The sequence below is a fragment of the Limanda limanda genome, chromosome 19 (genome assembly GCF_963576545.1).
Source record: "Limanda limanda chromosome 19, fLimLim1.1, whole genome shotgun sequence".
NCBI lineage: Eukaryota > Metazoa > Chordata > Actinopteri > Pleuronectiformes > Pleuronectidae > Limanda > Limanda limanda.
The window spans coordinates 1,673,968-1,818,146 of NC_083654.1; the positions used below are offsets into that span (position 1 = coordinate 1,673,968).

Genomic DNA, 144,179 nt, shown 5'->3' on the forward strand with positions numbered 1-144,179 from the left:
GCTTTAAAATCAATTTTTTTATGAACTCTGGATCAAATGACCATGATTAATATGACTGCAATTCTCATACATACATGCAGTTTCTTCACTTTAAGGACCTGGGAATTATGATAAGGTGATAAAAGGGTACTGTTAATACCACAAACCAAATACCACCAAAAAAGACTGGAAATAAGATGTGCACTATCGTTTGGGAATGAGGAGCATGGGCGAGGCAGACAGGTTCATGGAAACAAAGAGAAAAGGAGATTAGCAGAAGGAGGCAGTGAAAGGTAGAAGAAAGACTAGATTTGTTTATTAAATAGATGAATCCTTTATATTACACATGCTGAGATCAAAATTGTAATTAAAAAACCTTGCCTCTATTAACAGGGATCAACAGCAATATGGTTTTAATGTAATGTTACTCTTAATTTAAATTGTTATGAGTCACTGAATGGCAGCAAACTTCATAAGTTATTCATGAGTTCATAATACAATTAATAAATATAGAAAGATGTAATAGTATATTACAAGTATATTAGATTACAAGGATTAGTGAATTTCTGTGAGATCTTTATAGGAATCAAATGCTTCTGGAAGATGAAGACAGAACATCAACTGAAATCTGATAATTACACTTTAGACTTGTAAGACCAACAACCTATGTATGATGTATGAAAAAGACAAAATACTTTATTTTCATATAAGATAAACCATGTTGATCCATGCAGGGAAATGCAAGTTATCAGTCTTCTATACATTGTCATTATTTATTTTAAACCAAAATCAGATGGAAAAAGCTTTGTAGATCTGCGGTAACGTCCCTAAGAATAGAAACACACAAACAAACATATTTTTTTTAGCATGCAGGCTCATTTGTTAATGTGTGTGTGTGTGTGTGGGGGGGGGTAGGTACTCCAAAGTGGGAGTGTCCACTCCACTGTCATATAAATGGTCTTCCTCTTTCTTTGACAGAGTTTGGCGTCTCTACCAGTTTGCTAGGCTATACTGCCATTTGTCCTGCTCCCATTTGCCTCCCCCTCTCTTCTAATTGTGTGCGGCTGCAGAAACCCCTCTAAACAACAGCCAAAATGGAGGCCATCAAAAAGAAGATGCTTATGCTAAAGTTGGACAAGGAGAATGCACTGGACCAGGCTGAACAAGCTGAGGCAGACAAGAAAGCAGCTGAAGAGAGAAGCAAACAGGTTGGTTATGAACACAAGTGCAAATCACATGTCAAAAACCTAGAAGAGCATCTTTTATCAACAGGCTAATCAAACTGGGGTTATTCGGTATATGAGTTTTGGAAGCAGACAGTGATGGGGTTTTTTTTATTAGCCATTCATACTAATGATGACTTCAAGTGAGGCTTTTTCTTTAATTTTCAAATTAAACTCCTGTACTGTATAGATTATACAGTTTGTCAGATAATTTTTTTACGCGTTAATTTGTTTTTTGGTCAGAAAACTGACTACCTGATGTATATTTGGAGAACCATCTGAAATTCGAGTAGATTATCTTCAAACTATTTTAAATTATCGCTTTGGATGATGACAATCAGATGATTCGAACAAATAATTTTCCACAGGCCTACAACTAAGACCTGAACCGAGTCTGTGTTTGTGCCTGTAAGACTGATTTTGTCTGAATCCAACTGGTACCTCTGTATTTGAGATAGATTGTTTTATATTGGATATATACAATCAAAACATGCACGAGGTTCAGCTTTAACTGTGTAAGCATTTGATGTTGCAAAGTGGCAGGAAGTGGTTTCATGCACTTTCTTTTAAATCATTTTTACAAAATATTTGGTCATACAGCTGGCTTAACAGCTAGATCTGTTCACACTAAAATTGGCATGTATTTAAATCTGGCATTATTATTGGGTCTGAAAGTCCACTTGGATCCACTAGACATATTGACACATAGACCCGTTACCTGCTACAACAGGACTTTACCTGATTCATTCAGAATAAGAACAAATTTAACATGGCCCAATCACAAATGCTCAGTCAGATCACAGACACAAGGAGCTGAGTTGACTCCTGAAGATTTTAGTTGCATGAGACAAAATGTTTTCAGATCTGACCAAATTTTGCGCAACACAAAAGTCTAATAGCTATTTTTCAAAAAGTGTGTTCTCAGAGTTAAATGATGGTTATATTTTATTAATTTGATTGGAGTTTATTTAATGTTTAGAAATATTTGCACCGTGGTCATGACGCTTGATTTATATTATTTCACTAGTTTATACCAATTGCACTTTACTTGCTCTAGAAAGTGTTCCATTCAGATAACAATAAGTTGCATGTTATTATAGGCAGAGGAAAACCAAAGCAGGTACCAAGTAGCAGTCATTTCGGTACTAAATTCATTGTTCAAACAGAACAAGGACTGTGGCGTGTGTCCCCTGGCTGTGTGGCTGGCAGCATGTCAGTAGAGAATAGTGTATAAAGGTCAATATGAAAACAATAAATAATTTCAGCAATCATAAACTGCTTAATTGCCTATGATATTGAGTTGAATAACTTCTTACCATGTCTTTACCTTAGATACATTTACATTATTATAACAGAACACTACAATCACTGCATTAGGTATATAAAAATCTTTCAATCCATTTTCAGTGTCATATTGCAGCCGTGCAAATTTTGTTTTTGATCTTCCACACCATCAGCATGAAGATGAAATTCTGCAAATGCAAAAGAAGCTGAAGGGGACGGAGGACGAGCTTGACAAATATTCTGAGGCCCTGAAGGATGCCCAGGAGAAGCTTGAGGTTGCCGATAAGAAGGCTGCTGACGTAAGTGACAATTCTAAAAGTGCAACATGCAGTAACTTAGGTTAATTCAGACCCTTTACTTCATATTGTCAATTCTTGACCAGTAATTCCAGAGAATAAAGCATACTCTGCATACAATAGACCCAAATATACTGTAAAAGGCACATTTCAGAGGGGATACAGTAGTTGGTTGTACACCTTTATTTCTTCTTACTATGATTTTAATATAAATTATTATAACTGCAGCACATGGTAAACCTCTAAATATCCCAGACTCAGTGTCTTCTTATACTAGCATACAATATAAGGCTTGGACTGAGGCTCTGTTCAAAGCTGTGATAATGCCAGTGTAAACCAATCCTGGCTGATTCATCACTTCTCCATTGCATTCCATTCTCATCATGCCCTGCATGGACCTCTCAGCTGTCGTGGGGATTCAGAGCCCTATTTTGGCCATGATGTTTGCCACTCAACCTTGACTGTGAGCTTAACAATGGTCCAAGTCCATTTTAGGTATCATCCATTCCTCCTAGGTCAACTTACCCCCTTTGGAGAGTGACTCAATTAATAAATTATTCCCATTTATTAGTTTTTATTCTTAAACACTGAGTAAATTCTGGGTCATCTGTCCTTGCTGAGAAATTTACGTTAGGATTTACACCCTTCTATCATGTACTAACTACAGCAGTAGGCATATAGGGCACAGTTCTGCCCCTGGAGAATGTGTATACTTACAGACAAATAAAGCACAGACATATGTCCAGGGCAAACAAGCTTACAACTAGTAAATGTAACACTCACCCACAAATAACTAATTACAATAGCACAACTAGAGGACAAGGCACTAAACTCTAACATAAAAAGAACCTTACCGATCAAGTAATATTTTTGGTTGAATGCTAATTTGAATGAAAAATTAATACCCTAATAATGACGCTCTGTAAAGCATGCAGGTTTTATTACAGGAACATACGTAGATGTGACCCTTTCATTTTATTCCCTGATATTACCATGGATGTTTCTAAATGCATATCTTATTTATTGTCCTACTATAGTCTAGATATTTTTAACTAATACACTTAAAGAAACAAGTGCACTGAATACATTAACTGCTTTTGGCTCCAGCCAAGTCAAACAGCTGACTGTATTTACTGTGGGGCTACACAGGCTCACTTTCTTAAAGTTGCAGTGTGTAGAATTCAGTGACATAAAGTGGTCAAGTTGCATGTTGCAGCTGAATACACCTCACCTCATCCTCCCCTTCCAAACATGAAAGAGAACCTGTGGTAACCATCAGTTTTCATAAAAACCTAAAGGGTTTTTAGTTTGTCCAGTCTGGGCTACTACAAGAAACATGGCTGCATCCATAGAGAGAACCCCCCCCCCCCCTATTTTATATAAAATTTCTGTCAATAGATCCCTTTCACCTAAATCTTACACATTGGACCTTTAACGTTCTCAGTTTTGCTGTATTTTTTACGTGGAGTTTGTATGTTGTCTTTATGTCTTTGTAGGTATTGTCTGGTATTCCAGGTGTATAACCACAGTCCACAGACCACAAAAGGGTTGGGTTAAATAGAGAATCGAAATTGACCATAAGTGTGAATGTGAGCATGACTGATTGTATACCTCTCTCTTGATCTGTCCAGGGTGTACCCTGCCTCTTCCCCAATGTCAGATGGGCAGCTGAAATTGTACCTATACTTTACTTATATATTCTGACCTATACTTTACTTAATCAGTCAGTCAGCACCATGTTTATCTGTGTTCAGGCTGAAGCAGAAGTAGCTTCCTTAAACAGACGTATCCAACTTGTGGAGGAAGAATTGGACCGAGCTCAGGAGAGACTGGCAACGGCTCTTCAGAAGCTGGAGGAGGCTGAGAAGGCTGCTGATGAGAGCGAGAGGTGATTCTTTGCTATAATATAGAAAATATTACAGTTTTTAACACAATCAGCATAGTAAGACAAGAGGTAAATGTATCCTAAGGAACAATCACAGTGTATGTATACTCCATTAATCTGTTAACAATAGTCACCTATTTGCTCCAGGCCAGCTCCAAGCCATGTTGGGATAATAAAATTAGGGGTAATTTATTTACAGGCTGAAAGTTATGGTTGATCAGTGTTTAACCACATTAGTATCTGCACACACCTTGCAGATGGGTGCGGTCAGAATCAGTAACCATACCAAGCATGACCTGTTAAAAACTCAAGCAAAATATAAGACATTTTAGCTTGAAGAACACCACTTGCTTCTGGGTGTTCGAGGAAAATCAATTCATCCACCACTGCCTCGAATTCACAGACCCTTTGGAAAAAAAGGCGAATCTATGCTGGGTCCATGTATGGTCAGTTCGTTCTATCACAGTGTAGAGAGCAGGTGGACTCAAAAATGCAGGAGTGAGTTCAGTAGAAAAACAAAAGTGTCCTTTAATAAAAGGCAAGGTTCTTACAAAGGCTAAGCAGAAAAACACTGGGATTAAAAGGAACCTTGAGGCACGACGAAGGAGAATGACGAGGAAAGGGTGAAAGATGAAAGGGAAGCACAGAGACTTACAGTATATACACAGGGGAGGCTGGGATAATTGAACACAGGCGCTACGCAGTTAAGCATTTAAAACAGTTGAAGGGGACATATTATGAAACTTTGTAGTGCTTCTACACGTTAATTTGGGTATCTAGCATGTCTACGGCCGGGCGTCTCTCCCCGGAGCCAGGCTTCGGCCCACCGGGTTCAAAACGATATGGTTGCAAGATTGTATCTTCGTATCCAGTAGCCATATTTCTACAGAGGTAATGGATAGCTAAAAATCTGGGCGCTTGTATCTCGTGAAGGAGGGAGGAGGGGTGGGGGGGGTGGGGTAAAAGGGTGCTGTTTTAAATTACATTGTGGTATTTTGACCAAAATATGTTTCAGACATTTCATTAAGACCCCAATGAACCATATCAACTGCGGTAAAATGGGCATAATATGTCACCTTTAAGAATGCTAGAGAGTAAAAACATCAAAATAAAACAGACTTAGTCTAGAGTTTAAAGGCATTCATGAGACCTCTGGGAGAAACAGCTTAACACAAACCTAAACGAAAGGACACAGGTAAAAATCCATCAACCAAACATAAGCAAAATGTCCACAAAGAAAAAGTGTCCAACAAAAACCCAAAACTCTTTATCTAAGAGTTGTGACATTCCAATTGTGCAGATGAACAGGGAATATCTTTAAGATTGAAAGAAATGATTTAAGTTACTTTAGTTCTTCAATTTGCTCAATTTCCCTCCAGATCTTTTCCATACTCACTGAGCACTAGATCAGAAACACTTGCTTACTTCCAATCATCTTATAAGAAAATCATGTGGCAGCAGCGCCACTGTTTTTTTGAGTTTATTCAGAATGGTGCAAAATACTAAAATAAAACATAAAAAATCTCCAGTGAGCAGCAGTTCTGTGGAAGGATACACCTTCTTGGTGAGAGAGGTCAGAGGACAATGGTCAGAAAGGTTGGAGCTGACAGAATCTCAGAAGGAATTACACATTCAACATTGAGGGATGGTCTACAACAGCAGAGAGCACAAAAGGTTCCAATGCCAAAAATAGAAATCTGAGGCTGCTTTAGACACAGACACTGGACAGTTGAAGACTGAAAAACAAGCCTGAATGTGGATTTCTACTGAGGCTGCAGATGTTACGCTTAGGATATATGAATCGATTCATGCTGCCAACTGCCTTCTATCTGGGTGAACTTCTCCTGACAAAACATTTTTGGAGTTGCAGGGGTAAACATCGTTGCAGCCATATAAAGTTTTACCATCCATCATCCATTCCTACATTGCATCTATGTGCATTATATCGCTATCATACATCAGTCATACACTGCTGGCACAGAAGTCAGGGGCAATTTGGGGTTCAGTTTAATGTCCAAGAACACTTTGGCACGTGAAATGGGGGATCAGCCAGCTGACCTTCTGGATAGTGGACAATCTGTTCTCTTACTGAACCACGGACAAAATTAGCTCAAAATGACTGAAAATGTCTTGGCTCTCCTTTTTTCCTGTTTCCTGGGATTTTAAAAAATGTTTAAACACTTGATTGATCTTGATCATGGTTGTGTATGTAGAGGCATGAAGGTGATTGAGAACAGGGCTTTGAAAGATGAGGAGAAGATGGAGCTCCAGGAGATCCAGCTGAAGGAGGCTAAACACATTGCAGAAGAGGCTGACCGCAAGTATGAGGAGGTGAGCTTAAGTTATTGGCCTCTTGAATCTTCAGTATCATTCTGTCTCAAGGTGCTGAATGGGAAGCTATAACAACCCAGTCTCAGAAAGGAGCTTTTTTCTGCACGTTCAGCTGCAGTGCTCCCAGCAGTATTGAAAAAATTATAGCCATATAGGCCTAACTGGTATTACAAATCTACTCCATAGGCCTCAACTAATTACCATAGATAATTGTTAAGTAGCATTGATAGTTGCCCACATAATAACTTGGTGGAGTCCAGAGTGAGTGAAGATGTTTTAATATGTGATGTATGAAATATAATAATATACATCATGCCTTTGCCCAGGTGGCTCGTAAGCTGGTGATTGTAGAAGGAGAGCTGGAGCGTACAGAGGAGAGGGCAGAGCTGGCTGAGGCGTGAGTATATCAAGTCGCTTGACAGCTATTGACAGCTGCTTTCGACACTTCAAGTCTTTAAACATGAGTATAGTAGGTCACAATAATACACAGACATTTTATTTTTTGTTTATATATTTATGTTGCTTTTTGCTTCTCAGTCACAGGTCAGGCTGTTAGTCTTCACTTGACAAAGGAAAATGCTTATGTTCTGCTCACTTGGGATATCTCATTTAAGATGCATTCAATAATTTGTTTAGCATTTTAAAGTTTGTAACATTTTCAACCTGGGTTTCATTTCCCAGTGTAGATTGCTCACCAATCCAGTGATTTGGAAGTGTAGTGGGTGGGCACATGAAGGTACATACCTCTGTCCCAGCAGCATGTTTCTCCTAGTGCTTGATCAGAATCAGAATCAGAATCAGAAAGGATTTATTGCCAAGTAGGTTCAACCTACCTGGAATTTTCTTTGGTGTATGCATTTTTTCAGCAGTGGATAAATTGAGATCTAGTTAACACACTGGCAAAAAAAAATTCTGCATGTATCATCTTAGTAAGCATTTATTTTATTAATCATTCAAGGTTAAGCATTGGACTTGACTTTAGACTTGGTAATCCTTGACTGGGGACTTCTCTATCTTTACTTATTACTTGACTCAGGACTTCAATGTTACCTTACTTGTTACTTGACAAACAATGTCTTGTGTCCCACCTCAGTTGATAATTATGATCATTCATTGCTACATGCTGCATAACGTGTACATCTAGTTTTAAAGCTCCAGTATAGTACAGTATTTATTTAGATGTTGTTCTTCTGTTTAGTAACATTTTGAAAGCATGACTCTTACACGTAATGTACTTTAACTTTTAATTACTTTCACTAAGGACCTGAATTCTGCTAACAATTTGTTTTTACAGTGGTCACTTAAACTCTACACTGTTTTAAATAATCAGATGTTTTTTCATCTACATGCACCCCCAAAATAAAATAAATAAATAACCAAGTAAATGTGCTGAACTGGAGGAGGAATTGAAGAATGTCACCAATAATCTGAAGTCTCTGGAGGCCCAGGCTGAGAAGGTAGGACAAGGAGACCAGCATGGTCCACAATGCTTTTATTATTCTGTGTATACTGGTGAGGAACAAATTAAACGGTTAATAAGTGTATTCAATTTGAATTGAATTACCTGAATGCAATTTTAGCTGGGGTTACTTAGTATACATAACATATCATTTAGCTGATGTTTTTATCCAAAGTGACTAACAAAAAGTGCATTTAACCATGAGGATACAAACCCAGAACAGCAAGAATCATGTAAATACACTAGCTCCAAAAAAGCCAAATCTCAAAGTGCTACATGTAAGTGCAATATATAAGTGCAATTTTCTTTATTTCTACTTTTTGGTTCAAAATCATTAAATGTAACCCAGAGAAAATATGAATCACTATGGTTGTATATGTGCCTAACTTTGCTGGTTGGTCACATGAAGTGTTTTTGTACCAAATTTTTATGTTGGTTAAAAAAATCCTAGGAGATATGTTTAAATTATAAAAACAATACTGTACACAGATACATGTCCTGTGGCTAGATACAAGGTATATATTAAGGGACTCCACGTGCCTGTTTAACAATATTATAATTTAAATACAAATATAATATTTCTTTAAAATAATTAACAAAGAGTTACAAGTTTATATATAAATTGAAAAGATGTATATGAACGGGACTAAGAAGCATGTTCATTTTGAATGCAGCACACGTGCCAGTGTTCTGTCTGTCAACAGATAGTTGTGCTTTTTGAAGCAAGGTGTCCCTCTCTTACCTTAAACTCATAATCATAATCCAGGGCTTTTCAGAATCACATGTCATGAATAGAGGTTACAGAGATGTAAATGTGTGTTTAATATAGAAATTGATATGGAGACTAGTGTGGAATCTGTTTGACATAGATTTGGATGTAAATACTGTTCTGTCTCACCACAGTACTCTCAAAAGGAGGACAAATATGAGGAAGAGATCAAGATCCTGACTGACAAGCTGAAAGAGGTGAGTTGTGTCACTCCTAATACATATTTTTTTAAAATTTAAAAAATGTATTGAATAACTTTTTTAAACCAACTATTTATTTCTTACACTAACCTAGGGATATATTACCCATTGAGTTATGAAGTAACTCGTTCAAGTTATTAGATTGTGTTATGGGCGATCAGGAGTATAACAGTTTTTAACTGGTTATGAAACGGTCTTATTTTAATATTGCTGCCTCTTTATGACCTAGAACAGCAAATGAGACAGTCACAGAGAAAATTTGCCTTTTCTATAAACTATTCTTAATGTCTGTGGTGGGGTCAGATCAACCGAAATCAGAGCAACATTTTTACTGCAGAAGGTTTGGAAACCCTATATTTAGGGAGAGGAAACAGAACCAGGGGGAAGCGAGCCTGGCAACACGCTTGGCTTAAGGCTAACCCATGCAGACCAGTGCTCCCGAGTCTGTTCCTCGCCAACTTGAGGTCCGTGTGCCCAGGATTCGCTCTCTCACTTTGAATTTGTAGATGAGAGAGACAGTGGTCTGAGAAGATGTAAAATGATGCAGTCCTTGTTTTGTGTAATATCATTATATAGTCTTTATTTCATAAACTATATAGAAGACTATAAAAGACAGTAGATGGCGTTAATGCATCTTGATGTATTGCCAATATACCAAACAGTGAAGAAGAATGAGTATATTACGGTAAAAACAATCCAAAGTGAGCTGCAGTGTCACAGTTTTCTTGGTGTGTCTTGAACCCGCAACATGTTTGTCTTTTTTTCACTCCTTCCAAAATAACAGACAGTGGAAACACTATCGCGTCATTAAAAAATGAAGCCTAAAAAAAAAACCAGTTAGAAGAAAAATGGAGAAGAAATGCAAAGGAGGCGCAGATAAAAAACAAAAGGCCCTTCAGGGAAATACTGCCACAGTTTTGTGCCAGTTCCCACTAAAAACAAACAAGTTCAAATTTCAGTTCATACAAATGAAAATGAACTCTACAAAGTGCTGTATACTGTGCTGCCAAATGTGTTAAACTTACTGACATGTTTGCTGCAGCAGGAACATTTGGCTGAGAAAAGGGACTGTGCTTTGGGTATGATTTAAAATGCTAGTCGCAGACAAAGGGTCCATATACCGCTCGTAGAAGGAAGAAGAAGTTAGTAGTCAACATCTGCTATAAAATCATTGTTTTTCGCAATGGTTTCAGTGCATTGTTCCCAAGCGAAGAAGCTGAAGAGGAAAGGACCTGCACCCTAAAAAAACTTAATGGGTGTAAAGTCTACAATGTAAACCCTCAATTCATATTATGTGTTCTTAATGTAAATCCGTCCTACACTCCAAATTTACCCACTTGTGCGTATTTTGTTTGTATGATGTATTAGCATGTGCTGTGTTATTTCAGGCTGAGACCCGAGCTGAGTTTGCTGAGAGATCTGTGGCCAAGCTGGAGAAGACTATTGATGATCTGGAAGGTACAGCATTGATTTGGATAGTTGTGCACATGTACATGACATAATCTATAGCAACACAACTATATATCAGAATGTTAGATTTGTTGTAGATTGGATGAGAGTGCAAGAAAAGTGACAAGTTATGTTGATAAATTAAAAACATGCTGTTCAATGTCAGTTTAGTAAAATTCCTTTTTGCTAGTGAATGTAAATGTATTCAACTGACTCGCGTAGAAAATTATAATTATAGTAAGAATATAATGTGATGCAGTGGTTAGTATTGTCGCTGCACAGCAAAAAGTTTTCGGTTCAAATCAAAGCTTTCTTTGTGTAGTTTGCATGTGAATAAATATAAAATAATAACTAGAATTTTTATAACACCTTTCATGTTTCATGCTTTACATGTTTTAGCTGTTACTGCAAGGGTTTTCTCCTGCTTCCTCCCACTGTCCAAAACATAAAAGTTAAAACACATAAATTCACACCCGTCTGTAGGTGAAGACGGGTGTGAATTATGGTATTTTGTCTCTTTATGTTAGCACTGGGATACACTGGTGATTTGTCCAGGGTGTACCCTGCCTTTCCCAAAGTCAGCTGGGATTGGCAACAGCTTCTGCTGCGACCCTTAAAATATCACTGATGATTGGATGATAAAGATCATTACATAATTGGATGTATAGATGGATGGATGGATTGATGAAATTGATTGTTTTTACATCTTCCCTTGGTCTCTGTGTGAACCAACAGATGAGCTTTATGCGCAGAAGCTAAAGTACAAAGCCATCAGTGAGGAACTGGACCACGCCCTAAATGACATGACCTCTATGTAAGTAATGATTAAGTATATGTCATTTGTAAGTGAGTAGCAGGCCTATTGAGCCATACATCACAATACCAACATTTTATGCACATTTGAAGATGAACCTAAACAAAGGTTAAAGATCTCTCTCTGGTTGTATGTTGTAGAAAGGATGTTTTATTTCCATCATCTAACCACAGACCCACCAACTGATGTCACGGAGTGTGTCAGTACACACCCTCAGAAAGAAAAGTGTCTCCAGTCAAAAAATGTCAAGTCAATCAATCAAAAAAAGTGTATTAAAGTTTGGACTTTATTGAACTGCTGTATTTAAAAACCTAGAGCAAAACGGGTCTCATGCATCTGATCTGCTTTGTATAGAAAAACAAATCAAAATATTGTAGTTTTCAACTAAATCAGTAAATCCAGTGAATTAGAGACAGAAGGGATGATCAGAAATGTCCTTGTGGTGTTACCTTGTGATGTAAAGGTGTTATGAGTCATGATTAGTTGAGACATAATCCTCAAGGTCACCTTTTCCTTCTTGTGTTTCCAGCTAAAAGTCCTGACGCTCTACAATTCTGCCAGGTCTTGCTCCAAGACTCATCCTTTTACTGCTGAATGCCATCTCTTGGCTAATTTTGTTCTCAGTCTGCAATGTCCGCCAACCACCCCCTACCTTTTTGTCTCATTTATGTTGTTTTATTCCTCATCATTTATGTGTGCCTGTTGTAATGTTTTAACTACTTTCTCAATGTCTCTGCTGACCTTCTCTGATCAACTAAATCTGTCATTCAGTGTATTTCTCTTTACTGTTATTTACCAGTATTAAACAACAGAGAAAATAAATGTTTCAGTTAATGAATCTCCATGGCTGTTTAGTTTTTTTTTACAATTATAACAGTAACATATGAAGGAGTATTGGGACAATATTTTAAATAAATAAAAAGGAAATCTTGTGAATATTTTAAGTTGGCAAAAATAAAGTTGTAACATTACAAAAAAATACATTATATTAAGAGATAAAAGATAATTTAGTTTAGCAAATAACCACCACGCATACTAACACTCCAGGTCCAAATCAACATACCAACATTATCTTGTCGGTATATCTTGTTGAGCTGGTCATTTCAAGAGTAGCTCACAAGCCTATAAAGTGTGGGAACCCCTGCACTAGAGCATCTTAGAGGTTTTTTATTTTGGATGAAATTGTTCCTATAGTGATCAAGTTATCTACTTACAGTGTTCATTTGGGGTATTTTCATACATGTTTGGACCGTTAAGTTATTTTAGAGTTTTTACTGTCCCTTTCAGTAAATAACTGCTCCTCTCTGTGTCTCAATTATTTCACGCTGCGCACTATTAGCATCCCTACACTGGCTTCCGGTTAAATCTAGTATAGAATTTAAAATGATCCTCCTCACCTTCAAGGCCCTTAATAATATGGCACCATTATACCTCAAAGAGCTGAAGGTATCATATCACCCCACTAGAGCAATGCGCTCCCAGAATTCAGGCTTACTTGTCGTCCCTAAAGTCTCTAAAAGTAGAGTAGGAGCCAGAGCTTTCAGCTATCAAGCTTCTATCCTGTGGAATCATCTCCCACTTTCAGTTCGGGAGGCAGACACTCAAATGCACCCGGTAGATATCAACCAGCTTCTATTTATCCACACAATTGATTGCTCTTTAATGACGCTGTGCGGTAATAAAATAGTTCGGGAAGTGGAGTGTTTTACTTAGGTCATGGGGGGCGACTACTGCGGGGATCCCGTGATGCAGGGGTAGCCAACATGGTGCCCGTGGGCACCTGGTCGCCCGCGGGGACCCTGCGAGTCGCCCGCATGGCATGCTCTAAATCAAAAAATAAATACATTGAAAAAAAGAAAATAATAATTTGAAAAAAAAAAAAATTAATTTGAAAAAAAAAAAAAAAAACGCTACCTAACTCTATGCCAGTGGTTCTAAAACTTTTACTGTCATGCTCCACTTTGGAGCTAGAATATTTTTCTGCTTCACGTGAACGAGCTCTGATCCCCGCGGCCTGAGCCCCAGGGCCTGTGTGTGCGCTATCTGTTCGCGAAAAACATGCCCGACATGCACAACACTGTACAGGGAGCCACTGGAGAGGGGCTGAAGGGCCGCCCGCGGGCTACGGCGAAAGAGCGATTTGTTTCCTGCTCCGCTGTTAACAGGTGGTCGCGCGCACCACCTGTTTTGACGGGGGCACGGCAAAACAGGTCGTGCGCGCGACCGGACGTGCGCATCTCTTTAACAGCAGAGTAGTAAACAAATCCAGAGTTTGAGAGTCACTGCTCTATGCTGAGACAAGCGGGACCTAAAGAAAACATGGCAGAAAAGCGGAAGAAAGCATACTATTTTCATAATGATTGGGAGGAAGAGTTCCTTTTTATGACGGTGAAAGACAAATGTGTTTGTCTCATTTGCGGGGCAACTGTTGCGACGGCAAGCGGCACAATGTGGAGAGACACTTCAGTACGTGTCACAAAAGCTTCCATGCTAACTACCCACCAGGCAGCGCACTACGGACAGAAAAAGCCCGTGACTTAAAGGCAGCTTTGGGAAAACAACAGTCTTTTTTAACGAGGCCGGTGAAACAATCACAAAAAGCAACTGAAGCTTCGTTTAGAGCTGCACATTGCTTGATAAAGAACAAGAAAGCCTTTTCAGACGGGGAGATCTTGAAAGAAGCAATGATGATAGTTGCCAACACTGTGTTCAAAGACGAGAAGAATTGTCCCGATGCCATCTCCGCTCTCTCCGATGTTCAACTGGGGGCAAGTACGATGGTCAGAAGAGTGTCGGCTATGTCCGAAAACTTGACGGAGCAACTGGACGGGGATCTGGTGGTTTAGCATCCAGTGCGACGAGTCCGTGGACCACACCAGTACAGCTCAGCTGATGATGTTTTTCCGAATGGTGTTTGATGATTTTTCCACAAAAGAAGAAGTCCTGACACTTCTGCCCCTGAAGACAACAACAAGGGGAATTGACATCTACAACGCGGTGAAGACGTGCTTCGTGGAGAAAAAGGTACTATTGGAAAAGCTGGTGTCGGTGACAACAGACGGGGCTCCCGCCATGACGGGCCGACATGCAGGCTTCATTGTGCAATGTAAATGTGACCCAGACTTCCCAGCATTTCTACATTACCACTGCATCATTCACCAGCAGGCGCTATCTGCAAAAGTAACCGGCTTTGATCATGTGATGACTCCTGTCGTGAAGATCATAAATGGCATCCGCTCCAAAGCCAAACAACACCGGACATTCAAGGTGCTATTGGAGGAGCTGTCAGCTGAATATGGGAACCTGTTACTACACACAGAAATCCGATGGCTCAGCAGGGGGCGAATTTTGCAGCGTTTTTTGTCACGCAAAATCAAACAGTTCATGTAATTGAAAGGGGAAGACGCCTCGCTGCTGGAGGACACTGAGTGGATACTTGACCTTGCATTTTTATCGGACATCACTGGGAAATTGAACCATTTGAACTGTGAGCTGCAAAGGTAAGACTGTTGCGGACATGATAAGTGCTGTAAACGCATTTAGAGCTAAGATGAACCTTTTCTCTGGTCATTTACAGAGAAAAAAAGTGCAGCACTTTCCCTCCGTACAGTCAGTTTTGAATGACAATGCTTCTGCATCTGTAGCTTTTAACAAGGCTGCAGAAAAGTACTTTCAAGTCATAAACAGACTAGGGCAAGAGTTGATAACAGGTTTTGTGACTTTGATCAACTTGAGCCATGTGTGTCATTCATTTCAAATCCTCTCATGCAAGTGGACATGACATGCATTGCTGACCAACTGAGTGCTATGTTCAACTTGGATGCTGGACAGGTGGAGATTGAAATCTTAACATTGCAAAATGACCTCCACCTCAAAACCCATCAGTCTGCTCTAAACTTTTGGTGCCTTGTAGACACAGAAAAGTACAAAGGTGTATGCAGAGCAGCTATGAAAGTTGCCTGCCTTTTTGGTTCAACCTATCTCTGTGAATCAGCCTTTTCTAACATGAACTTCATCAAGAACAAACACAGAACACGCCTTACTGATGCACATCTGCAAGACTCACTCAGAGTTGCAGTGTCAAATTATACACCAGATTACAGTTCATTGGTGAACAAGATGCAATGCCAGGCTTCCCACTAACAGACATCTACAGACAAAGAAAGAGATAATGTGTTTTCATTGAAATGACAACATTAAACATTATTGCACAAAAATGTGAAAAATAATTTGTTAAAAAAGTCTAACAGATGTTATGATTTGTTAAAAATGCTACAGATTTAGTGATAAGTACTACTGTAATAGGATTCATTTAAAAATGTGAAAAAGTTTATTTTTTTTATCTTACATAACAGATCATTTGTATAAACATGGGACAAAGTTCATGATTTGTTCAAAAATGTTACAATGGTAGTGGTTAGTTAGTACAAACGAGACATGATTTGAAGATATGACAGTAAATGATTTCCTAAAAAGGTTTAGAAGTGATAATTTGTAAAAAAAATATATATATATTACAGATGTGATTTTGAACAAATGCTACAAATGTGCTTTCTTCATACAAAACTGTCAAGAAAGATATGTACAAAAATATTAGAGATGTGATGCCCATGACTTTCAAATGTTGAAACAGATTAACAGAAATAAATGTTGCATGTTTTAACAAATCTGTTGCCTACCATACTTGTTGTGGAAATCATTGTTAATAATTATTGTGAGGAATAATTAACATTGACGTGATCAGAAAGTCTCTTCACATATATTATCATTGTTATTGAAAGATGATCTGTACAACTTTGTTATTCAGGAAGTTTGTATCAAACAAGTAGCCCTTCGTACTACTCAATACCTTCGAAGTAGCTCTCAGTCTCAAAAACTTTGGTGACCCCTGCCGTGATGACATTGCCCTGTTTCCTCAGTCCTTGATCTTCTGGGTCTCGTCATTGCTCGGACCGCTGGGGAGAAGGAAGCAGCCTGAGTCCCCGGCACACACAACCACACACGCACGCACACACACACACGTTTTCTTTTTTACTTTCGTTCACTTAGCTTTTATCAGGTGTTGAACTCTTTCAGCCTCTGTGTCACGTCTGACTCAGTAGTCCTCGTCTGGTACCCTAACCCTAACCCTATATTTATATATATATATATATATATGTATGTATGTAAGTGTAAGTGTGTATGTATATGTCTGTTTCGTTAAGAATTTTGCCAGTCTTAAAATTTTTTTTTATCTCTCTCTTACAATTCTGACACAGATTTGACAACACCCTGTTAATTTTTTCAGTTACCCTTCTCTGTCTTTTCAGAGGAATACCTTCTATTAAAAGGGATCTGATTAAATCCTTTCTCTATATATTTTGACCTCTCTGCTGTCTATTGTGACATCTTAAAGAACACATTTAATTATGGACCGAGCAGCAACTGCTGGGATTGCTCTGATTATTATTGGGGCCCGAGCAGCTACCACTTTTACAAAAATTCGGATGTGCTAGAGATATACATGTGAAATGTTTTTTGCACCTTGGCGTGCCCAATTGACTCGATAGCGTCACCTAAAGTGCAGCCTCTGCAGGAATTCTTACCAAATGTACAAACAAGCCAGAGGAGAGGTGTCAGGACCCATATTCCAAACCCAACAGGCGGTCAGTCGTTTTGGATTAAGTGGTCACTTTTGGTGATTCATGATCATGTTAGCTAGAGAATTAATCAGATCAACTTAAAATTTGGTCAGTCCAATCTAAAAGACTTGATCATGGAAAGTTGTGCTCTTCCTGAGTTTTTGTCTGAGGGCATGTCTGTGGTATGGCTTTGAATTTCAACATGTATGATAACCAGTAGGGTTAGGTTTTACATGTACAGCCTTACAAAAAAGCCTCTTGGACCCATATCATAAACTTAACAGGAATCACCATGTTTTATAGTTTGACATGCTACGCTTAGCTTTTTCATTTGAGTTTGTGGTGGAAATTGTATGTTTTGAGACTTCAGAAATAAAGAGATCTGAGAATAATAGTCTTTTAAGTCTAATTTATTCCTTGCAAGGAAGGTCAGACAATCATACAGCATGCAAAGAGCAACCTGCAGAGGGAATGACAAAGAAACATTCCCAGGCATGTGCTTTTATGCAGATTTGGTGAAGGGGTGGAATGTGTATATATAAATATAACAACTACTACTAATAAAAATCTACAATATAATATAATATATCTATCTATATCTATATGGGATACATGTATTGGATTTAATAAAAACAAAAATCGAAAATATGGTAAATATTACAATATACAGGGTTCATACACATTTTGACCAATGGATTTCCATGACTATTCCATGACTTTTCAATAACTTTAAACCAAATTTCGGTGTATACGTGAAAAAGTGACAAAATGTAGTATTCAAACTTACAATAAGAATTCCAAGGCATACAATATACCTTAAATGACACAAACCCAAGTATGCCTGCCTATATGTTGAGCGTATTTCTTTAAAAGCATATGAATTATTTAAAACTCAGCGTAAATGAACTAGGGATGGGCATTCGATTAAATTGTCTTAATCGATCGCCGGGAGAATTAACGATCGATTTTTCGATTAATCATTAATATTTTTATATTAAAATTCACTATTTATAGGCTTTATAAAAATGCAGTGAAAATAGAAAAAACACAGCGTGTTTCCTCATTGAGGTCTTTACTACAAGATAAACAACTCTTGTGGCAGTTAAACGGGATCCGTTCAATGGTTACACTTGTAAATATGCGCTGCTGTACTCTTAAGCCCCGATGAGAGAGCAGCAGCTAGCCGCTGAGAGCTAGCTCGATCTGACGGTTCTCGACCTCTCAGTCCGGTCGTTGTCACTAAATCTATGGTTGTAACGCCCTCACTCCAGGAACCCTTCACCCAGACCCGGGTCTGTCCGGGTTCCCATCCCCGTGGACTGAGGGTCAGTATGCGGACCATAGTGTGGACATGAAGCTGAGCAGCGAACGCTAGCTCCGGGCTGCTTCCTTCAGCTGCTAACATCTTCACTGTGCTGCGTTAAGGGCAACTCGGATATTCCAACCTCCTGCCACATAGCGAACATGCAATAGTTTTCATCAATGAAAAAAATGTAATTTACGAAATTATTAATGATCAATAAATCGATCGTCTATTAATTATGCCCATCCCTAAAATTAACGACATTAAAATATGAATATAACAAATTTCCATGACTTTTCCAAAATTTTTGGGAGATTATTTTTTTCCATGACTTTTCCAGGCCTGGAAAAACACATTTTAAAATTCCATAACTTTTCCAGGTTTTCCATTACCGTACGAACCCTGAATATATATATATATATATATAGCCACAGCTGTTTCGTGCAGAATGTTTAATCAAAGAGTTTCCACAAACACCCTTAAACAAGCATCATTAAAACCACAACAGTGTTTACACCAGTCTATTTTCCTGAAGGTCTTTCACAAAGAAATACTTGCCAGAAAAGTGCTCACTTCTAGAAAAGTGTTTAATGCTTGGAAACATGCAATTGTCCATTTCACTAGAACAGAGAAAGAGAAAAACTTTTTCTTCAGTCCTTAACCTCTCTGCTGTTCTGCTGTCTCTCTTTGCTCAGCTCTATGAACTGCTGCTTAGTCTTCGACGCAGCAAAGAGGCAGGCTTGCTCTCTGTGTCTTCCGTGTCACTTTCACATTGTCTCTGAAAAAATTGATCATTACAGTAATCATTACAGTACTCACTCATATATGTGTGTGAATGGGTTAATGGCAAAAAACTGCACTGTAAAGAGCTTTGAGGGTCATCAAGACTAGAAAAGCAGGATATAAATACAGACCATTTACAGTGGGATTTTGATCTGATGCGTGCTTACAAAGTGGATGAGGGCAATGTGTGTATTGCCACTAGTCCTCCTGCTTATGTAGAAGTTTAATATATGTTGTACTAGTTGGGTTCTGTGCCATATTCTGTGTTGGTTCTGTTGCCATTGACAAAATAGTTTTCAATTATTTGTAAGGAAGTGTTTTCAAAGTTGTACTATCTTTAACTTTGGAGAGGAAATAACAGAAATAAAGCCTCAAATGTAGCAGTGCCCAGCAGATGTGGCTGGGTCACTGTGCAAGTATTTAACTTGCATTTGCCCCCCAAAAAAGATGTGTGCAAAAATAATTTAGGTGCAAAGTGTGCGAGCACAGAACCATAAGATTATAAGAAAAGCTAGAGTGCTTCTTATTTGAAACAACTGTCACAGAAAAAGTCGGCCGACAAAGAATAAAAAGTTTGGATGCCCTATGATTGAACTATTCAACTCGTGGCTATGGCTTCAAAAAAATTATATTTGGCTTGCGTGTGTGTATCAGAAAACGAAGGTAAAGCAGCCTCTTTTTGATCTGATCCTGCTCCAACACACATTTTCTTCTCTCCTCCTCACAAACTCTAATGCAAAATTTGACTGAAGCAAAGAAAAGTAAAAGGCCAATTGAGAACTTAAAACCCCCCTGTTCAACAAACACAGTGTGCAAGGAACATGATTTACACCAACACAGTGTGCTGTTTAAGGTTTGGAAGCTGTCTGTCTGTAATCTTAGTGATCATGTTAGTGTGACATCCTCTAGAAAAGAAAGTATTAAGTTGTCATGTCAGATCCTCCAAATCATGTTTAATAAAGTTAAATTGTTTCTCAAGGTTTTCTGCACTCAGACACCCTACGATGCCATACTGTACATTATTGTGGGTTGAGACCCCTGTCATAGCTACTTCTATCAAAGCCAATGAGTCTCAAAGGCTCAACGGATTTGATTTTACAATGTTCATCTTGTTTTCAACAAGACAGTGTTACCATATTTACATGAAGTTGCTGCACATCATGAACTCCTTACACCTGATTATCCATAATACTTTATACACTGTTGTTGTGTTGTAGCTAAGCCTAGATTTGATCTTTTTTACAGGTTTTATAAGCCTATGAAGGTGAAATGTATGTAAGTATAAGGTCTCATCGAATTATGCTGCCAGAATTTTGACAAAAGGACTAGAATCCAACTAGGTGTGCAACGATTAGTCGACGTCGTCGACAAAAATCGATGACCAAAATAGTTGCAGACGAATTTACTCGTCGATGAATCGTTGGTGACGTCATAGCGTGTGTTTCTCGTGCCGCGCAGCGGAACTAAACGTTGTTTTACCGGAGGTGCTGATAGAAGTACCTGAGGAGTGAGCCATCTCGCTCACTTCCTATCTCTGAACGTTGCGCATGTGCAATAGCGACAAAACATGGACCAATGTCGGCGTCTGCTGCCGCGCGCAGTCGCGCACCAGCAAGTAAAAAGTTCGGGAGAACTACACTCTTAACATGGCCCGAGAAAAACAACCTGCAGTATCTGTACAGCGGACCTGCTCTCCAGGGAAGCAGGACACGCGCATTTGAGAATGAGGCACGTGTGACTTCGTAACGGAGACGGTGCAGACTCGCCTCTGTCAGATGTTATATATAAACGTATATACCTGCGCGCAGGATTCTAGCATCCATTACAAAAATATGGTTTAAACTTTTTTTTAACGAGTTTAAAAGCGAAATGTTATCATATTGCCTGACAAACGTCTTGTTTTAATCAAAATGATTTAGTCCGAAGAAGACTGTAGTTTCGTTTGTTGATGTTTTTATTAATGTTATTTTTCCCTGTCCTTTTTTTTTAACACGAAAAATGGATACTTGATTTTTAATTTATTTTTAGTATCAGCACTTGGCCTGTTCTTGGTTCACAGTAAAAAGGGAAACTTAAATTTAAATAAAAAATTTTTATTAGCACTTTGCCTGTCCTTGGTTTTAAATGGACAAAAACTTGATTTGTCTTTGCTTTTGTGTCAACAGTACCCTTATATGAAACAAAGTTTATTAAAAGACATTTTTTATAATGAAGTATCTATCTTTATTGTCTTTATTTTCATTCATCACGTGCCTTGAACAACCTCAAGCTAAATTTAAAAGCTGCTTGCTAAATAATAGCAATTGAGAATTTGTGTCATTCATTATCCGATTAGTCGATTAATCGTTTCAATAATCGGTGAATAATCGACTATCAGAATAGTCATTAGTTGCAGCCCTAAATCCAACATATCGTTAGATTATCGCACACACACACAAGCACATAAATATGTATTGAATAAAAAGTAAAAATAGTAAATAGTTAATTTTGTTTATTTTCCCACTGTGCTCCTAAATTTCTTTGAACATTCCAGATATTTGTTTTATTCAGGACCATGCAGAGAGAAGCGCAGATAGGCAGAGGTCATAATAAACCTATAGTCAGAACCTACATTACTATATACCTTAGGTACACAGTTATGTTACGAAGGTCATAGCTGTGAAAATATGAGTGTTTAATAGTTTGAATGCACTAAAATGGTTAACCTGATGAAGATCTATTTCAGATTACAATTTCTTGCCATGTTTTAAGAAATATAAAAAAACAAATCACATGTTGATTTTAGTTTTTATCTTAGTTGAGTCAAGTGATCTTACCTGTAGTGGATCTGGATCCGAGCTGCCCTTACACAGCAGCTTAAGCTGGATGAGCCGGTTACACATTAGCACCATGTTATAGGACATCTACAGTGGAGATGGGGGGTGAGGAGAGAATGTCAATACAGCTTGTCGACTAGTCGTACAACCAACCAGAATGCTTTAATGTTCAAGGAAAGTACTTGGATGGAGCTGAAAAAGACCAACTTTGTGATATCTAACGTTCTTTTTAACTTTTTTTCTAAATAGGACATGAAGCTGGTAGGTATGCAGCCCCAATAATAATCAGAGCTAGGAACTAAAAACAAGTTAAATATTTTGTAATGTAAAATTCATATGTACAGTACATGTGCAATGTGTGTTCTCAAGCTGTCTTTCTGAAAATGTAAAAGTGACCTACAATAATTAGGCCATGGCAGGTAAAGACAGGCTGCTGGGCTGAGTCAGCAGGCAGCTGAAGTTGTGCACAAAATGCTGTTCGCCTGTTAACTCAGTTAGGTGAACCTCAACCCAGCACGCAGATCCCCAAACTGGAGAATCAGTTTTTTCCCTTGTCATGGACGTGCCATTGTGAACACGCAATAGTTTTGATCAACAACATTACTTATATTGATGAGGCCCAGCCAGCAATGCTATATATTTCTGTTCGCCTGTTTCTTAAAAAATGTATTATTAAATAAAGTATTGCCTGTCAAATTGCACCAAATTCAACCCTGCACTTCCTTTGGCAAGGAACTACAAAAAAAAAATAAGCCGCAATGGTCGCGATCTTGAATTTCTTTATCCGTTCATAAAGCATTCAGGAGCTTCCACCTACTCTTTTTAAGAGGGTTCTGAATACAATATGGTTGAAGAGGTGTTTGAAGGGCTAGATGGCCACGCGCATAACAAAGGGGTAGGGTTTAGGGGTGAATTGGGATAGGGCCTCAGTATTCCTGCTTGTGCAGCTTGGATTCCCCAAGACTGACTTGGTGGGGGATAACAGGGGCCCCTCAGGCCTGATCCATGGGAGGTAGTGGTCAACAGCCACGCTAGTTGCTAGGGATGAGCGAGTACAGCATTATCTGTATCTGTATCTGTATCTGTTAACCATATGAATTATCCGTATCCGTACTCGGAATGGGCGGGGCCTAACCCGGAAGTTGGTGTGGTTTAACCCGGAAGTGGGCTGGTTCAACATAACTTTCTTTTTTAACTTTGAATTTTTTTTATGATTTTTTTATTTTTATTTTTTTTTAATTTATTTCCACACCAGGTGTGTGTGTGTGTGTGTGAGTGAGATGCGAGGGACGTTCACTGTCTCCCGGAGAAACGAACACTCCGTGTTCCCAGCACAGAAAGACGCGAACCACATTCGTCCACAAGTCATACAGACTGGTCCTGTTATTTTCACTTTACACTAACACCTAAAGTCCAGTGCAGTGTAATTGTTTGCCGTGATAATTAAATGCCAGTGTGATAATAAATGACAATTTCAAACCATACAAACTGTCATGTTGTACTGTATTTAATAGAGGTTTGCTTTACTGTAAAGTAAGTGTAAATGTAAAGTGAAAACAATAAAACCAGTCACCATGACCCGTGAACAAATACAATTCACGTCCTTCCATACCAAAAACACAGAGCGTTAATTTCTCCGGGAGACAGCGAACGTCCCTCGCTACATCTGCAGCGCTCCTCTACTGAGCCAATGCAGGTCTCGTGAAAAATTTTCCAAAGACTCGTACCCGAAGACCCAGTCGGGAAATGAACGATTCATTTCTGCTTCCTTGACTGAGCCTATGGAGCAGTCCCAATGCGCAGTGAACCTGAGTGACTGAGAGACAGAGAGCTGTTCTGTGAGTGAGTGAGCAGAGCCGTGTGTGACGGGAGGAGCGCTGTGACGCTGTGTGAGGATTTTCATTCAGTCCGAGCACAGATAATGACTCCGATTACTCGTATAATAATCGTACTCGGCAAAAGTGCTTTATCCGTACCGGATACTCGTTTCAGCCGAGTATCCGGCTCATCTCTACTAGTTGCCTACATAGACCCGACCAACGATGAGCTTCTGATGGATTGGCAAACTGTCTCTGTACCAGTTCGTCTAAATCAGGGAGAAGTGGCATATCATCATCAAAGTGGTAGGGCCCCATTCTTGCTCTGCAAGCATTTAATCTCTAATGTGGGAGCAGCCCGAGTAATTTGTGAAGCTGGTGACAGAGGGGAGGTGGCTGCACCTACTCCTCCTCAACCTGATTTGACTCAATGCACACCTGACCTCGGGGGAGGTCGCTGGCATCTGAGTCAGATACCAGAACGTCAACATTCCCCCAATCAGATACATCTGACATGGAGCATACCTTTCGGTCCCAATGGGGGAGATCGGGAGCTGGGTAGTGGATGGGGCTATATGGGCAGCCACAAGGGAGGGTATTGCCAACCCCTTCTTGACAGCGATACCCCTATCAGGAATAGATTGAGACACCACTTGGTCATTACACACCAATATTTCCAGCTGATTTATTTTCTAATGAGGCTACCCAATGAAAGTGGTTGGCTGTTTGTGAGAAACCGCTAGAGCCCTAGCTTCCCTTACTCTAGCCCAGGGGTGTCAAAAATACGGCCAGCGGGCTGGATACGGTCCAGCTCGGCCCGCCGGATGCAAGGCATGCTCTAGAAATTAAAAAAAAAAAAAAAAAAAAATGCCATTAATTCTCAAACTGGTGGGGCGCAGAGGCATAACGATGAAGCCTGTCTTGCTCTTGGATTCACAGTGAATGAATGAGGACATGAGGAGAGACCAGTGTGTATTTAAGGTCTGAAAACTCTGGCAGCTGACAGTATGAGACCCAACAAATTAAGAAGACACTTAGAAACATTTCACCCCAGTCACATGCATGTGTCCTTTTTGGCTGAGCTTTATCAGCGTTATGTGTGATCAGACAGTCTCTTCACATATTATTATTATTTAAAGGTGATCTGTGCAGCTTTGTTATTCAGGAAGTTTGTATCCTCAGTACCTTTGAAGTAACTCTCAGTTTCAAAAAGGTTGGTGACCCCTGCCATAGACCATCGGTTCCCAAACTGGGGTACGGGGTACGCAAAGTGGTTCAGGGGGTACGCAGTGGTGTGCACGGAGCCCCGGGGGGCTGGAATCCCACCTCAGCTGGCACATGCCGGCCAATTCCTTTCACTTTTACTTTCAATGCGCGCATCAGACTCCTAGGTCCGCGTTCCAAGACGGGTCGGACCCCCCGTTATGTTGGTTTCATGTTTGTATCCGTCGCTGCCACACCCCCCAACCTGAGCGACGTAGCTCTTATATTATGATTTTACTGGTCTGGCCCACTTGAGATTAAATTGGGCAGTATATGGCCCCATAACTAAAATGAGTTTGACACCCATGCTCTAGCTGGTAGGATAAAACATATCATGCAGGAAGCTAGGTCCTGCCCGTAGACCCGTTTTTTTACCAACGAGGCTAGCGGACAACACTGTCAAAACACACACACACTTTAAATTCAGAGCTTGACTCAGATTGACATCTGACTGCTTGCTACCATGGAAATCAAGGAATCGAGACGGATGATGTGCTTAAAGAGTAAGCCACGTCTGCTGGCCCCATACATATGGAATATATAGGGAGGAGAGATAGTCTTGACATAATAGAGAACATTGTTATAGAAGGGGGAGTGAAATTGTTGAAGTCGTGGATATCATTTTTTGAATAGTTTCTTTCAGCTGTATGTACTGGTTTTGACAGTGAAGGGGCAAGTTATATGTTTGCTTGAGATGGTCAAAGGTCACAAGCTGTCACTCAAAAGGTGCCCCAGAGTAATTTTTCCTTTCTGTTTCCAAGCAGGGAGGTTAATTGGTTCTTTGTTGATTGTGGACGTAAGGTAATGCTAGATAGAGGTAAGAGTGGTGGAAAAAGTAATAAAAAATGTACCAGTTCCAGTTTTCCATCCAGAAAGTGAGGGTGGTACTTATGGTGTTAAAGGAGACATATTATGCCCATTTACCAGTTGATATGGTTCCTTGAGGTCCATGTCTGTAACATATTTTGGTCAAAATACCACAAGAACCATTTAAAACAGCACCCTTTTTACCCTGTCTAAAACAGCCCCCCCCCCCCCCCCCCCCCCCCTTCACGAGATACAAGCGCCCAGATTTTTAGCTATCCATTACCTCTGTAGAAATATGGCTACTGGAGACAAAGATACAATCTTGCAACCATATCGTTTTGAACCAGAGTCAGGTGGGCCGAAGCCTGGCTGCGAGAGCCCCAGCGCAGCCCCGCAGTGGAATGCATTGGGAGCTGGCGCAGTTAGCTCGCGACCCGTCAGACATCTAAGTGGCCGATAAACATGCCGATCGTCGAGGCGGAGACCGCGGAGACTCTATCCCCGGGGAGACGCACTCTCCATGGTAGATCCCGAGCTAATGCTAGCTCGCAAGCTAAAGCCGGAGCCCCTCGGAGCTAGCGTTAGCTTGCGATCTCCAGGGTGATGGAGCTCACCCCTGAGCTCGCCATCATCACAATCATCTCACCGGCTCCGGGGAGCCTCGGAGCTAGCGTTAGCTACGAGGGTAAAAAGGTTGCTGTTTTAAATGATCCTTGTGGTATTTTGACCAAAATATGTTACAGACATTTCATTAAGACCCCAAGGAACCATATCAACTGTGGTAAAATAGGCATAATATGTGTCCTTTAAAGTTTAAGACTCAGTTCTTCAATTTTGTTTCTAAAATCAATTATGTCAAAACAATCATAAAAACATTTATGAGCATTGACAAAATAAAAGTCTCAAATGACTTCCTACTCTCCTCCGATGATCCCTCCCTCAACATCCTTATCATCCCTGACCTAAGTGCTGCCTTTGACACCATCAACCACTCCATCCTCCTAATCTGCCTTGAGTCCTCCCTCCACAGCACTGGCACTGCCCTCTCCTGGTTCAAATCATACCGAATAATTTGTCATCCATTTACATGACCACACTCACCTTCCATTTCCTTTTAGCATTGAACTTTTTGAAGTTTTTCATATTGATTGAAGATCGATTCCTATTGGCCACCTGTTTACGTGTGATGGGCTGAAACAGACAACAGTATTTGGACTCATTATAAGCAACATGCAGTGTCGCTCAGCAGCATGATACATCAGACAAAGGGGCAGGTTTTGGGTCTGAAAATAGTACACTAATTGTATTAACCTTGATCCATGGATGAAGCAGACACTCCTCAGCTGTCATTCTATCACTGCAACACACATCAACATACAACTAATGACAACAGAACATAAGAGTAGTAATCAATGCTATCCAGAGGAAAATGCTGCGGCAGATTTTTGCCATGTGACCATTTTGGTTGCTCTCTATCTTTTAGTCCATTTAGTGCAGGTACACAAATTAACAAATTAATCGATCGATCGACATGGTTCAATAGATAAGATATACAACAGTAGGACAATCGTAAAAATTATTGTTCACAAGAGATAATTCTGGTGACCAATTTAGCATGTCATTATCAGTGGCATGTAACAGCCCCAGAAGCACCAGGGGTTACTCAAACAAGTTCTTGATTAAAATGAGTTAATTCATGTTCTGTTAAATAACCGTGGACACTGTAAAATATTACTTACTTTGGATTTTTTATCAAGAGTTTCTGGATAAAGTCTTTGGCTATGGAGCTGGTTGTGCTGAAATATTGTGAAAAGAACTCATACTTCATGGCAATGATATTCTTCAGAGTATCTTCATCAGTCTCACTTTGGAATGGTGACAAACCGCTTAATCTGAGGATAGAGTTCACAGAGAATGTATCATGTCCACATTTAAATCAATCCATACATACAAAGCAGTTTTTGCAGTAGTGTGACATCAGAGTAAGCAAGGTAAGCAGTGTTTGACTTGTTAAAGCATAAAAATGCATTTTAGACAATAGCAATGTGAAAGTATATCTCTCCCAAAAGTTTTAGTGGTTTGAGGCAGTGGTCCCCAACCTTTTTTGCGCTACGGATCGGTTGGATGTCAGACAATATTTTCACGGACCGGCCTTTAAGGTGTGGCTACGGAGCCTCCCTACGGAGGCCCTCTGGTACGGCCTCTGGTGACATCGGTAGATTTTTTGTTAATTTAACGAAATTAACAAATTGTTAATACGCGGCCTCAAATTAATTATTGCATGGTAAGTTACCAGTAAGACAGAGACGGACGGATACCAAAGGTCCATCATGCACACGCTGCGCTTCTGTGCGCTTTGGAGAGTTTTTTTTGTTATTTAAAATAAAAAATTCATTAATTAAAAAAAATTCCACCGATGTCACTACAGATATGATGTAGGAAATGGCAACAGAGTTTTTAGTGATGCTGTGGCAATCTCAGGGTATTCTGCCGTGACTTTAATCAAGACCACCGGCAGAGTTGTTTTCTCAAACATACTTTTAAGGCCGCCATCATTTGCGATCTCCAGCAGCTGATCTTCTTCTTGCACAGACATGCTGGATTCACCTGGTTTGTTGACAAATGGTTCCGACAAATACCGTGTGGGTTTGTGTTTAGCGAAAAAGTCACAAGACCGAGACAAGCATCCTGACATGCGTAAAGCATGAGTCATAACGGAGAGGATCCGGTCATTTTTCAAAATAAAACAGAGTTTTATCACATAATAAGTAAGTTGTTTATTCTTTCTGTGCGGCCCAGTACCAAATGACCCACGGCCCGGGGGTTGGGGACCACTGGTTTAAGGGATAGGTCAGTGTGTAATCTAAACTACAATATCAATGTTATTGTCTGTTGTCTTAAAGGGGACATATTTTGAAAATGTTACTTTTGTAGTGCTTCTACACGTTAATTTGGGTATCTGGCATGTCTACCGTCCCAAAAACTCGAATGGGATTACGAGCGAAAAACACGTCATTTTCTAAACCATGCCCATGTAGGGAGTCACCATCATCTCACCGGTGACCCCCCACCGGTGAGATGATGGTGATGATGCCGAGCTAATGCTAGCTCCGGGGAGACAACGCGATCCAACGTGGAGAGCGCGTCTCCCGGGGATAGAGTCTCCGCCTCGACAATGGGCATGTTTATCGGCCACTTAGATGTCTGACGGGTCGCGAGCTAGCGTTAGCTCGCGAGCTAACTGCGCCAGCTCCAGCTCCCACTGCGGGGCAGGGTAAAAAGGGTGCTGTTTTAAATGCTCCTTGTGGTATTTTGACCAAAATATATTACAGACATTTCATTAAGACCCCAAGAAACCATATCAACTGTGGTAGAATGGGCATAATATGTCTCCTTTAAGCACATGAAAATAGGAATTGGGTAAATTTGAATAGCAGACTAGCAGGCTCAGTATTCAGATAGATTACTTGTTGGTCAGTCACATTTTTTTTGGTATTTTGTAATCTGGATAAATTTAGTCCCAGATGAACATAGAGGCTAAATTTATAACTAGTCTGGTACCCGTTACATCAACAAATAGGTTTAGCCTGTAGGATTAGTGGTCTGGTGGTTTAAATGAACAGGTTTGGAATGGTCTGGGATAGAGTCAAGTTCCCAGCCTGAATTATTGTTTCAGTCCACCACTGGCTCAGTCTGTGTTGCTGTTGTTGTTGTTGTTGTGAACCTGTTTGAGCACAGAATGTCCTACTGCGTTGTTTAAATGTGAAAAAGTAACTTTGGGGGAAGACTGGACCCAATTGGGCACATATTCACTGACAGTCCTATGTGTTAAACGGCTCTTACTTATCACCTTCGCTCCTTCGTAGTATCTTCTGTTACTAAGCAAAACTGCTTGGACAATCTGCTTTCGTACCATTTTGCTGCAGTCCCTGGGCTGAAATATTTAAATTTAATTACACGATACACCTTGTCAGATACAGGCTGTGTGCTCCGTGTGCTGTGTTTCTGTTTAGTACGGGGTGCTCCCGCTTAAGCTTGATTGTACTTTATATTGGGTGGCTGTCCTGGTCCATTGTTTGTCGTGTTGGTGATCACTTACCTTTTATAACATTCTTATTCCAACTTTTTTGTTCCAATTGTGGGTTTTTTACTTTATGTTCCAAAGGAAGGTTTCTATCAAAATAAACTTAACAAAAAAACACTGTAATCAGGCAATTAAAGAAGTCCATTGTCCACGCTGAGTTCACGGTTGGGTAGATTTATTTTCCTGTCCATGTGTTTCTTCTCATGCTCTGGTAAAAAAACATTTCCTTTGTTCTGGAGACAAAGGAGAGCTTCCAGAACTCAGTCTCCCAGGGTGTATCAACTTGACACTTAGGTGTTAACCTGACCCTGGACCCAATTTTCATCCACTATTGGTCACTTTGGGACCCATGAGGTCACCAGGCCTATATAAGCCCAGTTCCCTCTCTCTTCTCTTTCTTTCTACTCACTTCTCTTGGAGGAGAGGTGTAGCCCTCCAAGCTCTATCAACCTTCAAGCAGGCCTGCCTGGAGCAGACTGCTAAAGCCTTACAAAAGGCAGCGACGTGAGAGCCTGCCTCAGAACTTCACCATGAGCTGGTTCTAAAAGGTCTTGCCAGCCGAACCACAACAACAGGAGCCAAAACCAGCAAGACCACTTCACTGGGCTTCAAACAGCACATTGACATTGGACCTTTTTCATGGACGGGTTCACACAACTGGGCTTAATATTTACACTATTCATGTGCTATTCATAAGTTTGATTTGTTTTGCTGTGAGAGTTTGGTAATAAGTTATTTGAAAGCTAATGTTATGCGCTTCAAATTCTTTCTTTGCATGCAACTAATTACTTCCTAACCTGGCACCAACACCTCACACTCACACACTCCACGAGGTCTTTGGTTTCATCGTGGCCAGCCGCCATTTTGAAACTTACTCACTTACTGACACACACAAACTCCAATACACACCTGCACATCTGTGTATAGTAACTACACCTTTTATTAGTTTGTGTGTCTATACTTTTATTACTTTCATAATGTTTTTCAACAACAAAAATGTTGTCTACATCAATTGTGAATTTTGCCAACCGGTACACTGTCAAGAACTCTATAATATACTAACTACTTATGCAGTAATTTTGGTTATAGTAATGATTTTAATTATTAATTAGAGTTCCAAATTTGCAGTTAGTACTTTCATGAGACTTAATCAATAGATATTTTGATATTTTCCCTTCCTTTGAAGGGTGGTGCCTGATGTAACTTTAATCAATTAAAGGTATTATTTAATATTAATGTTTTTAATATTAACATTCAATATATCTTTCTGATAATCAACTTTATTGAATGCCCAAAGGCACACCATGTAATGGTGTCACACTTAAGGTATAATAATCAAACAATGTTCCTATATGATCTTTGTAACTCTGCTTCGAAACTTTAAAAAATCACTGTAGACTGCTAGTTTAATAATTACAGGTAATTTCAAAAGAAAGTAAATGAGACCTTCCTGTTAAAGCTGAGGGCCATGATAACAGAAAAGAGTTCAAACTAGTAAGAATACACTGCTGTGGTTGGATTTACCCTTTGTGATCCCTTTGCTAATTATATGTGTGCAACAGCACTACAAGTATTTACAAGTCATATAACACATATTTACAACTTACAGTATGTAGGTAATAACTCCGATGCTCCTGGAGGAGAAGGAAACAAGGCACAAATTCAGTCATGTGGTGTGATATTAAGCTTTTCAAAATTGTATGACAGATGTAAGACTTATATAGTATTTAACTGTCTGCCTATGTTGAATAATTGTTTTGATTCAAAAAGTGCCCTGATATCTAAAGAAGTGCATTGAGTGGAAAGGATGCTCCAACATGCCACTAAGTGAAACCCTCCGTTATACAGAGAAGCAACAGTGAAGCGATAGTTGCGAAATTTCAAATGTATGTGTGCGCTATCATGAATTTTAAAAGTTACTGTTTTAGATGTGTAAATGTGCAGTCCACTGCAGAATAGACTGTGTGAATAGACAGTCAGTAGGGAATCTCACCACATATCTGCTGCCATACCGAGAGGTTCATTGTTTATCACCTCAGGGGCTGAAAAAGAGAGACGATAGTATAATGAAAGAGTGGTGGTCTGTAAGGCTAATGTTAGCATGGTATATTATATTACCCTATTTTAAGTAATGTGGATATGCTCCATATCCAACATGAAAAAATGCAGTTGATTAAAATGGCAAATGGTTAGATTAATATAGTCTTAATGACTACTCAAAGTGCTTTACACTACAAGTCACTTTCGTCAATTAACACAGCTCTTCCTTATATGGCACAGCCGTCAGGGACAGTTTGGGGTTCAGTATCTCATCCAAGGACACTTTAACATGCAGACTGAAGAAGCCAGGGATCAAACCGACAACCTTCCAATAATGTTTTTGACTGTAATAACATTGGTTGGTTCTTAAGGCTCCATTATGCTTCAACGTGTCCGTGGCGCGCGGAGAGACGGACGGATCCCACGGACTCTTTTTGATTTTTGCTTTTCCGACGACTATACGTTTGAAAGCAATTCACCGCCAAACAGTAGGTGGCGCAACGGAAGACAAGCTTAGAGAAGCCTACCTGATCAATGTGCGTAGAAGAAGTCCACGTGCTTTAATATTCCTGCTTATCTTCCTGCTCCCGGCTGTCCTCACACACAGTGTGAGGACAGCTCTTTTTCTTTCTACTCACTTCTCCATGAGAAGAGGTGGTATCTCTTTTTTCTAGTGACCTTTTCTAGAGCAATAGTTACCTCTGCTAACCAAGCTCTTCCACCTTCAATCAGGCCTGCCTGGAGCAGAATGCTAAAACCTTGCGAGCCTGCCTAAGAACTTCAGCATGAGCAATTGGCCACAACAAGGTCTGACCAGGAGATGCACAACCGCAGAAACCAGCAAGACCACTTCACTAGACTTCAAACAGCACATCAAAAAGGACCTTTCCCCCTTTTCATGGACTAGTAAAATAACTGGGCTTAATAGTTAAACATAGCTAAGCAACGGAATGTTAAACTATATTTTGTGTGATGTCTATAAGTTTGATTTGTGTTGCTTTGATATTTTAGTAATAATTTTTTTGAAAGCTAATGTTAGTTATGTTATGCTCTTCGCCGACCTTTCATGAAACTAACTACTATCTCCAACCTGGCACCAACACCTTACACGCACATCTCCCCAAACTTATAACATACATGTGACCTCCACCACTCAAGGGGGTCTTTTGTCTTCATATTGGCCAACCGCCATTTTGGAACCACAAACACACGCACACATACATCTGTATGAAGTAAGTATACCTTTAGTAAGTTAGTGTGTTCATACTTTTATAACTTTCATATATAAATACAATAAACTTTAACACAAATGTTGTCTTCATTAATGTTTAATAAGTCTTAGTTTTGCCAACCTCTAAACTGTCAAGAACTACATACTTTGCCATCTACATGTGGTAATTTTGTTTATAGATATTCATTTAATTATTAGAGTCAGAGTTCCATTTGTTGCAAATCGAAATCCTACACTCTCAGATAGTGTGAAAAACGTCCACAACGGCTAAACATGTCAAATTTGACTTGATTAGACAAAATAGATGATTTATTTGCTACTCCCTGCTGAGGATCAAAATATAATTTATTGCTCTTTCATTGGTTATATTAAAAAAGCTATTTTGAGTGTAACATGTACAATATCTGCCTTACTTAACCCAGGTAACTTAGCACCGACAGAACAGTGTCAAATGAAAGACTTCATCCTCACCAATGTACTGTGGGGTGCCACTTGTGCTCCTGTACTCCTTGCTTTGTTGAAAACGGTGAGCCAAGCCAAAGTCTATTAGTTTGATGTTAGGGTCTGGTGATACTTTGTTTGACAGCATGATGTTTTCTGGCTAAATGGAGAGAAACATTTAATTATGGTGTAGGAATAATGTAATGTGAAAAAAAAAATAAATCCAAAGTTCCTAAACATCAACAGCAAAACGTGCCATGTAAAGCCAAAAAGCCATGTAGGTCAATTTACCTTGAGGTCAAAGTGGGCAATTTTCTTGCTGTGCATGAATCCCAATCCCTCCAAGATCTGCTTCATGAACTCAATTGCCTCACTCTCCAACAGGTTCTCCTTCTCAGCAATGAAGTCAAACAACTCCCCTCCACTAACCCTGAAATTTCAAACAAATCTCAGCTGTTCATTCGGAAAGTCCAATGGTATTATAACTGACAGTGAAGAACAAAACAAATCACATCTTTGGAAGCTGTCACCTTAATGCATTCAAGCAAAAGACATATTCCCCAACCAAAATTTACTAGGCCCAGTGACAATTCAATATTTATTATATTATTTCCCAACCCAACCCAAATGTAGGCATCTATAATCAGATGAATGAAAGATAACATGTTGACATGAATCCATTTGGAACCTATGGATATTATCAATTATGAATATAGACTTTAATTTAGAGGTAATAAGAGCACATCCTGTCCTTCATTCCTCCTCAGTTAGTTTACATACTATATATCATTTTGCACATAAAACCAAATCACCTTGTGCATTGAAGAACGTACTGGTGGCAGTGTAAGGACATAGACTCTGCACATGAATGAGCAGTGGAATTGATGAATGTGTGTTAAGATAAATGTGAGTGCACCACTTGGCTCAGGTGTATCCAGCTGCTGTTCCAGAGCATGCCTGTTTGAAATGCATGATTATGTTTATATATTATGAACAATGAGACTCTTAAATGTCTAGAGCTTCAGGTCTTAATAAAAAACACATCAACTCACAGCTCCAGAATGAGCACCACTTCTGCCCGGCTCTCAAAAACATCTTTGAGGATCACAATGTTTGGATGGTGAAGAGCCTGGAGGATCTCCACCTCATGCTCCACACTGCTTCTGTCCACGCCCAGACGGCTGCCGGCCATCTTTCTTATCTTCAGGAACTTGCCTGCCCAACAAGTCCCAGTGGCCTGCTCACAAACTTGTCGAACCTGACCAAAGTGCCCACTGGAGGGAAAAGGACATAATTCACAGTGAACACTACATATTATACATGTATACAAAAAAATATTTTTGACAATTTGCAAAAATGTCTTCTTTCCTTTACTTGAGATAAACCTGCAGAAGCTCTGACTGTTTCTACCCCATCTACAAAATGGAAATCTTTTCCAAATGTAGTAAGCTTTGATGCTATGTGGCTTAACATCTATAATCACATCAGACATTCCAATACTGTAAATAATTATTTCATCTGTAATGTAAACATCTTAAAAAAAGAAGACAAATATATTTAGATTATTGATTGTGCCAATACAATAAACAAGCTTACACGCAGATCTGTCTGTAAATTTGTGGCCACTTATGAATTTTATATTGTTTGGCACTGTGCTCTGGCATCTATAATCATTGCTTAATCACAGCTTTATTACTGTGCAGATGTGGTCACATCCACATAAGAGAAGAGTCTAGGAATCATTTTTCAGCTAAACCACTTAGGGCCTGATCTACTTAAAGTTTGCAAGTGTAAAAAACGTGGCCAAACTTGATTTCACCCACAAACAAACATGCAAGCTGATATACTAACGATGCACACTGAGGATTGCAGAATAACACAGGCTCTCCATTTAGTACGCTTGCCTTAATGAATATGCAATAGCGGGCATTTCTACCAGAGTGCGCAAAATATTGGGAGGAGTAGATGCAAATACTTTAATTAAGCACACACATTGTGATTTACAAAGCCTGAAAATATTTGCGGTGGTTGTGACTGCGTCTATATTTGATACATTTGAAAGGTATCTTTCTAATCCCAATAATATAAAAAGGCGATGCACAGACAGGATCTGTCACTCAGGTATCTCTTCCAAAGATCCCCGGATACGGTGTTTTTAATGTCCCTCGTAAGTGCCGAGTCTGTTGCTTGGAAATGAGCGCAGTTGCACAGCTGGGCATGAAGCGGTGCTATAATATAAGGTATAGGGGTCTTTTCTTCGGACATTACGAGTGTTGCAACTTTTAGCGGCTTCAGGGCTTTAGCCACATCTTCAGTACAGGCCAGTTCCGCTTCAGTTAAGGTCCACAACTCCTTGGCATTCTTCCGCACTTCAGTGGAGAGTAAGTAAGAAACAGTGGGCTTCTCGAGTGCACGTTGAGCGGCCAAATTCAGACTGCGGGCAAAGCATTTCACGTGCATAACTCCGCCAGTTTTTCCGTTGTTTCTTCCTGTTTTGAATTGAGACATGTGCTGTTTGGCCTATGCTGCCACTTATTGGCATTATTGTGCACTGCACCATAGGTAAAGTTTTGTTTCCAAGACGGCCGGCACAGCATTTGATGCTGTATCGATACAGTAGCATCTGCATCGATACATGCATCAGCAGGAGGACGTCACGATATATCGCCATATAGATTTTTTTAGCACAGCCCTACTCAGAGGGCACACTTGTAGCTGCACATGAACTTTCTGGCATATTTTGGAAGGAATGGCATTTCTTCCACATGTTGCTTCCACCAAGCCAGTGGGTCAGTGTCAGCACTGATTACAGGCAAGGACAAGTACAGTTTCACCTCAGAATCTACACTTTCTTGTGGCGATGGAGATGGATTTGTTGTTTTGCATTGTTGATTTGCTGCCATCCAGATTGACTTTTGCCTTTCTTCTTGGTGATGTAAGGGGTGCTGTTGCTCCCCTCTTCTTCTCTGTTGTCATCACCTTGTGTGGTGGCTGTTTGAGGCTGTTCTGTGTGTGAAGGGTCTTCTATTGCAAGTGTCACAACTTCATCCATGCATGCCTTCACTGTGTCAAGATTCTCAGCAAAGTTCCCTTAAATCAGGGATCCACAAAACAGGAGATGTTCAGCACCCTTTTCCTTCCCTCTGTGTACCTTAGCTGTAACAGGTCTTCTCTTATTATCTGATTCATCTGTTTGGTGAGAGTGCTGCCTCCTGCTTGATCTCTGTGTATTTAACTGTTGATGTGCTCCATGACTGGCTTCTGGGAGGACAGTGTGACTCGTTTCTCAGAGGCCAGGACATCAGTGAACTCATGGAGACAGACCAGGAGCTGGTTTACATCTTCAAGGACACATTAAATTTGCTCTGGGCATGAGATCCCATGTGTTTCTGTCTCCTGCTTGCATGCAGATACGGCCAGCTGCTGCTCCAAGAATCTAGAGATGTGACCACATCATGAAACAGTGCATGCTCAGCGATATTATCTGCATGTTTCCTCTTCAATTCTCATTTCTTTTTCCAGATTCGATTAAATCCCTTGAACATGTGGTGGCATGCTCTCACAGCAGATTCCACACTCTGGACTTTAAGGACTTTTGAAATTGCTTGCTTTAAATTGTGGCCAAAACAAGAAAACCAAACAACAGGGACATTTCCAAAGGCTTTCTTCATGATTTTGGCATTGTCTTTTCTTATTCCTGAGAGACATTCTGTCTTGATCTTCCAGGCGTGGAGCATGTTTTCCACCATTTCAGCAATATTCTCTGATGTGTAGTCATCTGGGAAATACAGCGTCTCAATGCAGTGATATTTCAGTTGCTAATCAGAGGTTACATAGTGAACACTAAAGCTTATATAGGGCTAGACCACAATCACTGCTAGTCCACAGATCTGTTGTTGCACCAAACCATTTACCTTCCTCCAGCTTTTTCTCCACACTGGCTCTCACCTCCCTGTACATCCTTAGGATTTTTTTTGTCGAAAAGTAGCTTCTTTCTGGAACTTTGTATTGTGGTGCTGCCTTTTTCATCAGATGAAGAAATCCGGGTTTTCCCACAATCTGAAATGGCATAATGCCCTAGAGATGAAACATGGGGGGAGGGAAGTGTGTGTGTAAGCATGTCAGCCGCTCCTTAGGAACTGGTCAGAAGCTGAAAGCAAACAAGGATTTCTCCTCTCTCTGTGAACTCTTCCGATGGAGATTTTATGCCAACATACATTAGCTAGTTTTATTTTTTACCTTGATTTGGGCATACAGGCATGGATGATGATCTCGGAGAGGGGCAACATCTGTGTTGGAACCTTTGGCAGTCACTTTTCTTTGGCACGTTTTGCAGATTGGATTTCCATCTTATTCAATGGGGCCCTGGTAATTTTTTAGATACAAAATGCTCGGTTATGTCACTCGCGAGAGATTTCATCATAGTAGATGTCGTAGTTTTTACAATCTTACAATTATGAAACCATGACTTTATCAATCGCGGTTCTCATAAAACCGGTTAATCCTGAGGTCCCTATTGAATACAAATGCCTCTATCATATCATTGTTAATCATACCTGTTATCATTTACGCAATTATTTTTAGTAGATCACCCATAAAAGGCCCACCAACCAAACCTGCAATCTGTTATAATGCAGGAGTCTATAGGATGGAATAGTCGGGAGATTTCTTGTTTCCTGCACCTCTCGATGCGTTTATTTACAAACTTGTCAGGTTAAAGAAAGCTTCTGGGTGTCATCAGAACATCCGCTTTTTACCAATCCCTTGTTGCCATGGTAACCCCACAGCTTATTACAGGAGTGTGTAATAGTGCGAATCAAGTAGAGCAAATCAAATACAGCGTAAGCCACATCAACAGTATTTGGTGAACTCTGTCTATCATATCTGTCCACCTCATCGACACACTTATCAACAACAGCTTCTGAATCCCGTTGTCTTCCAAGTTGACGTCTCTACGTGTACGACGTCTCTTTTTCTTCCTGAGATATTTGTATTCTTTGTGTTTTGTCAGTTTTGTGTTTGTCCCGCGTTATAAACGTCCTCAACATGTCCGATCGCTCGCGGTGAATCCTCCAGACAATCTATTGCTTAGCAGCATTTGACAGCTGCTGAAACAAGCCCCTGACGGATTACTCCTCCTGGAGCTGAAGAGCACGTGAAGTGACGTTATGTTATTAACATTCATTTACTTACAGTATATACTTGAAACATACATATATTTGTATCTGCAAGTTTATATAAAACAGTTTCAGAAACATCTTGCAGTGGAGAAACATCCACTGCTAAGTGGGCCACAACTACAGCTAATTGGGATTCAATCATGGCTAACAGGCCTTCATTTAACTGGGCAACAACCACACCTAGCAGGGTTACAATTACAGCTAGCCAGTCTTCATTCTCAGTTAACTGGGCTACAAGCACTACCAGCCAGGCTACAACCACAGCTAGCCAGGCTACATCCTCAGCTAGCCGGGCTACATCCTCAGCTAGCTGGGCTACATCCACTGCCAGCCAGGCTACAATCACAGCTAACCAGGCTACATCCTCACCTAACTGGGCTACATCAAAAGCCAGCCGGGCTTCAACCACAGCCAACCGGGCTTCAACCACGGCCGGCCAGGCTTCAACCACAGCCAGCCGGGCTTCAACCACAGCCAGCCGGGCTTCAACCACAGCCAGCCGGGCTACAACCACAGCCAGCCGGGCTTCAACCACAGCCAGCCGGGCTTCAACCACAGCAAGCCGGGCTTCAACCACAGCCAGCCGGGCTTCAACCACAGCCAGCCGGGCTACAACCACAGCCAGCCGGGCTACAACCCCGGCAAAACGGGCTTCAACCACAGCCAGCCGGGCTACAACCACAGCCAGCCGGGCTTCAACCACAGCCAGCCGGGCTTCAACCACAGCCAGCCGGGCTACAACCACAGCCAACCGGGCTACAACCCCGGCAAACCGGGCTTCAACCACAGCCAGCCAGGCTACAACCACAGCCAGCCGGGCTACAACCTCAGCTAGCTGGGCTACATCCACTGCCAGCCAGGCTACAATCACAGCTAACCAGGCTACATCCTCACCTAACTGGGCTACATCAAAAGCCAGCCGGGCTTCAACCACAGCCAACCGGGCTTCAACCACGGCCGGCCAGGCTTCAACCACAGCCAGCCGGGCTTCAACCACGGCCAGCCGGGCTTCAACCACGGCCAGCCGGGCTTCAACCACGGCCAACCGGACTTCAACCACAGCCAGCCGGGCTACAACCACGGCCAGCCGGGCAACAACCACAGCAAAAGGTCTACACAGTGGTGACTCAGTCTGCCGTGCAGTCTGATACGCATGTTGACCGACAGCTTCCTGGTATCGAAGGTAACAATCCAATAGCAAAGTGTAACATTAACTCAAATAAAAAGCTACGTGTGGCCAGAGGGCTAAGGGATGTAAATGGGAAACAAATCATTAATCAGGCAATCACAAAACACAGGAAGTGGAAAGTCTTTCAAACTGTCAACCACTCCAGAATAATATGGGATCCCAAAGTTAAACCTAAGGGTTTATTTGGTGGTCATCTTAACATAAGAAGTATTGTATCGAAAAGTGACCAAATCCAGCATCTACTAATGGAATCAAATTTAGATTTCCTCTGTCTATCTGAAACCTGGCTACATGAAAACTCACCAACTACAGCACTAAACATACCAGGCTATCAAATGTATAGACGAGATAGGGTGAAATCAAAGGGAGGCGGGGTTATGGTCTATCTGAAGGATTGTATCCAATGTAATGAATTACTGCTGTCAAACTGTGATTTGGAATGTATTTGCTTGAATATCACTCTATCACCACAAATGTCTTTTATTCTTATTGTAATGTATCGCCCACCCTCCTCAAATAATGATTTTTATGAAAAATTCCAAAACATGCTCAAGGAATGTCATTTTAAGAAAGAGGTGATAATAATGGGAGATTTTAATGTAAATTGGGAAGATAGATCAATTAGAAAGAACCTCAAACAAATAACCGATGGGCTAGATCTCTCACAGCTGATTAAAGGTCCAACAAGAATAACCCAATCCACCAGAACTCAGATTGATTTAGTGTTCAGTAACAGACCGGAGAGAACCTCAAAAACGTACAACATGATAACTGGGCTATCTGACCACAATCTAACTCTTGTGGTCAGAAAGTTAACAAAAAAGAGATTTAGCTCCTCTACTAAGGAACATGAAAGCATTAGAATCCCCAAGAACATGCAAGAGTCTTTTAAAAACACTATTCATAGTTTTAACTGGAATGATCTGTTATTTGGAAAAAACCTGAGTGAGGGCAGTCAAATATTCTCAAGTAAAATTCAGAGTATAATTGCAGAATTTTCCCGTAGCATTAGGAGTAGGAATAAAAAGAACAGTCTTCCCTGGATAAATGCAGACATTTTGAAACTAATGAAAGAACGTGATCTTGCATTAAAAAAGGCCATTAGAACAAAATTTTATCATGACAAATATCACTTTGCCATGTTAAGAAATAAAGTGATAACAGGTCTGAGGAAAGCTAGGGCTGATTTCTTTATTGCTATAATTAGTGAGGCACGGGGTAATCCGAAAGTAATATGGACTCAGTTAAAAAAACTCATGGGACAACATCATAGCGCAGGAAGGTCAATTGAACTTGACTTGAATGGAAAGCTGACCAAGGACCCATCTGAAGTAGCAGTAGCTCTTAATCGATACTTTGTTGATTCTGTAGCAACTATTGCAAAGGGCTTCTCGACTGATCATGTTAATGTGTCTTCAGTAAACACAATGGAGCCAGCCTTCAGTATAAACACTGTCTCAGAAATAAAAATCACAGGTATTATTAAATCTCTCAAACCCTCAAAAGCTAAAGATTCATTTGGTATGGACTCAACGATGCTTAAAGATATCGGTTCATCATTAGCCAATCCCATCACTAAAATTGTTAATCTTTCAATATCCCAAGGGCAGTTTCCAAGTATTTGGAAATCTGCAATTGTCACGCCAATTTTCAAATCTGGTGATCATCATTCCGCCTGTAACTATAGGCCGATCAGCATCCTCCCTATAATGTCTAAAGTAGCAGAAAAGTGTGTAGCTGAGCAAATCATACACCACCTGAACAACAGCTCATTCCCCCTTCATCCAATGCAATTTGGCTTCAGATCCAACCACTCAACCGAGACGGCTAATTGTTTTTTCATTGAGAAAATTAAATCACTGTTGGATAAGCGTGGCGTTGTCGGTGCTGTCTTTCTTGATCTCCGCAAAGCATTTGACACTGTGAATCACAAGGTTCTATTATCCAAGTTATCCAATTTTAATTTTTCTGTTGAGGCACGTCAATGGGTTGAATCATACCTTTTTAACCGAACTCAAACTGTTCGAATAAATAACCAGCAATCTGACACCCTCTCCTTGTCCACTGGTGTACCACAGGGATCCATACTGGGTCCACTTTTATTTTGTTTGTATATCAACGACTTGCCGTCTGTGTGTCCAGAGGCCCACATTCAAATGTATGCTGATGATACTGTGCTGTATGTGCATGGATTGACAAAAACCGAAGTTGCTGCCAAACTCACAAAGGCCATGCTGAAAATTACAGCATGGCTCAATCAGTGCTGTCTCCAACTAAATGTGTCTAAGACTGTTGGTATGTTCTTCTCCAAAACAAATGACTGTAGTGAAAACCCAGATGTTCTTGTGTCAGGAGAAAAATTAGAAATTGTTAAGGAATTTAAATACCTTGGCATTATTCTGGACTCCAACTTTAATTTTAGGGCACATGTAAAAACTGTCTGCAAAGGGATCAAATTCAATCTTGCCAATTTCAAATTTATACGAAACTCTATGTCCACCGAGGCAGCCATGATGTACATGCATTCAATGATATTCTCTCACATGAGCTGCTGTCTGACGAGCTGGTCTCAGGCTAATCACACAACACTAAAACCACAACAGTCTTTGTATAAACAAACACTGAAAGTTCTGGACAAAAAAGCAAGGCAATTCCATCACTGTGCAATTTTAAGAAAACACAATCTAGTGAGCTGGGAAAACATGATTAAGCACAAAAATGCATGTCTCTTTTACAAAATCATACATGGCATGGCCCCTCCTCCACTTAGAGAATTTGTAACTATTAGAACAAACCAACATCGGATCACAAGAGGAGTCATGAAAGGGGACTGCATTATTCCATTTAGGAAAAGTACCTTTAGTCAGTCAGCCTTCTCTGTTGCAGCCTCACGTGAATGGAATAACATCCCAACATGTATCAGAGACCTAAACACATATCGGTCATTTAGTTCTAATCTGAAACAGTGGCTGTTTGATAATATGATCTGCCAGCACTAAACTTGACCCGCCTGCTCTTGCCTCCTTGTGTCAGCGTGTCTGTGAATTTGTCCTGCAACTTACTTTGTATGCTTGCTTGTTTGTATGCTTTTTGTAGCTCGTTCTATGTCTCTCCTGTGCTGCTTCATGTACTATTGTCATGTCGACTTTTTGTTAGTTTGTTGTGCATGTACTGTCTGCTTTGGTGGGCTACTGCCACGATGTCTAACACATATAGATGTCCTCTATAAGTCCTAGTCTACCTTTTCAATTTGTGTTTGTTTGATGCTGACTCTTGTTTGTCCTGCATGCTTCATGTATTTTAATGCTTGAACTACTGAATACTTGTATGTGGTTATAATTAATGTTTTATCTGTTGCTTTTCTATGTTCTTTTTTAAACTCTTTCTGTTATTTGCTTATTTGCTTTTTAGGGAGCCTATTGTTACATCTGGCCAAGGACTGCAGATGGAAACTAACCTTCTGGCTAAATCTGGCATATTTACAGAAATGTCTATTAATATGCACTGTCCCTGTCAAAATAAACAAACAAACAAACTAAACACACACAATTAAGCAGTCTTTATTTGGGATCCTAGTATATCAGGCCCTTAGTGCTTATGCAATGCAGGAGGATAATGACAATACAGTTCCTGTATAGCTGATGCTGTCATGGTGTTACAAGGCCTGCTGCTCTTTTGGCAACAATAACACCTTCAGAATGCACATCTGGAGACAGAAGTCGATGCACACATATAAACTGGCATATATAAAAGTCTGAATGTGTGGTGATAATGTGAATGTTAAGACTAGTGTGGTCAACATGGACCACTTTGTTTTCCAAAATGAGCGGTGTGATGTGATAAGGGTGAAATTAATAAAAAATAAAGTGACTAACAGGGTAAGTTGTTGTTTGATGAAAGCTTTTATCCCTGTTGTTTACACTGGAATCATTACATTTCCCTAAGCTTCACATATGTAAATCATTTATAAGTACTTTAATTTAAAAGAATATTCAGTCAGGACTAAAAAATTCTAAATAATAAAGCATACTTTTTAATTTCAATAACTCATATTTGGCATGGCTCTGTTCTAGGACCTACCTGTTCTTCCAGTTGCATATAGGGAAAACCTAAGGTAGGGAGAGCACATATCCCTACCCTTCCATGAGCCTACATGGAAAGTGAGATAAGGAGAGCAGCAGCTTAAATACCCCCCAAAACAGCCATACCAGGCAAACCTCTCTGCCCTCCCATGTTCAAAGATAGAAAACCATGGAAATGGAGAGCACAACTCATAACGACCATGAATGGCAAACCTCTCTGGCCTTCCACACGCTGACTGAAGGTGCTAGCAGGAGAAGTTAGTTGCATAACATGGAATAACCCCAATTAAACCTATGCCAATAGACATTGTAGGTAACAGTTGAACACAATTTAGAAAGCTTGCACACTTTTGCCACAGTATAATTGTTGGAGTTAGCAGACTCACAAAGTGCTTATAGCTTTTGAGCATCAAGGATGGCCAGGGCCTTAGACCAGCAGATAAAAGCCAATTGCCCTGTGTGTTGACACAGGCTCTGTGGACAATCGGGTTGTTGCTGCTGCTCCAATGTGGAGTGAGTAAGCAGTATAGCTTTCTTTGGCAACCCACATTATTGGCAAAAAGGATAAGGTAAGAATAAAAGCAATCTCAGGATATGGTTTGTTCCGTCTATGTGGCAAAGAGATGTTTTTTTCAATGGAGGATGGCGGAATTTTAAAGGCTTTAAAACTAGTTGCAAGGATATGGCTTCTCAGAATTAGAGAGAATGCAACGACATTAGTAACTAATGGAACCCCAATGGAAACCGGGACTACACTTTCACGTAGGCATGGATGGAGAATATAATGTGCTCTCAGGGAAAGAGTAATAGAAAGTCTGGAGAATGTCCTTGCTGACAACAAAGGGAGTAAGCTTCCTAGAAGGTATTGCCGCTGTTGACATCTTCTGAGAATCTCGGTGTTGGAAAATAATTTCAGTTGTCAAAGATGGTGGCCAGGTACTTGTACTCCTCAATGGGCTCCACTGGGACCCTGCGGATTGTGGTCGGGGCTGCTAATGCCAGTTCCCTCTGCCTGTTTTGCTGACGTTCAGTTCCAAGCAAGAGCTGACACAAATTCCTGCAGAACTGGTCCATGGTGCTGTGAGGGGCCTGATAGCGGAGACAAGACGACTGTGTCGTCGGCATATTTAACCAGGTGACAGTTGGTCTGTGTGGATCTGCATTCATCAGCGTAGAGGATGAAGAGCAGCAGACTTTTATGCATCCTATCACGGGTATGGTGAGGACCCAAAAGCAGGACAGACAGAAGAAATCTCAATTGGTAATGACCTTTATTATTCACTGTAGTCTTTAAAATTTTATACAGTGGCAGGGTGAAAAGTCTTGGCTCACAGTGATCTTCTGCGAGATCTGAGAAGGAGTGAGCCTGGTGTCGCTGACTGAAGGCAAGTCAACAGCAGGTGGATTACCTAGTTGGCTGAGAGACAGGAGCAGGCTTAAATGCAGCCCTGGAGGAGGGTTAATACTCGTCTGAGAGTCCAGCGTCCATCTCCACCTCCATGGTCCTGGGGAGAGTGTCGTCGTCCTCCTCAGAGTAGGGGGAACCCGCCCTGTCCTCGGCGTCGTCGCTGTCGTTCGGGGACTCCGACAGAGGATGTAGTCTGGGAGGTGGCCAGGTTCTGGACGTCTGGGTGAGGTTGCGTCGATGGAAATCCCTGATGAGGGTGCGGTAGTGGATGGAGTAATCGGCCACTGAACGAGACCCTTGATTCAGACCCAGAAGCCCTCCAGAAGCGTCCGGACCTCAGGAAGGTTCTCCAAACACTTTGCGGAGCTCAGCGGCGAAGGCTTGGAAAGAGGAGCACGCTGGAGTGCGACGCTCCCACTCGGCTGTTCCCCAAAGCCGAGCACACCCCGTCAGATGATTCACGGTGAACGCCACCCTGGCGTCTTCAGAAGCGAAGGTGTGGGACAGGAGGGCTAACAGGATGGAACAGTTCGTGAGGAACGGGCGGCAGCCCTCCGCGTCCCCGGCGTAGCGTTCAGGAACCCCCACACGAGGCTCCGAGGCGGAAGCAGAGGCAGCCGGGACTGGTGGGGGCTGGACTGGTTCTGGAGGCAGAGGGACAGCTTGAGCAAAAGCTGCGGCGAGCTGTTGGACATGCGAGGCTAGCGAGGTAAACGCCTGCTCCTGCTTAGCCACCGCCAGTCGAACCTCTGCTGAGTTTGAAAGCAGCAGCGCCTCGTGGTGCTGGAGCATCTCCTCTACCTGCTCCAGGCGATCCATCGGCGTGTGTGCTGGGTCCATGTCTGGCCAGATTGTACTGTCACGGGTATGGTGAGGACCCAAAAGCAGCACAGGTGTCGCTGACTGAAGGCAAGTCAACAGCAGGTGGATTACCTAGTTGGCTGAGAGGTCCAGTGGTGAGCTGTGTAGCCACAGAGCCGAGCAGGTGCGTAACCAGGAGGGAATAGGCGAAACTCGTGGTCGAAGACAGAAGGCTGAGGTAATGTCCAGGGCAGAGACGAGGCAGGCAGGTCAGCAACAGGTGATCAGTCCGGGGAAAGAAACGCTGGAGGTCAGGCATAACACAAGACAATCTGGCACTGAAGCAGAGACAGGAGCAGGCTTAAATGCAGCCAGGGCTGTCACAGGTGTGGAGAGTTGGCCTGATGAGGAGGCGTGGTTAACAGGTAGAGTGGAGCAGAGACAGGTCAGTGGAAAAATACCAGCAGACAGGAGGTGAGCAGACTGTGACACAGCCGGGACTGAGCCATAGCATTTGTCTTCCCCAGGCGAGTAGAACATGTGATGTACTGGTGAAAGCCTTTTAGTGATTTGTCGGGGGAGCAGTGGTTGAAATCACCCAGGATGAATTTGAGGGAGTCAATTATTATTAGGTCGAGTCTGTTAATAGTGTTGTTGATGCATTCAGGGTAAGGCCACCATGACCTTTGCAAATGTAAAGATTGTATAATATTGTCCTGTGTTTGGCATCCTCGAACAAAGCCAGTTTGGTCGTTATCAATTAGATCAGGAGAAAAGGAGTCTAGTCTCCAAGACGTAATAGATTCTGAGATAAAATTGAGATTGGTCTATAGGAGTTACATAACATTTTGTTCTTGCCTTTGAGGAGTACTGGGGTCAGCTCCTCCCTTAAGATATATATACTTATACCATTCAGCTGGTAGACCGTCACTTCCTGGAGTCTATTTTTTAATCTGTTCAGTGCAATCTCCAGTTCTTTATTAGTTATCTGTGATGTCAATATCTTATTCTGGCATTCTCCGATCGAGGCAAGGTCTAGGGAGAAATGTTTTTATATTTTCTCTACTTTCTTGTTTTGGTTATGAGTAGATAGTCTTGTAAAAGCTTTGAAATGCAGTGTCAATTTTCCCATCTCTTTCCTCTTTCACCCCCGTCTCCCAATCAAGTTCTTACCTTGGTAACTTCTGCCCACCCAACTACCTGCCCTATTGACCCCATCCCATCTCACATTTCTCCTGACCTTCTTCCTTTTCTCAACCATCTTATCAACACTTCCCTGTCATCTGGCTGTTTCCCTAACTCTCTGAAGGTCTCTCTTCTTCCCTTTCTTTCCAAAACTCTCGAGCAAGCTATCGTTAACCAATCCTCCTCCCATCTTCCCCATAATAACCTTTTTGACCCTCACCAGTGTGGTTTAAAGGCAGGCCACTCAACTGAGACTGCCCTCCTTGCTGTCTGTGATCAACTTCACACTGCTAGAGCAGCCTCTCTCTCTTCTGTCCTTATCCTTCTAGATCTTTCTGCTGTATTTGACAAAGTGAACCACCGGATCCTTATTTCCTCCCTTCAGGACCTGGGTGACTCTGGTGGCTCTGTACTCTCCCTGCTCCCATCCTACCTCAACGACCGCACTTACCGGGTCACTGAACCTTGTCCTCTCACTACTTGGGTCCCTCAAGGTTCCGTCCTGAGTCCCCTCCTCTTCTCTCTTTGCACCCACTCTCTCGGCTCTGTCATTCACTCACATGGCTTTTCCTAACATAGCTATGCTGATGACACCCAACAACTCTCTGAAACACAGGTAGCAGCATGAATCTCTGCCTGTCTGACTGACATCTCTCAGTGGATGTCCGCACACCACCGTAAAATTAACCTTGACAAAACTGAACAACTTGGACAAAAGCGTCAGCTAAATGAAGTGTCATGTAATAGCTTTGTGGCTCCAGGGCCTATATACGGTGGCCCTGAAAGGTCAACGCACATCAACTTAAGAAATCACATGCAAGTTGTCAAAAAACAAGCAAAGTAAGAAAACATCTTCATCAATTTCACAACACTACAACACATTACAGAAACGCGCAGAAAATTCAAGAACGCGCAGCAAATACACAAACGCGCACCAAATACACGAACGCGCAGCAAATACACAAACGCGCTGCAAATACACAAACGTGCTGCAAATAGAGGAAGTGATAACGCAAGTGTTTCCTGGGGACACCTAGACGTGACATGTTGTTGCCGCGATGTTGGAGTTCTTAAGCCGGTGTCCATCCAATACTGGAAACTTAACTAAACTGTAAGTTGTTTTGGTTTATTTTCATAAATAATCACTTTATTACTGCAGATGTATATTGTTAACCGAGCGTTGACGTTTTGCTTATTATTTGACTGCCAATTCAAAAATACAAAATCGACGAAATACACAGAATTAATTTTGAAAAACGCTAGCTGGCTTCAACATTTTTATTACTTTCAGATCTGTCATCAAGTAACGTTTAAGGAAAAAAATTAATTCTAATTAATGGTTACAACAAAAAGTAAGTAAATCAAGATGCAGTTTGACAGCATGAATATTTAAAAATATTAGTATACAGAACAGCAGAAGATAATGTAACATGCTAACTTTAACCCATTATTTTTCAGATAAAAATGATTTGTCCTTTCTGTGGCATATCATTGGACAACTCAACCCAGAACCTAAGATTTTGCAGTTCCTGTGGGCGTGATGTAAGCTTTATCAACGAGAACGCTTCTAACGCATCAACAAGTGCAGGTGAAGACCATAGGTCATGTAAAATTGTGTCCAAAGGTAACATTATCCTACGAAGCTGCTTGTATATTATCTACTGCATTGTCATAAGTAATGTTTTTGTTCTCTCTCTGTCTCAGTGACTGTTGCAGGTACCATCCAAGGAAAGGAATCTGTAAACCAATTCATGAAGTACAGGGCACAAAAAGAAAGCAAGAGGAAGACATTTCCCAAAGGCCCAAAGAAATCAACATTACCAGTCAAGGTCAGTTAATATTTATGTTTGACATTTTAAAGTTGCATTTTCAAAATTCTTTATCTTTTGCCTTCCATCTTTTATGATTTCTGACCTAGATTTCGGTTGGGGTCATGAGCAAGACAAAGTATGGCCTCAAGCCGGTAAGAGGGAAAACCCTACCTGTAAATGTTGAACCTCAGTGGTCAGCTGAGCAACTATTGGCAGCTGCCATTAAGAAACACTACATCTGCACCCTTGAGGTCATGAGTAAGTATTGAAATACAGTATAAGTACATGTGAAACAAATCAAAATTCTTTTTGTGATTACTGTTTTGAGTTTGTGGGATTCAAGCTACAGTTAAGTAGCTTGGTAGCCTAAATATTTAACGTGTAATTTGAAATAGAGAATGATCTACTGATAAAAATCGTCTGTAAGGTCACAGAGATAACTCAGATTCAGAAGACGAGGAGGATGATGATGTTGTGAGGGTGCCACCAAATATGTCGCCTCTTTCTGACACATTGGTAGGTACATCTCAGGGATTTATTTGTTCAAGATGTTTGTGCTTACAATACAGTTGTAATATACTAAACTATCCTAGGCAACATGTGAGGCATATACATTGGTTTGATTAGGTGTTATGGCTTTGAATAAGTTTAGGATTTGATGTTTACACTTCGCAGCTATGGACAAGCCCGGAAAGCAGTACACCGGAGTGTAGACATTTGTAAGTATCCATCTGCTGACACATTGTTTTGGTCCCTGTGCCAGCCATATAAATAACATGTTTCAGAAAGCATTTTTTGTCATTTACAAAACAATCACTATTTCTATTAAATCATTTTGAATTATTTGTAAAAAAAAAAAAATGATGTTTAAATGATCCACACAACTAAGAAGAGACAGTCTTAATATTTTCTTGCCTTTAACTTACTGTTTTCTTATTCTACAGTGATGGACTGACAGATGCAGACGTGGTCTTAAATCTGTCTCAGAAGCTTAACACTACCTCCTGTAGCAGATTTAACATTAAACAGGCGAATGTCTGGGTTGGTGCCTTAAGAGGCTTCAAGCGATCCATATATAACCCTAGCTACAGCATGATGGTGAAATTCACTGATGATGTTGGGTTTACGGATGACGCTGTGGACACCGGTGGGCCTACTCGAGAATTTCTTACCCTTTTGATGGACTAAGGATCAAGACAAGAAGAATATTTGACGGCAAAGACAATGCCAAATACCTCTCATTTGATAGTAAAGGTAATCCTTATTTGTCAGGTTTTTATAATGTTCTAAAGTAATTTGTCCAACATTGCAATATTGGTATTTTCTAGCTGTCGAAGATGATGAATACTTCCACATTGTTGTAAAGTCAAGGAGGGACTTGCGACCCTGGATTTTGTCAATGCCCTGGAACAGCATCCTTTTCATTCATCTGCTACACTGAGACAAAACTGACTGCTGATGCTGTGGATAACATCTTTCACGTGGAGTTCAGTTTCATAGCACCAAGTGTCAGGAGGAGGCCAGAGTACTGGGCTACTGGCGAGATTATCTGCTCTACGTTGAAGGTATTAACTTTCAAAGTTATTAAGACGTGCAGAATCATCAATGCATTAAACAGTGAGATATAAAACTTTAAATGCAGCAAATCCCCCCCCCCATCTTTGGAGGATGTCCTTATATTTGGGACCGGGCTGAGGGAAGTTCCTCCTGCAAATATACAGCCACAGCCACAGATACTTTTTCAAAAGACCTTACGCTTTCCTGTGGCAATTGTGTTTTTAGCCTGCAATTTGTTAGTTAACAAAGTTTTAAGCCATTTCATTACACGAGGCACATTCAGGTTTAACATTTTGATTATACGGTTACTCTGATTATACTGGACTGTTCAACATCTTGGAAAACTGTTTTATTTTTTACATGTTACAGTTTTCATTAAAGACCACAGGGTTTTCCATGTGTGGTATATTCATCGTGTTGACAAAATCTAATATTTACAAAAAAGCTGATGTAACAGAACAAATAAATAAACAAATACACACGGTCTGCAAAGTCTGCAAAATGACTTTGGAGATCAACATCACCACACAGACTGCGCGGAGCTGGCAGTAAGTCATCGAACTGGTGTAGGGCTTCATGGGACACTGGGAATCCGCATTCCCTTCCGTCAAACCTAAGGCCAGTCAGAAATCAAAAAGTTATAAGTCAAGTCATTACAAATTGATCATTTAACCCCATAAAAGGTAGGCAAAAATGCTAAATAAGAATTATAATTCAAACTAAGTCTATTTTTCAGCTGTCATAAAATGTAAACAAAATTTATGTTGACAGAAATGAGCCATAAGTTAATTTATAGGTTGACAGCAGCTCTTTCAGTCAAATAAGGTCATTATATTTGCTTCTACCACAAGGCACTTTTTGGTATTTATCATATGAATTTGCCTTTTTGCTTTGTACATTTTAAATGTAGGTTTGGTTTGGAATGGTATTTTCTTGTTTTTGTGTAACAGCATCTGAGTTCCCTTTGGAAAGAATGAAATAGTTTTCATACTTAAATTAAATGGGTTTATCGTCAAGTGAGGAATTTGTCATATTGGACCAGTATACCAAGGGTGTTAGCAAAGTCTCAGTGCAGGACCCAGTAGAAGTTGCAGAGCATCTCACTATACACTTGATCTGCTTTAGGCATCACACACATGTGTTCAAATTAACACAAGTTAAAATGCAATCTGATATTTACTAAACATGGTCACATAGCACATATGTTAAATACAAACCTGTCAGGCAGGTGGTACATGGCTTCTGGTTTACCCGATGGACAACAAGATTGATGAACAGGTCGGATGGTGTGGTTGTTCCAAAGTTGTCTGTACTCATCAAGCTCCTTCTGCAAGACGGCCAAGAAGACATACCGTATGAGGCATTTGTGCTCAAGGCTTCTGTTGAAAAGGTGCCTCTCTCTCAGGTCACTGAAGACATCAATCCAGAACTGAGTCCTAATGGTGGAATGACTATGTCTTTGTAGTGTTGTTATTATTTTATAATGTAGATTGTTGACACAGCTAAAAACCTCTGGCATGTGAAAACACATAAAACACAGAACTGACTACATAGCAGCATTACATACATGTTCTTGGAATTGACCTTAAAAGTCCTGTACCTTTGCTTTCTGAAGAAAGACCACTAACTCTTGATTCATTGGTTTGCCGTTGAGGTGCCATACATGTGACTGAGGGATCCTGCAAAGTCATCTATGCTGAGATCTTAATGCACAATGCATTGCTGCCATAGTGCCATTTTCAGTTCCACTGTCTGTGCGAAGGCGGGCAGGGAGTTGTCCAAACTCTTGTCCTCCTAGTTAGGCCTGCTTCCTTCAGCCTGAAGGATCCCTCTCCCAGGATGGACAGAAGTGCTAGTAGTCTGCTCAATGTGTGCACAACTTCAACTGGAATGTAACATTACCAGCATCAAAGTCTAACTGACAATGATGTAACATCCCATTATTGTTTTGTATTTAAGCATATTAAGCTTAAAAGTCAGGACACAGAAACCTACATGCATGCTTTTGTCACCTTTGTGGGTTTACCAATGGTGTAAAGAGCCATTAACAACAGGCCCTTTACACAGCAGCCATTTTAACATGTCATTGCAGGGCAAACACATATGTAATTCATAACATTAATTATTGCCCTGTTCCATTTAGGTTGGCCTGGGAAACACTTAATTTACCTTTAACCTAAAAGAGGGAAGTTTAACATACAAGAAGGATAATTCCTTCACAGGCATGACTTACAAAAATAAGTCTACATCATTCATTAACACAGTACCACATCATGCACAAAGAAGACATTTAAACTCAAATACTAGTGAAAAGCTTAACATCTTCTACAAAAGGTGCCAAAAACTCAATGTTGCTGCCACTGGAGCCACAAAAACGTCCACCACGTCCAACAAATTGGTTTCCACAATATGGACAATCCATTGCCTGGAGAAAAGGAAGAATGTGAATGCTAAGTGCTGTAAATTACTCATAAACAGGGGCTTGTTTTTTAGCGCTGTTTCTTCAGTGTAACGGGAAAAAACGGCATGTCTCTAGCTCAAACAATTGAGGAGGCATTCCTTCGAAAGAAATGCTACTTGAGATCGTATACGTCTCGGGGGGTTAACAGTATACAGTAACAAAGTTGATTTATGAAAATAAACCAAAACAACTTACAGTTTAGTTAAGTTTCCAGTATTGGATGGACACCGGCTTTAGAAACTCCAAACGGCTCCAGCAACATCATCCGGTCGTGTCCGTCACTTTTAGGTGTCCTCTGGAAACAGATCTGTTGTTGTTTCTTCTATTTGCAGCGCGTTTCTGTATTTGCAGTGCGTTCGTGTATTTGGTGCGCGTTCGTGTATTTGCTGCACGTTCGTGTATTTGCTGCGCGTTTCTGTAATGTGTTGTGTGGTGTTGTGAAATCAATGAAGGTGTTTATTTACTTTGCTTGTGTTTTGACAACTTGCATGTGTTTTCTTAAGTTGCTGTGCGTTGAGCTTTCAGGGCCACCGTAGCTATATCATAATATGCATGTTTTAGAAATTTTTAATTTTCTCTAATTCTTCTTTATAGATATCCAAGATCTGGTTTCTAATGTTTTTCATGTCTTTCATCACATGAGGGTTCTGATTCTTAGCATGTAGTTTTTCAAACTCCTTTAGATTATTTTCAAGCTCTTGAAGTCTGTTTCCCTATGTTTTCTTTATTGCTGTGCTAAGAGATATAAGTTTACACCTGACATCAGCTTTCAAGGTATCCCATCGTATATTGGGGTTCACTTCCCCCCCCTTGTCATTGGGTTCGAGGAAAGTCTTAATTTCAGATTTAATTTGTACAACTATTTTATTAGTAAGCAAACTTGTATTAAGCCTCAAAACTGTTTTTTGGGGTCTGCTGTCCAGGGGTCATATCAAACAGATTGGTGAGTGATCAGAAATATCCCTAGTTCAAATATAACAGTTCAGGATCCTGTGTCTATCATTTTGAAACATAAAAAAGTATCTTTTCTTGAGTATTCAGAATGAGGAGCTGAATAAAAAGAATAACATTTGTCAAATGGGTGTACATCCTCCCAAACATTCAGCAACCCCATATCATCAAGGGCAGAGGATGTTACAACTTGTTAAAGTCCTGTGAGACAAATTGTGATTTGTGAATATGGGCTATACAAATAAAATTTGATTGATTGATCATCTTGTCCCTTTTTCAACAACTTTGTCTGGAGAGATAATTTCCTTTTTTATTTGATGTGTCCCATTTGTTGTTTAAAACTGTGTTGAAGTCTCCTGCACAGGTTAATGTGCCTTGGGTTTCAGTAGAAATCAGGTCAAGAATTGTTTCCACAATATTTTGGTCACCTTGTCCAAATAAGTGTGGTCATCTTATTTTCTATTTTTCCTTCTACAAGAATATATCTACCCTCACCAACTCAAAAAGGCTCAGAGCTATGGAGTTATATTGCTGCGCTGTAAAATGTATTGTGATATCCAAATTTTCAGCTTGCTTTTGTAGAGACGAGGTCCGCTTTCCCAGTGAATCCTCATCTTGGCTTGGTATGCGTTTTCTGTTTCCCTCAAGGATTTTCTTTATGTCTTTATACTGTCTGAGTTTGTTGTTCACTTCAGTAGGCAAGTCATGTGCAAATGCTACCACCTTTCCTTCACATGTCATCTTCTTTGTCCAGGCTCATGTAGTATGTTGTCTTTGGGATCTCTGGAAGTTGACCAGAATGGATCTTGAGACGGATGCATCTGGAGGTTTAGGACTGACAGATCTGTGGGCTTGTTGAATTTGTAGGTCTTCATTACTGTTGAGTGATAGCTCCTTCTTCAGAAAGTTTGCCATGAATGTGCCGTATATATGGATGTTATGACAGAGCAATCTTCCTTCTAGGTCTGTGACGTTTGCTTGGAGGACTTTCTGTTGTTTTTAGAGAATGAAGCAGAGCATCCCTAAACTCTGTGTTAGCTGTTTGTTTATTCTACTCGCTGCTTCATTTCAGTTAGCCTTGTGCCGTGGTTGCAATCGTCTCCGACAACACTTTGTAGCTTCTAATTTCTTTCCGTCTTGAAGGTACTGAAGTCGTCCTTGAAGTCCATTAAGTCTTTTTTCAGCTCCGTTTTCAGGTTTTGGCCGTCTCTGCCCAAGTTTTGGATGGCTAGAGCGTTGGATTGCTCCCCCTTAACACAGGTAGCAAGCATGTCTGCCACCCAAACACCGTCGTTCACTATTTTCTTCTCTTTTTCTTCATCGCACTCTTTGTACTTCCCATTAGCTTTCTTGTTTCTAGCCCCAGTCATCCTTTACTATTTGGCTACCAAAATTAAATCAACGCTCAAGTTAATGTGTGTGCCAAATATAAAAGGATATCCTAAATGCGTTTCGGAGATATCGTATTCACAAGGCAAAACATTTGCTTTGTGAAGTCACACTGACCTTGACCTAGGACCACCAAATTGTATGTGTCATTCTTGAGTCCAAGTGAATGTTTGAGCCAGATATAATATAATTGCTTCGTTGTATATTATAATTTGGTACTATACAGATACAATTGAATTCATTTGAATTAAAACACTCATATCCATACCTTCCCAGAACGTCCCCAATCTCATAGAAGTCCTCCACATTTTCAGGCTTGAAGACTGCCATGTTGACTGGATTTGATCCCTCTGGTCCTTTGGTAGTTCACTCCTGGCTATCTTACATCCAACATTAAGTTGTTTATGATCCATAGAACTCTGTACCTAAGTAAGAGTAATAGATGGCAGGGTGGGTATATCATAGCAAAATGTTGCTTTTTAATAAAACATAGAAATATATAACATACTTAAACAAATGTTATTAGATAAACAGATATTTGACAAATAGAGATAAAAAAGACTGGATTTTGACACTCTAATCCAAAAGCTTGATATTCAGAAGATAAAAGGTACCTAGACTGTGACGCTTGCATTTGAAAGCGTTTAAAAATATAGCTGTCAGACCCCCCCCTTTTTAACTGCATGTATTGTGTGTATATAGCTTCAGTTTGGAGTGGACATTTCGTTTAGGAGAGCAGCTCCAAGTCGGATTATGTACTCGACAACGCCAGGACATAACAATATCAAGCCATGCATCTTCTGGTCTTGAAATTACAATCAAAGCCTTGCGAAAACAAATGAATGGATTCAGTCAACAGAAACACTGCAGTGTTTTTATTTAGAAATGGGTGCAGGAGGGGAAATGTTTATGTTTGTGACCTGTGAATCCTCATCTTGGCCCAAACTCTGACCCATGCGTACAAACATTTTGGAGACGGAAAAGTGGCGATACAGACGTCAGGTGGTAAACTGAAGCCAGATTATTGATCCAGTTCATCATTAAAACCAAAAGCTTTAGTTGTGCTCGCGCGACATATCTGTTCCACACGGAGTATGAGGGCGGAGTATGAGGCAGATCCACATACGGACGTTGCAAGGTGGACTGTGATTTATAAAGTGGACGTGGCATTCAGGTATGCGTGCGCATGGTTTTATAATTCCAAATTTTCTTTTGCGTATGCCATATCCGGCTTTTGTGCGCACGTACACTTTTAGTATGAATCCAAGGCACTATTTTATAAATGAGAGTATTCAGATTTATAAAACGATGGGCATGCACACCTGCAGGCAATGTTCTCTTTATAAATCACATTCCACATTGAAACCTGCTTAAGTGGAATTGCCTCAAAGTCCGCCCTCTACACGCCTGCATTCAACAATGTATGTTCATTGCAAAGCACCTCATAAATATTATATTTTCCTGCTGACCAATTAGGTTTTCATGGTGAATCATGGCATCAAGTGACGAAGAGAAGAAACACAACTCTCAGATACCGACATTGAGGTGTGTGCTAGTGAGGTGGAGGTGAAGAATGACAGATTGTTTTGGTGGCCACAGCAGTGATTTCATTAATAAAAGAAAATGCACTGAGATGGAGGCAAAAAAACCGCTCCTCATAATTGTTTCATTCGATATTGCGATATCCTTAATCTATGAAGTTATATATAATATATATATTAAAATCATGAAAATAGCTTTTACATAGAAGGATACATATTATACAGTGTGTTTGTTCAAGGATGGTTCAATACCATTGGTCAGTCTGTGTAATACTGGCCTCAGTTCCTTTAGACCACAACACAAAATAATTTTATGGAAAAATTTCCACCACGATCAACCCGGGGCACCTTAGCGTACTACTAGTTTCAGTCATAAATATGAATAATCTTTTTTAATGTATTTTAGATTCGCATCATCTGTTCCACATTTGACACGACAAGTAGTCCACAGCGCTATGTGACATCTATCAGTTTAACAGAGTGACACAGGGCAGGCTGAAGGCTTGCCAATTCCAGTGTTTCATAAAATATAAATGCGGAAGCAGCGACACATATTGTTTGCACAATGTCCATCGAAACAAACACACACAGTGGTCGTATCAACTTGTCGCATGTGGAATGTGACGTACTCACACGTTGCTCCGAAACTGGCAGATGTCCGCATAAACTACCGTCTTGCCAAAGGACGTGAACCGGTTCTGCTCCGGAGAAATGACCAGATGTGTATAGGCTGTTGGAGGAACTCACTTCGACTCTGAAATGCGGAAAACACCCACATAGACAGATTGATGTCACTTCCGATTTACCGTAAAAACGAGTTTAGCAACCTGTAGAGGCGTTCGCGGCACTTCCTAGAGACATCGAAACATGACTTTATGTTGTCCCTTTTATTCCAATCAACTTCCAGCAGGCTATCAAGTGTTCAATGTGCTCCTGAGTGGACAGATCAAGTTATTTAGGGGCGGCTGGTTTGAATACGGAAATACAAATGTTAAGATTTCCATTAGTTCCTTACCGGATCTGTCACAAGAATTAACAGAATGACCTGTTTTTATGTATTTAAAGTAATCTCCCTAGGTGCAGCTACAATGTTGCCTCACTTTAAATGTAACAATAAACTGTGAGATGGCATTTTCTCCTTTCCTTTCAAAAAAGATGGTCTGGTGTTTATAAGCTAAAGGGGATAAGCTAGAAAACATGTAAACGCCTCAAATTATCATTTAGATAATTAGAATAGCTCTTATTATGGTGGAAATTGAACTAGTTACAGTTCCCTTTACTCAATTAGGAACCTACCTATAAGCTTAATAGTTTAGTACACTGAATAAATACGTCACAACTATGAATTGAGCAACAGAATTCCTGACAGCTTCTATGGTGTACTCTTAGTCTTGCCTCCAATATGTTTTATTACAAAATGATCCTCTATGATGGGTGAAACTTGCTCTTCCAGAGCAGGGTCATTGTAAAGCTAAAGTCTGCCTGCTGTGAACTTGTCACATTCATAGTGAAGGCAGTACCTCAAAGTTTTATGCTGAATGCCGCCAGCCTGTCCATGAAGGTAAAAACGTTACTGGCCACAGACGTGGGTCGTATTTTTCAGTAAATATCATGTGATATTTTGGCCTTCCTGCATTGGCAGGCACACCAAAGAACCAAATAAATGTTAAAAAAAGTACTGAAAAGTGAAATTTAGTTTTCTGTTTGCTTGGCCTGTGGTAATGCTCTGGAAAGAATTATTCCTTGTTATTAGTGAGCCCTCCTCAAACAGTTCTGCAATATACTGTCGCTTTTTATTATTTGGGTGCTGGATGTTCTGTACAGAGGGAAACCCTGAATTGCCCCTCATAGAACAAAATAAAAAGGTGCTGCTAATAGATGCACTGTATGACTGTGGGTGATTGGCAAACTGTAATGTAAAGAGTTTTGAGTGTTCGAGACTAGAAAAGCGCTATATAAATACAAACCATTTTAACAATTTACCATTTACTGGTGTGCATGTTTCTGATCAAACAGTCTCCATGTGGTGTTGCATGAGGGCCCAACGACCACTAGTGGGACCTGTACTCACAGCCCAGCACCGTGCAGCTCGATTGGCATTTGCCACAGAACACCAGAATTGGCAGGTGTAAAGACGGTTTACACTGAGCACATGTGACAAGCGTGAAAGGGTCTGGAGAAGGTGTGGTGAACGTTATGCTGCTTGTAACATCATCAGCATGACTGGTTTGGCGGTGGGTCAGTGATGGTCTGGGAAGGGCATAACCTTGGAGGGTCGCACAGACCTCCATGTCATAGCCAACGGTACCTTGACTGTTGTTAGGTACCGGGATGAAATCCTCAGAGAGATTGCAGACTGCTGTAGTGGGCCCCGGGTTCAAGCTGGTGCAGGACAATGCAGAGCCTCATGCGACCAGAGGGTGTCAGCAGTTCCTTGATTACGAAGGCATTGATGCTTCTGACTGGCCCTCTCCTTCCCCTGACATAAATCCAATTGAGCACCTATGAGACATTATGTATTGGTGCATCCGACGCCGCCAAGTACTGCCACAGACTGTGCAGGCGGTCACTGATGCCCTGATCTAGGTTTGGGAGGAGATCCCCCAGGATACCATCCGCCAACTCATCAGGAGCATGCCCAGACGTTGTTGGTGTGCATACACGCACATGGGGGGGCCATACACAGTATTGAGGAACATTATGAGTTGCTGTGATAAAAGTCACGCAACTTGGATCATCCCTTTCAGTTGTTTTTTTTTCATTTTCGGTATGAAATGATGTTCAAATTATAGAATGTAAATCAGTTAAGACTTTCAACTTGAATTATTTGTTCAAGATCTGATATGTGATGATTTAAGTGTTCCCTTAATTTGTTTGAGCAGTGTATATTAAAATGTTTTATACATATTTACGTGTGTGGTTTATATATCTCTATATAACTTTGAATGATTTACTTAACTGCTGTTATTTTCACATACATCACATTTTCAGACCAAAATTCATAATTTTTCTAAATAAAAGAACAGCAATTAATCTCAATACAAAGCATTGCAGCAACAAAACAAACGATGTGCTTCTACTTTGAAGACTAATTGCTAAACAGTAAGTACATTTGAGTGAATCTTGGAGCAGTAATGGAAATCAGCACCTAATGCACCCTTTACTATCTGTTTTGTCTCTAGTCTGGTAGGGTATTTGACCTGGGGCCTGACCCAGTTGCCGAATGCTACTGTAATCAAACAGAGGACGTAGTGGAAAGTCCAATTGTGTCCTAACCGTTAACGTCACAATAAACAGCAATTTGATTCCACTTATCTAAAAAAATATGTTGCTCTTTCTTATTTCTATTGCTTACTATGGAAAGAATGATTATGCGTCTGGTTCATTTCTTCTTCCCACTGACAATTAAAGCAATACCTTTTAGTTCTATATGGCAACACTTTGCAATCAGAATGCTTTCTTGTTTGGTAAAAGTAGTTTAATCATTCCAGTCAAATATAAAATGTTGCAGAAACTAAGTCTGACTACAGCCTTAAAAAAAAAAAACAGTTTGTTTTTATTCATTATTTTACAGTTCAACAATTGGCTATGAATCTGAAACCTGAATTGAGTTCCTTACATACACAATTACAAAACTGTAAAAAAAAAAAATATTACAGGAGAAACTCTGAGAGTAACTGTGCTGTCAGGTGAACCCCATGCAATATTAAATGAATTACAAGCAGTAGGTTGAGCTCATGCCATTAGCTGTAGATGAGTACAGAATGTTTATGTACATGTCAATCGTATGGTAACTGAAACATTTCACTAGATCCAAAGTTCATTCTCACACTGTTTCTTTAATTAAATCACAGTCATGTTTCATGGTCACTGTACTTGTCTTTCAACTTTCACCCCCAATATGGGTTAAGTTATTCTGAGATTCTGTGCCCAATAAACCCTTTGACTTGCATTTCCTCCCCGTCCCCAGCACTGCCTTTTCAGTTCTTCTTGGCCTTTGGTGAGTCGTACTTCCTTTTGCTGGAGTACCATAGGAGCAGAGGAATGCCAATGGAGGGAAGAGTCATTACACCAAATGCAGCCCAGTCCAGCTAGAAAGGGGCAACAAAGGGAAGTGAGGATTCGAAGGACAGTCCAAATTTGGAAAACAAGTATTGTCCTTATGAATATCAGAGGTGCTATATCATTATCAATCTGCATGTATCATTCCTAGGTATAAACAAATAAGATATTGAAGCATTAGGAAGGATCGGGTGCAACAGGGGTTGTATATCAATTCTATACCACACTGTCTGCACTTACACCCATTTAGAGTGGACCCATTGTAATCAAGGATGTTTCTTTACTGCAGAGCATTAAAAGGAAAGAGTTGTAGGAAGATGGTGGATAGCATTGATAAACTGTTTATGTAGTTATTACAGGTATTGATTTATCTGCCTATCACTTCACTCTTTTTTGACAATGTCTCTCATGCCTTTTTCACAGTTGCCTTCCTTATTTTATAAACTTTTTGGTTCCAGCTGGGAACATACTTTTTTGGGGGTCAATCAATTTTATTCTTTGTCAAATTGTTTGAACAGTTCAAAATGAGGTGATCAAACCAGAGTAAATCCCATTTCATGTTGGTGGAAAAGAGATTAGTCAGTGTTTTGTAAAGTTGCTTCCTATGCAAAGCTGAGTGGAGCTCTCTCCGTCACAGTCAGACGGACCATCAGCTGACCATGTTAACACAACAAGCAAACAGTTGTAAACAGACAGACAGACCTACAGCTGCTCTGTGAAACAACTGTCAGACATGTACCATACTCTGGAAAATCTGAGCTGTGGATGGGCTATATATGAGAATAAACATTTAAGAGTGAGAGCCTTCAGACATTCTCCAGAGTTTCTCCTGCCTGTAAAAACTCTGGACAATGTCCGAATGAGCCCATGAAAGAAAACAACAGGAAATCCTCCTGATATTCACCATGAGTGAGTGTGCATGTCACTGAAGAACGCATTAGAGATTGAAAACTTAGAAAGAACAAATAAATGAAGTGGTGCCCACACATGAAGGAGACACTAGCATCGATGAGTTCAAAAAATATGTGATCTCCGCAGCAGAATTTATACATTACGTCCTGTCTCTGCATGCTGCACATTCCCTCGCCTGAACAGAGATTTATTTTTGTTGTGAATATCTCTGACCAGAGATTATCCTGCTGGGTTCTTCATATGTGAAAGGCAAACTCTGCAGAAACTCCAGACCCCATTGGTATAGTGGTGAGTAGATAATGTGAATCATTGAATTTTTGTTTTTGGGTGAACTATCTCTTTAAGCAAATAAGGTTTTTATGATGTTACTTGGTGACTGGGTTTGAACTCCGAACATAAACTAAATCAATAAACTAAATAAAGAAGGCAGGATCCATTATTGGTTTGACATGGAGAAAAGAACAGGTTGGTTGCTCAGGAGTGTTATCCAACATTGAGTCCATCAAATGTACAATATGTTTTTAGTGAGCTGAAGAGCTCTTTTAGTGACATACTAGTTATGCCGTACTTGTTATGCTGGGGTGCTCGTTGAGAGATTTAGGGAGTGCTTTGTACCAGCTGCCGTTAAGTTTTTGATGAGCATTGTCATTGACTGTCACTGATGATGTGTTAATTAGGAAGATGTTTGTAGTGAGGATTGTTGCTATTTATGTTGATATTTATTAATATGTCATATAGATGGGTACCTTGATGATGTGATTTCCACTTATCTTCTCGCACTTCCTTGAGACGTGTATGACTTTCTCTTGCCTGTTGTCTGTCCTATGTCTAAAGTGACATTCAGTTTCCCATTTAAAGGGATTAATATAGTATATCACATCATCATTTTGCCTTTAAAAGGTTGATCAGTTAATGGTCGTGTTTCAAGCAGAAAATGTTGGGACTTAGTTTCAGATTTTTGCTTCTCCGTGGATCACTACAGTTGAGTCCACTCAGAAACCTGACAAGAGCAAAAAGCTTTTATAATGCCATACTTACATAATGAGGAGAGAAGCGGCGGTCAAACTCCCTCTGAGCCAGGATGCCTCCCTGGCCTGGGGCACTAGTGAAGCCAACCTGGCGGATGGATAAACAATTCAGCTTCCTTCATTTCACTTAACACCTGAACGACTGTGATCCATGATGATAATAAATTGATTTTACCACGACTTGTCCTCCCTCCTGGGCGAGGTAGCTGACAGACGCAGAGGTGAAATTAAAGTAACCAGCCTTCAGCGGGCGCAACACCACCGTGTGAGAGACATTGCTGGCTCTGACAGTTCTATGGTTAAAGTTAAACTTGAGAAAGATTAAGAATCAAGCTATCATACTAGAAATCAATAAAAAGTATAACCCATCTTGTGGTTGAGGGGTCAGCTGTGGCTGAGGGGTAGAGTGGTAGTCGTCCAACCCGAAGGTCGGCACCTCGGTCCGAGTCTTTCCCATCTGCATGCCGCAGTGCCTTTGGGCAAGAAGCTGAACCCCTAATTGCCCCGCTTAGAAAAATAAGTCCTGCTAATAAATGCACTGTATGAATGTGTGTGTCAATGGGTGAATGACCAACTGAACAGTAAAGCGCTTTGAGTTGTCATCAAGACTAGAAAAGCGCTATATAAATACAGACCATTTTACATCTATCTAACTTGCTCTAAGGTTTTTTCAGCTGTATTGGAATAGAGGCGTCAACCTGTACAGGCTGCTTATGCACTGATCTCTGCTCAGTTTTATTGTTGAGTAGGTTATGCGGTCTGTGATATACATGCTCAGTTTCAACAGGGCTTACTAAATGTTTGAAAGTGGATGAAATCAGTCCAGGATGAAAGTCAGTGATAGTAAATTGAAATATAGGTGAGTTTGATGAGCTGTCTGGGAATCTTTTAAACTACCACTAACTAGATCGTCTTATAGCACCAACAACCACTGCTGTGTAGGCATGGTAAATGGTCTGTATTTATAAAGCGCTTTTCTAGTTTTGATGACCACTCAATGCTCTTGCAGTACAAATATTTGCAAATATTCTCACAGTGCATCTATGAGAACAGCACAGCTGTCAGAGGCAATTTGGGATTCAGTACATGAACACAATTCAGCATAGGGAATGGGAACGAAAAGCTGATCTTCTGGTTAAGTGATGACATCCTCTACCCACTGAGCTACAGCCGCCCAAAAGGGGAGAGAAGAGATTACATTTAAGTTAAAGGATACGGTGCAATCCTGTCCCATTTGACATTCAACATTCCTGAAACAATTCCAAAGTCTTCAGGGGGAAAAGAATCATCTGAAAGCTCCACCTCCAGAGCAACACTGTAGAGATAGACAAGACTAGTTAAACAGACTTCAATTATGCAGCACTTCTTACTAGTCCACTCAACACACTTTACACTACAAGTCACCAAATTACAAGCACAATTATACATAATGTCTATCAAAAACAATTGTTTTATTGCCTTTCACTGTTAAGACCCCCCTTTTACCCAGAAAACACTTATCATACAAACCTATTAACCACACTCAAACTAAAGATGGGCGATTCATTTTAATAATACCTTGTGTTGAGTCTAATAACAATTGTAATCTTCACACAGCTCAAGAAATTAAGGATGTGTTCCACCATAGTTTGCTGAATTTGTTTTATCTTTACTGCCATGTTTTTGAATGATCAGCATTTTCAAATTGTGACATAAATCACTGACATAAAATTGTAATGTGATATATGCATGTGATATATACAATTACATACGTAAATTATATTATGTCCAGTTTGCTCCGAAATGTATAAATAGAACAAGTTTGAATAATCTTAAATGTATGTTTAGAAGAGTCCTGACCTGGAGCCAACATTGTAGATGTTGTACTGTAGGGTGAGATCACGGCCCTCCACAGCATATCGGTTCAGCAGGGATTTAGAGGCCAGCAAACGGGCCCCCTCTTCACTTGAGACCAGACTGACCAGGGCCAGGACCACAATCAGGTGCAGCATCTTCCTTACCTAAAAAGAAAAAAAGACCACATTGGTTTGGAAGACATTAAAAAAGGGAGAAAGACTCGATTCAAACACACTTGGATTAACCCTGACTAAGACTACATTACATCAACACAACAATCAAAAGACAATGTTAAGAAAAGCATTTTAGTGTAGAAACAATACTTGAACATGTTTTCTTCCTCGAGAAGGGTGAAATTAGTCGATAGCTGGCTTTAACTGAAAGGTTAAATGTAAGAACATTCATGAAATGCTAGAGAATAAACGTTTACATTTTTGCTGTGCTCAACACAGACTGTAACCGACGCTTACGTGGACAAGATCAGCACATCTATGTTAACTTCCAGCAACCGAATGGAACTCAACCATGGCCCTCTCCATCTTTATCTTACAGTCAGTGCTAAGCGGTTTGGGACTAAAACCGTAAATTTACATATGAGTACCGTGTGTGTACGTGAAAGAAGGAGAAACAATTACTTACCGTTCGCTTGTCTTCCAACCGTAGATGAGGAAAAGAACTTCCTGCGCATGCCCAGACACTATGAACTGCTGTTGGATGACGTGTACCGACAAAGCTAGACGGAAGTCTTTGCCTGGTAAAGCGCCCCTTGTGCTTGGGAGAAGCTAATTATCATGTGACATTTGCGTGTGGCTGCGTTCGGGAAGTCCTAATAATCTCCTTTCCTAACCACTATTCATTTACTAGAATGGAATATCTCACGAGGGGAAGGAAAGATGTGAAGTAGAAGCCGTAAGGAGATAGGAAACGAGGATCCACTGAGCCGAGAAAATCCGACTCCACTTACTCTGCGTAAATATTATTGTTTTTATTTATAACAAAAGATACGCTCAAAATGTACGGTGCTACAGTAATAATAGTTTCCTGTTTAAAATAGAATACGTCTTGAGAGAAGTTTATTTAGAGGGAAAGTTCAATCATTACTTATTCACAGGAAATAACAACGAAACAGATTTAGTTAAAAATATAAGTAAAACAAACATGACTGAAATGTTGAAATAATATAATAATTTGAGGAATATATAGGGGGGGGGGTGGGGGTGAAATAACCTTTATATTTGCAGTTACTTGTGTGATTGTGATGAACTATAAGTTCCTTATCTTTGTTGTTTATTGTGACTCTTGAATGGACTGACTTCATTCATGGGTCGAGTCCTAAACTTTAGTTTTAAATCCTAAACATGGTATAATGCCTGCTAAAGGTGTCACTTTTGGTTATGGGAAATTACGACAAAAGTTCTCACTTTATACCTACTATTAATAATAAATATAACATAGATGTTGAATGCACTAATTGTGAGTCACTTTGGATAAAAGCGTCTGCCAAATGACATGTGATGATAAAAATGAATCAGCAGATTAATCAATAAAATCAGTAGTTGCAGTCTCAACTAAATGCCACATCACTAAAACTGATTTGAATATCACTCATTTCAATCAATTGATTATAGAATTTTGATTAATTTGCACTTTTTATGAAAAAGGGTCACCAGCTCCTAACAGAGCAAATTTATGTTATTTAATTAATAATCATTCTCTTATCATAAAGTCATGAATTCTTAATTCGCTTGATCTTGTTTTTTAAGGTACCTTTTTTGTTTGATTTATGCTGAGATGTTTTCATCTCTGGTTCTTGTCTCATGTCCTGTTCAGATGATTATTAAGAAGATGTAAATTGTGGTTGGCGCTCCTTTGCATATTTATCCTGGAGCCTGTGTTGTTGTTTTCTTTAAGTGTCACAAGCATTATGATTTTCCCACAGATCTGATGGTAACTTCCGTCATGGTCAGTGATGCAATGGTTTTACTAAGTTTAAGCGTTGCTTTGCCATTTACCAGATCAAGGTGGTCTTGAGTTGTCACAAGTCTGGTAAGTTTGCGTGGACAGGGACTGTTTTTGCCTCTTCCCAGACTGAAGATGTTTGGCAAAGTGAATGACAGGACTCTGTGGTCCATGTCCAGGAGCTCCCTCCTGTTCAATGGCAAAGGATTCTGCACTGACGGTCAAGATGGTAGCAGGTTCTGTCTGCTTGAAATGGAATTGTCTTTGTTTTGCGAAACCCAGGGAGGCAAGTTCACATAATTGTTGGCTGGTAGATGCGTGGGGGTTAGCCATTACACCTAAATGATGATTTGTTTGGGGCTGGAGGTTTTGGACAATGAGAGATTCGAAGTTCAAGTCAGTGTTCGCTGCTCCACAGCAGCTGTTAGGACCGTTTGAGAAGTGCAGTAAGAAAATCCCTTTGCCAATGCCTGGCAAAGCAGGTTGTAGTTACTTTCGAGATGATCAGGTTAATGTTCGATTAATTTGCTAAGATTAAGACAGGAGGCTGATTTGATCAGATGTATCTTGACTTCAACTATAGGATTTGGGAACTTACATAGGTAATATTTATCTCCCTTTTCATTGAGATTTAATTGTCTGCTTTGACCTATCTTAAGTGAATTTCTCATTTATCTTTTGCCCTTTGGTGCTTAGCCTGTTTAAGTTTGCCACACGCATCTGTTAAGCCATTTTTTGACATGACCTGCGAATAGAGAATTGAATCCGGACATTTACCCACAGTTTGCTTTTCACACATGCAGAATGCAGCAGGAGGTTCTCTGCACAGACGTGTTCACATCAGCCACAAATCCTCCGCATTATACAGACAAGACAGTTGGTGCAGGTTTCACACCGCTATTTATTTTCTTTTTGTTTGTCTCATTTTTGCATCCGTCGCGTGTTAGAAGTCATCAACCATAGCTCCTAATTGTGTTTTAGGAGCTTTTTTTTACTCTTTAGTTCTTACCTTAGGCTGAGATGTTAACTTTTCGATACATCTGCTTGAGCTAAAGATCGTTCATATCGAAAAAATGGGTTAAGAAGACAGTTGTTTTGTTCTTGTATCTGGGACAGGAGTTGGGCGGGGGACTCTAGTTTGTTTTCTGCTTGTTCTAGTTGATAGTGTGCATGTCTGAGCCATGAACTTGAGACAAAAGCCAGGCTGCCTGATATTTTAGTTAAAGGGATAGTTCAACAGCGTTACAGCCAAATCCAATACAATTGAAGTTAATTGTGACCTCTTCTGCAGAGGTAATAAAACAACAGAAAAAAACATAACATACCTCCATACTGCTTGTGTGGTGGCATGCAAGTGTCCGCAAACTCTGACATTCATACTTGACTCGAAACTGTGTCATTTTCAAGTTTTTGGTCTAAATGTCCTCTGATAGCCTGCTCGGAGGCGCGTTCACATACCCACAGAATTCTGCACACACTCTCGCCCAAGGGTACGTGTGGGGTGCGCGTTCACGTGGCTACGTCCGCTAGCATCGCCACTTCCGGTAGCGGACTTTTAGGCTTCGAACTTGGTGTAAATGACGTTGTGTGGAATATGAATGTTGGGGCAAGAAGACACTTGTATTCCCGTGGTGCGCAGGCAACTCGAAAGCACCCCTACAAATTTTCCTGACAGTCTTCCTATTTATTTAATTTCGACTAAATTATTGAAAATCAGCACACGTGTAACATGCCCAGACGTACAAACGTACACTCTTCGCCACACCCAACAAGAAGACAGCCATTTTGCATTGAACTGAAATTTGCCATGATTTTTGGCGTTTTGAGCTCTGCTACAAATTCGTACTTCTCCTACAGATTTGATGCGATCGACTTCACATTGGGTTTATGTCATGCCAGAGACGTTATGATTAAAATCTATATATACACTATTATATTTCATCAGAAAACACTAAGTTCCTATTACGTCCATGTATATTGTCCAATTTGCCTCAAACCGCACTTGTAAGACAAAGGCTCAGCTCTGAACAGCTCCATCTGATAATATTCAAAGAAGGCACAGAGCCCCCTATCTGTAACGTGAAAAGTCATGTTTTACATTCAAGAAGTCCTTATAAGGTCCATGTATATTGTCCAATCTGAGTATGTAGGACAAGGATCCCACCCTGAACAACTCTAAATAATAATATTTGATAGTATATTTGCAGCCAGGTTTCAGTTCAGGGATTTTGGGTTGAGTGACCAGATATTTAATAAAACCTATTTTAAAATTCTAGTTTTTGGTACTGATATATCTGTTATATTAAGTTGTATTAGGTTGGAATGTATAACTCCTCTCTTGTTTACATGGCTATAGTGTTAAGCCTGGGCCACACTGGCTGCGGAATGGCTGCTGAATGGCTCTCTAATAATTTCTGCGTCCATGTTAACAGATCTATTTAGAATTTTGACCAATTCATCACTTCAAATGAAGTGGCTCAGCTCTTTCCAAATCAATTAGTAGAATGTTAGTGTATTATGATGACTGTATTTCTATGTATTACTATGTTAATATTAGTATAGGACAGATTATGCATTATGTGCCTTATGGAAACCAATGAGCCAGGGTCCTCTTCAAGCCATGCAGCCAGAGAGGAGAGAAGCGGAGGTGTGAAATAATAACAGGTAATGATGAGGTCTGTGCGATTTCTGTGACCACATTTTACAGAGCTTTTAGAGCCAGCGGGGCATTGCTGGTGTTTGACAAACTTTGGAAACACATTGACAAAAAATGTAAATACTGCTGAATTTTAATGAATTCTTCAAAACTGCAAGAAAATAACAATAATGAGAGATGCCACTCATGTGCCTCTTACATCGATGGTCAATTATGGTTATTATTGGTTTGTATTAGGAAATTAACACTACACTAAACTAGAGCTACCAGTGCATAATAAAAGCAGAATGGGATTTTTTTTCTAAAGAAAGTGACAGACGTCTAAGCCATGCTTAATGAGGAAATGAGTATAGAAGTGCTTTACTGCAAAATAAAGCAAAGCATTATATGACAGCCTTAGGAACCTACAACTTTCAGCACCTGATTCAGTATAAGCAACTCAGGCAGTGTTGAGAAGGACAATAAAACAAGCTAAATGAACACATTTGAGGAATTGCTAAGACTCGATAGGAAGCAAAAACACAGGTACGAGAATTGTGGGTGTTGAATAAGAAGATGGGAGGGGACAGGAGGGAGTGGAGTTACCCTGTTCTGACAGATCAAAGTATCACCGCAGTTACAAATAAAGAAAAGGCAGAAGTGATGGTAAACAACATTGTTAAGGTATATAGTTATAATAACTTATCAGGAGAAGGGAATAGAGGTAGAGAGAGAACAAAGTCGGAAAATAGAGAAGCTCTATGCAGAAAAACTAATTTGAACGTCACACTACTGTATACATTATGGGGAAATACCCAACTTATGTCATGTGGGACATTTATACAGGAGTGACAAATAATGATGGATTATCTAAAGGGAATAGGATGGGCTGAGGGCAGTATACGGAGCATTTTAGGATGTACAGGTTGTGCACAAGGGAGGAAAGGCATTTTGTTTATTTTTTATTATGACTGACTGGACAAGTGGATAGAAGATAACGGCATAATGAGAGAATGGATCCTGAAGGTGGCAGTAATACAAAATAATCGATGCCAGCTGCCGAAGAAGAGGAAGCAGAAGAAGAAGCAGAAGCAGAAGAAGAAGAAGAGGAAGAAGAAGAAGAAGAGGAAGAAGTAGAAGTAGAAGTAGTAGTAGTAGTAGTAGTAGTAGTAGTAGTAGTAGTAGTAGTAGTAGTAGTAGTAGTAGTAGTAGAAGTTACGCGCAGGCTGGAAAGACTTGGTTCAACGCCTTATAAATCTAAGTAAAGGAAAGTGACGAAAGAAACGTGACGTGGGTGTATGAGCCGGTGTGTGTGTGCCCGTGATTCAGGTTGCTTGCTTCTCCCCAGTGGCCGCATCGAACCAAGCAAGGATGGCCAGCGGCACCGTGGTCAGGACGAGACACTGAGGATCTGGAACCGACAGAAAACAGCGCGACCGCGACCCCTGCTGTTGTAACCCCCCGGGCCATAAGTAGAGCACACAAGTAGAACAAATGAGGCCTATTGGGCAACTGGAAAATATAAACACACACCCTTTTGATGCATAGTATATTAAAACTCCATTTATTTAAATTAAAATAGAAGATAGTCAGCAATAATTTAATTAACTACATTAACAAATGTTTGCCCTTTAATCCTCATCATCTCTATAAAAACTTCTGGCTAAAAGAGGCTTCGCTTCTTCTGCAACAATGAAGTTAAAACAGAGTTAAGTCGTTATCTGCAGGAGTATGTGTGTTCGTCTCTGTCCCTATGTCTCGGGATCATTACGCTGACTATCCCTAATTGCCTGACGGCGCGTCACGTAACGTCTCGTGTTGAGTAGCACGTTTAAACATGTCTCATAAACTCTAAAGTGAATCAAACAAATAAAGTCAACATCAGCACTGTACGTATCGTGATAACTTGTGATGATGTTTATTGTTAAAGTGTAAAGTGAACGCAGGTCAGAGGAGTGAGGAGGAAACCGACAGAAACAGACTGGACCTTTAATGTGCGTATGCCCTGTTCCTGAAGTATCACTAGTTATCACTAGGAAATTGGCTGCCGTCTCCAGAGAGACAATTTTTTTGGCGGGGGGGAGAAAGAGAGAGACACACACTAGCTGCTTTAAGAGAGACAGACAGACTGTGCCAATTTGAGAGAGAGAGAAAATGTACCAGTTTGAGAGAGAGACATGAATGAACAATTTCATAGTTTTTTGATACATTTGGTAAATCTATGGGTAAACTGTCTATTATTTTTAATATTAAATAAAGGTTTAATATACTTTGCATTTAGTTAAAAGGGTGTCTGTTTACATTTTCTAAGTCAGCCAGGCCTTCATCATTTGTGCGTACCCATGGTCTGAGGAAGTTCTAAATTTGTGCACAGTACGAACAAATTTAGGTACAAACATTTTGTTAGATCCCAGATTGGTGCATCAATTAAGATTCAATGGGCCTTATTTTCTAACAGTGTGTACGCACAAATCTGTGCTAAAATCGTGCGTTTGCACTGTTACTAAATGAGGCCCATTGAATCTCAATACCGTTACTGTAGGAACTATGTGTAGATACATTTGAGTGATTTTAGACACTTTAATATTTGTTTTTTTAAACCTTTGTGATTCAAGCCTTGAGTTTTTAATTGTTTTTAAGTGGCTGTTTTAGCTTAACACCTTCTTGTTTTTATTCTGTATATTTTATTGGCCTTCAATAAATAATATTAAAGGACCTCCTGTGGTGCTTAATTTCTTTAACAGTGGAATTCACTTCAGTTGCTGGTATCGCATAGAGAGAACCTCCCCCACTTGTGACAATAGCCTGGGGACATGTGTCAGTATCTGTTGTGGCCTGCCTCTGTTTCTTGTGTCAGGTTTGCTTGGCCCCTCCCACCTCAATTAAGGGTTGGCTACACCTGTTTAGAGCTTATATGAGATGTGGGATTTCGAGATAGCTGTAGGAAAACGTATTTGCTTGTAGTGATGAACTGAAAGAATTATCACCTCACCAGGTTTCCCTGTTTTTTTTTTCACTTTTACAGTTGTCGTAGCAGCTTTGAAATATCCAGAATTTTTGGTGGAGACCACAACAGTGCTGAGACAATGCTGAAATCAGTATTATATTACCACTTGGATGTTGTTTTCGTTTCAATGTTAAGTATTTACTATTTATAAAGAGTAAACAGACTCTTGTGTTTAATAGTTATCTGCTATAATTTTGATAACCTTGACAAACCAGTTGTAGAGTACAGTCTGCATCCTGATATAATAACTAACAACAATAACTAACTGACAATATGTATAGGCAGGCTAACCAGATACATTACCGGTAACATTATAGGAGGTCAACATGCCGTGCCGATCTAACTGAGGGATTAGAGTTCCCGTATTTACAATAGCCTGCTCTATACAGAAGCTTAACATTTTTTATCCAGTTATTTATGGTTCCAATTAATTATTATGCTTTATCACTACCACTATTTCTGATAACAGCAGAGGCATGAGTGGTTAAACACTGAAGGTTTACTCTTTTGTATGTACATTTGTAATGGTTTTTCTGTATTGTGATTTCCTGTAATCTGCTAGCTAATAAAAAGGCAGCGTATTCATCTTGGATATTTGAACAGTTCCACATTTATTTAAAAGACATTCTGGATGTAGATTAACAATGAAAAAAGTAAGAATCCGACACAAACAGAAACATGTAAAATGAAGGTGATTTGAGGAAAACTTTACAGTGCAGAGTTTCTATGTAAACTGAAGTGACAGCATGAAATGGGAATCTGAAATGATAAAGTGTGGATCAGGGTTAGAAGTTGAGCATGTGTCTTGTTCTTTTTGTTCACAGCTCAGACTTCAGGAGTTTCTTAGCTTTCTGCATGTTGCTCAGCACTGAGGAAGAGGCAGGAGACATTCATAATTAATAATCATGTGTTGCATTGACACAAAAAGACACTGCTGCAAGAAGATAAGATTTGTGTCAGTGAGTGTTAGCTGAAGCACTTACAGAGTTTGAGGTCATTTGGTTCATAGGCATACATGCGATTGGCATAGGGACCAATAATATCACCTCGCACTGTCATTGCTGGGTCTGTGGAGACATTTAAGATTCGGGGTGATTAAAAATATTTAAATCAGGTGTAACAAAATTTGTGTTATTCATAGAAATGTCCTTAATTCATATCAATATTAAAGGAGTATTACTTTTTTTATCTATGAAAATTCAATCAACAGCAATCAAAAATAACAGTTTATTTATTTCGCAATTCACCATTTCTATTGGGGCTACTCAGGGAACACCAGGGATGACCCATCATGCGCGATCACCACAGTCTTTCTGTCCTAGAGAGCTAACATCTATGAGGGGCCATTTAGGGGTTCAGAATCTTGCCCAAGGACACTTCGGCATGCAGATCTGAAAGAGTGAGGATTGAACCGCCAACCTTCTTGTTGGAGGACGACCACTCTACCCACTTGTCCACACCGCCTTTGTGCTAGTTATCAGTTTAAACAGACAGCGACTGACAGTATTTACCATAACTCCTGTCTGAAAACTGCAGACCATATGCTAAGTGTCTTTAGTTTTTCTTTTTTTGTTTTGTTACTTCAGTAAGTTCCAAAATATATATTTACCCCATTAAGGGAACTTCAATGACTGGTGTCCCAGGTTATCAAGCATGTTTCATAAACTGGGACAACTAAAAAATGCTTAAATACATCACAAACATAGTTCAAGTCCAGAGCCTTCTTGGTGTGAGGTGACAGTGTTAACCATTGCACTTTTTCCATTGAAGGTTAGTAACGTGATCTATGACATGGACCAGTGACAGGCCTATAGGAATAGCTGTGGGACTTACCTACAAAGATGATTCTGGGAACATACTGTCCATCCTGGGAGAGATGTTTGTCGGTGGTTTCATACTGAGAAAAAAAAATGGTATGCTTTTTATTAAACCTATATAACAAATATTTATTTTCAAATAATAATAATAAAACCTACTTATTACTTTGAGGTCCTACATAAACACAACATTTCCTGTCAAATGTAGCCAATTGCTGGTTTTAATTTGGTGGCTCTAGAAAAAGTCAAATGATTCTGTACACAGTTTAACAATATTTAATATATAAAAGGAATCAATGAGCGAAATTAATTAAGAATTTTTCAAGCCATTAATTTTGAAAATTAACTTACAACCAGATTGAGGACAATGAAGTCCTCGTCAAGAGTTTTCTGGATCTCGTTATCTGAGAAGACCTTCCTTAGTGCTGCAGGAGAAACAGTTTTTTAACTGTGTAACTCAGTTCAGTGTTTGTTATTACATGAGCCCATATTTGTGAGGTGACATCACACTTTAGAAAACACACGCTCTTCAAATAGGTTTCTCTCTTTATTCAACAGAACATTTTTTTCTCTGCGTGAGTAACTCAACAACTCAAATGGCAGGGCTTTTTTCAGACTTACCCTGGCTGTGTGGGCAGTCCTCAAGGTGAAAGAGTACCATCAAAGGCTTATTCCTAAAATACAAATCAGCCTCATTTACATTTAATCATGAACTACAATATCGGTCAGTGTTAAGACTTTATGGATTGGTGTGTAAAAACTTTTTCCTTACCTTGACCTGGACCAGTAGAGAGCCTCCTCATAAGTCTGAGCCCAGATCAGCTGATCACCCCAACCTGGACAGACATGGACTCCATTAAAACCAGTGGAAGACTCTGCTTTATTTCAGTGTTAATAACAAAAACATTTAGTTCAATCATTCAGCCTTAGAGGTGCAATTGATTGTCACAGACCTCGAGACAGAGTCTGGGGGATCCTCTTTCCAGTCTTTGGGATGTATTTCCCAAAGGTTGAGGACACGGCCACTAGGACCAAGATTAACAACAACACCGCTTTGATCATCTTCGGGCTTACTGGAAATGGAGGAACAGACAAAGGCAGGGTAAGACAAATCACAAACCTTAATATATTCAAAATGTTTGACATTAGGACAAACATGGAAGAAACTTTAACTCAGATAATTCCCTTGCTTTTAAGAAGGAAAAGCATTGACCTACACCATCTAGTGGTACTTACCACATAAAAATCTGAAATTATCTAGTTTTCCTACTTAATAAGCATTTTCACTGACAGGTAATATTGAAGGAAGAGAGGGTATGACATGTACACAGATCCCTGGGTGTTAAAATGAATTATAGCATAGAAAGAGTAATAATCCAACTTTACTTTTTGGTTAGTAACTGCATACAGCAGTGACATCTAAAGGGGACCTATTGTGCTTTTTCAGTCTTTCCCAGTCTTCTAGTGGGTTGTTTATGTTGTTTGTGAATGTATACTGTGTGGATGGTTCAAAATCCCAAAGTCAGCAGCAGAGGGAGCTCTTCTCTTAAACACTTTTCCAGAGGTTGGTGAAACGGCTCCTAGCGGAGTTTGTAATACTTCCGCCCCAGCTCTACTTCAAGATGGTGATCAATAACAACGGCCGGCGGCTCGCCGGACAAGCCCCCAACGACGGCAAAACGCAATCCAAACTGAGCCGAGGGGAGGAGGGAGCGGCTTTTGGAATAAGAGTTCAATGCGTTTTTTGGTGCTGCATTCAGGTGCCGTCGGAAAATCAAACGCTACACGGAGTACAATCAAGGTAAAGTCTCCCAGTGTACATAGTTCGCCTGTTTACTTAAGCATAGCGGGATTTAGAACATATTTTTTAAATTAATTACATCTGTATAATTAAAAAGAATCGTTATTGTTGTTTTTAATTGCATCTAGGTCTGTGTCCATCTGCCTTTCGTCCTGACGTACCTGAACTCAACACCAACTGACCAATCACAGCAGACGTGACTTTCTAGCGAGGGGGCGTTGGAGCTCAATCCGACTGTGAGAGTATCCTGCTGCTGCTGCTGCAATGAATGGATTAAAGAAATTTAAGCGTTTTCTGAAGATTGGAGCCTTAAACCCTTTCACGTAGAGCCATACATTAAAATAATGAACCACAAAAACAGTATAATTGGTGTCCTTTAAACAAAAAATATATATTTTAAAATGTCTGTAATGGGCCAGTGATCATCTGCAAAACAGATTGATTTAAACTTAAACTGTGTATGGCAGCCCCACTAAAGGTCTTTTATTTTCTGATCTAGTGTAAACAATCTAACAAACTGAACTTCAAACGACTTGCCTGAGTAGTAGGTTAACTCTTTTAAGTCTTCATATTGAATTGCTTAACTGTGTAGAGGCGTGTTTAATTCCCCCGTGGTAACGATGTGTCATATGATGAGTATGTCTACGAGGGTAGACCTGTATCTTACCTGTTCCGGCCTGGTCAGCTGAGAAGGTAGATCTACCGCAGTTCCAGCAACACCTGTAACTCCACTCTCACCTATCCCGTATTTATGTGCATGCTTCGCTGCGGTCCGCCCTCTTCCCGCCCTCTTACCACCCTCCCACGCACCTTTTCTGTACTGGAATGCTTGTAACAATCCTCTTCGTTAAGGTTTATGTTTGCAAAGTCCCTTAAGAAAAATGCTTATTTAAGGTTGCGTTTGATTTTTCTAAAGATATCCTGGAGATATCCATGAATGTATACTTTTTAAATTACGATAGAAATAAATTTCAAAAACAGCATTAATCATAGAGCTATCATATAACTTTTGATGAGCCCCTTATTGTTATGTTTCTTCAGTGAAATTTGTGTGTTTTTTCATTCAGTTCTCTTCACAGCTGAAAGAATGGCGACATTTTCTCACAAACATTACTTTGCATGTCCTTGAATGGGTTTAAATTCTAGCCCATATCGTTATTGAATTTGTGCAATGTGGACACATGATAAATAAGAATTTATTATAATTATAATTATTTTATTAATATTTTGTTTTGATTAGTGATATATGTTTGGCTTCAAAGAAAGTCTTTATGAGTGATAAATACAATCAGAGGCTGAATGGTGATTAGTCTTTATGTGATTGGCTGAAGACAGAAGTGAATGAATGAATGGGCCTTTCCTACAAGGTAAACATATTGATTCAGTCAGTCGCATGAAAAATGAATTGTGTTTGCGATCCACGTTTTATAACCACAGCCCAGGAGTGGGCACAGAGACTTCTAGGTGATATGACCCTAACATTTATAGAGTTATCATTGAAATTGCTGAAATCCTGTATTATTTTAGTTATCTGCTTCTCTGTAACTGAGTCGGTCCTTTCACTGCAGTGCTTCATGCATCCTGAAACCGCAACTACTTACACAGTCCACACCTCAACCTCTCCTCCACACACACTCAACCTGAACTGCTGTTTTTAAAAGTGCAAAATATAATTTGATCTCTGACATTAGACAGACTTTTTACGTTATTCTTGTTTTTGCCTTAAACAATGGATTGCATTTTAATAAAGTTACACTTAACCCAGGAAATATATTGTAAAATGAAAAATAATCAGAAGCAAGAAATAAAACCATCAAACAAAATATATAATACAAGAGAATATCCCAAATACTTATAAACAGCCAATCATGTGTATACATGTTTACAATTATGTGTCATAAATTTTGATTTGTGTAAAAAAAATTGAATTAATAATTTGTGATATCTTCTGGTCATACATGACCAGAGGTTGTGTTTCTTGTTAAAAGTTGTTGTGATTTAACTCATGATATTACTTCTGATAGGGCACCGGTTAAAACGGTTTGTGTCAGAGATAGTCAAGAGAAATTCCCCTTGCCTTTGATAAAAGTATTGACCTACATCATGAAGTGGTTTAAAGAAGAATATGCAGGTAATTTTTTTGCTTTTTAATTGGCATTTTCACTGACAGGAAACATATAGAATGGTATGGAATGTAACGCATATTGCTGAGTGTAATGTTAAATAAAAAAAAACTTGTAAGAGGACAATAAGTTAACAATCGGTTTAATCAAAGCAATAAAGTCATGTTTAATGTGGCTACAACATCGTCAGTGAACATTTAATCTGAGTGTCATATGACTTCATGATTTTATATAATATATAGGAATTACATGTGTTACAATTCATCAAATCTTCATTTACTTTTGATATAATTCTATTTCTGTTTTCTTCCTCTGTCAACCTGTTTGCTCATACTGTTTCTGTATTACTTTCATTACATTGTTCAGATAACGTGTTTGACAAGCCAAATGTCACAATTGTTTTTGATGCTATGTTTGTAGTACTGCTGGTTTGCAACCAGGATATGGGAACAGTTTAGTGCTGAGGTGTCCTTAACCCCTCGGTCTTTCTGTAACGACTCTCACTACATGACTTTCTCTCTCCCACACTGTGTTGTCACAGCACCATGGTCAATATTTAAACAAAAGGGTAGGGTTAAAGGCTGCACCTATTACCACTTTACATTCAGCAGCTGCAATCAGCCCCGCCCTGATAACACGGATCTGTTGGCGACTGGTTGGCCACTTGAATAGGATGTAACTACCTGGTGTTAAGAGAAGCACAATGCAGCAGCTCATGAACACCTGAACCCACCTCAGATAAAGCTGAGAAAGACTAACACTCGTATTGAGTTCACTTTTCATAACTTTTGTATTTTAAGGCAAATTTTTCTCTTTTGCATCTATCACTACTATTGTAATATTGCAACACCTGTTTTCAGAAAAGATAGTATTTTTTATGTTCCACTTATTTGAACACTGCATTGACTACTTAATTTTGGTTCATTGTAACTCTTAATTATTTTATAATGTCAGCGACTAGTGATTTTAATGACCAAGGGGTTTTATGTCACCGGCTGTATTCCTGGGGCCAAAGTAGGTTGCACAGAATCATATTTGAAATTGCTCAGGATAATATTTAGATGGCTTATAATAAAGCTGTTAATTATGTTGGCAGATAAGGTTGCATGACTAAGTCAGTCTGATGTCATAAAACTTTATTATGTTCATTTTGTAATACTTTCAGCTCACTCTCATCTCACTGCAGATTAAGTGTACTTATTCTTGACTTTTTTTATTCTTATGCTCTTGTATTTGACTGTTTTGTGTGCTACTGGATGCCTACCTTTCAGGATCAGTTAAAGTATCTATCTATCTATCTATCTATCTATCTATCTATCTATCTATCTATCTATCTATCTATCTATCTATCTATCTATCTATCTATCTATCTATCTATCTATCTATCTATCTATCTATCTATCTATCTATCTATCTATCTATCTATCTATCTATCTATCTATCTATCTATCTATCTATCTATCTATCTATCTATCTATCTATCTATCTATCTATCTATCTATCTATCTATCTATCTATCTATCTATCTACTTATCTATCTATCTATCTATCTATCTATCTATCTATCTATCTATCTATCTATCTATCTATCTATCTATCTATCTATCTATCTATCTATCTATCTATCTATCTATCTATCTATCTATTTTCCTAGATTGTCGGGGGACCTATGACACACAGCAGTGGATCATGATAATTGTGGCAGTTTATTATGGACTATGATTACAACAAGACTGCTTGATATACAAGATGGACCCCTCACATTTGGCTCTTTCTGAGGTTTCTACTTCTACAGCTTTGCCATCATTTTCCTATGTCCCACCACCTCCACTAGGTAAAGGGGTTATCCCAGGACCAAGCTTTCGCTCCTAATCAGTCAATCAAGTCTCTTCCTGTCAGCAGTTGAAGTACTACTACCGCAGCAAACCACTCCAAAGAAGATGGCCGAAGTGGCAACAAAGTTATAAAAGTTCTACTGGAGCAACCCCTGTACAGCTGATCCCTACTGTAAATATTGGGGCCATGGCTCCACACAGGATCTCCAGGCATGGCAGAAAGTGCCTGCCACCAGGAGGTGCCAACATCAACATTTTATTGTATTGCATTGCCATGACTAGCTCTGAAGGTTTATTGACCTTTTTTCTATGTATGGGATATGGCTTGTGTGGGGTGTAGACTGCATCCTACTTGCAGTAGCTGGTAGAAAGTTTTGTGCCACTCTCTTTCCACGTCATCTCTCAAGGGATACGTTTCAAGTTGGAGTGTTATAGTGAATTTTACGTTTTTCCTATCTTAAATTTTCAGTGGGGGTTGTCAAGACAGGGTTAGCAACAATAACCTCTATTATAAACATCTCAAAAAATTGATATCCTTGTCACTTGCTGTGTGAATGGCTTTAGAGCCATCTAGTGGGTAAATGGCGCAACTGCACCTGCAGTGTTCCCTTCCAGTCACTATACGTGCCTCAGAGAAGAAAAACATTTCTCAGCTGGAGGTTAAATGTTAAATGTTTTAAAAATCATTTTTGCGATGGGCAGTGGCCTGTATTTTCACCATGAGCATTGCTGGCATGTGTTCTGATGGTTGTAGACTCTTGCAGACTCTTGTGTGCAAATATAGTAAATTATAGTTTTTAGTTTATATATAGTGTTTCTAGGCATTACTTTGTTTAGATAGTAATTCTTCTGCTCTCTGTCTGTATGTAGATTGATTTTTTGCAGCTGAATAACACTGTGGTTGCTGACTCTGTGCCGCTGGTTTTTACACCAGGTAAGCTTTATTAATTGTGGTTCTCACACATACACATATATTGAAAGGTTTGAGGATAAATACAGTCACAGTCTTGTAAGAAGATTTATTAAAACATTTCTCACCAAAAACAACACAGTCCCTAAGTTACACACTTGGACTTAGAGAAGTTGTGAGCTACAGCAAATACCAATGTTGGATGAGATAACAACCCTTTTTTAAAGCCTTTGCAGCACAACCAGGTTAATGACAATGAGTTTTAAACCATGTTGTGGCATTACAAAGGAATATTGTACAACAACTCTGTAACGCTTTTTAGTATTTTCCTGTTTACAATTGACAAAAACTTAACATAGGCTGAAAGTAGCAAGTTAACATGAACTGTGAGGGCTGATAACATTACTCAGGTTAAATAGTGTGGCGGAAATTTTACTTGGCTGGCACGACTTCTGAAATAAAAAGAACTGAGTATAATGTTCTTTTATGTGCACGTTTATTCTTTGTCAAAGAAGGTCAAACAGATTTTACAGCATGCAGATATGTGAACAGTTGCAAGACAAATCTTCATGCATGCTCTTTCGTGCGGATTTGGTAATCAGCAGAGGTACGCATAAGCACATAAGCAGAGGTAAAAGTGTGGTTACATATGGAATCTAGATTCTGATTGAATGATCTTAATACTTAAAAAAGCTGAGGATGAATCAGAAGCATACTATACTTTTAGGTCTGTGACCTTCAGTACATATTACTGCCAACCATATCACAACTATTTCTGCTGTATACACAGGTAAATTATTATTAATTGGTTTAGAAGCAATTATATATAACTTTGGAATAGTATAAGCAACTCCCACTCTCTTATCAGGACTTTTTCATGCATCTTTACAAGTAAGATTTAACCATGTCCTGGATGTAGACCGGGCCCGATTCTTCATTACAGTTTTTCTCGGTTGCTTTGGCTCATTTCACGAAACAGAAATGACATTCTCAGAGCACTAAGTGCAATTGGCAAAATAGCCTATATGGTTCAGCACAACTACATGGATCACCTTCAAAAGGTCATATCTCACCCAAAACAGTTAACTCAAGCTTCAAAACCAATTCATTTTCTCATATAAATAGTCAGTGCCCCCAAAATGAAAAGTTCCTTTTCGATTGCTGTGGCTCATCTCTCGGGGAAAAAAGGACATTCTCAGAGGTTTAAATATATTTGCCAAAATAACCTAGATGGTTCAGCAAAACTCCATGGCACACCTGCAAAAGGTCATATCTCTCCCAAAACAGACAACTCATCTGTCAAAACTAAATCCTTTCTCATACAAACAGTCACTGCCCCCAAAATGAAAAGTCCCTTTGGCATTGTTTAAACACTACAGGTCAAAATGTTTAGATGTTTTGTCAGTATGGCAGTGGACCATAGAAATATCCCTCATGTGCACATTTCAATCTTGGCTCAGTCCTTTGACACTGAATGGTTACAGTAGATGTTTTCTTTCCAGAATACTATGTGTAAACAGAAAAAAGATTAATTCAAGGTTTCACATTAAATACTTTATTGCACTCATACTGCCATGGAAATTGTTACACTAATTGCCATACATCGTGGTTACAGTAACAGAAAATGTGTACAGCACAATATACTGTCGAACAATAAGCACATCAAAACTAAAATTAGGTATAGCCTACACTAACAACACATTCAGTAAGAAACTAAAGTAAAGCTGCAGTTTCACTAGTTTTCATCCTCACTCTCCTGCTCATCCTCGCGCTCATGTCTGTCGGGCCACAGACTTTCATCAACATCACATCTGATGTTCTCCCTTGCTATGCAACGGGGGAAGAATCTGCGTGCATGCTGCAACCATCCCTGACACTGCTCTGCTGTGACATCACCACAAGCAGCATCCATTGCCTGGAGAAGGGACCTCTGGTTTTGAGCCCGATGCTCATAGACCCTCCACCTCCATGCAGATAAAAACTCCTCGATAGGATTGAGGAATGGGGAGTAAGGTGATAAGAGCACCATCAGCATTCTTGGATGGGCAGTGAACCACGCCCTGATGAGCGGGCCACGGTGGAAGCTTACATTGTCCCACACAATGAAAAATGTGTGGGAATAGACACTATTACCATTTGTATTTAGTTGTTTACTTTGACTTTAGTTCAATAATTTGAATACGACAGTTAACTCTACTATCAATAATTCCATAGTTGACTGACCACATACCTGTTTTCCCTGCGGAATGTTTGGATGATAGAGGACACTGCAGAGCATGGCACATTAGGCTGAACTCGACGACCTGCCTCTGCCATTGTGAGGCCCATGGTTGACCACATGGTTCACAAGTGTAGCCTGAATTTCATCTGGCACAAATTGTTGTCTTTGTCCTCCTCTGCCTCTTCCCCCTTCTCCACCACCACGCACCCTTGCTCCTCTTTTTCTTCTTCGTCCTTCTCTTTCTCAAGCAGGCAGTTGCCCTTGGTCGTTTCCCTGGCCAGGTGCTTCCATGTTCATAAATTGTACTGAACTTGGTCAAGCTCTAGATATTTGATGGAAGCATTTATGCTCCTGGATAGCACCTGTCAGCTAACTAAACTTACTGTGTGATTGGTGATCGGATATGTGAAACTCCCCCTTGATTAGTAAAGATTTAGTTGCACCTTAAAATTAAGCCGATGATCCAAGAGATCCATATTACAGTATATACCATGATGTTTTTCATGGTATTATGTGCCTGAAAGATTTTGACAGTGGAGTGAACTATTGTGCAGGTGATGATGTAAACAAGGAAATTATGCCAACATGTTCTGCAGAGAACAACCACTTGACTGAGAAGCAACATTCAGTTTAGACCAGCAAGATATATTCAATTGGTAATTGGGCTAACTGAAGGCAATTGTACCTAACCGTTTGCAAAGGTGTCCTAAATCATATGAAAATTGTGCTTGTCATGTGCAAGGCGGTGCTTATACAATTGCAATTTGATTAAAGAAATGAGATATTCCAATCTGTTGTGAACAAGTGCCCAGTGGTTTTGAGGTTTGCACGTGTTGTTTTGAGAATGTCATTTCTGTTTCGTGAAATGATCCAAACCAATTGAGAAAAACTGTAAAGAGCCATGGAGGAATAGTTGAATATGCCTCAGTAGGACTTAAACTCAATGCACAAATCTGCAATCAGAGTATCATGTATTTCTTTTCAGCAGGATTTCTTGATTGTCATCTCTGCGTTTTGACCTGGCTGTGTCACATGACTATAACAGCCAATGAAAAGAAAATAGCAAATAAAAACGTAAGAATAGTGCATTACTCTCAAACAACCACAAGGGGGAGAAATATTATAACTAGAAACAAAGTTATAAAGAGCCTGACAAAAACAAAAGAAAGAGCACATAAGATAGTATATAGTAATTCATATTTTCTGTTCTCAAACTGTTGCCATAGTAACAACAATTACAAATATTTGTTTCTGATTACACCAGTGGCAAAACATTAGGACACAACGTGATGTAGGATTGCAGCTTTAGGCTTTACTGTCCAATTAATAGGATGCGAATACTTACATGTAACATAAAGAGTGACAGCAATTCTAGCGTTGGAATAGGTGACGCAAGTAGAGGAAGATATGGGGATGCTGTGTGAGACATCTTCAGACTTGGGGGTGACAATTGCTCATGTTACTCTGTAAGCGTTTGTATATTGTTTCACCTCCTGGTCTCCTTGATGCATCAAGTCTACATTAAAATCTTTTGCATAAGACATCAGCTGCTGCCTGATTTCTCCTTTCATTAGCTTCCAGTGATTACAATCAGTGATCATTTATTACCACCATTCTTTCACAATAGTATAAAAGCAAATCCCTTTGCACCTTATTTATTTATATATTTCATTTTGTCAGACTTTAAACCTGTATTTTGACTTCCATTGTACCTTGTGTATAACATTTTATTTTGTGTGTATTTTTTTACCTTGCATTTTAGTTTTTTTATATGCCTGGCTGCTATGACTATGGCTATGACAATCTAATTTCCTGGGGATCACGTCTACTACATACTCCGGTACAGAGGGTGGCGGTAACCCGTCATTAAACCAAAGGAAGAAGAAAGTTTGTTCTCGACCGGGCATCATCATCACCTAGTTCGGCCGCATGACATGTGAATGAGGCTGGCTAAGAAAACGGGGTTGAAGAGGATACTGTTTTAGTGACTTTGTTAAAGCTACGGTTAAGTAAGAAAATGCCCAGGAAAACGAAGGAGGAATTGGAGTGGGTGGGCGATGAAGGCGCAGCGGCAGCTGGTGAGATAATGTTAATTTAATGTTAATGTTAGTTTGTTGAGCAGCTAGCAGCAGGCTAAGTAGCGTCACAGTCAACGTAAATCTAGCAGTAGTCCCGGTAAAAGTGACCAATAGTGCTTCACTAGAAATCTCCAGCAAATGCGTTTACGTCAGCATAACCCACACAGCATCAAGCCTCATTTTTAGAGAAGATGGGAAAACAAAATGGAAAAGTGAACAGCCTCGTATTGAACTATGACTTCCAACGGAGAAGGCTTCAGCTAACGTTAGCCTCGACGAGGCAGTTCGTGAAATTAAGATGACAGTTAACTCACAGTTTGTAAGTAAAATCTGACGTTAGGTTTAGCATTTTGAGGCAGGTGACCTCGGTTGTTACTTCTCCCCCATTTGCTTTCTTTAACTGTGTGATTTAAGGTGAAATCGAACAATGACTAAGAGGGTACAACTGTTGACTCTCATGTTAATGGTGTTGTCGTGTGCTTTGAGCCACTAGCTCTTTAGATGTTGTTCCACCACAGACTTCGACCACAGCTTCATCGCTTCCGTCTACACATATTGACACCAAATGTTGAAAATGATTACTGTATACATATGTAGATTATCCTGTCCTATCTGGCCCCTATTGAAGGACAATGACATTCCTAAAGAACGTGTTCGACTTTTAGCCCTTTTTGAAAGGTGGCCTCAAATTTAAGTTGAGTCAGCACTTGACATCAGTCATTGTTTATTTTGAAATGCTGGTATACAGACCTGACAAGTCAAACAATGTCTTCATAATGTCTGACAGTTCTGTACATGTCCCACTAGTCCCCTCTGATGTTTTTGTGAAATAAAAAATCTGTTCTCTTTAAACAGAAAAGACTGTGAAAAAAGGAAAGAAAGATAAACAGGGAAAAAAGACTGTGAGTATTTGCAATGGCTCATTTGACTAGTTTTTAAGTATCAAAATACTTCATAGCTGATGCTTTACCTCAATGGGACAGTGTGTCTCATTGGATTTGGCGTTTTAATGTTTTTCTCCAGTTCTTTGAGGAGCTCAGCACAGATTGCAAACCTGAAAAGGTACATGAAGTGGCTGGAAAAGACACACAGGGAAAACAGGTAATCTTTATTCTCTGGTAGGTCTTTACCTAAGGATATATATATATATATATATATATATATATGTATGCATATGTATGTGTATATGTGTTTGTATGTATGCATATGTATGTGTATATTAGGGCATGCTTGATTATGGAAAAAAATCATAATCACGATTATTTTGGACAATATCGAAATCACTATTTTTCAAACGATTATTAATATGTGCCCTTATTCTGAAGTCTATGCTTTATTCTTTAAATGACTGGAGCGTGCGCAATAAAGTGAATAACTTCCGGTTCAGGTAAAGACTGATGATGGCTGCGTGTCTTATTCCTCCGTGAAACCAGGATATCGGTGCCCGGTTTTTCAAACCCCGTAATGATGGCAACCCTAACACTCCAATAGCGCGTGCTATACTTTGGGGGAAGGACTGAATTGCGAATGCGCGTCTTTTGAAAAAAAATGCCAAATAATCGTTTCAACTCGATTAGAGTAGTTTGGAGATCGTTTGACCCCATAATCGAAATCTTGATTAAATTTCAATTAATTACACTGTGTGTGTGTGTGTGTGTGTGTGTGTGTGTGTGTGTGTGTGTGTGTGTGTGTGTGTGTGTGTGTGTGTGTGTGTGTGTGTGTGTGTGTGTGTGTGTGTGTGTGTGTGTGTGTGTGTGTGTGAACCTTGTGGTCGGAGGACAACTGCTCTACCCCCACAGCCACCCCTCCTAATGTAGGAGTAGTGAACCACCTTTATGACATTCTTGGAACATCTCCATAATTGGCGTAAAGAGTTTACTTAATTTTTTTTAGTAAATTTCAATTGGTTATCCTTCAGGGACAGCTGTCTTGCCGGCCCGGAATCAAATCGATTGCAGCTAAATTGCATCCTTTGTCAGGTCATAATCTAGGTAGGTTTTAGCTTCCTTGGAAATGCATGGGAATTTAAAATGATCTAAAAAGGACATTTGTTTGTTGGGTGGATTTTCTGAGTAGTCTGTTTGAGTCTCAGCAAGTTATTCGGAGTTCTTTCCGCAGATATTATTTGAAGTTCACTTCAAACAAGTTCAGATCCCTTATATAAAGTTTTACATGGACTTTCTAGCTTTTTGTATGAAGGGTAACATTAAAAGCACCACCTATAATCAAACTACCTGGCAGTGTTAATAAAGTCAGAAATAATTTGTCAAATTGTGGTGGGGTGGCGGATGCTCTCTGTCCGCTGGTGGGAGTGTGCTCACCTGTGTGCGCGCACGTGTCACTGTGTGTGTGCGCGCATATGTCTGTGTGTTGATGTGTGGGCATCGGGAACTCCGCCGTGCTCCAGAGTGTGTAGGCATAACATAGGTCAGCCCTAATCGTCAACCAACCTGGTTTATTTGTTCACATATTACATACATCTCCAGTCTTCTTGCCAGTGTGAGTCATAGAAAACATACAAAGTTTGTCTATCATAATCCACACTGATGCGAGCAGGATGGAGAAGCCCTAAGCGGACATTTCTCTTGTATAGTTTAGTTTTAACGTCGTTGAAAGCTGCCCGTCTCCAGGCAAGATATGCACTGTAATCCGGATAGAGAGATAAAGAGAGCAGGATGCGCTCTTTATCTTGATAGTTTCTTAATTTCTTGTCTTGGATATCTTAACCATATTTGCCCATTGGATTGGTTCATTTCAGATAAACCATGTCAATATCTGTTTTTTTGTCTTGCCTACCTGTGACATAATTTTAAACTTTCCCCTTTAGAAAAAAAAAAAAGATCGACGGAAAGGAAAAGGTGGAGATGCAAATGAGGATGATGATGCAAACGTCATGCTGAAGCTGAAAAAGCTCTCAGTGCAAGCAAGTTATGAGGACGATGAGCCAGGTATAATGTTTCATGACTGATGACCACAAATTAAATTATTTTGTTATATTATTTCCCTATTCATTGTGCCTGCCTTCCCTTTCCACAGCCATTGCCACCAGTGAAGGAAAAAAGGTTTGTTAGTCTACACTGAAACATTGTGTTTCACCTTATACCTTCTGACTCTACATGCTGGCTGTGTAAAGCATCTATCTATGATGTCTTTCAGGGTGGAAACATCTACGCTGCTCTCAGTCAGGGCCAGAGTGATGAGGATGCTGATATGGATGAAGAAGATAGACCAGCTAAAAAAGTACAGTATTGTATTTCAAATACAGTGGAAACCGTTTCTTTCTCTCTCTCTGTCTTTGTTTGAAATGACGCCACGATCTCGTGTGCGCTGACACAAACACAAATGCACACACAGTCACATAGACAAGTGGTGTCATCGGACACGTGTAAACTCGGACTGGGTTAAAATAGCTGAATTTGTAAACTTAGACAATGTCTGGAAGGGCTCTCATACTGCTCAGTGGCCACTGTGTTTCACATGGATGACTATTACAGAGCGAGAGCATTTTTTTCATCCTCGGCATTACACAGGAACCATGACGACACAGAGTATAGTTTACAATGCAAACTACATTTACCCCATAAGTTTAGTTTTTGGTGTTGCTGTCGAAAACCCCCAAAACTTAATAGAGTACAACCTAGCTACAGTCTCTTAGTGTACACAGTTTGCCCATTTAGTAAAGAATAGCGGGCTGTTTACTGTTTTTTTAACAATTGATTACACCTTTATAATTCACAATATTCATCAGTGTTGTGTTTAATTGCAGCGTCGTCCGTTCACAGCTTCCTTTTGTCCTGTCATACCTGGACTCATTCAGGAAATGTGTGCTTCTGTGCATGCTCTAGCCCGGCCACTAGTTGCTGTTGATCTGTGGAGAGGGTCAATTTGCTACATGTATTATCCCAATGAATAAAAAAGTAAATAATTTAGTTTTTTCAAATGTATTTAATATCTAAATCTTAAATGTATCATTTACAAAAGCCAGACTGAAATTATATTTATATACACAGACAGGTGCATCTCAATAAATTATCATGGAAAAGTTATTTATTTTCGATAATTCAATTCAAAAAGTGAAACTTATATATTGTCTAGATTCATTACACACAGAGTGAAATATTTCAAGCGTTTATTTCTTTTAATTTTGATGGTTATGGCTTACAGCTAATGAAAACCCAAAATTCCTTATCTCAGAAAATTTGAATATTACATAAGACCAATAAAACAAAGCCTGTGCCTGTGGCACTGCTGAGGTGTTATGGAAGCCCAGGTTGCTTTGATAGCAGCCTTCAGCTTGTCCGGTGTATCATCTTCCTCTTGACAATACCCCATAGATTCTCTATGGGGTTCAGGTCAGGTGAGTTTGCTAGCCAATCAAGCACGGTGATTCCATGGTCATTTAACCAGGTATTGGTACTTTTGGCAGTGTGGGCAGGTGCCAAGTCCTACTGGAAAATTAAATCAGCATCTCCATAAACCTTGTCAGCAGAAGGAAGCATGAAGTGCTCTAAAGTTTCCTGGTAGACTGCTGCGTTGACCTTTGACTTGATAAAACACAGTGGACCAACACAAGCAGATAACATAGCTCCCCAAATCATCACCGACTGTGGAAACTTCACACTGGACTTCAAGCAACTTGGATTCTGTGCCTCCCCACTCTTCCTCCAGACTCTGGGACCTTGATTTACAAATTAAATGCAAAATTTACTTTCATCTGAAAAGAGGACTTTGGACCACTGAGCAACAGTCCAGTCCTTTTTCTCCTTCGCCCAGGTAAGACACTTCTGACGTTGTCTCTGGTTCAGGAGTGGCTTGACACGAGGAATGCGACAGTTGTAGTCTTGGATACATCTGTGCGTGGTGGCTCTTGATAAACTGAATCCAGCCTCCGTCCACTCCTTGTGAATCTCCCCCAAATACTTGAATGGCCGTTGCTTCACAATCGTCAAGGCTGCGGTTACCCCTGTTGCTTGTGCACCTTTTTCTACAACACTTTTTCCTTCCACTCAAATTTCTATGTATATGCTTGGATACAGCACTCTGTGAACAGCCAGCGTCTTTAGCAATGACATTTTGTGGCTTACCCTCCCCTTCCCAATGATTGTGTATCCTACTGAACCAACTTTCGAGACCATTTAAAGGCTTAGGAAACCTTTGCAGGTGTTTTGAGTTATTTAGCTGATTAGAGGTGTACATCCTGAGTCTACAATATCTTACTTTTTCACAATATTCAAATTTTCTGAGATACTGAATTTGGGGTTTTCATTAGCTGTAAGCCATATTCGTCTTGTTAAGATGATGCTTTTAATGCGCGACAGACTCAACGCACATGACTGCAGATCGTTCCGATCACTTTAACCCTGATGTCCTGTCTGTGTGGGTCACGTTACCTCTCGTGTAGCAGTTCTAAATGTGTCTCATAAACTCTAGAGTGCATCAAACAAAGTAAAGTGAGTCAGTCCTGTACAGGTCCTAATAACTTGTGATCATTGATGGTGTTGATTGTTCAAGTATAAATTGAGCGCAGGTCAGCGGGGGAATGACTCACTGACACAGGAAGACCGGACCTTTTCATGAGCGTCATGATAGTTTTAAACCCTGTCTGTATGTGTATTTTAACATACGCACATGTTAGATATAGATATTTCAGATTTACAACTAATTAGCTCACAGTGATTTGTTTATCAAATTAACAGATGGTATCCTATGAGGAGGATGAGGCAGAGAAAGAAGACGCTGAAGAGAAAACTACAAAGACCAAGAGGGCAGAAGCCAAGTCCAAGGTGGGTGCTTGTACGGCCCCAAGTTATATTAAAACACTGTATGGATTAAGCAGGATTTTACTCTGAATTGGGTGTTTGTTAAAGGTTCAGTGTAGAATTTAGTGACATATAGTGGTGAAGTTTAATGTTGCAGCTAAATTCACCTCACCCTCAGGTTGCAAACATGACAGAGAACCTGTGCTAGCATTCAGTTGTCATAAAAACTGAAAATGTGTTTAAACTTGGATGAATGTTAATTTTCTCTGTTTATTCTGCTGTGAAGCACAATGTTTAACTTTCTATGTCACAAACGTATTTCCAACACTTCCCAAACCCGTTTAAAAGTAAAAGCTCTCTAGCCTGTTTCTGACTCCATTAATTTATTCTAAGGTTCTACCGGGCTTTGATTGTTGTTATCGACAGACCGGAAGATACGAATCTTACATCCCAGAGTGTCCTGACATTTATTAGGGCCTGAGCACCGACAGGCACTGACAGACGTGAGGCCCTAAAATTGTAATGATTATTAGGGCCCGAGCACTGACTTCAAAGGTCAGGTGAGACCCTATTGAAATTGTAAGGATTATTTATTAGGGCCCGAGCACTGACTTCAAAGGTCAGGTGAGACCCTATTGAAATTGTAAGGATTATTATTATTTAGGGCCTGAGCACTGACTTCAAAGGTCAGGTGAGACCCTTATTCAGGCAAATGAATTGGCTTTTTGAGGGCTTTAACGTGCTCAAATTCTTACCAAAATTTGCAGAAAGTTAGAAAGTGGTGAAAATTTACGTATTCAAATTCAAAGAATTTTTAATGGGCGTCGCAAAATGGCTCAACGGTGCCCCCTGAGACCCCCCGAGACCCCTGGAATGTGTTCCCATTGACCGATCTTCACAAAAATCGATACACAGGTGTATCATGACCAGACAAACAAAAAACGTCATAGGAGCAATTGGAAAAACACAACAGGAAGCCTGCTATTTTGCATTTAGTGGCCATTTTGGCCATATTCCACATTTTTTCTTTGATGTACTTGTACCAGGGTTTTCATCGGATCAACTTCAAATTGAGATGAGTGTCATCACAACAAGATGGGGATAAAAACTGACTGACGGATTTTTTTATCGTCACACGGTGTGACCGTGGTGTGGCGTCAAAGTTTGATTACACGCCATTAAAACACGATGTTCTGTAATGCGAACATACATGGACTATGAATCCTTTGATTTCAGTCTTCCTAGATCAAAGGAAACTTTATGTCTTGCAAAGGTCACGTCTCTTTCTCTCTCAGAACTGGTTATTTTTGTTTTTTCAGACAAAAAGCATGCAACGCTTCAAAATGCATGTGCTCGGGCCCACCCAGTGCTGCTTTGCAGCCCTAGAAATTTTAGTTCATATTTATTTATTTATTATTATTATTCAGGCAAATGCGATGCGCGGCGTCAAAGTTTGATTACACGCCATTAAAACACGATGTTCTGTAACGCGGGCATACATGGACCATGAATCCTGTAATGCTGAGCCGTAAACAACAACTCTACTCCTGCAGTGACAGTGACAGTGGTCCTAGATGAAAGGGATCTGTATGTCTTGCAAAGGTGACGTCTCTCTCTCAGAATTGGAACATTTCCTCAAACCGTGTAAACATTGAGGTACGGCGAAGGTTTACCACAAGGCGTAACTACTGCTGCCCCGGTGTAACATGAAGCATAGCTACTGTGCATCGGCCCAGTCTAATAAAGACATTTTAACATTTTACCTTTTTTCTTTTATTCTAAAATTGAAATGATACCCAACCCTAGCTAGATGGCCAATCATAGCAAACTATACTTTATTGGGAGGAAGCCTTAAAGAAACGTTAATTAAATCCAAGCATTTAAGATATAATTCAACTTTATACATAGAGCCAACAATGTATAAATGCTCCAAACTGCAACTACGTTAATTACTACAATAAGATACTCTCTTGATGTGTGCTATCAGCATAGGAGGCTTCATAAATAGTCCCATTATGAGGTAGGAGTATTTCTAGTTCTTGATTAATTTTCAGTGGGATTCTTCGAGCCTTAAAGGGGACATTATGCCCATTTTACCACAAGTTGATATGGTTCATTGGGGTCTTAATGAGATGTCTGTAACAAATTTTGGTCAAAACACCACAAGGATAATTTAAAACGGCACCCTTTTTACCCTGTCTAAAACACCCCTCCTCAGATTGAACTGTTTTGAGTGCCTGTTCCTTTAAAAGCTAATGAGCCAGCTACCCCCTCCAGAGATACGAGCGAGTCAGGCAGGTCGAAGCCTAACTGTGAGTCAGGCGGCTTCGCCCGCCTGACTCTCTGCCAAGGGGGTCTCTTTAACTGATATACATTGTGTTATTCATTGACAACAAAATACCGTAAAAAGGATCAATGGAAACCAAAATCAGAGGGCTGAATTCAAAGTCACACCGAAATCAAAGTGAACATTTTCCTCACAGCCCTATCAGACTTGTCAAAATTTTCATCCCAACAACTTGTGAAGTAGTGTGCATGGCCATCTATGGAAGAGCTGGATTACCTGTACAACCTGATTGGGCTCCTTTATAGACAGATTTACATCCCTGAAGTTTAGCTGACATGGTGTTTATACTTTAACAATTAAGTATTCCACAATTTTTCTGAGCAGTGCTTTTTCTGAATCTGATTTTGATGATTTTTTAAAAAAATCTCTTCCTGTAGTCCCCTGATATTCATGAAACAGAAGAGAAACGAAAGAAGGGGAAGATGGAACAATACAAGGTAAGTAAAAAGCAACAATTTTGTTTTTGCTTTTTTTTTAAATCTCATTTTAAACAACTTTCAGGTTACCATTATGTGATATTCCTGTCTATGTAGAAAGGAAAGCCTGCTGAACGATCATGCAGCGAGTATGAAGATGATGATGAGGAGGATAGTGACGGAGGTGACATGATGATGGTATGCTTGCCCTCCACAAAGCTCTTCTTTGTTGCTTTGGATTACTGTGTTAACTCATCTCTGCCTCTAACCATTAAGAGTGCTGAGGATACCATCGCAGAACAGGCCAAACACCAGGAAGAGGACCCAAATGCTAATCTTAGTAAAAAGGAGAAGAAGAAGAAAAAGAAACAGGTGATCATTATGGTCCATTAATTGTATGTCCTTATTTTAATGGGGCAGACTTCATATTCCACCTGTTATTATAATTGTTTTTCATGTCACAGTCACACTATACGCTGCTGGTGATTGGTGTAATCTTAAGCCTACTGAGTTGTCCCTCTGCTTCCTGTCCTTTTGTTGTAGATGGAGTATGAGCGTCAAGTGGCCAGTGTTAGGGCTCAGAATGCCCTGGAGGGAGATTTCTCCATTTCCCAGGCGGAGATGTCCTCCAGACAGGCAATGCTGGAGAATGCCTCTGATATAAAGGTTATTTAGTTTAATTATAACAAAATGTATTCATACTAATGTTTACAAATTGGTTATTTTTCATAATTTTCACTCTAAAGATGCTTTAAGTAAATGTATGTCCTACATAAACAATGGTTAGTGAAGTTCTCTTTTGTGTACTTCAGCTGGAACGGTTCAGCATATCTGCTCATGGCAAGGAGCTTTTCATCAATGCTGACCTTCTGATTGTAGCAGGGAGAAGATATGGTTTGGTTGGACCAAATGGGTAAATATATTTTCATACCTCCACCAAGGAGATAATGTTTTCTTCTACGTATTATACTGCACAACCTGCTGTACCAAAGTCAAGTGAAAAGGTAGTTTTGTTTTACGGGCAAAAAACACGTAGTAATCTAAGGTTAATTAACCGTCGCCTGCCAAGGTGGCACGCCGCTGGCGTTGCTTCCACGGTGGTATACCTGTCCTGTCTTTGGTCTTCTTCCAAGAAGGGCAACACTTTAAAGCGTGGATCTTGTGCTGAGGCGATGCACAGGATCTGTCGCTCACCTATCTCTTCCCAAGATCTCCGGATACGGTGTTTTTAATGTCCCTCGTAACGGTGGAGTCCCTTGCTTGGACATGAGCGCCGTTGCACAGCTGTGCATGCAGCGGTGCTATAATAGACAGCGTAGGGGACTTATCTTCTGACATAAGAGTGTTGCAACTTTTAGCGGCTTCAGCACATCTTCAGCACAGGCCAGGTCCGCTTCAGTTAAGGTCCACAACTCCTTGTCATTCTTCCGCACATCAGTGGAGAGTAATGCTGCGCAAATTGCGTGCTGCAGCTCTAAGAAGTGCTCCAACATATCACGGGCGCCGTTCCACCTTGTAGCTACATCTGTCATGAGCTTGTGTTCGGGGAGATTAAGTAGCTTCTGCTTTTCATTCAGGACATGGCTTGCAATTCTATGATGCGAATTGTTCCCAGTAGATGGGAAACAGTGAGTGCACGTTGAATGGCCAATTTCAGACTGTGCGCAAAGCATTTCACGTGCACTTACTTCGCCAGTGGTGCCGTGATTGTCATATTAGAGGCATTATCTGTCACCAACACAGGATCCTTGTCAACAAGCCCCCCTTCATTAACCACGTCCCGTTTTACTAGGATCCTCAGCCTCCACACCTGGCTCCAGTCAAAGTACTCCACTCACAACATTCAATCAATCAAATTTTATTTGCATAGCCCATATTCACAAATCAGAATTCGTCTCATAGGGCTTTAACATGGTGTGACATCCTCTGTCATTAACCCTCAGCAAGAGTCAGGAAAAACTATTTAAAACCCTTTTAACAGGTAAAAATATGTAGAAACCTCAGAGAGAGCCACATGTAAGGGATCCCTCTCCAAAGACGGACAGAAGTGCAATAGATCAATCAATCAATCAAGTTTTATTTGTATAGCCCACATTCACAAATAACAATTCGTCTCATGGGGCTATAGATGTCAAGTGTAGGAAAACATCGGGATTTAAGTTTTTAGCAGCATCGATGAGGGTTAACATTTTGAAGGATAACTTCAACACTATATGTCAAGCAGTCCTGCTGCAATCATAGTCTCTGGTCAGCAGCCAGCAAGATCACGATCCAGCATCAAGATGGGATCCACTATAGTCCACAGTCATTGTCCACTGCCGCCAGTTAGGATCCATCATCAGCCGCCGCCTCGGTCCACCACCATCCGATGCCAACGCGACAAAGGATCCTCCATTACCACTACGATCAGCCCGCACGATATAGAATCCGCCATACTGGATCCACCATTGCGTCCACTGATGCGCAATCCACAAATCGTAATCCATGGTGCGGCCACAGCTGTGGCCCTGCATCTGCGGGCGATAAGGCACAGGGACTACAGGGAAGGGGTCAAGTTAGTTAGATGTACTGATGAGATAATAATTACTTTGATGTGATAAGGATGGAGAAGAGAAAGGAGAAGCTGGAAAGAGAAGCCCCGTGTGTCATGTGTTATAAATTCGCTTTGCGCCTTAGCGTCATCAGGGGTTTTTGCCATGTAGGGTACACTGAGGCTCAAGGTAAATCTGACTGGCTACGGGTTTGTATGGTAGTTCGATGAAAACCATGTGGCCCATTCAGTAGATCAGACATCAATACCTCTATGCCTTTTTAAACTAAACGCTTCCTATTTTTGAACATAGGACGAGTTACTTTATGCCACACTAATTAGCTCTAGCTATAAGCTTTATCAAAAAGGAAGGTTTTAAGCCTACTCTTAAATTAACAGATCGTGTCTGCTTCCCGAACTACAAGTGAGAGATTATTCCACAGGAGAGGAGCTTGATGGCTGAAAGCTCTGGCTCCTACTCTACTTTTAGAGACTTTAGGGACGACAAGTAAACCTGAATTCTGGGATCGGAGTGCTCTAGTGGGTTGATAAGGTTCTAACAGCTCTTTAAGGTAGAAAGGCGCCATATTATTAAGGGCCTTGAAGGTGAGAAGGAGAATTTTAAATTCTATTCTAGATTTAACAGGAAGCCAGTGTAGCGATGCTAATACTGGAGAAATGTGCTCTCTTTTCTTGGTTCTCGTCAGGACACGTGCTGTGGCATTTTGGACAAGCTGCAGAGTCTTTAACGACTTACTGCTGGAGCCTGATAATAATGACTTACAATAGTCCAGTCTCGATGAACATTGGGTTCATTAACAACTTCAATTTAATCTGATATCGCTCTCCCTTGTTTGCATGAGACGTTCTGCATCCAAGCTTGCAGGGTAGTCTCATGCTTGCGGGTAATCTGCAGCGAACTGTACTATTTACCCCTTGTGACTGACTAGTTATATCACCTGTCACCCCATGCTCTATGGAGGACCATACATGACTTGCGTATAAATTAATAAATAAATGTATACTTAAAGAAACAAATAAATAAATGGTGACAAGCTCAAGTCTCAGTCACTGCTTGTGTCTGAGCGAGTGTGTGGCGGTGTGGGGGGCAGAGCCCCGGGGCCTGTGTGTGTGTATGTGTAGCTTAGTTGACCAATCCTGCTCGAGACTGAGGTTGGAACCTCCTACCTCATTTACATATGGACACAGAAAAACAGAAATAAATATATGTTGAAATAAATAAATGTGTAAATAAATACAGAAGTAAATCATTTATTTATTTATTTCCACATTTATTCCCACTTTTATTTCAAGATGTATTTATTTGTCTCCACACACTCGCTCAGAGACACAAGCAGTGACTGAGACTTGAGCTCGTCACCGTGAAGCAGCCGCTCAGTGACTTTGTAGAACAGTGGAAACAGTGAAAACACAGAATTTCTCTGGTCACATCTGCTCTGTGATCAGCGGCTTCATGATCAGAGCAGAAGCTGCAGGTGGTTTGTACCGATCTGCAGCTTCTGTTTCCTTCTCCTCTCTGCTCTCTCCTTCTGCTCAGCAGAACACAAGACGTGGCGCTCATAGTCAGGACTTCTGACACCAAAATCATCCCAATAAAAAATAACCTTAACTAATCCTTTGAACTAGTTCATTTTAAGTGGCAACTGGCTCAACACTGCAAACAGCTTCTGGACACGAGTCAGCATTGAAAGGCAGAAGTAGTAGGGCTAGATCATTACACTCCTGTGACCAATCCTGCATGAGACTGCGGTTTGGCCCGCCTTTCTCATTAGCATATGGACACAGAAATGTGGAAATGAACAAATGTGGAAATAAATGAATGTGGAAATATTTAAGACATTTATTTATACATTTCTGTAATTATGTCTGTATTTATTTATTTATATCTGTATTTATTTATGCATTTGTTTATACACTTATTATTTTATTTATTTATAGTTAAGTCATGTATGGTGGATGGGGACATTTAATAATGAGAGGAAATTTCAAAGTTCTCAGTTACAAAGTGTTTTTTTGCAGAGTGTCAGGGTTGCCATCATTAAGGGTTTGAATAACCGGGCACCGATATCCTGGTTTCACGGAGGAATAAGACAGGCAGCCGTCATCGGTGTTTACCGGAACCGGAAGTGATTCACTCCAGTCATTTAAAGAATAAAGCATAGACTTCAGAATAAGGGCACTTATTAATAATCGTTTGAATAATAGTGATTTCTATTGTCCAAAATAATCATGATTATGATTTTTTTCCATAATCGAGCAGCCCCAATTTGTAGCACAAAATTACATACAGACAGGCAAAATTCGACATCAGGAAAAAAATAGATCCGCTTGTGCTAGTCATGAGAAAACAACAGCTTTCTTGTTGTTTGTCTCAGCTGTCTCTCTTGCTTAATCATGCTCTCACCAAAATAATACCTGTTAACACATGAATACAAATCAAAATCAGTTAATAATCCAAGACTAGTCTAATTAACTTACATACATCATTAAGACTAGTCTTGCTGAAGCTTCATATAAAGTTTCACCATAACTATTACTTGACCTTTTTGAAGAAGCTTGGTCTCCCTTGGTCTCTTAAAGAGTCTGCCTGTTCTGAGTAGCCACTGGTTTATTTGTGTGATGACAAGTAGCCAAGAAACTAAGGCTTGTAGTGATGGCAGATGTCTTGCTTATTGTCCGCTTGTGCATGTGAATGATAATGTGATTAAGTGTTCTCTTTTTTCAGCAAAGGAAAGACCACACTACTAAAACACATAGCTAACAGAGCTCTCAGTATTCCACCCAACATTGATGTGCTACTGTGTGAACAGGGTAAGCTACCTGCTACAATGTGCCTTCCATAATTTCTGTCTCTTTCAATGCTCTTATTTCCACTGACCATGTATACTTTGTTTATGTCAGAGGTGGTAGCTGATGACACGCCGGCAGTACAGGCTGTGCTGAAAGCAGACACTCGCCGCTTGAAGCTTCTGGAGGAAGAGAAACAGCTGCAGGCTCGTCTCGAAAAGGGAGAGGACATTGTCGCTGAGCGGCTGGAAAAGGTGAGTGTGTGCGCGTTTTTTTTTTAATTCCTCACTCTTTGACAGTACTCATTTCACTTGTCTTTCACATCAACATTTTCATTTTCCCCTATTTCATACATGAACAATTAGAAAAATAGCTGTGTAAAAATAATTAATACATAAAACAACATATCTCCATATCCACCTATGCCAGGGGTGTCAAACTCAAATACACAGTGGGCTGAAATTAAAAAATTGCTACAACTCGAGGGCCAGAAGGGTTCAACATTTATTGAAAACTTATTGAAAGAACCTTAGTGCACATATTGAACCTGGAACTAACAAGGCCTATAGAGTATTACCGATAAAACATTAATTATGAAATAAATTAAATAAAAATTAAAAATAATACATAAATAAATAAAAAAGTAATAAAATCAGTTTCATTAATTGCTTTCTGGCTCTATCTGCAGTATTTCCAGAGTAATTTCCAGTGAAAACATTTTCTACAGGCAACCAACAGCCAAAAATAATTGACTTCAAAGAAAAATCAAATGTCCTGTAGTAGCAAGAGAAAAAAAAAGTTTTCCTGCAGCATCTGCGTCTCCCACAGGCGCAGCTTGGTTTTCAAAGCCCTCACTGTATCCTACATGTCAGTGATGACACGGCCACGCCCCTGAAGCTGCAGGTTGAGCGCATTCAGGTGGCTCGTGATGTCACACAGAAACGTTTTAACAGCAGCCTTGCTTTGTGATTTGGCTTTAGTGAACATAGCCTGCTGTGACACCCGACTTCTTTTTTAACTCCTCTACCTTCTGTAGCCTCTGTGTCACATCCAGATGCTTGTATCGGTCTTGGTGCTTCGTGTCATGGTGTCTTCTCATGTTATATTCTTTCATTAGAGCCACACCGTCTACGCAGAGAAGTCACACAGCTTTGCCCTTTACATCTGCGGACATATACTGTGCCTCCCATCTGTCTTGAAAGCTCCTGTTTTCAAATTCCACCTTTCGTTTAGTCATTTTTTGGGGAGAGGGATAGTTGAAAGTTGACACAAGTGGTATGTAATACAGACTGTGAGGCGCGCGTTCGCGAGCCCGCGATTGACGTGCCGACACACGGGTAGTGCATTGTGGGATAGGTACATTCTTACACTCCACAGAAAATAACTGCGTACACAAAATCGCCGCAGGATCCATGAGACACGCAACAGGCGATTTTGTTCTCACCACCATGCGTATGTTTGTGAATCAAGATCATTCTAAATTAAACAGTTGAATTTATAAGAGACAGCCCCAAAAGGTAAAAAACAAAATAATCTCACAACAGCAGAAATTGAAGGGCCTGAGATGGAAGACTCAAAATGAATACTTTTCTGTAGCGTATCCTCCGGAGGTAAGATGTTTAAAAAAAATCACCTGGGCTGAAATAACTGAGGCGCTGAATGCTGTAACCTGCACGGAGCTGAATATTTGTAACTCTGCTGCTTCAGAATCAAAAAATCAAATTTTATTTGTATAGCCCATATTCACAAATCACAATTTGTCTCATAGGGCTTTAACAAGGTGTGACATCCTGTGCCCTTAATCATCAACAAGAGAAAGGAAAATTACAAAAAAAAACACCTTTTTAATGGGGTAAAAAGAATGTAGAAGCCTCAGAGCGCCACATGTGAGGGATCCCTCTCCCAGGAAGGACAGAAGTGCAATAGAATCTACATGTAAAGGAGAACATCGGAAAGATAATGGTACTTGCAGCATTGATTAGAATAAAAACTTTGTAGCATAATGGGAGGTCATGAATCTCAATGAATGAATTTAATATTGTCAGCATGGTCGTAGGGCTGTGCAATTAATCGAATTTTGATCCTGATTTAGATTTTTGGGTCAAACGATCTCCAAACTAATATAATCGAGTTGAAACGATTTATTTGTCATTTGGACCACCTGGCACAGACTCCACCTGGCCATGGGTGAGTAGCAATTATACCTATGTGGAAAATGCCACGAGGGTTAGATTAGTGGTGATACTCAGCTCAGTGAACCAGATAACGCCGGGTTTACACCGGGCGCCATTCTCAAGAGCGCAGCTGCCGGTTCACACCGGACCCGCATTTCTCCGCGCCGGTCAGCCCGTGATTCTCTGCTTGTTTTTGTATGTAACCCGTGATGATGGTCCTCATAGCCATCCCCCACCCCTCTCTTTCTCCCTCTGTTTGTCTGCTTGAGTGCTTGTTGTGGGGGGGCAGGTGGCGACATTTTTCTAAGTTCTCAGTTTCTCAAAGGGTTTTTTTGGAGAGAATATTTTAAGATGAGTCTGAAACAAAAAAAAAATGTTGAAAACTAGAAAGGTTCGAAAATTTTTCCAGATGCACTGTATGTACTTACCAAGTTTTGTGAATGTAGGTGACATATTCTGCCAGAGACTCTTCGTATAAAATTTTCAAGGTGGTGCTTTCGACCATTTCGCTATGCTCAAGGTCCTGCCATTTGATTTTGTAGAGCCCGGTTTGGTTTTCCCTGTAGCTTTGAAAGATGTTGTTACGATGATGCTAAATTGGATGAAAAGTGAACTAACTCGCCGGCTGAAAGTAGACCACAGTGTCTGCCTGCAAGAACCATAGCAACCAAATATATTCTGGCGGCTTCCTACAGCTTGTTTCAATGGTTTTTTTTGTGATCAATTTTTTATTGGGATTTGAAGGACAACAATCATCATCATTCAACAGCGCATAAATAAAGTAATTACCGTATACAAACATAAGTATACCCATGTACTCACACACACAGATACACACATACACGCCGGATGATAATAAAATTAAAACATAAAAATAAAATAGAACGATATAATGAAGATAAATTAAAGAAAAATTAAGTAAAATACATAAAATGTCATAAATGCAAAAGGAAAAAAGTGCCATTGAAGTGTAACCTAGTTAGATCTATCAAATGGTTAGATTCCGTCCACAATTTGCAGTACACAGTAAAACATAAACAGGAAACATAAACCAAAGAAAAGAAAAGAAAACTTGTTTCAATGTTAAGAAACATGAAACACAGAATAAGTCAATAAATCAAGTTCATGATTATTTATTTTCTTACGCATATATTTTTGTGGTACAAAGTTTACTTTGATCAAAGTTGGCTGTGTGGATTGTAAGCAATGTGGGCAGGCTGGTGCCATCCTGGCCCATGTCTGGTTTACTGACTGCCTTCATCGTTCTTTACTGCACTATACTAGCTATAATTGCCTGTGTTTCCGGTCAAATTAAAAATTACTAGTGACATTTCAGGGGAACTCCCTTTTAAATTTGTCTTCCAAAAATATGATAATCTGGATTAACCTGATTACTCTGTGTGTAATCATGTAACTGCTTCTGTTTCTCCTCCTAATCAGGTCTATGAAGAGCTGAGGGTGATTGGAGCTGCTGCAGCTGAGGCCAAAGCCAGAAGGATTCTGGCTGGTCTGTCCTTTACCCCTGAGATGCAAAACAGACCCACCAAGAGGTTCTCTGGAGGTTGGAGAATGAGAGTCTCCCTTGCCAGGTACACCATGACAAACTTCATGGATGGAACAGAACCAATGTTAACCTGTCAGACGATGTTTCACTCTTATCCTTCTGTACCCGCAGAGCTCTGTTCATGGAACCCACACTGCTGATGCTGGATGAACCCACAAACCACCTGGACCTGAACGCTGTCATTTGGCTCAATAAGTATAAAGCATTTAATTTTAATGCATTTCCCTGAATTATAGTTTTTATTTAGAATAAAAAATGCGATTCACTATTTGAGTTAATACATTTTAGTGTATGGATGAGGGTCTCTGCTCAGACGGATTCACAACAACAACAAATCCTCTGGAGGATAAGACCTAGGGGTGGTGTAGCAGGATTTAAAATATTAATTCTGCTGCAGAGATCACATGATTTTATTTACAGCACATCGACATTGTTTTGGATGTTTTCTTGAAGCTTGGGAAAGGAGAACTCAGGCAGCAGGTGGTGTCTTATGCAGACGATTAAGTTATTAAAAAGGTGGATCAACTGTAGTCACCCATATACAAGACTATATGTAGACTAGGAGACTAGAACTGAAATCAAATCATATAGACCAGTAATTCAGCAATTTATTATTATTATTTATTTGTACTGGTGTGGGGTAAATGTTGATATAATTAACTCAATAACTGTATACAAATTTGAGGGGCCGTCACACTTTAGTGTTGCAATTTTATGTTACTTTACTACTACTTTCTATCTAGCTTTAGTTTACAAATTAAGATTTTTTGCATACAAACAATAAAATAATAAGTCACGTTACAAACCAACATAACGCACACAGCCCTCTGTTGTCCTAGGTTACAGCCTCTCACATCATAAGAACAGCTGGGGTCTCATTTATAACTGCTGCGTACGCACAAAACTGGGCCTGAAACGTGTGTACACCACTTCTCAAGCAAACGTTGGGATTTATAAAAACAAATTTGATGGGAAAATGTGCCTATTTACACGCAAACTCAGACCCATGCGTACGAACGTTTTAGAGACGGGAAAGTGGCGACGCAGATGTGAGGTGGTGAACTGAAGCAGCTTATTGATCCAACAGCTTAGTTTTGCTCGCGCCACATATCTGTTCCACACAAACCTTTTAATTTAAAAAATATATAAGACAACTTACAGCAAATTACGTTTAGATTCCATATAACAGTGGAGTTACGGAGCCGAGTCATTAATAGGTTTTATTAATATCTTCTAACACTGTGTGTGTATCATCAAATTACTGCAGTGAACGTGACTGTGCCATCAGGCGCACAGAGCACCCGGTGCACAGAGCGCACAGGAGATCACTTACAAGAAATGAAGAAACTTTCCGAATAATATCCCAGAGTGGAGGTGAGGATCCACAGATGTGAGGGAATCGGTCCAATGCTCTAAATAAATACACCGCGTTCCACATTATTATGCAGATTACACTTTGCTCAGATTTTCCTAAATAGTAATGCACAGCCAGTCAGTATATTTTTCAAGTCATCAACTGTTAGAGTATAATTCAAATTTTATTGAACAAACCTCCCAATGATAACAGTATTTTTTTTAAAAATAAAAAACTCAAAATGCAGTGTTCCAAATTATTATGCAGTCTCTGAGTTTCTGAGTTTCAAGATATTTTATAGGTTGTAAAGAACTAAAAATTGTCATTTGTTGAATTTGCAGCATTAAGAGGTCATATTTACTGAAATCAAAAAAAGGTGTTAATCAAAAACATCTTAACAGGTCAAGTTACATGTCAACATAGGACCCCTTCTTTGATATCACCTTCACAATTCTTGCATCCATTGAACTTGTGAGTTCTTTGATAGTTTCTGCTTTAATGTCTTTGCAGGATGCCATAATAGCCTCCCAGAGCACCTGCTTGGATGTGAACTGCCTTCCACCCACATAGATATTTTGCTTGATGATGCTCCAAAGGTTCTCAATAGGGTTAAGGTCAGGGGAAGATGGGGGCCACACCATGAGTTTCTCTCCTTTTATGCCCATAGCAACCAATGCCCCAGAGGTATTATTTGCAGCATAAGATGGTGCATTGTCATGCATGAATTTGATTTTGCTTTGGAAGGCACGGTTCTTCTTTTTGTACCACGGAAGAAAGTGGTCAGTCAGAAACTCTACGTACTTTGCCGGGGTCATTTTCACACCGTCAGGGACCCTGAAGGGGCCTACCAGCTCTCTCCCCATGATTCCGGCCCAAAACATGACTCCGCCACCTCCTTGTTGACGTCTCAGCCTTGTTGGGACATGGTGGCCATTCACCAACCATCCTCTACTCCATCCATCAGGACCATCAAGGGTGGCACGGCACTCATCCGTAAACAAAACAGTTTGGAACTTAGTCTTTATGTAGTCCTGAGGCCACTGCAACCTTTTTTGCTTGTGAGCTTGGTTTAGAGGAACGAATAACAGGTTTAAGGACACTTGCAAACCTCTTGAGCATCCTTCATCTTGAAGTTTGCAAGACTCCAGAGGCACCAGCGGCTTCAAACACTTGTTTGCTGCTATTCAATGGCATTTTAGTGGCTGCCCTCCTAACCCTACGCATTTGTTTGGCAGAAATCTTCCTTATTTTGCCTTTGTCTGAACGAACCCGCTTGTGCTGTGAATCAGTGACAAATTTCTTCACCGTCTGATGATCACGCGCAATTCTTTTGGAAATATCCAATGTTGTGATACCTTGACCAAGGAATTGCACTATTTGCTGCTTTTCAGCAGCAGAGAGATCCTTTTTCTTCCCTATTTTGCCTGAAACATGTAGCTTGCTTAATAATGTGGAACATCCTTCTTAAGTAGTTTTCCTTTGATTGGGCTCACCTGGCAAACTAATTATCACAGGTGTCTGAGATTGATTTCAATCATCCAAATAGCCCTGAGACACAATACCATCCATGAGTTTAATTCAAAAACTAAAAAATTAATGTTTTTGACCCTTATATCCAATTTGCATAATAATGTGGAACGCGGTGTAAATACTGCCGTGACAGTGGTGCGGGGTTCTGCATGATGTGTGCATGTGAATGGAAGAAGAGAGGGTTCAGCAATGTCTGATTAGCTGATATAGATTCTATTGATCTGTGATCTTTCTCTCGTCTTCACTCTTGCACATTGTGTTAAAGGCAGCAGCGGCAGAGTATCAGTGTAGTTTCTTTATTAGTGACATCACTGCTGTCCCATAAAATCGCTCTTCACCTCCAACTCACAAACAAACACCTCAATGTCAGTGTCAGAAAGTTTCGCCTCCTCTTCTCACAGCGGTGAGAAGTTAGTCCTGACGAAGTCACGTTATCAAGCGTGATAACGTGACTTCGTCAGGACTCACAGTGGAGACCCATTGGTCAGCAGCATCGTTTAATATTGGTGCCGTGCTTTGCATTGACCATTTATGGTTGAAAGTGGGCGTGTGGAGGGCGGATTTGGAGGCAGATCCACGTACGAACATTTCCAGGGGGACAGGCCAAGAGTCCACAGAAACTCTACAGGCTCTGACTCGGACATTTTAATTCACACATACCCCTCCTCTATGAACTGAAGAGGATCTCTGGAATTCAGTTAATTTCTGAAAGTATCTATAGTGTAGGTTCTCCAGCTAATGTGTAGAAAAGTGATTTTCAACATTTTCTCAACAACTGCTTATCCCAAAAACTTTAGCAGCGCACTTCAGTAGGTCCTCAGCAATACAACTGAGTTGTTTTTGAGCAAATTGAAATCCAGACAAAGATCCTTCCATTTTGATATGCATGATGATGAGAGGAAGAGTACATTCTCTTTGATAGCTCTCACATTGATAGTTGCCTTAAGAGTTAGGTTAGCCTTTAAATTTGGTCATTTGGCTGCAGTGTTGGTAAAGATGTTGTTCAGGACTGCAACTCACTATTTTAATAAAGATTAATCTGTTGACAATTTTGCTTCTCAATCGGATATAAAGACAAAAACTACATTTTAGCGTTTCATGCAGTTTATTTAAAAAACAACTTCATCTTCTTGTACAATATGTTTTTTCTAAATGTATTATAGACATGTGCAAATTAATTATGAGGATGATTGCGGATTCGGTATTTAATTTGGACATTCATTAATTAAGTTTATGAAGATCATTCTGACAAATTCAAACTTAATTTAAGGTATCATAGATGGAGTCAAATTAAAGATCTTGATCTGGAACTAAAGATTACAATATAACACTGTGTAATATAATAATTCAATTGAATTATAATACTGAGAAACTACACACATGAAAGACAAAAGTAGTTTGAATTTTACTGTCTGTTATAACAGATGTTTAAAACTTCAAGTTTTAAATTAAAACTAAATTAATGATATTGTTTGTCAGAATTATGTTATATATATACACTACCGTTCAAAAGTTTGGGGTCACCCAGACAATTTTGTGTTTTCCATGATTTAGTCTTAGTCTTTAGACGAAAATGCATATTAGTTTTAGTCACATTTAGTCATTTTTATCCTTCTTAATTTTAGTCTAGTTTTCGTCGACGAAAACTCAGAACATTTTAGTCTAGTTTTAGTCAACGAAAACTTATTACATTTTAGTCTAGTTTTAGTCACATTTAATAGCCACATTAAACTCCTTATCGTCCCTTCTCAGGTCCAGGGACCCCCTGTGTTGTGTCTACAACTGCATACTAGTCTAGCTTGCAGTACTTAGGTTGTCCATTAGATATCCCTATAGGTCTATAGCAGGGGTCAGCAGCCCTTTACTATCAAAAGAGCCATTTTGCCCCCTCTTCCCCCAAATAAAATTTGTCTGGAGCCGCAAAACATATTTGACAACAAAGCTAATAAAGTTTTATATAAAGTTATACTATACTAAACTATAGATTGTTGCATTTATGAAATTATTGAACAACAATAAAGAAAACTGTTGCGCTTTTTATTTCTATTTTTACCTGTTACAACAAAGGGAAACACCAAATGCTTATGAATGTCTCACAGTGTCTCTGAGCGAGTGCGCGGGTGTGGAGCCCTGGGACCAGTGCGCTATCTGGGAGCTCACACACACACGCTCGCTCCTGGTACTTCATGACGGCCTGATACGATGATGTTAAAAATTATTGTGACTTAATCAACCACCAACATTTTCATCTCGTCTCGTCAACGAAAGTTGAAATAGATTTAGTCATAGTTTTTATTTTCAAAGATCGTTACGTCTTCGTCTCGTCTTAGTCACAGGAAAAAGGTCGTTAACGAATATTTTTCGTCATAGTTTTCGTCAGCTAAATTAACACTGCTGGAAATGGGCCTCTATACACATATGTAGATATTTCATTAAAAACCAGACATTTCCACCTAGAATATTCATTTACCACATTAACAATGTATAGTATATTTCTGATTAATTTAATCTTATCTTCATTGAAAAAAACAGTGCTTTTCTTTGAAAAATAAGGAAATTTCTAAGTGACCCCAAACTTTTGAACGGCAGTGTATATATATCTTGTATAAAATTCTTACTAGTCACAGTTAAAATAAAAATTACATTGTTGGTATTGTAATTGAAACTTATCACATTCATTTAGGTTTTGTATCCAAATACAACAGAACCTTCATTAATTAAAATAGAACACCTACATTTTCCTAATATCCTACAGCCCTAGACTCCAACATGTTTTCTCTTCAGGCTCGTACCACAGTGATGTTGTGCTACTATTCAGTGTGAAATCAGCTTTACACAGTTTGCACCAAATGGTCTCTGAAGGCATTAATGTAAGTGTCTACTTTTGCAGACTTTTACTGCATTGTTAGCAGCATTTGTCTGGCATTTTTCAAACGTTGACTCTAGAGCAGGGTACCCAAACTCATGGAGATATGGAGCAGGGACCCCCTACCATATATATTGTATACAATTGTGTTTTATATTAAACTGGGCCTAGGGCCATGTATAAACATAGCTACCCTTTTATTGTGCATTCAATACTAAGCTGTTCAAATAATACACAGGTTCATATATTCATGTTTTTTTTTATTTATGTGCAAGGTACAGGGTGTCTGTGCCACTGCCATTTATAAACATACATCTTGCATACAACGCTGAGCTACTAAAATAATTCACAGATTCATGTTAATGTGTATTTAAAGACATTTCAATTTGTGGGGAAAAAATTGGTTCGAAAAATAAGATTAGACCTAAGATTTTGCGACCCCCCTCCCCCCCTGCAGTAGGACCCCCTGTTGAAAACCTCTGCTCTAGAGAGTCAACAATGTTGTCAAGTGAGCTAAACAAGGCACAGGATTTGCTGGGGTACTGCTCCCACTTCAGGAGATGCTGCTGCAGTGTGTGCCGTGTTGTGCATTATAACAGACCCGACTAATCCATTACTAGATTAATTGTTGCAGGAATTATGTCGTGCTATTATATTTCAAGAAAACAAATGTGTTGGTCATTTATTAAGTGTGTTCTCCTTGTCATTTCAGCTACCTTCAAGGCTGGAAGAAGACTCTTCTCATAGTTTCCCACGATCAGAGTTTCCTTGATGACGTGTGTACAGATATCATCCACTTAGACAACGAGAAACTCTACTATTACAGAGGGAATTACTGTAAGTATCCCATTTATTTTAAGATCTTTCAGTTAACATGACCCTGAAAATACAGTACTGTGCAAAGGCTTTAAGCACTACAAGTATACGTACGTTCGTACGTGGATCTGCCTCCAAATCCGCCCTCCACACGCCCACTTTCAACCATAAATGGTCAATGCAAAGCACGGCACCAATATTAAATGCATGGATTAAAGTTTTCCGTCGCTATGACGGATTTCCGTCAACTCCACTCGCATAAGGCGTAAAAAGCGGAGTATAAATCGGCCTTCCGGAGTCGCATTTCCGGTTTCATACCCGGAAACTTCGGAAACCACGGAAGATTTAGAAGAACGAATATAGACCAAAATAGAAGAGCACTTGGCAGAAAAGATCCGAAACTATGAACACTAGTATAACCCGTCACTGACCGGCGGATTTTTCCGCCAGAAAAAGGCTCTGAGGAGCCGCCGTGGCGATGTCAATAAACGTATGCCACACACAAAGAAGAGCCGACTTCAACAAAAAATATTACTCCGGCTAGTGGTCTGGCGGTGAATTGCGTTGCAACACGCGCCACTGTAGGGGAACTTTAAACCAAAACGAGTCCGTAGAAGCTGCGTGCGTGCGTGCGTGCGTAAAAAACGACTATAAATCGGCCTTAAAAATGAGATCGATGCAGATCCGAAGAGAAAAAAAAATAGGGGGGGGGGGGGGGGGTGTAACACTGATATGATTTGCAATAACTTCTCCAATCAGCTGTGATTTTTTTAACCTTTTGTTTGTGAACCATGCCTTGCGTCTTTCTCATGTTTGAATGGATAAGTTAACGCGGCATTTAAAAAAAAAATCCATGCGTTGGCATATAATTGTTCTTGAAAGCATTGTGGAAATAAATGCTTGCTCTGACAACTTGTGCAGACGTTTTGTCATTTATAGCCCATTAACACGAATGGTGAAGTCTTGCAAAAAAATATTGGTTTTATGCCCTAGCTTTAAACTAGTAAGTGATAATGGACCACGTGAAGTTCAAATATCGAGGCGGTAAACAGCTACGACCCAAAGTGAGTGCCGATTTTTTTTTTCAGTCAGATGATTTTTTTTTGCTTTAATCCCTGATTAAATGATGCTGCTGACTAATGGGTTTCCACCGTGAGTCCTGACAGGGTCACGGTATCAAGCGATGACAAGAGGTGGCGAAACTGTCAGAGAAGAAGTACAGTAAACGTAAAAAGCTGAATCAGATCAATATTGCTGTGACCCTCTTTTGCCTCCAGGTACTTGGAAGGAAGGTTGTTCAGATCACCTTGGAGAACTTCCCGAGATTTATAGTTGGCTGCCTTCAGTGTCTTTTTCTCCATGCAATCCCAGACGAGTGATGTTTTGTTACCACTTTTACAATAAAGTGAACCCAGTTCTAGCGCTGGTGCTAGTGCTGAATGAAAGCATGGCTATACATGTAATTGTTTTACCTTACTTTTAAAACATGGTGAAAAATACACTATATTTCAGGGAATGGGTGGATCTGCCAAGCTGTGTACGGATGCCGCCAGTTGACCAGCTTACAGTACAGCTTTCAGAAATCCTGCACTTTATCCTACCAACAAATGAACAAAAATGTATTCGACAAAGATGTCTTGCTAATATCTAATATAGCTTGTATTGAAGAAAATGTACTAATCACATGTCCCACCTGGAAGGCATAATGCAAACAAAGGTCGGAAGGCAACCACAACACACCGACCCAAACAATACAAACTAATTGGAAATTAGGTTTGTTGTCACGTTAGTAAATTGCAAAATAGTCTTGAAACATGAAAACAAATTGTGATAAGATCATGGATCAGGATCCTTCCTAGAAAATATCGCCCACCCATAGTTCTTTGTGTTTCGAAGCCCAAAGATCACACTTCCCTGCTCTGTTTGCAAAACATGACAATCCTGTTGGTAAAGACCAAATTATGTTTTTTGTTTTAGTTTACCGGTATATCAGTGTTTGTGTGAGAGCATGTGTTTCTGCGTGTCATCGCGAGAGAGAGTAAAAGAAAGCTAGAAGAATCGGAGGGCGGGTGACTTTCAGCTGTGTTTACCAGAGAGATTGTCAATGCGCCTGAGCGGGATCTGTGATAGGCCTGGTCACACACAGACGTCAGCTGAGTCTGTGTGTGTCTGCGTTTCAGCAGATGGAGAGAAAGTGAAGATACCAAGCAGAGTCAGGTTGGACTGAATGAGTTAGTGAATGGATGTATATCATTTAATAAAAATGTATGTGCAAGTAATTTTAACAGTTGAGACGTAGACAGTGATGTATCTTGTTACATTATGATGTGGCTCTTAGACAGCTCAAGCCCATGGAAAAGCAAACTGGTTCTTAAAAGGTTTGCAAGTTGAACCAGCTCCAAACCAGCACCAGCCCAGCTTTAGCAGTCGGTTAACTTTCGGGCTGCAACAAGTAATCGATTTGAATAGTTGACATCAAATTTAGTATTCGATTAATAAGGTCTGTTATAATACACTGCACGCACATCGGCAACGTCTCCTGAGGTGGGGACAGTAAACCCATCAATCCCGAGACAAACAATGCTAACGATATAGCAGAGTTGTCACAAATGTTGGACACTTTACATTAAAACCTTCAAATACCATTGGCTGCAAACCTGTGTAAAGCTGATTTTAAATTGGAACAGTAGCACAACCTCACTGTGGCATGAACCTGAAGAGAAAACGTTTTGGAGCTTTTCCTCTTCTCTTGCCTTACTTGTGGATCGTAAACAACTTTGGGTTAATACCATAGTGATGTTGTGCTGCTGTGTCATGTGGAGTCAGCTTAACACACTTTCTCTTTAAGAGCCAGCAGCAGTGCTCAAGAGAAATGTGAAGGGTGAGGGCCGATAAGAGACAAAAACACTTAACATAATTTTCGAATTGCTACGTAGCAGCTAAGTTCTAAAGCACAAAAAAAAACTGCTGGAAGATGTTGCATTGCTACGTTTGATGTAAATACAGATTTGAAATCAGCTCAGTGCAGCTTGTCTGCTGTGAATGAATGACCGTGTGAAAGCAAGACACCTCGAGTCACACAGACACATTCAACAGGACAAGCTGTTTGAACTATTCTATGTTTGACCATCCAGAATTAACTCTACAATATCAAAGTAATTTTGACTTTGACTAGTAAGAGATTTTGTATAAGATATATATATAACCTAATTCTGACCGTCAAAATAATATAAGTAATCCTGTTTTTACTACTCAAAACTTTTCAGCGTCTGTAATTACATAATATATTCAAAGTACTTCTGCCATCTGTGTGTATGGTTGTTATTATAAATATATATAATATATTCTTGTCGAATTTTTATAATTTTATACATTATATATTTTATTTAAAATGTATTTATTACAATACTATCTTTAATTCCAGTTTTAGATATCTACAATTTAACTCTTACTATACAGAATTCAAGTTCATAATATCGAAAACATCGTTCTGACAAATTCAAACTTGATTCAAGGTATCTTAAACTTTGATTATGACTAGTCAGAATTAAACTGTGGATATCTGAATCTGGAATTATAATCATAAAGTATCAGATGTCTGTTTTACATATAGAAAAAGCATTGAAGCTATTCTTCTAGTAAACTGCTGGAAAAAGTAAAATGTCTTTTAATCCGATTAATAACAAATAAATTAAAAACAGTTGATTCGATTATCAAAAATAATCAACAGTTGCAACCATAGAAAATGGGGTACTTTTGAACCTTGTGAACATAGTTTAATCATTGATTTTCGCTTGTAACCACCACCACATTATCAACACTGATTAACACATAATGATGGATACTTTTCTTAAATAATTAAAATCTTTCTTCACAGCTGTGTACATTCATTTTGTTATTTGGTCCCTCATGACTCTGCTTGCTATCTTCCTGCCTCTTGCGCTTACGTGCAGACACACCAACACATGCACTCAAAGACACACTGAGTTATCGGAAACATCTGTAAACTCAGACGGGCCTCTGACGTTCTTACTTCTAGACCAGCAACGAGTTGGTGCCCCTCTTAAGCCAGTTTTTCTGGCCGGGAGACATTTCTTTGGCTGTCAAAACACAAAGCACATGTTCCAGATAAAGCACTGGCTCCGCACTGGCTTGGTGGAAAACTCTGACTGTGTGTTGGCTCGTTTTCCAGCTGCAGTATTAATTTGGAATGATCATTTGCCTCCCAGACGGTAATGAATTAATTGAAAAGAATCAAACCTTGAAGTGCTTACATTTTTTGCCCATTATCGGTATTGCACACTCATAAGTCTCTTTCTTTCCATGTGGTTTGTCAGTTTTGTTTTATAGTTGGCTGAAAAAGGATCTTGGAAAATACTGCTTTACATGAATGATTTTGCTTTTCCTTCAGTGACCTTCAAGAAGATGTATGTGCAGAAGCAGAAAGAACTACAGAAGCAGTACGACAAGCAGGAGAAGAAACTGAAAGAGCTGAAGGCCGGTGGAAAGTCCACAAAACAGGCTGTAAGTAAGAAGTGATACTTTTTTTGCAAATATAGGATTGTTGAACAGAATTTTTAAATTTTTTAAATCAAACAAACAACCGAACCTTTACACAATTAAATGTGAAATCTGAATCTGAGCCCATCTTTAGAAGCAGTGTTGAACCAGTTCACACTTGAAAAGACCGAGTTCCAAGTTCAGTTCATGCAGATGAAAATGAATTATTTTCAAGATGTAGTAGCTCAGTCTCTTCTCATGCAACAGTCTTCAGTCTTTGTATCTGTGTCTCCTATATGGCAGCTAACTGTAACCTATATAACCAGGGAGGTATTCAGCCAATAGCTATCAGCTGCGCTAATTACCCCCTGGTCCAAAACGACAAAACGACAAGAGAATCTTGTGCATTCCTGAAACAAGAACTGCAAGGAGCAATCATTCAATGCAGTCGGGCACATCATTGAGGCTAGATGGATACTCATTTTTTTGTGCAGTTTGAAATTACTACTCAATGAAAACATAGGGACCTATTTTTTGCGGCAAGGCTGTTAAATGTCCAGTGCGCAGGGAGTGTGTCTGTGCACATCTGGCAACATGGTGACAGAACTCTTTTAGACCTGTCAAATGTACTCAGTGTGAACCTGCTTCCATCTTTGAAGAGAACAGAAGGAGAACTAGAGAAAAATCTGTCAGGAAGGATAAGGGGAGAGCAATTGTCTGTGGCCACCACATGCAAAACCATTCCCGTTTTGGGGCCTTTACTGTGACAATTAAGTGTTCTCTTAATTTTTTGGAGCAGTGGATATATAGTTTGGGATCAATAATGTTTGCCTGCCTACACACGCACACCCACCAACAGTTTTTACAAATGTGTTGCTTCATTATCACATCAACTACTCTTTCATAGTAAACATTCTGGGAACAACATTACCCACCATAATCAAGCTGAGCTATATATTCAACACCTTGCTTGTATTGACCCAAGTGCCTTATCCATCTATTCAGTCTCACATTTTTAGCAGCTGGTTTAAGTTTTCTTTAAAATATTCCCCTCAGGAGAAGCAGACTAAGGAGGTCCTGACCAGAAAGCAGCAGAGAGGCAAGAAGAAAGGAGGTCAGGAGGAGGAAAGCCAGGATGCTACGGAGCTTCTGAAGAGGCCTAAAGAATACACTGTCAAGTTTACCTTCCCCAACCCACCTCCACTTTCACCACCCATACTGGGACTACATAGTAAGTACATTTAAACACTGCTGGTACAGCTTACTGCTCAGGGCACCTGTCACTTTTTGTTTTTTAGATGTTACAGGAGATGAGAAGTGACAAATGAGGATTGATAACATAAAAAACTTTCAGTCATGTTTAGGACAACAGTCTCAGGAATGAAAATCCATAAGATACCATAGTAAATGTTGCTCGTTTCATATATTATTAAACTATAGTATATATACCGGGGGGATGTGGCTGAGGGGTAAAGTGGTCATCCTCCAACTAAAAGGTCAGCAACACCAATCCCAGCCCATCCAGAAGTGTCCCTGGGCAAGATGCTGAACCCCTAATGGCCCCTCATAGATGTTGAATGCACTAATTGGAAGTCGCTTTTGATAAAAGCTTCAGCTAAATGACATGTAATGTAATATTTTCAGATTTTCACATTGTCTTAAACACTATGAAAACATTTTGACTCTGTTCTTTTTCTATCCAGGTGTTGACTTTGGATATGATCGTCACAAGTCTTTATTCAAAAACGTGGACTTTGGAATTGACATGGACTCCAGGAGTAAGATTGCTGTCTCTTTGCCTGTGTACTTTTGTCAGTGGATGATGGGAGGTGAATCAGTACCTCGGGGTGGTGGTTGTTAGCTGATAACTTTCTATAGTTTGAAAGGCAGCTAAGAAAGCTGCCATGAGAGAGACGGAGTGGAGCCTGCACCTGAAAAGGTTGCCTCAGGCAATTTATTGTTTTGTAGGAATTTATCTTTTCTCCTGTTAGCTAAATAAAGTCACTGGCTGTCGTAAGGATACCCCGGTAGCAACTTTGCGTGCCACAAATTAATTTCTTCTTATTTCTCTAATTTTGACATGTAAACCGAACTAAACATGGAGGTGTACAAGGAGGTTACTATATTGTTAATGATAGTATGATCATGGCCCAAAAAGCAGCAGTACAATCCTTGTCGATCATGTTGAGTTTTGGTCAGTCTGCAGCTGACCTTCTCATCTCAAAGAAGTGTGCCCACTGTTTATTTATACCCTGACATTACTTTCTTCCTTCTTCTGTAGTTTGTATAGTTGGACCCAATGGTGTTGGGAAGAGTACCCTGCTGCTGCTTCTCACTGGGAAACTAAATCCTGTAAGTGAGTAGATGATTAAAGCTTTAAATGTTTTTAAATACCCACTGGCAAAGGTAAGCAAACCCTTTGGAATGATCTGCATTTATGTGCAGTGCATTCAAAAAGTATTCAGACCCCTTTACTTCCTCTTTTTTTTTGCAGCCTTGTGGTTCAATTGTTGGAATACATGTTGTCCCTCATCAATCTATACCGAATCCCCATGAAGCGAAAACAAAAATTACTGAACAAATATAAAATTGACACAAGCATTCAGACTATTTACCCTCAGTTTTTAAGAAACAATGCTCCTGAACGTTGTGCTGGTCTGTTTTTTTACCTTATGGGGCCGTCTATCCAACTTCATCTGTTCCGCACACCCAATCTCTTCTTAACAAATCGATGTCCTTATATAGAGAACTATAAACTCCAACTCTCTTGGAGCAAACACACACAATTGTCCACTCTCGCAGGAGTGAATGATTGATTTGTTCGTTTCAGCGTTCACAAAGAATATGAACTGTCAATAACCGTCTCTAAACTCTCGTAAACTCGCAGGGACTCTTCACTCTCTCTCTCTCTCTCTCTCTCTCTCTCTCTCTCTCTCTCTCTCTCTCTCTCTCTCTCTCTCTCTCTCTCTCTCTCTCTCTCTCTCTCTCTCTCTCTCTCTCTCTCTCTCTCTCTCTCTCTCTCTCTCTCTCTCTCTCTCTCTCTCTCTCTCTCTCTCTCTCTCTCTCTCTCTCTCTCCATGCTCTCTTAGTCTCCTCCTTCTTCTCCTGATACTAAAATATGCATGCACGCAGGAGAGTTTTATTGAATGGCAGGGGAGACAGCTGTCTGCAGTGAGAGGGGCATGAGGAGAGAGAAGCAAAACTGAAAAACGATTTAAAGCTGACGGCTTAAAACATTCATGTGACAATTTATACTCGATAGTCGCGATATAGTCATTGTATACATCGCACATGGTATCAGGCGCGATACATCAAGTATATTGGTATATCGCCTATGCCTAACTTGTGACTTTGACAAAGATCTTGTCACATTTTAGAACCAGTTAATCAGGAAAACCAGGTCATTCCAAAGGTTCACTGAATAGAATGCTTAATGTCACTAATTGATGTTTCTTTTCTTAGACTAAAGGTGAGATGAGAAAGAATCATCGTTTGGTGAGTAACTTACTTTTGATGTTTGAATCTTAAAATAACTAACATCAAACTGCAACCATAAACTAAATGCTCACTGTCTCTGAATTGTGCTTCTGCTGCTAAGACCAGGCTTGTTTATGTACAGTTTGTCTATGGTCAGTGGTCTGTATTTATAAAGCGCTTTTCTCATCTTGATGACCACTCATCAAGTGTTTTACATTCACCAACCCACCCACACACACATATTCATACAGTGCATTTATTTTGCCTCACTTTCTCTATGAGAAGGGGCAATTTGGGATTAAGTATCTTGCCCAAGGACACTTAGGCATGCGGAATAGCTAAGACTGGGATCAAACCGCCTTCTGGTTAGAGGACGAATGCTGTAACCCCTGAGCCACAGTATCGAACTTCAGATCAAATGCATAGTGGGATTAAAAATCTAAGAGCATTTCCAATTAGGAGTAGTAGGGCTGCAACAACTAAATTTTAATCAATTATAAGAATAGTTGGCAACTAATTTAGTATTCAGCAGTCGGGTCTGTTATAATGCACTGTGCACACTGTGGCAGCGTCTCCGGAGATGGGGGCAGTAAACCAGCCAATCTTGTGCCTTATTTTCCTCACGTGACGACACCATCTCCTCTCTGGAGTCATCGTTTGAAAAATTTCGGAGACAACAACTACTAGCGGTGTAAAGCTGATATCATATGGAAAAGCAGCACAACATCTCTGTGGTATATCTGTGGTATGAACCTGAAAAGAGAGTTGGAGCCATTCTTCTCTCGGTTAACTGGTGGATCGTATACAACTTAAGATTCATAAAACAGGGATGTTGTGTCATGTGACATCAGCTTCACACAGGTTTTGTTTGAGGCTTTAATGACATTCTTTCTCACATTGTTAAAGACAGTTGCTTCTCTGACTCAACAGAGAGAGAGAGAGAGAGAGAGAGAGGCTACGGTGGAAAAAGACCTATAGGCTGAATGAAGAGAGGGAGCGCTGATAGCGAAACACTATTTCAGATTGTTCAACAGCGAGTATGTTCTAAAGCACAAAAACAACCTGCTGGAAGATGTTGCATCCCTAAGTTTTATGTAAATACATATTAGGGTTAGTCCAGTGCAGCATGTCTGCCGTAAGTGACAGACGGTGGGACTGACAGACACCTAAGGTCACACAGACCCGTTCGGGACAAACTGTTTTAACTTTTCTTAACCAACTTTGACTATCCAGAATTAATTAATATCAAAGTCATTTTGACTTTAACTGTGACTATTTAGAATTTATATATAATGTATATAATATAAAAAACTCCTCAAAATTGTCTACATCTGTATTTACATACTAAGATGCAAACTACTTTTTTTTTTTTCAAAATCTTTACTGATGGACATCTGCATAATTTGTTGGGAACAAAATTGGAACCATAATCATCAACCCATTGAGAGCTGGTTTCAAAACCACAGACCTGGATCATTGCATCAGTGAGCCCCTTGACAGTCTGTGGCGGGTACTTGGTGGCACCGGACGCCACGATACATAATGTTTCATAGCTGCACAATTGGATCTAGGTCATGGGAATGTGAGGGCCAGTCAATGGCATCAATGCCTTGTCATCCACAAACTGACTACACACTCTTGCCACATGAGGGCGGGCATTACGCCGGCCACACACCGGACGCGTTAGCGTCGCGTTGGCGTCGCGTAAGCGCACCGCCAAGCCTTAAATAACAGCTGGCTCCCATCCACTCCCATGTTAATCCCTTGTGCCGGCCACACAGGACGCTGAAGTGCAGCGCTGCACCAAAACTGCCTCGCGTCGTGCAGCGATAGTTTCGGCGTCGAGTCTATTTTTTGCACTTGACGCGAGCGTAACGCTCCGGTTAACACAGTGAAAAATGATTTTAAACGATATTGGGGACATATTTTATATGATATAAATGATAAAATATGCATCACATAGTGAGTGCGTGCGTGCGTGCGTGCGTGCGTACTCTCCACATAGGCTTGAGTGGAGAATACGTAATTTACCCTCGACACCCGACATTGAACGGAGCAAACAGTGGAGAAGTTCTTGAAGATGGATGACATTAAATTAATAATTGAAGTGGAGAAGAAGTACAGTGAGCTGTACAATCCTCGGCCGTATTGTTTAAAGACAACATTAAAAAGGACAAATGCTGGGACACCGTTTCAGTTAATGACAAATATCAGCTGTATGTGTGATCAGGGAGAGGAATTGCAGGATGACCGCCGCGGAGTTCAGCCTGTCCGGTGTGCAGCCTGGCCCCGGCGTGCTAGGGACCTACGCGACGCTTAGGCGTCCGGTGTGACAGCCTAGCGTTTACGCAACGCTCACGCGACGCTTACGCAACGCTAACGCGTCCGGTGTGAAGCCGGCGTTACCCTGCACCAGGGGGAACCCAGGGCTTACTGCAGCAGCATAAGGTCTAACAATGGCTCTGAGGATTTCATCCTGGTACTGAAAAGCCAGACTCTTTCAAGCCTGGCACATGTTCTCAGTGTGAACCTGCTCCCATCTGTGAAAAGAATGGGTCACCAGTGGCGGACCTGCCAATTCCGGTTTTCTCTGGCGAACGCTAATTGAGCCGGCCGATGCTGGGCTGTGAGCACCGGTCCCACTAGAGGACGTCGGGCCCCCATGGAGTCTGTTTCGGACAGTTTGGTCAGAAATTGACATGCACACCAGTAGCCTGCTGGAGGTAATTTTGTAGGGCTCTCTCAGATACCGATCCTGCTGCTGGGTTGATGCCCTTCTACTGCCATGTCCAGCTCTCCTTGTGTATCGGCCGGTCTACTCCATGTTCTTGGGACAGTGCTGGGAGACAAAGCAAACCTTGCAACCACACTTATGGATGTGGCATCCTGGAGGAGCTGGACTACCTGTGCAACCTGATTGGGCTATAGTGGCAAGGACACTAGCAGAACACAAAACTAGAGACGAATCAATCTCAATCTCAAAACCACTCCTCTAATCTTGCACCTGTTTTTACTTTCATTTGCACTTCAGCAAAAAACTGCAGGAGAGGGTAAAATGTACCATTTGTCATTTTATCGGATTAATAATAATAGTGTTGAAAACTAGTGAGCCGAGAACTTATTGTCAGTTGCCAACTCCTTTCAACAGAAAACAGTCTTATCTGCAAAAGTTTGATGAGCAGAATAAAGGTCCCAAAGCAGATATATAAACTCTGTACTGGTCTTTGCCTGAAATATCACATATTACACATCACATACATTTTCTATTTGAAGTGGTGTAGGGTCATGTTCCGTTTACATGAAGAAAAGCTGTAACATGGATGTTCTGTGTGCCTATAGAAAGTGGGCTTCTTCAACCAGCAGTATGCTGATCAATTGAACATGGAGGAAGCAGCTACAGAGTACCTGATGAGGAATTTCAACCTTCCCTATCAGGATAGCAGAAAGTGCCTGGGACGTTTTGGCCTGGAGAGCCATGCCCACACCATTCAGATCTCCAAACTCTCCGGTACCAGAATGATCTGTCCTGTTTACTTTCAGATGTCGAGACAGATGTTGAGACATTTTCTAACACTATCTGGATTTATCTCAACAGGTGGTCAGAAAGCTAGAGTAGTATTTGCTGAACTATCATGTCGTCAGCCTGATGTACTGATTTTGGTAAGAGCCCCTGAGCCTTTTATCTATAGTGTACACATAAAATTATATAGCTAACTGTCTTTTTCTCTCATAGGATGAACCCACCAACAATTTAGACATCGAGTCAATCGATGCCTTATTTGAGGCCATCAATGAATACAAAGGAGGTAAGGAATGTTTCTGTAATTATGCTCATTGTGCATGTTATACAGAAGGTGTCCATCAGAGATAAAATAATTTAAAATTCATGAGTTTAAAAAAAAAAACACCAAACCCCAGATTTTCGGTACTAAGGCACAGATGTTTTTCATTTGGTTGGTCTTAAAAATGAATAGTTTGAAAAAGAAAAAGGTGAGCTTTCTATACCTGTGCAGCCATGTAATCTCTGCTGCCTACAGTATATTGCACCTGAACCTCCACAGCTGTCAGGTGTAGAGTTGCAATGTGGGTAAAGTTAGGCAACAGGAAGAAGAATGTATAGTCTAAAAGAACAGTCTCTGGTTGTGTATATCTGCCAACCTGAAACCACTTCTTATATCAGGAACTGTCTTACTCACTGCATTAACAGCAACACCTAACTACTCTGTGAATTTTATTTTATTGGTGATATCACTGCTGTGGCAACACCTCTTCTCCACCTTAACCTCACCCACAGAAACTCAGTGATCATCAGGGTAATTTAACATTCAGGTGATTTGTATTGACCATTTATGGTTGATTGTGTCGAGGGCAGATTATGAGGCAGATCCACATATGCAAGGTTAACTGATTTATAAAGGAAACTGCCTTGGGGGAAACATTGTGCATGTGTAAATCGCTTTTTATACTCATTTATAAAAAGTTTTATAAATGAGGCCCCAGGTTATATTGGTGTGTGTTCTATAGATCAGGCTCTAGTTTAGATGTCTGACTGACAATTGGTGATTCCTGGAAAGAAACACACTTTTGAACTAAGACTACGTTAAAATGATCTGTGTCCACCACATCTTCAAAAAACATGGTGATGGTGGGTCTTCACTAATCAACTAACACAAAGTTCTTTTGTGTCCAGCTGTGATCATTGTGAGTCACGATGCCCGGCTCATCACAGAGACCCATTGTCAAATGTGGGTGGTTGAGGACAGTACAATCAACCAGATCGATGGAGACTTTGATGATTACAAGCGGGAGGTGTTGGAGTCCCTGGGAGAGACCATGGTCAACAAGGTCAACGTATGATCGAACAGAGGACACACCGCTGTCCCTCCACCTGGATCAGCTGGCTTGTTAAAAAACAGCACTAACAGTAAAAATGTATTTGTTTGGGGTGCTTATAGATATTCCCTTCTGAACTGTAACATCTTCCAACAGGCTAGAGTGTTCACCTAACATTAATTTTCCAAAATATAAGGACAAAATGTCTTTGGGATCTACTAAAGTTAACAATAAAAACAAATACAGTTTTCATTATGTGGTTTATTTTTTACGCTCATACTGTGGGACATGAAACAGGGTGGCAATGCACATGGTCCATAACACTTCAACATAGCACATCAAAAGAAACTTAAGTGATAATTCAAGTGGTGTCCATCACTTTAAATAAGCCTTGTATGCCTTCTTGACTTTAGCCACTTCTTTTCCGTCAGGTATTATTTCACTATACCATTTATACCAGGTGTCTCCAGAGGTTAAGGACGGGTGAGGTGGTGTGGACCCCACAGCATCATGAGAACTGTAGAAGTCTTCTCCTGTAAATTTCACATATGGAATCTGAAAGCGTAGTAAGCCTGAGAAAGGACAGAACACGTTGTTGATAGTTGACTAATTACTGTCACCAGAAACATAACACATTCAACAGAAATTGCTTTTCCTAAAGAAGCTTCTAACCACCTAGATATTAAGCAGCGGGACTACCTATGAATGAATGTAATCAGAAACATCCTAAATGCTTTTGGGCTATAATCCAAACAGATGTTCAGTTATGTACTTGCCCATGATTTATGAAAATACTAGACTAAAGGTAAATGGGCCGGCATAAGTCTTATTTTTTGGGGTTTTTACAAAAGAATAAAATACCAGTAGGGATCTGCAAGTGCTACATGATGCCAAATCTTCATAATCAGTGACTGATTTTAACACTTTGACACTGAAACAGTTATATAGCCTGCAGTGAGGCTGTAAGTCAAAAAACAATCTAGATTTATCAAAATAAAAGTTGTACTTTTCTGCTTCCATTAGATAGCATGACAACTGTCATATTGACCGAAACTAACTACCAGTACTTGCCACTTTTTTGTATCTTTTGAAGTAATATGTACATATATTGGTGTTGAAAAGGATGTCCATGGAAGGGGCTGAGCTTATCGTCAGGGACTCTGATTTCAAAGGGTTAGGGTTAAGTCATTTGACCGCGTTACCTACCAAGATCTTGTGCTGTGCTGATGGCCTCATTTAGCTTCTTCTGCTGTTTCATACACAAACCTGCAGACAGTAGAACTATCAGCACAAGCCGCATTGTTGTTGTTAACTGGACAAGCTTCATGCATCAATTCTTGTCCTCACTCTGATGACTTACCGGTTTGAGTGGAATCATACACGATTCCAGAATGGGGACTAATGAACTGCTGCAATAACTTCACATTCTGCAAAAGAATGTAAATTTGTTAGCATACATTCATAATTAATCTGGTCAGTTAATTACAAGACAGCAAGTTATTATCTACAAATATTAATCATGAAGTCATATCATTTACATTATTCAAGATTAGTGTTCTTATCAAGCCACTCATAGGAGCACTGCAGGAGTGAAAGGCAACTATTGAGCTAAACCATACAAAAGTTGTTCAGGACTTGTTTAGATTGAGTCAAAGCACCAATAAAACAAACTTTTAGCGTTATTCGAATTTTAATAATGAGAAGTGTGATTTTAACATACAATTCATTTTGGTATCCTCTGACCAAGGTAATGCTTCCAATATTCATTAGTCCTTTTTATGCTTCTGCACTAGCGGCAGCCAGGGGCCAGAGACATTGGGTTCTCCGTGCTTATGTACGTACATGTAGATTTCATTCTTGTGATCGTTATTTCTCAAGAACAGCTTCAAATATGGTACAAACAGTCACTTGTCTTTAAAGATGTTCTAATCATTTAGATTTGGGTGGTCTCATAAAACATGTTTTTGGCTTCTTATCCATATCTCAAGTCTGCCTTAAGGGAATTTCTTTCAAATTTGACACAATGACTCTAAGGTCACAGTGACCTTATGAGTCTGGAAAAAAAGCACTGGTTGGCAGAGGCATGAAATTGCAGGGCGGTAATTCAAGTTCTGTGTTCTCTCCAGGATTTTGGGGTTTTTCTGTCTGTACTTGGTGACTTCATGTGATAATTTTCAATACTAATCAGTCCATGAAACAACAGTTTTTGTGGATATTCCTTTTATCAAGCCAGAAACTCCTACCCATCTGGTTTTTAATGCAAGGTTGTGTTAAAATTGTAGAATGCGTCATTTTTGAAGGAATGGCCTCTGCTACATCTGTTATTAGTAGTATGGGCCTTCTCAGCTGACATCCTCTGACCTCCACAGTTTTGTTAATTGGGGCCACCGCCATGATATTACAACTAGTCACCACAATTAGATTTTCTATTTTTTCATGTTATTTATTTCTATTTTATTGTAGAGTTAAACGCAGTTTATTGATTTGAAACGCTAACATTTTTATCTGCATAACATGTTCTTAATAGTTTAATCGGACGATCAGACAAAAAACGAAAAAACTCAGTAAACATATCCTGTGTATGTTGAACTTGGTTTATAGTACAGACCCTATATCACAGGTGATCACAGGAGTCAATCCAATACCAGGTGTGAACTGACTGACTGTTTTAAGTCAAATCCTTAGTCTTGATGACTTGCCGAGATTAACTTACAAAAATCGTCACTACTCCTGAGCATTTTGCAAAGAATTATCTAGAATTATGTCTAGAATTGTGGGGCTTTTTGCAGTAAAACAAATTTAGAATTTGTTTACGGTTTAATACGAATTAAGATGCACTGACCTCCGGAGACTCTTCGCAGTTTCTCCAGAGGTGGTTTTATGTGTGAACACAAATGTTACAGGGACATTCTCCACCTGGCCCCTAGTATAAAGTCTGCAGGAGTCTTTGCGGTAACAAAAGATCAGGTGAGTCCTGAACCATCCCTTAGTAAGTGTGCTTTAGGTCTAGACTGCTGGGGGAATTCCCATCATACACTGGGTACTTCTCCCCTTCTTTCTGTCTCTTACCGCACATTTATTTATTTTTCTACATGTGACTAACTTTGTGTTTTTTCCCTCCCATGGTTTCTCTCTATCTCTCTTTGCAGGTATGTCTGACTCCAGAACTTCAGGATTCAGAAAATTATTATTATACAAATTGTTGGCGCTCGCAATAATAAAATCGTTACATCTATAACTCATTGTTTTCATTATAACAACTAGCTGAAACCTGATGCTATTCCTGGTCTCATTCTTCTGTCCCCTCTTTTCCAACCACCTCTTCCCCATTTTTCTCTGCGCACCCCAACCACTTAAGGCAGACCCACATTTAGTCTGGTACTGCAGTTTTTTTCTCTGTGCAGTCACCAAATTGCTTGCTTATTGTGGGAACTGTTGGGTTTCTCTAAAAACATTAAAGGTCTTAACATTATATGTAAAGTGCCTCGATACAAATAAAATTGAACTGAACTGTATTGTGCGAAAATATCCAGACTCTTGATGTTGGTGACAAGAGACTGAAAAGTAATGCATGATAGGGGACAAGAGTGTACTATAACCCTAAAGTTTATGTTTAGTGTGCTGTGAGACAATCAGAGAGACTGAGATGCTAACTAACCTGATGGTGAATAACAGTGTTTGGATCCCGACAAATTGGACAGGGGTTGCCACATATCTTGTCTCCTCTCTGTAGAAAAAGAGTTAGTGTTTCTGTAAATTACCGATATATCTGCATCTAATGTAAGATATCTCTGGTGGATTCAAATAGAAACTTTACAATGCAGGTCTTGCGTGTCTTCTGGGGGGGAATGCCTCCTTTGTGGTTCCTCCTGTAGCCTTCCCACACTGGACTGGCTCCATACCTCTCAATGTACTCTGTCAGGGTAAATAGATAGATTGTAAGAACATAAATATATATATATATAGTGTTTTCCCTGTCTTATCCATCACTCAATGTTCTTTAAATGGTATTGTATAACTCAAAGCAATTTACAGCAACGTTTTTGCCATTCACACACATTCATTATGTGCATAGATGAGACGGTGCAATGTTGGGGTTCAGTATCTTGGGGATCAACCATTGACATTCTGGTTAGTGGACGACCACAGCCGACCGTTAAAACGTGTGAGGGTTTAAGATCAGACTTAATTTTACTAAAGCACCTTCACTCTCCAGATAATCCCAGGGTCTGTCATTGTAGCGGGATAGAGCCTCAGCAGCCTGGGTAGAGTCCTCATTCTGGGGTGATGCCGCTTTGCAGAAAAAATGACTATGAGGTAAGTATGGCGAGGGGGCCAGTCTACGCGAGAGCCTCTGTAGGATAAACAGAATGTAAAATAAATCACTTTAACATCCCTCTGACAGTCTCAGAACTTTCTCCGCCACATGCACGTATAATGCCCATGTATATATAGATGAGTGGCGGTCCGATACAATTTGCCTGCTTTTCAGGCCCCGTCACGATTGATATTTACTGCCACATGCTGTTTGAGAATGTAGGACAATAACAGCGCCTTATTAACTCATGAGACTCCAATAATACCCATGTATTCTATCGAGCATGTAGTCGCACTGATAACTTATCAAACTTTAAAACAAACAAAGTTATAACCATTCTGGCACTTTTGGTTAATCCGCTCCAGCCTACAAAACACATGGACCGTCCCGGCTCTCTTGTGGCTTCAATATATTAAGCAGTTCTTGCTAAGGGGTAACAAGTAAACTATACGGGCGGTGGGAAACAGCACAATTTAATGTCATACCTGAATCTGTCGTAGTGGATGAAAAATCGAAGGCGACAGACGCCACAAATCCTTCGCGATACGTTGGATGGCGGTCGCCATTTTGCTGTCGTGAGGTTGTAGGGTGAAGGTAATAGGTCAGGCGACGCTGTATCTAAGTCCTTCGTCACATTACATATCAAAGTTTAATCAACAGCAATATTCACATAGCGTGTAAACTGAAACATACCAGAGTTAAAATAACAACTACACGAACCTCGTTTTAATTTGAATCCACCAAGATTGTACATGATTATTACAATACAAAATTATCTCGGACTGGCGCATGTGGTCACCCCATAGCAGACACCATGCGCCATTTTGAGGAACTTTAAATAAAAATCTAAATTCAGACGTAAAAAACGAGAACAATACACTTATATCACTTATATGGGTTAGTATACATTAGTATCTCGTCGTAAATAACACAAGTTGGCGTGTTAAATGCGATTCCATTCGGAATGATAGTTTTCAAAATACGAAATACGCCATTTTGCCCTTCGAATATGCACCGAAGGTTAGCTTTCCTCCATTTTGTCTGTTACCACACAGAAAAAACGCTTTGCGTGACGTAAAACTCGTCGCATAGTATAAAAGCACAGTCCCACCCCTAGAGCTCATTCCTGGATTTTGTCAGAGGTAAGTCCGGTTGGAAATACGTCGAGGCTTGTTTTCACCATGTTAAATGCGAAATACATAATTAATGTATTCAGAAACCAACAAAATACTTTAATACAGACAAAAGTCTTAGGAATTTATATGAATCGAAATTACATGTATGTTTTTTTGTGTGATTCCAGGTATGAATACGGTTTGCCGAAGACTGAACCATCGGGGACTTTCAACAACTCAAATTCACATTTTTTCTTCAAGTAATGGACATTTGATTACTATTTTTGCCTCCAGTGTGTTCCTGAAGGAAAGGCTAGCTTTTACCTACCACAGCCCCACCCATACGAAGTCTTTAAGTTTATATTAAAACCATGAAGGTTGACGACATAAAAGTAATGAAATAAGTTGTGTAAATGCCAGAAAAGCACGTTATCATATTCCCGAGACGCTTGGATCTATGAAATATATAGTAAGTTGATTTTGACGTTAAATTGACTCGAAATTCATCAAATGAGAAAAGACAATCGTTAATAATATGCTTGCTATTGGTAGCTTGCTAGCAGGGACCGTGAGTTAACTTGGTTCTTGGCAAACAATTCGAAAATATATTTATTGTAGTATGAGCTCACACGTGAAAGTGAACGGAGGCACAAAGCTCCGTTTCTTTGTGTGTGAGACGAAATGGGCTAATTTAATAAATAATCGCAGAACTATAAGCAATCTAATCATAAAGATTGCCGTAGGCATAGAGAAAAAATTCCAGAGCATGTAGTCGGACTGTTCGCCTGCTAGTTTTTGCAAGGGCTGCTCTACGGAATTATCATTCACCGCAATCTGCACATAAAGATTGCATTAGTTTGAGGATTGCGGACCTGAAACTAGTTGAAGTGTGGACAATTTTAGCACAGTGATTTTCCGGAAATCCGCATCATGTGCACGGCAATCTGTGGATAAAGATTGCAGGATGACTAGATCCTCCGACGCACAAACAGTCGGAATTTTGCAGATGTGATGGACTAGTCGCGGTTTGCTTCTCTTCCTCGGATAGCTCTGGGGATTAGCATTGTTTTCGGAGAGACATTTGGGTTTCTGGTTTGTACGTTATCAATGTGCTGAACATGTGCAGACGGGTGTTCATCGCACTGTGTGGTTAACGCATATGATTAAACATGCAAGTGGTGCTGGGTCGCCTTGTTTTTTATCAACCAACACGGCCGTTGCTCAGATGGCCATTGTTGTTTTGAATGGTCGCTGTGCCGTCGTCGAAGTGGTTAACGGGGAGGGCCCTGATTAGCAGGCAGAACCCATCTCCCTCCCCCTTTGTCGGAGAGTTAAGCCACAGCAGCAGGCCTGAACTCGGCTATGACAAATGTCAGACCTTTTGTAGGCTGCTTGCTTTGCACTTATTAAATTGAAGGAGGGTTAAACTGTAACTCGATTGGATCTGTGTGTTCCTGGTTACACACATTTATTTCTCTCCTAAAACACAAACACACACTAACACACATATATATTTATGTAGGTAGGTAGGTCATTTGTTTTAAGTGAGGCGTGGTTATCGAGTTCTGTCGAATTGTTTTGCCATGATTCACTAGTAATATGTAACTAGACTCGTTTGACTGCACAAGTAATCTTCTTCCCCACTAAACCAGGGTCATGTGTGACAATTGACATTTACAGGAGGGTGTTGGTTATTTGCAGTGTTGTGAGAGGTCTGAGAATATATAAAACTTCTACTACTGCAGTTACCCGGGTAAGACTTGACTGATTCCTCATATTATAACATTTCCAGTAGATTTATTTCCACCAGAATTGCAGATTCTGATGAACTGATACAACAATGGTTTCATTAATGTGAATGCAGAAACATGGGAAAGAGTGCATGTTTACAGGGTTTAGCCAAGAAAGTATACAATGAACAATTTGAAGGTTATTCATAAAACCTTTTGTCATGATATTTCAAAAATCTATAAATGTAAAGGCATTATTAGAGCCCAGAATACGTAGTTCTTTTGGATCATGATAGACATGTCAAAGATACTATGACCTTAAACCATTTTATAAAATCATGAAAAATCCAGTGTCAATAAGTCACAGGTTTGTTTTACAGTCAGATAACTATGTCGCAGATCACACCATTGTTGTGATGCTGCAAAAAGTCGAAATAACTACTAATGCTCTCATGTAGAGTCAGTGTGGCACTGAACTAGCCTCTAGGTGGCATTAAGTGACCTGATGTGTAACCTGTGGCTGTCTGATATGATAGCTATGCCATTACTACCATGACCTCAGTTTAGAGATGCCTTCAGTCCGATTATGCACTTGAAAGGACATTGATAAGTATTTGACTAACTAACCTCAGTTGTAAGCATTTCATACTGTTGCCAATCCTGTTTTAATTTGCTGGAATGTATAACCTGATGTGTGCTATTAAAAAGTTGATAAGTAATGATAAGTAACTTGCATACATTTCTTTTTTGGCTTTCTTTTTCCTATAAAACTTTGACCTAATAGTTATCTGAAATATGGACTACGAGTTGGAAAATGGTTAGAAAGAAAGATTAGGAAAATGGCAAAAATTACAGGAAAATTAAAAGTGTAACATAGTGTGCATCATTTGTAAATGTGCAGTTTCATTTTCTGCATTGCTGGTGTCTCTTAAATATAGCCTGAAGTGGAAAGAACTGTACTTCACCCAAGGCAAACATAACAGATTTTCCCCCGCTTATCTTCTCCTGCAAGTTAACACCCACCTCCCACCGCATATTCCTGTTCAACCGGTGTCAAGTTGGCCTGAAGAAAAGGTCCACAAAAATGAGAATTTTGAGGCCACAATGCACTGAGGATGTTTTTCTACCAGAGCAAAAAGTAAAGTGTGGCCTGAAGAAAAACAGTGTTGTCTGAAGTTTTAGTAATATGTTTTAACATGTAAATGGTATGTATTTATATAGCGCGTTTCAAGTCTTGATGGCCACTCAGCAAGACTAGTGGTCACTTATTAGTTACACTAATGTCACTGACAATGCCTTGCTGATAAGAAGTCAGAATGGCATTTTCATTCATTTGTAACTTAGGTGTGTTGGCAGTTTGATGAACAACTCTGATGCTCAAACCCAATGTAAATCTGATGAGACCATTTCCACATCTTGGTGGTGATTTCCTGATTTATGTGTGTGAATTGTGTCAGAGGAGTTTGATACAAATAATGTGATTAAATATGGATGGTGCTTGGTGGTTAGGTGATCCTGACTCTGATTATCCTTGTTTTTTGGCTTTATGCACTTTATTTGTGTGTTTGATGTGAACCTGCTTTTAAGCCTTCATAGATTTTTTGGCATTAGACCCTGGGTGTATTTTTGTATAATTTTTACTTTGCGAGAAAATAGCCAGCAAGAAACAGCAGTTTGATTTCTATTAACAAAGACAAAATACTGATGTACACACCAGCAAATTCTTCTGTCTCCTTGGCATGTGTATTAACTCTTGAGGTTATGTTTCAGATATGGCAGATGGACCAATGGACCCCAGAGAGATTTTGAAGGGTGTGGAGGCTCTGCTGGGGAAGGATGGTGAACTACGCAGCCTGGAGGGAGTCCCAAAGGTGTTTAGGTGAGGAAACTAAACATGGCATTTGTGTGCCCTAATTGTTAAACCTTTTATTTAACAGTTCACTCATGGCTCATATCTTTCAATACAGCCTCATGAAAGCTTCTACCAAGATGGTCAGCAGATGTATGTACCTGAACATTCTGCTGCAGACGAAATCTCACGATGTTCTTAACCGGTAGGTTTGAATTCAAGTTTGTTTACAGTATTTTGCCAGTTAAACTTGCACAAAAAAATATCCCAATTTGTATTAACTTAAGATCTTCTAATGGGTTGTTTCTAAAAGAACCCTGTGTTCTTTTGCTTGCAATTCTAAAAGAAGTGGAGTTTTAAATCTTAAATGGTAATATAAACATTTTAATAATAAACTAATAAAGATGGTCTGGGTCCGTTTGACATTTATATATACATATATCCTGTGATTAACAAGTTACAGTTGTCAAATCAGGGTTTCACGTGATACTTTTTAGTTGCATTCAATACTTCACACCTCACCAATTCAGTGAACATTATTTGAAGATATTTTATCCATTCATCAATCTATTCATGATTAGTTATTTTTAGCTCCCATACAATGTAAATGAAATAACAGGATGATGTAACCTATCTTTATCGGAATAACAATCTGCTGAAATCATGCGTTTTTCTCATGAATATGATAGTACTACTGTTGTATTATTTTGTCTCAATATATGTATTAATAAATATTCATAGTCCCTTGTGTACTTTGAAATGCTCTAGTAGGTCTAAACTCTAATGTATCTTTCTGACAAGTGTTAGTATTTTTTTCAAAGACTGCTAAATCTTGAACCTCTGTGCTTCGGAATATTACTTTAGCACAGACAGAAGTCTTCACTCCAGACCTTCCTCATTATGTATTGGTTGTTTCCCCTTTATCCAGTTTTATCAGAGTCGGTGGCTACAGGCTGCTCAACTCCTGGCTCACCTACTCCAAAACTACCAACAATAGCCCTCTGTTGCAGCTCATTCTTCTCATACTGCAGAAGCTGCCTCTTAAAGTGGACCACCTCAAACAGGTACGCAGTTTATCCACCAAAACACACTTATGCAACATTATACAGGCAACTTTAGCAATTGTATCTGCTTTCATATTATTCTAGAACAACACAGCCAAGCTGGTGAAGCAGCTGACCAAGAGCGCAGACACTGATGGTCGGTTGGCTTTACATAAAAAATTCAAACTCAATGGGCAGGCCGCACTGTATATCCCACTAATATTATTCTCTCTTATTTGTTTATTAGACCTCAGGAAGTTGGCATCGGTGCTCGTAGATGGCTGGATGGCAACAATACGTTCCCAAAGTGTCTCAAGCAGTGGCAACTCACCTGCCGGTAGAAGCTCATTTTTTTACTTTAAACAATTCTGTTTTACTGTGGCTTTCCTTGCAGCAGTTTGTAAAACAATATATATTAATCTGCTAGATAAGAAAAAGAAGAAAGAGGAGAGTAAGATGCCCGTCCGTGATTTGAAAGAAAAGAGTGGAGATGAAGATAAGAAGAAGGAGAAACCTAAAGCCTATGCACCCAGCCACACAAAGATTCGCTCCATAGGTAAACCTTAAGTGATGGACAGACTGTTGATGGAGTGATGTTTTTGAATCCGTATGTCAAGTTCTGTATGACATAATAACTATGTTTTGTGTTGGGTAGGATTGGAGATGGACATGACCAACCCAGCCCCTGCTAAGAAGGCACCCACTGCCCCGCAGCTGGGTGACAAGTACAACATTAAGCCACCAGTTCTAAAGAGGCCTAGGTACTGTACCTTCCCATCAGTACATATATCCTCAGACTTTGACCTCCTGCCACCCCGACATATGATCACATTGCAATCGTTTGTGTACTAATTGGGCTAACTTCACATGTTCTCACCCTTTGAACAGAAACTATAGCTTCCATGTGGTATAGTCATGCAGTTTGCTCATTGCTGCCATCAGGTGGCTGATGATAATCCCATTAAATGTTATCCTCATTTTCCCTCTACAGCTCTGGCCCATCAGATGCTCCACCTCAGGAGAAGAAATACAAACCTCTTAATACCCCAACCAACTCTGCCAAAGAAATAAAAGTCAAAATTATTCCAGCACAGCGTGAGTCTAAACATACATCATATTTCAAAGAAATGGAAGTGCTGTGGGTGCTGTAGTACTCACTTTTTTATCCTTACTTCAGCGATGGAGGGAACTGGGTTTTTAGATGCTCTGAACTCTGCCCCAGTGCCAGGGATTAAGATAAAGAAGAAAAAACAAAGTAACTGTACTACAACAAATACAAAGGCTGTCTCCCCTACATCCAACAAGGTAATGACTGATTTATTTTTACCTAGTATCAGTATGTTTTATTGTCAATCCAAAAGGTCCTCATTTGGATTTTAATCATCATGAGTTTCTCCCATATCCTCATAATCAATCAAATGGGGTTAAACAATAAAACATGATGTGCTGATACTAATGATGTCAATAACTGTTGTAAATAATCAAGAAATTGGCTGAATCAGAGCATTGGCCTTAGCTCCTTATCCAATATTTTTTTGAGAATAAGCAAGCATTAGTGTTCAGTATATTTGTCTTTCTAATTATCATATGCTTACTTGTATTATTTTATCTATTTTTATTCTCAGGCAAGTCCATTTGAAAGCAAAACTTCTACGTATTCTTCATCTACTGCAAAACCATCATCGCCAGAAACCACTGCCTCCACCACTCCCACTGAGGACAATCAGGAGCCGGAGCAGCCTGGGACCCCTATTCCCTCTGAGGATCTTGAGGCCTCTGACAACAGTAAGATCTACTTCTTGATAATGTGACAGTACATTTCTTTATGTATGTGCTTCTCTTGTTTGAAATTGAGTATCTCTGTCTCTTAAAAAATGTCCATTCTCTTAACATATTACATTCTTTTGTTATTTGTAGGTGAGAAGCCCAATGCTCTGTCAGAACCACGAGGAGAAGAAGAAAGCATGACCAAAAAGGGAAAGAAGAAGAAGACAGTTCACTGGGCTGACGAGGAGCAGCTTAAACATTACTTCTACTTTGATCTGGATGAAACGGAGAGAGGTATGGCATGTGTTTCTAGGTTGGGTGTTACCTGACACCAGATGGTGTGTAAAAAATATGAATTATTAATTGTATTTAAATTAACTTACAGTCAACGTCAATAAGATCAAAGACTTTGGTGAGGCTGCCAAACGTGAGCTAATGATGGACAGGCAGACGTTTGAGATGGCGCGTCGGAGCTCCCATGACACTATGGAAGAGAGGGTTCCCTGGACACCCCCGAGGCCCTTGACACTAGTTGGTAGCCTGGTCATCCCTGGGGCTAACAGCACAGAGAAACTTACCCAGAGAGATCGCGAGATGGGCATTCTGCAGGAGATCTTCCTCAGCAAAGAGAGGTATAATTCTTGGGGGAAAAACTGGTGTATATTCGGAAGTGTGTAAGCTTCCTAGAATTTCACCCTAACTGAGAGACCTGTACTGAATGTTAATGATATTCTATTCTTACATATCACTAGTGTGCCTGACAGTCCACATGAACCAGACCCAGAGCCATATGAACCGATGCCACCCCGTCTCATTCCACTGGACGAGGTGAACACGCACTCACTGTCTGTCTCTCTCTTATATATTCCTATATTCTCTTATATTGTTTATGTGTTTGTAATACCTTTCCTTGCCGGCTAAGCTATCAGTCCTTTCTTCCCGCAGGACTCTTCCATGCTGGACGACAGTTTTGTTGAGCCCATGGACTCCACTTCACAGCAGGGCTCTGCTGTGGCTCAGAATGAGAGCTCCAAGTTGCCGCCTGTCCTGGCCAACCTCATGGTCAACCTAAGCAACACCTCTCGCAGCCCGCAAACTACAAACACAGTCAACAACCCCGTTGCTCCCTCTGTCAATGTACAGGAGCTGCTCACATCCATCATGGTAAATAAATCAGAAAATATGCTTATGTTGGGGTTGATACCAATACATAAAAACTGGTGGAACTAATAGATTATACATTAACAGATTAACAAAGACATAGAGCATCTACTAATAACAGTTTCTTCTTTTATACACCATTTAACTTATGAAACTTATACTGTAATTACATCCTGGATACATTAAGAAATTGGTTTAATATAATACATTTATCAGACAGCTCCATTACTCCGTAACGATCAAAAAGTATCATCAGACTGTGCTGTGCTGACTGTGTCTATTATAAAGTACAATGTTTGACCCCTAACAAGGTTGTTCACTGGTCATGTAGCTACAGTAAGCCAAACACCTTGATCTGGGCTTTTCAATTTCAATAGTAAGTGGGCCAAATAGGAAAATCACGAGGGCTTTGAGGGTAACACAGAATGTTTGTCAACAAATGGCTACAAATAACTTTTATGTTAGTTTACATATCAATACATTGAATATACTAGTGACACATTTTTATCTATTTAGTTTTTTGCTGGGGCCATACTATCCCTTGTTTACTTCTTTAAGATATGTTTTATATATGTTTTATATCTCAGCAGTTGGATGTTGTTTGTAGTTATAATGTGTAGCTTATACCATCTGTCTTTCATTAGGGTGCTTCTGGTAACCAGTCTACTGAAGACTTGATCAAGCAACCTGACTTCTCAGACAAGATTAAACAATTACTTGGCTCCCTGCAGAACCAGAACCAGGGCGGACCTCCACCAGGTAAACTCAAAATTAAATTTATTGTAGAAACTACATGTGTCCTGCTGAAGTCCACATGTTCTCTTTCTTGTGTTACTCATTTTAAGCCAGTTTTTCCTCTATTTCTAGTCAACCAGGGTTTACTGGGCCACGGTCCAGGCATGAACAATATGAACAACATGAACATGCACATGCAGATGCCCATGAATGGTGGCTACCCACCCAACAACCCACCCGGTGTTCCCCGCTTCAACCACCCCCCACCCCCTCACAACCACGGACCACCTTTTAATGCCAGTGTAGGCCCTCGCATGATGGGGCCACCACCAGGCCAGGGCCGAGGAGACAATGGCAATTACTGGGGAGACGAGTCCATGAGAGGAGGGCCCCACAGAGGGGGTCACTTCCACCGAGGAGGACGGGGGAGAGGAGGAGACCCAGGCTTCAGGGGACGAGGACGAGGAGGGCCCAGAGGAGGACACAACAACATGAACGGTACATTAAACATTAAGTTTGGGAGTTACCCACAATTTTCGAAATATCAAAGTACAACGACAGTCGTGTCATAGTCTTCACTCTTATCACAATTTCTCTTTTTAACACAGATCCATTATCTGTTATATTACTTGTAGTAGAGCTTTGTGTCACTGATGATTGCAGTTCAGTAGAAAGCTCCATAACAAGTGTAAAGTTGACACTGAGATTTGGAGTAAAATGTCTTAAACAATAAAAATAGTTAATATGATTTTCATTTTTATTCAATTAATTACAGAGTTCACTACTACTTAATTGTCTTTCAAAATAAAGACCCCTCTCTACAGTTAAGAACAAATTAGTATTTGTCCACTATTTACAGAATATAAAGATCTTCATTTCTATGTTATGTGGTGTTAATGCTACTATATCTTCTCATATCAGACATGTCCAAGAGGCCTGTGTGTCGTCACTTCATGATGAAAGGAAGCTGCAGGTATGAGAGCAACTGTGCTTTCTACCACCCTGGCGTAAACGGACCACCGCTGCCTCCAAACCACCCTGCTAACAACCAGCATTCACAGCATGGACACTAGGTGACACTGCTGCCATGGGATAAACTCTGTCAACTGTGAACCTTAAGAAGAACCATCCTTTGATTAAACCCCTGCCGGATGTGGGCGCCGCAGTTTACTACACAAGCATAGAAAGAGAAGGATGCAGTGTCCCACAGTCTGTAGGATCGGAAGTCATTCTGCTCCTGACTGACCTGAAGCAGTGAGCTCTGCCTCATCTAAGAACAAGAACAACATGAACAAGAGGGACTGAGGCTGTTTAATCACTAATGGGGCTGTTTTTTAATGTGATAACTTTTAACTGAGACTAAAACAAGCCTCCACACTTGACCACTATGTCTGAGTTGCTGCAGCTAGCTGCCTGTGTGCTGTTACTTTCCACACCATGAACATGGTTGACCAAGGGGAACTCCTACTCAGCAGAAAACTTTCCACACGACTGAATATCCATGCTTGAATTACCTGTTCATTGTTGCTGTTGTACTGTGCACCTACGTGTGATGTTGCTTTCATATTACTTTTTGTTTGTCCCAGTTCTGTTGTGTTCCATTTTCATGATTCTCAAATGTTTGACAAAAAAAATTAAGCACTTTATGAGGATAAAGGCCAACATAATTTAGTAACAGCTATGATTTATTGAAACAAGGACTGAAAAAGAGCTACATGCAATTTCACCTGCTTTACTTCACTCAGTCTTGAGAAAATGTAGGAAATGAACTCTGCTGAGCTGATAGGGAGGGTCTTGCATTTTTTCCTTTTCTTACAGCAGCTTGTATATAATGTGCACTCTTGCTCAGCAGCTTGATGTGTTGTGTAGTGCGACAGTCATGGTCAATCATGCTGTGACCTGTCATAAAAGCAGCTTCTCCCTGGTTGGGAAAGCTGCTGGCTGCGTCTTCTGTACTCCCATCTGAACTTAGAAGGGGTTTACATGTCAGTGTTAGAGGCAGATGATGGTAAAATGCTTTGTAGTTCATCTATTTTAAATGTTTTCAGTGAAAACAATGACCTTAAAGTCTCTTGTGGGACAGTAAGAATAGCATGTTTTTGTTGCTCTCTCCACCCTCCATGTTTTTTAAATCATATATTCAGTTGAAATCTTTTGTACAGTGTATTGAATAAATGCCCAAATATAACTGTGCTGTGTTCAGTGTTTTCAATCATTCTTCCTCTTCACACTGGCCACAAAGTGATCCAATCTAAGTTCAACTCAGTTGTCAACAATGGGACCCAAAGGTGTAGATTCAACTTCTTGGCTATTTTGCATCCAGGAGGAAGTCAGCCAAGGCCATCTGGGCCCCCGGCCTGTGACTATATAAAGCCAGATACTAACGGGACTGAAAGGGAGCATGGTCAGAACATAGGGTGAATGGGCATCCCTGCAGGTAGTATCTGAGGGTGTCAACTGCCCACCGGATCACCAGGCCCACCTCAATCGTGCTGTCACGACACTCCCTCTCCGAAAGTATCCAGCTGAGCACAGGCCCCTCAACAACCTCCCCCTGCTGAGCTTACAAAGTTTTATTTTGGTATAATCTGTTAAAATAAAGTAACAATGTGCAGTCAGTTTCTGCACTTTTTTAAGAATGTGCAACATTAACACTGCTATTAATGTTGAGTGCATCACATAACTCTAACCAAAAGAGTATACAATGTAAGCTCAAAACATTTAAATCATCAAAAAAATAAATAGCGTGTATCACACACAATGACAAAGTAAATATAAACAATTCACATTTACTTTTCTAAAAGCTTAATTCTCTGAAACACGTATGAAGCACCACCTTACCGTAATCTGTGTAAAAAAACTTACTTCAAAAAAAAGAGAAGCTCTGAACAGAGGCCTATCCTATTTCATAATACATCTATTGCACTTCTGTACGTCCTGGGAGAGGGATCCCTCACATGTGGCTCTCTCTGAGGTTTCTAAGTATTTTTACACTGTTAAAAGTAGTTTTTTTTATTAGTTTTTCCTTACTCTTGTTGAGGGTTAAGGACAGAGGATGTCTTACAATATTAAAGCCCTATGAGACAAATTGTGATTTGTGAATATGGGCTATACAAATAAAATTTGATTGATTCATTCATTCATTGATGATTGACCATTGATCATTTTCATCATAATAGGCCTTCAAAACCCAATATATTTGTGGAAGCCATGAAAGGTGATAAAAAGGGAATTCTGCAGCAGGGCTCTCAACTCCTGTTCTGCAGGCTGCCAGAGCAGCCCACAGAAACAAACAATTGGTTTGCTGGGTTAAGTGAGGGGCAGTAGGTGATCTGCAGGTGCGCTGAACTGATGAAAATGTAACAGCAAAATCCGATTTAACTGAGTCTGGATGTGGCAATTTGCCAGATTGGGCCACTGGAAGTAGCATTAGCTAAGGGAATGTTTGCAACATTTTAATGAAGGCCTCCTAAATATTTAGTTTACATGTCAGTGTTAGAGGCAGATGATGGTAAAGCCCGTCTCTATACTGGGCTGGTCCAGCACAGTATAGAGACGGGCTCCGCCAAGCCCATCTGCCCATTAGCTGGCCCTTGCTATACAACAGGCAGCTGATCAGTGAGATTTCTGTGGCTGTGGTGATTTGACCTTCCAATAGCACATGGGCAGCTCATGCAGTCTTGGTGAGGAAGAAGGATGACAGATGGTTTCTGTGTGGATTATCGGCGAAGGAATACTGTCACAAAGAAGGACTCTCATCCACTTCCTCATATTGATGATGCCCTTGACTACTGCTGGATCCAGCTGGTTCAGCTCCCTTGATCTGCGAAGTGGCTACCGGCAGGTGGAGTTGACTCCTGACGGCCGGACAGGGGCTGTGGCAGAACCTGGTCATACCTTCGGGCTCTGGAATGCACCAGAGACGTTTGAGAGGTTGATGGAGAGGCTCATGGATGTGCATTGGAGCTGTTGGGTTGTGTACCTTGACGACCTGCTGATACATGCCAACAACTTAAAAGGAGCCCTGTCCAACTTGCGTGAACACTTCCCCGATCAAGGCAACCCTAACTGAAGCCCCAGTCTGGCCCACCCCCAATGCCCAAAAGCCCTTCATCGTGGACACTGATGCCAGGAATGTGGGGGTTGGGGCTCCCTACTTCAGTCGGGCCCTGTCACCCATCGTGAGCTGCTGGCTGTGGGCAATTCCAACCATACCTGCATGGCAGGTGTTTTCTCCTCTGCACTGATTGCGAACCAAGACACTTTCAACTTAACAAATAACAAAGCAATTTCCACTTTTGTGGTATTAAGAGTACATTTTTCAGTTAATAAACAAACAGTATATAAATAACATCCTGTGTGCTGGCTTGTTACAACCTATGGTCTATGGGAACATGGTCGGAGTTGACTGCGGCAAAGAGACTTACTATTTTTTAAACTTACACAGAACCATGTGTGGTCCGAGGTGAATGCATGAGTCAATAACCCCTTGAAGACAGCTTTGGTACAGCTGGTGGACTAGAAAGAACTGAACATGGAGGACAACACATCAAAGCATTGTGTGTCAAATCTGGTATGCCAGATGGGCAAAAAATGTCACACAACCATGGAATGCACACCGGATCCCTGGTTGTATTGATTTCATTATAATGGCTACATTACAATCATGACTTGTTAATTAGGTGACTGATAAAAGCATGCAAGTACCCTCAAATTAAAGCTGAAAGTCTGTGCTTTTAAAACACAAATTTTGGCAACTTTAAAAAATAACTGTCATCACCTTAATGTAACCCCTTAAATCTCACTTTCCTATCATGAACTGGCTAAGGAAGAGTGTCATGCAAAACTTCCAGAGGACCCTGTTGGTGCTGTTGCAGCTGATCTGTATCAGCAGGAAGTGGGATCACCCCTGAAAAGGGAATCTATTTTTGAACATGATCTTTCCCCCTCTGAAGAATCCAACATCTGTCTGAAATTGAATTTGGTTCTCACTATGACTATTTGTCCACATACCAAAATGTGGTTCACCACAATTATGGCCCCACAGTGACCCGCAATGATTTATGAAAAAGCAGTATAATTGCAAAAATAACATTTATTACAGAGAAAATTGTAAAAGCTGGTTTAATTCAGAACAATTCAGATAAAGTGAACCTACAATCCCGTTACTCTGATTTTTTTGCAATAAACACATAGCACAGCAATCGTTCACAAAGTCAAGTCTTTTTATTTAAATTGTCAGTATAGAGACCTTCCCTGAAAAATCTGTTTTAACTATTCCAGTTATTTTTTTTAGAGGTAGATTGCAGTTAACCAGCTACTGCTCACTCTGGAATCTGTTATTAAAGAGGGTTATAAACATCATAACAACCAACAAAACAAGCTGATTCAATTCAATTTTATTTGTATAGCGCCAATTCATAATATACACTATCTCAAGGCACAGAAGAGAAGAGAGAGAGATAGAGGGAGGAGAGAGAGACAAGGAACACTTGTGCACCAGGTTTCAGCTCTGACTAGTTATAATGAAAACAATCTTGGAGGATTTTTACAGACCTACTGTGACATTCTGATTACAGTAATCTAGTCTAGAGGCAACAAATGCGTGGACAGGTTTCTCAGCATACTTCAGAGTCGGAATATTGCGCAGGTGGAAGAAAGCTGTCTGAGAGACTTGTTTCATATGTGGGTCAAATGAGATGTTCTGGTCAAACATAACTCCACAGTGGATCTAGGGGCCAAACTAATACATCCAAGGTGACTATCTGGTCAGACAGTGTTTTTCTGATGTTTAGGCCAATAACGATGACCTCAGTTTTGTCTGAATTTAGAACTAAGAAGTTTTGGGTCATCCAGGCCTTAATGTTCTTGAGACTTTCCTGAAGTTGAACTAAGTGATTAGATTCATCAGGCTTCATAGATATGTACAGCTGGGTGTCGTCTGTGTAGCAATGGAAGTATACGTGGTGCTTTCTGATGAAGTCAGCATATATAAGGTGGAACTCAGTGACTAACTTGTGCGTGCATGGAGGAGTCAGTGATAACATTAACAAATTGAAATCTAACTGATGAATATGATTTACCACCCAATTGCCTGTGCTTTAATCCCTACATGTTGTTCCAGAATTGTATGATCTATGGCGTCAACTGCCGCAATAACATCCAACAGGACGAGTATAGAGACCAATATCTGATGCCATGAAAAGGTCATTAGTAACTTTTAATAGTGCTGTTTCCTTGCTGTTATGGATTTTAAATCCTGACTGAAAGTCTTCCAACAAACCATTACTAACTAAGTAATAACACAGCTGGTGAGCAACAGCTTTTTCAAGGATTTTAGAAATGAAGGGCAGGTTTGTATGGGCTTATAATTAGCTTAATCCTCTGGATCAAGAGTGGGCTTTTTAAGCAGAGGTTTTATTACTGCTTCCTTAAAAGCTTGTGGTACGTAGCTGGTTGACAAAGACAAGACGTGGATGAAATGAAAAAAGCTTGCCCTTAGTGCAAACTGAACGTGATAAGACATGTTCCACGAAAGCTGCAGAGGATGCAGGTTTTCATTCCAACCTAATACTACAACAGAGCAAACTTTTCATCCTTTGTAGCTTTACATTACATTTTATTTAGCTGACGGTTTTATACAAAGCGACTTACAATAAGTGCATTCAACCATGAGGGTACAAACCCAGAACAACAATAATCAAGACAGTATTATTTCTTTAAGAAAGCCAAACTACAAAGTGCTATAAACTTTTATTCAAGGTATCGTCGGAAGAGATGTGTTTTTAGTTTGCGGCGTAAGATGGTTAGACTTTCTGCTGTCCAGTAACAAATTTGCTCATCCTTACTGTAACAATTAAATTAGTTACTGTTTTTCCCCCCACAATGTTTATTGTCATTTTCTTATAACATCACAATAAAAACATACAATTTGAGACCAGAAGTACGTACAATACATAGACATACATATCAAAACCCACACACACACATTCACCCTGCATCGATACCAGATAGAATACAAATAAGATGAAATGCAGTATTTCCCTAATTTGCTTACAATTTACTTCCAGGTTAAGCCTAGACTTCTATCATGATATTCATGTATGGTTCCCATTGCTGAATAAAGTGTTTCTGCTTGCCCTTAGCAATGCAAGTTAGTCTTTCCAGACTGATACAGTCCGAAAGCTCCTGTATAAAGATTCCCAATGATGGTGCATCCACACTCTTCCAACAAAGTGCAATAGCTCTCCTAGCTTGAAGAAGTCCAAAGTCAAGAAGTTTGGTCTGTTTCGATGTTTATATAAAGTCCTTCAGATAAATACCAAGAACACCGAGTTTGACATTTAAAGGGACTTTGATATTGAACATTTCTGACACAAGTTTTAAAACATCTTTCCAGAAGTTTTTGATCTTTGGACATTCACATATATAATGTAATAAAGTACCTTTCTCATCTAAACATTTTGTACAAACATCTGGAATATTAGCAGACATGATGGAGCTTGACAGGAGTTATGTACATTCTTATCAACCATTTGTATTGAAGTCATTTAAACCTTGTATTTGTTGCCTGTTTTTGTGCTTTCACACAAGCATCATTCCAATCCATCTTGTCGAGGTCTTCTTGTATATCCATTTTAAAAGCATTTAATCTATCTAGTGTCGATTCATTACTATATACAACCAATGTGCTGTAGTATTTAGATACGTGACCCGTCCCTTATAAATTTACCAGGGTTGTTTGCTCAAATTAAAAAAAATGTGGTATACACTTTATCTGTCTATATTTTTAGGACATATAGCTTTTAGAGTT

General features: G+C 40.0%; 7 protein-coding genes across 14 annotated transcripts; 3 read left to right on the forward strand and 4 right to left on the reverse strand.

Annotated features, from left to right (window-relative positions):
* Window positions 1-1,073: 1,073 nt before the first annotated feature.
* LOC133025904 (tropomyosin alpha-3 chain) lies at window positions 1,074-11,693 on the forward strand. 3 transcript variants are annotated; one of them, XM_061092694.1, is made up of 9 exons: window positions 1,074-1,187; window positions 2,660-2,785; window positions 4,537-4,670; window positions 6,881-6,998; window positions 7,325-7,395; window positions 8,380-8,455; window positions 9,361-9,423; window positions 10,815-10,884; window positions 11,611-11,693. In XM_061092694.1, exons 1-9 carry the CDS (start codon window positions 1,074-1,076, stop codon window positions 11,691-11,693), a joined length of 855 nt encoding a protein of 284 aa, XP_060948677.1. The 3 variants fall into 3 exon arrangements, with proteins under 3 accessions (XP_060948677.1, XP_060948678.1, XP_060948680.1); XM_061092695.1 differs by having other exon boundaries at window positions 2,660-2,761; window positions 4,639-4,670; XM_061092697.1 differs by having other exon boundaries at window positions 2,660-2,710; window positions 4,588-4,670.
* Window positions 11,694-17,704: 6,011 nt separating this feature from the next.
* si:dkey-240h12.4 (death-associated protein kinase 2) lies at window positions 17,705-58,210 on the reverse strand. 5 transcript variants are annotated; one of them, XM_061092645.1, is made up of 14 exons: window positions 56,178-56,247; window positions 52,326-52,435; window positions 51,591-51,721; window positions 38,135-38,260; window positions 34,948-35,169; window positions 34,187-34,325; window positions 33,926-34,055; window positions 32,177-32,225; window positions 31,791-31,817; window positions 27,839-27,991; window positions 27,411-27,456; window positions 27,201-27,290; window positions 22,213-22,299; window positions 17,705-19,391 (listed from the first exon to the last, which is right to left on the reverse strand). In XM_061092645.1, exons 4-14 carry the CDS (start codon window positions 38,182-38,184, stop codon window positions 19,311-19,313), a joined length of 1,074 nt encoding a protein of 357 aa, XP_060948628.1. In that variant the 5' UTR covers window positions 38,185-38,260; window positions 51,591-51,721; window positions 52,326-52,435; window positions 56,178-56,247; the 3' UTR covers window positions 17,705-19,310. The 5 variants fall into 5 exon arrangements, with proteins under 5 accessions (XP_060948628.1, XP_060948627.1, XP_060948625.1 ...); XM_061092644.1 differs by lacking the exons at window positions 38,135-38,260; window positions 51,591-51,721; window positions 52,326-52,435 and adding an exon at window positions 58,084-58,210 and having other exon boundaries at window positions 56,178-56,328; XM_061092642.1 differs by lacking the exons at window positions 38,135-38,260; window positions 51,591-51,721; window positions 52,326-52,435 and adding an exon at window positions 58,084-58,210 and having other exon boundaries at window positions 56,178-56,334.
* A 3,059-nt stretch (window positions 58,211-61,269) lies between these two features.
* On the reverse strand, window positions 61,270-68,621 carry ssr2 (signal sequence receptor, beta). Its single transcript, XM_061093309.1, has 7 exons — window positions 68,573-68,621; window positions 65,928-66,070; window positions 65,292-65,452; window positions 64,669-64,767; window positions 63,628-63,736; window positions 63,463-63,540; window positions 61,270-61,541 (listed from the first exon to the last, which is right to left on the reverse strand). Exons 1-7 carry the CDS (start codon window positions 68,619-68,621, stop codon window positions 61,431-61,433), a joined length of 750 nt encoding a protein of 249 aa, XP_060949292.1. The 3' UTR covers window positions 61,270-61,430.
* Window positions 68,622-73,556: 4,935 nt separating this feature from the next.
* On the reverse strand, window positions 73,557-75,768 carry agr2 (anterior gradient 2). Its single transcript, XM_061093148.1, has 7 exons — window positions 75,660-75,768; window positions 75,479-75,542; window positions 75,328-75,380; window positions 75,058-75,131; window positions 74,723-74,786; window positions 73,873-73,956; window positions 73,557-73,757 (listed from the first exon to the last, which is right to left on the reverse strand). Exons 1-7 carry the CDS (start codon window positions 75,766-75,768, stop codon window positions 73,708-73,710), a joined length of 498 nt encoding a protein of 165 aa, XP_060949131.1. The 3' UTR covers window positions 73,557-73,707.
* A 9,758-nt stretch (window positions 75,769-85,526) lies between these two features.
* On the forward strand, window positions 85,527-122,900 carry abcf1 (ATP-binding cassette, sub-family F (GCN20), member 1). Its single transcript, XM_061092474.1, has 26 exons — window positions 85,527-85,674; window positions 86,530-86,576; window positions 86,698-86,775; window positions 88,502-88,622; window positions 88,711-88,736; window positions 88,831-88,914; window positions 91,371-91,457; window positions 94,158-94,217; window positions 94,314-94,394; window positions 94,473-94,568; window positions 94,740-94,862; window positions 95,009-95,109; window positions 99,473-99,558; window positions 99,649-99,788; window positions 103,149-103,297; window positions 103,384-103,467; window positions 109,735-109,859; window positions 114,250-114,362; window positions 115,395-115,569; window positions 116,042-116,116; window positions 116,620-116,690; window positions 117,801-117,833; window positions 121,155-121,323; window positions 121,411-121,475; window positions 121,549-121,621; window positions 122,506-122,900. Exons 1-26 carry the CDS (start codon window positions 85,614-85,616, stop codon window positions 122,670-122,672), a joined length of 2,490 nt encoding a protein of 829 aa, XP_060948457.1. The 5' UTR covers window positions 85,527-85,613; the 3' UTR covers window positions 122,673-122,900.
* mrps18b (mitochondrial ribosomal protein S18B) lies at window positions 122,895-127,992 on the reverse strand. The gene is made up of 8 exons (XM_061092475.1): window positions 127,687-127,992; window positions 127,452-127,591; window positions 126,852-127,002; window positions 126,466-126,563; window positions 126,307-126,375; window positions 124,009-124,075; window positions 123,855-123,914; window positions 122,895-123,220 (listed from the first exon to the last, which is right to left on the reverse strand). The coding sequence occupies exons 2-8, from the start codon at window positions 127,530-127,532 to the stop codon at window positions 123,024-123,026; spliced, it is 723 nt and encodes a 240-aa protein (XP_060948458.1). The 5' UTR covers window positions 127,533-127,591; window positions 127,687-127,992; the 3' UTR covers window positions 122,895-123,023.
* Window positions 127,993-128,122: 130 nt separating this feature from the next.
* Window positions 128,123-138,554, forward strand: ppp1r10 (protein phosphatase 1, regulatory subunit 10). Of its 2 annotated transcripts, none has more exons than XM_061092758.1 (18): window positions 128,123-128,550; window positions 131,582-131,690; window positions 131,779-131,865; window positions 132,589-132,724; window positions 132,809-132,860; window positions 132,951-133,040; window positions 133,131-133,259; window positions 133,359-133,464; window positions 133,695-133,798; window positions 133,881-134,008; window positions 134,329-134,488; window positions 134,621-134,764; window positions 134,856-135,102; window positions 135,223-135,298; window positions 135,416-135,634; window positions 136,276-136,390; window positions 136,499-136,864; window positions 137,288-138,554. In XM_061092758.1, exons 2-18 carry the CDS (start codon window positions 131,584-131,586, stop codon window positions 137,437-137,439), a joined length of 2,418 nt encoding a protein of 805 aa, XP_060948741.1. In that variant the 5' UTR covers window positions 128,123-128,550; window positions 131,582-131,583; the 3' UTR covers window positions 137,440-138,554. The 2 variants fall into 2 exon arrangements, with proteins under 2 accessions (XP_060948741.1, XP_060948740.1); XM_061092757.1 differs by having other exon boundaries at window positions 128,123-128,341.
* Window positions 138,555-144,179: the final 5,625 nt, after the last annotated feature.

Excerpts from the sequence above, each read along its gene's own strand:
- mrps18b (XM_061092475.1), bottom strand. The coding sequence starts at position 127,532 with ATGGCGACCGCCATCCAACGTATCGCGAAGGATTTGTGGCGTCTGTCG. Across the intron at positions 124,076-126,306 it reads ACACTGTTATTCACCATCAG|AATGTGAAGTTATTGCAGCA; the intron begins GTTAGTTAGCAT and ends ATTCTTTTGCAG. Across the intron at positions 123,915-124,008 it reads GTATGATTCCACTCAAACCG|GTTTGTGTATGAAACAGCAG; the intron begins GTAAGTCATCAG and ends TACTGTCTGCAG.
- ssr2 (XM_061093309.1), bottom strand. The coding sequence starts at position 68,621 with ATGTCAGAGTTTGCGGACACTTGCATGCCACCACACAAGCAGTATGGA. Across the intron at positions 63,737-64,668 it reads AAATGGGACAGGATTGCACC|AGCCAGCAATGTCTCTCACA; the intron begins GTATCCTTTAAC and ends TAGAACTGTCAG. Across the intron at positions 63,541-63,627 it reads AGGAGGGAGGACAAGTCGTG|GTTGGCTTCACTAGTGCCCC; the intron begins GTAAAATCAATT and ends TCCATCCGCCAG.
- si:dkey-240h12.4 (XM_061092644.1), bottom strand. The coding sequence starts at position 56,239 with ATGGCAGTCTTCAAGCCTGAAAATGTGGAGGACTTCTATGAGATTGGG. Across the intron at positions 35,170-56,177 it reads ATTGGGGACGTTCTGGGAAG|TGGGCACTTTGGTCAGGTTC; the intron begins GTATGGATATGA and ends TTTTCCCTCCAG. Across the intron at positions 31,818-32,176 it reads GGTATGGCAGCAGATATGTG|GAGCATCGGAGTTATTACCT; the intron begins GTGAGATTCCCT and ends CTTCTCCTCCAG.
- abcf1 (XM_061092474.1), top strand. The coding sequence starts at position 85,614 with ATGCCCAGGAAAACGAAGGAGGAATTGGAGTGGGTGGGCGATGAAGGC. Across the intron at positions 88,623-88,710 it reads TTATGAGGACGATGAGCCAG|CCATTGCCACCAGTGAAGGA; the intron begins GTATAATGTTTC and ends CCCTTTCCACAG. Across the intron at positions 95,110-99,472 it reads GGTTTGGTTGGACCAAATGG|CAAAGGAAAGACCACACTAC; the intron begins GTAAATATATTT and ends CTCTTTTTTCAG.
- LOC133025904 (XM_061092694.1), top strand. The coding sequence starts at position 1,074 with ATGGAGGCCATCAAAAAGAAGATGCTTATGCTAAAGTTGGACAAGGAG. Across the intron at positions 1,188-2,659 it reads CTGAAGAGAGAAGCAAACAG|CATGAAGATGAAATTCTGCA; the intron begins GTTGGTTATGAA and ends CCACACCATCAG. Across the intron at positions 6,999-7,324 it reads CTGACCGCAAGTATGAGGAG|GTGGCTCGTAAGCTGGTGAT; the intron begins GTGAGCTTAAGT and ends GCCTTTGCCCAG.
- agr2 (XM_061093148.1), bottom strand. The coding sequence starts at position 75,768 with ATGATCAAAGCGGTGTTGTTGTTAATCTTGGTCCTAGTGGCCGTGTCC. Across the intron at positions 75,543-75,659 it reads CCCCCAGACTCTGTCTCGAG|GTTGGGGTGATCAGCTGATC; the intron begins GTCTGTGACAAT and ends ATGTCTGTCCAG. Across the intron at positions 73,957-74,722 it reads TCCCAGAATCATCTTTGTAG|ACCCAGCAATGACAGTGCGA; the intron begins GTAAGTCCCACA and ends ATGTCTCCACAG.
- ppp1r10 (XM_061092757.1), top strand. The coding sequence starts at position 128,248 with ATGTTTTTTTGTGTGATTCCAGGTATGAATACGGTTTGCCGAAGACTG. Across the intron at positions 132,725-132,808 it reads AAGTGGACCACCTCAAACAG|AACAACACAGCCAAGCTGGT; the intron begins GTACGCAGTTTA and ends ATATTATTCTAG. Across the intron at positions 136,865-137,287 it reads AGGACACAACAACATGAACG|ACATGTCCAAGAGGCCTGTG; the intron begins GTACATTAAACA and ends TTCTCATATCAG.